The sequence below is a fragment of the Anastrepha obliqua genome, chromosome 3 (assembly GCF_027943255.1).
Source record: "Anastrepha obliqua isolate idAnaObli1 chromosome 3, idAnaObli1_1.0, whole genome shotgun sequence".
NCBI lineage: Eukaryota > Metazoa > Arthropoda > Insecta > Diptera > Tephritidae > Anastrepha > Anastrepha obliqua.
In genome coordinates, this window is record NC_072894.1 from 71,000,368 (window position 1) to 71,144,546 (window position 144,179).

At 36.8% G+C, this 144,179-nt stretch overlaps 10 protein-coding genes and 1 long non-coding RNA gene across 21 annotated transcripts in view; 4 read left to right on the plus strand and 7 right to left on the minus strand.

The window, feature by feature from the left end:
• Window positions 1-14,313: 14,313 nt before the first annotated feature.
• LOC129242778 (voltage-dependent calcium channel subunit alpha-2/delta-3) lies at window positions 14,314-70,433 on the minus strand. Of its 7 annotated transcripts, XM_054879611.1 has the most exons (24): window positions 70,056-70,433; window positions 69,901-69,982; window positions 65,767-65,871; window positions 65,391-65,658; window positions 62,829-63,220; window positions 56,641-57,090; window positions 56,417-56,557; window positions 53,962-54,045; window positions 53,651-53,707; window positions 48,465-48,545; window positions 46,421-46,495; window positions 46,242-46,349; window positions 46,099-46,170; window positions 45,835-46,037; window positions 43,231-43,373; window positions 39,961-40,014; window positions 33,798-33,891; window positions 26,953-27,000; window positions 26,676-26,786; window positions 25,811-25,929; window positions 25,585-25,724; window positions 21,585-21,809; window positions 20,648-21,133; window positions 14,314-15,543 (listed from the first exon to the last, which is right to left on the minus strand). In XM_054879611.1, the coding sequence occupies exons 1-24, from the start codon at window positions 70,160-70,162 to the stop codon at window positions 15,451-15,453; spliced, it is 3,738 nt and encodes a 1,245-aa protein (XP_054735586.1). In that variant the 5' UTR covers window positions 70,163-70,433; the 3' UTR covers window positions 14,314-15,450. The 7 variants fall into 7 exon arrangements, with proteins under 7 accessions (XP_054735586.1, XP_054735590.1, XP_054735589.1 ...); XM_054879615.1 differs by lacking the exon at window positions 53,651-53,707; XM_054879614.1 differs by lacking the exon at window positions 39,961-40,014.
• Window positions 70,434-73,832: 3,399 nt separating this feature from the next.
• On the minus strand, window positions 73,833-74,389 carry LOC129242562 (uncharacterized). Its single transcript, XM_054879270.1, has 2 exons — window positions 74,264-74,389; window positions 73,833-74,176 (listed from the first exon to the last, which is right to left on the minus strand). The coding sequence occupies exons 1-2, from the start codon at window positions 74,387-74,389 to the stop codon at window positions 74,069-74,071; spliced, it is 234 nt and encodes a 77-aa protein (XP_054735245.1). The 3' UTR covers window positions 73,833-74,068.
• A 144-nt stretch (window positions 74,390-74,533) lies between these two features.
• Window positions 74,534-75,967, minus strand: LOC129242561 (uncharacterized). Of its 4 annotated transcripts, none has more exons than XM_054879268.1 (5): window positions 75,945-75,967; window positions 75,141-75,268; window positions 74,884-75,063; window positions 74,728-74,814; window positions 74,534-74,649 (listed from the first exon to the last, which is right to left on the minus strand). In XM_054879268.1, the coding sequence occupies exons 2-5, from the start codon at window positions 75,183-75,185 to the stop codon at window positions 74,596-74,598; spliced, it is 366 nt and encodes a 121-aa protein (XP_054735243.1). In that variant the 5' UTR covers window positions 75,186-75,268; window positions 75,945-75,967; the 3' UTR covers window positions 74,534-74,595. The 4 variants fall into 4 exon arrangements, with proteins under 4 accessions (XP_054735243.1, XP_054735242.1, XP_054735241.1 ...); XM_054879267.1 differs by lacking the exon at window positions 75,945-75,967 and adding an exon at window positions 75,674-75,888; XM_054879266.1 differs by lacking the exon at window positions 75,945-75,967 and adding an exon at window positions 75,494-75,888.
• A 4,540-nt stretch (window positions 75,968-80,507) lies between these two features.
• LOC129242298 (ankyrin repeat domain-containing protein 54) lies at window positions 80,508-82,693 on the minus strand. Its single transcript, XM_054878865.1, has one exon. It carries the CDS (start codon window positions 82,398-82,400, stop codon window positions 81,429-81,431), a length of 972 nt encoding a protein of 323 aa, XP_054734840.1. The 5' UTR covers window positions 82,401-82,693; the 3' UTR covers window positions 80,508-81,428.
• Window positions 82,694-85,151: 2,458 nt separating this feature from the next.
• On the minus strand, window positions 85,152-87,923 carry LOC129240110 (protein wntless). Its single transcript, XM_054875628.1, has 3 exons — window positions 87,363-87,923; window positions 86,445-87,307; window positions 85,152-86,171 (listed from the first exon to the last, which is right to left on the minus strand). Exons 1-3 carry the CDS (start codon window positions 87,803-87,805, stop codon window positions 85,795-85,797), a joined length of 1,683 nt encoding a protein of 560 aa, XP_054731603.1. The 5' UTR covers window positions 87,806-87,923; the 3' UTR covers window positions 85,152-85,794.
• Window positions 87,924-89,316: 1,393 nt separating this feature from the next.
• On the plus strand, window positions 89,317-93,867 carry LOC129240111 (DIS3-like exonuclease 2). The gene is made up of 4 exons (XM_054875629.1): window positions 89,317-91,001; window positions 91,112-92,543; window positions 92,612-92,731; window positions 92,862-93,867. The coding sequence occupies exons 1-4, from the start codon at window positions 89,630-89,632 to the stop codon at window positions 93,523-93,525; spliced, it is 3,588 nt and encodes a 1,195-aa protein (XP_054731604.1). The 5' UTR covers window positions 89,317-89,629; the 3' UTR covers window positions 93,526-93,867.
• Window positions 93,868-102,524: 8,657 nt separating this feature from the next.
• Window positions 102,525-103,537, plus strand: LOC129241528 (uncharacterized). Its single transcript, XM_054877918.1, has 4 exons — window positions 102,525-102,728; window positions 102,791-102,874; window positions 103,085-103,264; window positions 103,349-103,537. Exons 1-4 carry the CDS (start codon window positions 102,695-102,697, stop codon window positions 103,387-103,389), a joined length of 339 nt encoding a protein of 112 aa, XP_054733893.1. The 5' UTR covers window positions 102,525-102,694; the 3' UTR covers window positions 103,390-103,537.
• A 1,767-nt stretch (window positions 103,538-105,304) lies between these two features.
• On the plus strand, window positions 105,305-109,625 carry LOC129241546 (uncharacterized). Its single transcript, XM_054877940.1, has 6 exons — window positions 105,305-105,431; window positions 105,645-105,815; window positions 105,945-106,309; window positions 106,376-106,453; window positions 106,519-106,644; window positions 109,301-109,625. The coding sequence occupies exons 2-6, from the start codon at window positions 105,653-105,655 to the stop codon at window positions 109,559-109,561; spliced, it is 993 nt and encodes a 330-aa protein (XP_054733915.1). The 5' UTR covers window positions 105,305-105,431; window positions 105,645-105,652; the 3' UTR covers window positions 109,562-109,625.
• An 18,925-nt stretch (window positions 109,626-128,550) lies between these two features.
• LOC129242429 (uncharacterized) lies at window positions 128,551-130,368 on the minus strand. Its single transcript, XR_008582182.1, has 2 exons — window positions 130,291-130,368; window positions 128,551-130,209 (listed from the first exon to the last, which is right to left on the minus strand). It is a non-coding gene; the product is annotated as an uncharacterized LOC129242429 (long non-coding RNA).
• A 7,196-nt stretch (window positions 130,369-137,564) lies between these two features.
• LOC129241679 (uncharacterized) lies at window positions 137,565-138,588 on the plus strand. Its single transcript, XM_054878141.1, has 2 exons — window positions 137,565-137,772; window positions 137,943-138,588. The coding sequence occupies exons 1-2, from the start codon at window positions 137,742-137,744 to the stop codon at window positions 138,254-138,256; spliced, it is 345 nt and encodes a 114-aa protein (XP_054734116.1). The 5' UTR covers window positions 137,565-137,741; the 3' UTR covers window positions 138,257-138,588.
• Window positions 138,373-144,179, minus strand: part of LOC129241678 (transient receptor potential channel pyrexia) — a 10,639-nt gene continuing 4,832 nt past the window's right edge. For both annotated transcript variants that reach the window (XM_054878140.1, XM_054878139.1), the window contains 5 exons: window positions 143,437-143,930; window positions 143,294-143,377; window positions 143,082-143,235; window positions 139,678-139,789; window positions 138,373-139,614 (listed from right to left, as the gene is read on the minus strand). In XM_054878140.1, coding sequence (XP_054734115.1) covers window positions 138,693-139,614; window positions 139,678-139,789; window positions 143,082-143,235; window positions 143,294-143,377; window positions 143,437-143,930 — 1,766 coding nt within the window. In that variant the 3' untranslated portion in view covers window positions 138,373-138,692. The remainder of the gene's footprint in view (window positions 139,615-139,677; window positions 139,790-143,081; window positions 143,236-143,293; window positions 143,378-143,436; window positions 143,931-144,179) is intronic.

A 144,179-nucleotide genomic window follows, 5' to 3' on the forward strand; every position in this document is an offset into this window, starting at 1 on the left:
AGAAGTTGTTTTTGGGTTTACGTCAAACGAGATAAACATTTTGTAAGAACAAAAGAAATGTTCAAACGGTTTGTTTACGAATACCGCACACCAGAGCACACCACTTTATACTTTTCCCCATGTGATGTGGCAGAAAAAATTTTTTTGTTTTTGCAGTTTCAAGTAGACCTGATAAATCTATAGGCCTTTTGTGTTGACAGTTTTCTTTGAGTATTCATATCGATAAGATTACAATAGAATACATTGTTCTCGGATTGATACGAATTGAAAAAAATAACATTACATTTTCGGAATGGCAGATTTAAATAAAGTTGTGGATTTATTTACCGAAGAGGATGAACACATGAATACACAAAATTCAGATAACTCCAACGATATGAGCGTGTTTGAAGACATGGGAATTCAGATCAATGAGGACAATGTGATTGTTGTTTCAGACGAAAATTCAACGGACAACGAGTCAAAGACGGAAATTGTTCATCACGAAACGAAAACACAATCCGAAGTTCTCAATTGAGAACTGGAGCGTGAATACCATTATGATTGTAATGAACTAAACACAACAACAGCAACATGTTTATGATACAATCATGAATAATGTTAGCCATGGAACTGGTGGATTGTTTTTCTTGGATGCTCCGGGGGGAACACGAAAGACCTTTTTGATTTCATTGATATTAGCAACAATTCGATCAAATAATAACGTTGCATTGGCACTCGCTTCTTCCGGAATTGCGGCTACATTACTGGAAGGTGGTCGCAGGCATTGATACAGAGTGTGGCTCAGCGAAAGAGCAATTTTAGCTGGGAAAAATAAGGACGTAAATGATATAAATGTAGCTATTTTGGATCAAATACCTGGTGGCATAGTTGCATATAAGTAAGTCAATGGCCACTATTTACTGATCAAGATGATGTCGTAAATTATGCAACTGAATTCTTAAACTTACTCGATTAATGTGCCACGACTTTGCAACGGTACCAGACTCGTGACTGTGAAGAAGCTAATGGGTAACGTTATCGAAGCAACAATTTTGAAAGGGAAGTACAAAGGAGAAGACGTTTTGATACCCAGAATTCCACTGATTCCAACGGATTTACCATTCGATTTCAAACGTTTGCAGTTCCCATTCGCCTTGCCTTCGCTATGACAATTAATAATTTTTTCTCATGGACAATTGTATGTAGCTTGCTCACGAGTAGGCAAACCATCGTCATTATTCATTTACGCGAAAACGTTGTCTACCAAAAAGTGTTACAACCTAAATGAAATATCTTCTTTTTTAATAGTTGAAAATGAAATGTTTTGAAAAACTATAAAATTTTTTTCTAATATATTTTTGTACACATAAAATGAATGTCGATTCGAAACTTACTATAATCTAAGAATTGGTACAATATTTTGATTTTTTCGTTTTTTTTATATGAAGAAAATATTTAAAAGAAATTTTTTTTTGCTAAAAACCTTCCCCTAGTGTAGGGACGGGCAGCAGAGTGGCACGCTCGCAGCAGAGCGTGCTAGCAAAGTGCTAGATGGGGGGGCGACAAACTTACATCAGAAGGGTAAGCAATAGGCGTGTACGTATATTAATCACTTCTGAGCAACGCATATGTGTTTGTAAAAAAGAGAGTGAAGCTTTGCCAATAGCAAAGTTACCAGATAAGGGGACTTATTCCATGTTAGGGGATTTCGAAATGTTGATCGTTCATATTAAATAATAAAATGCTTTTGGTCTTTTTTTTATTGAGAAACCCTTCTTTGAATATTAACATCATCTTTGCAAATTTCTATTTTATTTACTTTTATAATTTTTGTAATCAAGAAGCATAGGCGATTTTATAATCAAGAAGTTTGAACATTCGCATGTCAAAGTTTCATAGTTGCTAAACTATGTGGAGAAAAATTTGTACTGACAAATCGGTGTATATTTTTCTGAATGAAAAAATTGTCTTCGTTTACATATAAGTATGTATGTATATCGTATGTTTTTATGTTAGTGCATTTTTTAAAGAATGTTGGTCACAACAGGCAACAGTAATCTCAAGCAGCCATGTTTTATTTAAACAATGCATGTTATACATTTTATTTTGTTAAAAAGGACAATTTATACATGTTTCCATTAAAAAAATAGAGGATTTTTTCAAAAAACATTGAGGAAATTATCATAGCAGAATGGGTATTCTTGGTGAGTACTTAGTTGCTCTCAAATTCAAATCACACACATATGGCAATCCGCACAGTATGACAAAGTACACAAAAATGATTAGAGAAATTTGTTTGCATCCACTCATGGATTTCGCACCATCGGTGGCAACGCAAACCACTTTTCGCCATGACACACCCATGCGTTCAGTACATTCATTAACACATTGAAATAAATCTTCACTTTTAGTAGTCCCTTTCATTGGAATAATGTCCAAAAGTTCTTCACATATATGTAGGTGGGCATCAACTCCTCGGATAAAAATCGCTAATTGGGCTATGTCGGATATATCTGTACTTTTGTCAATTGCCAACGAAATCGCTGTGAATGATTTTATACGCTCTTTTAACTGCGATTCTGTAATCTCCGCCATTTCATCTACTCGTCTGCTTATAGTCCTACGAGATAAGGGGACAAAATTCCTGCTGCTTTTAATATACAAGACTTCACCAATTCGCCATCCGAAAATGCACGATTCTCACGAACAAGGTTTAACGCGATTTCATAAGTTGCACGCTTTGCATCTACAACGTAATCTTCGTTTTCCTTAGAAATTAAAAAAAAATTTTAAGAATTTGAATTTTTCCGACCTTCTGTAATTTGGCACATCGAATCGGGCTCTTCGTTGAGACTTAAGGATTTGTATATACTTTTCCTTTCTTCTCGTACATTATTCATCATATTCACTCCTGTGCAGCTCATAATGTCTCTTTATGTTAAAAACCTTACATACCACACGTTTTTCACATACAAGGCATTGTGATTCTCCGTCTACATATTTGCATAAAAAATTTCACTCCACTTCGGATTCAAATTTAACAATGTTCTTTTATTTGAGGTCATGCTGAACCAAATGTTTTATATTTAATATTTTATTTAACTTTGTTTATCTAAATTAAAAGTTAAAACAGAGTAATATATTACACATTAGAAATAAATTTATGTTTTTGTCGGCAGTTGAACACTGTGCACTTTGTTTTGACGTTCGCCGTTTCAAATTTTTAAATAGAATTTTCAGCACTTTCACTGCATCCACACCATACAAATACACTTAATATTAGTCGTTTTTTATGCGACAATAATATGTAACTTACGGTCTCAAAAAATATCGTCGAAAAATGAAGAAATCACGAAAAAACTGATTTTATTTATGAAATGTCAAAACTTATGAGTAAGAGTTGCCGCAGTTGTTAAATGTGGGAATCAATTTTGGAAATTTTTGATTTTATTATTCATGATTTATGTACATAAGTATAAACTCTTGGTTGTTTATTTTTATTTGCAGTTGTGCATATCAGAGTGTATTAGATTTAGATGGACGAAATTAGCTGTCAATCACGTCTACTTTTTATGAAAAATAAAAGAAATAATGGAATCAGCTAAAATTCTGAAACATTTGACAAACTTCGGTAGCTGAAGAGAATCTGCAGTTTTATAAAGTAATTTGCTAAAAAATTTGATTTTCTGGATTTCTTAGCTGAATTCAAAAAACATCAATTTAAAAAAATATATCCGATCTCAAAAACCATTTAAGTAATCATAAGATAAGTGTGAATAATTTACAGATTCGTCAGTATAAGCAGTGATCAATATTATTGAAGATTTAACTGTCAGTGCTTTCCAATATGTAAGATTTTAATTTAATCTCAACTTAAATATTTTCAGAGGTCTTAATCTTCTTTACATCTAGCAATTAAAAAACAGTATTACGAGAACTTTTGAAATGTTTAGTTGCTTGTTTATTGTTCTTCATTATCTTAATTCATTATTATAATAGAAAGTTTAATATGTATTAAATTTAGTTATTGAAGAAAAATCTACCAAAAAAACCTCTTTTTTTAGAAATTTGTTGATATGAAGTTAAAAGTTGGCATCCCTGGTAAGAATTCATGAATAATTGCTCTCTCATTCAGGATACAAACACAGACACAACTCGCTCAATTTTTCCGTTTCTTCCCTGTGCTTTTTTATCCCCCTTCACCTAGCACTTTTAAGCACGCAGAAGCACACGCTGCCGCACAGTGCAAATGTGCTGAGTTTGCCCATCACTACCCTAGTGGATCCCTATAATATGAAAAAAGAACGAATAAAATTGGCCTCGTATCGGCCCAAAAAAATGCGTACAAACGAACATCATTTCATTTTTATATATATAGTAGTTAATTTTTGAAAATTCAACAAAAAATGAACAAAAATCTATTTTTTTTTAGTATTTTATTGGTTTATTCGAAAGAGCCACATTAATTCATTTGGCTACCGCGACTTGAATTGCAGTAACATCCTGTTAACTCCAAGACCTCGGTAACGGAATTTTGCTCACATCTCACGAATGACTTGCTTGAGTCCCTCGTCTCGAGGGTCTAAATTGTTAATGGATTGCTCACATAACAATGGTCCTTCACAGCATTCTACAAAAAAAATTTATCCGCATCAAATTGTAGCTCCGAGATGACCTATTTACATTGCCGTGACGGCTGACTACGCGATTATCGGGCACATGTGTAGTATGGCATGCCGTCCTGCTGAAACCAAAAATCATCCATGTCTATGTTTTCAACTTCTTGCCACAAAAAATAGTTTATCATTCCTTTGTAGCTCTCTCTCTCTCACCCGCTCCAAAATCCGCACCAAGCTGTCACTCTCTGAGGATGCATTGGTTTGATTTTTTTGTACCTAATATTATCTTCAGACGGGCACCTTAATTGAGGCAATTAAGTTTTTAATTAACTTATCGAATTTGCTGTTTTCAATTAATAGCTGAAAATGTTTTGATTTTGCTTGTGAAAGTAGAAAAATGGGAGGAAATTTATCTTTAAAAAATAAAATTTAGAGAAATTATTTGCATCAACTGCGTAGATCTGCCTACTTTTCTGTTGACTACGGAGCTACACTCGCCATGGCCGCAATCAAGGAAAGTGAGACGGCGCCCATTCTACCCCAACATGTTCCGCTTTTGTTTTGAAGAAATCAACTTTTGAAACAAAATTTGCATACTCTTTTTTTTTAAGTTACTCAATATTAATTTTTTCCTCCACATGCTTTTCCTTGTTCGTTTTCACATTTCCTTTTCTCATTGAAGCCAGATCTTTACAAAGAGCAGTTGACTCAAAGAACAAAGATATAGACAAGTCGCTTTACTTGCCTTACGCGAATAGCATCATAAGAACTGAAAAAAAACAAAAATATTTTGGTAGGAAATTTTGATGCCCAACGAGTCTCATCTCGCATTTTCAGAACTACGACTTTTGCGGCAATGATGGGATGATCATTCACGATCAGAAAGTGGCTATTCATTGCTTTATTCCTCTTTAGAGCTGGCGACACTCTTTGATGAATTTTAGCACAATTTGTATTACTACAAATGCGTGAATATGGCTTTTTGCTTTGCAAGTCCACGTGACTTTTGGTTATGAAAAAACGCATTTGACTTCATTGCACTACTTTTAGTTAAGATTTTCCAAAAGTAAAATTTCTGCTTACAACCCAGCTCTTCGGAAAGGCAACACTCGAGATGAAGCGGCAGCGATCTGGCAAGTGATGCTAGTATGAACTCACTATTGCTGCAACCAATAACGGTGACCTCTTAATCGACATCGGCTTTGAAAACATGTTGAATTAAATTTTCATATGCACCACGAGTATATTCAACATTGCCAAAGTTACATACTCAATAATTGCATTAGCCAGATTTTCGAAAACCTTCGATTTTTGATTTCCGGCAATATTTTGATTCGCTTACTACTAAAAAAAAAAATTAAAGTTAATCCCTAGTGTACCCCACTTAAGGTGCAGATATATAGATACATATCATATATTAGAACCGGTCGGAGAAAAATTTCGAAAAAAATGCTACTGAATATTAATGTTCAAGGGTTCGTCGATTGCTACATTCTAAGACAAGTGCTATCATCCCCGAAATCATATCTTACTTATTAAGTTATGTAAATGGAATTCTGTTTTTCAAAAATTAAAGCTCTCTAAAATTAATCAAAGTCCTGCCCAGGGTAACTTTTTGAAACTTTTGCTTTGTGATTGACTTAATATTAGTAGAGGTTTGTCGTCTTCCGAGTCGCACATAATCTGGTCATCGATTAGCGCAGACATTTTTGACATTTCGTGGGACCTAGTGGGAATGCGTGCACTTATTCAATTGTATAGAAGATGAAAATTAGCCAGAAAACCGTTTGGAACCATATTCATAAGTTTGGTCTTAAGAAGAAGCTCGATGAAGACGTACAAAAAGGTAAGTGGAGAATAACTGGCGATGAAAAGAAAAGATCGTAGTCAATCATCCAAGCCGGTTGCTCTATACTGGATACACCGTTTTAATTAAGTTTAAATTTCTGTAAATTAAAATTCACTTCATCGAATGTTTTTATGCATTTGAATTTTTATTTTGCAATTTATTATTTAGGTATTATTATAATTCCTTTATTGTATTTCAGTTTAGTTGTAATAAAAGCTTTAGCACATTGTCAGAAGAATGTAACTATTTTATATTTAACAAAGTGCACATACTTAGTTATTTATATTTATATATTTATCTTTTATGTTTTATGTAGGTATACATGCGTATATAATCGTTCGCGCCTGGTATTGATTTATTTATGCAACATATTACTTTTATGTAAAGGAAGTTTTTGGTACTGGTATGTTATTCTCTGTGTCGCTCCGTGGAAGAGGTACTTGCGATTTGTTAATAATTTAATGTTAGTCATTTTAGTGTTTAATAATTAATATACTATAATTAGCAAACATCATAAATTATAAAAATAAATTAACACGACGGGCCTCTTATAAGTTGGCGGCTTAAGGCAGTTAGCAACGACTCATCCTTACTTTTTGCTGTACAACCTTGTGTCTTCTGTGTTATCGACAATTACACCCAAGAGATTTGATCTCCTCCTTACAGGAATAGGCTAGTGGAGAAAATGTTAATATCGCCCTCGCTAGGGAACTTGGGACCCTAAACATTTTGCATTTAGCATGTCTGCAGTATCGTAAAGATTTTCTGCCTGAAAAATACTAGCAGTATTCAGCAATTTTAAGGGGGTGGTAGGGTTTAGCGCTAAAAAAAAACACTTTTTTTTTTAATTTTTTACAGAAATATGGCTTAAGATACTTTAATAAAATCAGTTGCATGTTATTGTACATCTTTTCAATAAGTTTTTAAAAAATATTAATAATAAAATATTGACAAATAAGCCCAAGACAGAGTTTTTTTGGAGATATGTTTTTCGAGAGGTGCTCTGCGGTGCCAATCGGCATTCGTCGTAGAATCATCTGAAACCAAAAAAGTCGAATTTTTCAGTTAAAGTATGACGTAATGCTCCCCCCACATGAATAAAATTTTTTTTTTCATTTTTGTAGTTTTGATGGCAAAAAAACGTAAAACGAGCATTTTTGGCGAAAAATTTCGCCATATTTGTAAGTGAAAAACAACCTTAAAAAAAATAAAATAAAAAAAAAACAGTGTAGGGGGGAGGTATTTTTGATTTAGAAAACGTGTGCCAAATTTGAAAAGAATCGGTTGAATAGTTTCGGAGTTGTGATTGGCACCGACTTTTAAGAAGTCGTTTCGGGAAAAACGCGTTTGAAAAAATGACTCTGAGAAATTATCGATGCTCCGCATTCGAGGTAGAGTGCCTACAAAGGCTATAACTTTGAGAGTTCTGCTCCGATCCACTTAAAATTTTGACACAACATTCTTGAAATGATTTACTATAAGATGAGTGAAGAAAAAAATTTCGATTTTGAATCTTCGATTCTATATATTACCATTTACCAAGCAACAGAGAAATTATGCAAAAATGCTTCTCTGTAATGCGTAAAGAAGCGAATAATTTGAAACTCTTTTAATTTACGCTTTAGTCTATGGAACGTTATACGTAGTTCTGTTTTTGTTTATAATAAAAAAATATCCCTATCTGAGCTAGGCGGCTATAAACAAAATCGCTTTTCATCGCCAAATTGTTGCTTTCACATACAAATACTTCGCTTGGCGAGTAGCGGAATTCTCTAGTAGCGAGCAGGAAGGGCAAATCGAAAGAGGCATATACATATACATATAAGGTGGCACAAAATTAATCACCCTGTCGGAGATCGATAATTTTTGTGAATGGCGTTGCACAAGTGGAGTATTATATATAAAAGTATAAACTGGCCAGCAAAGGAGCCTGTAAAGGTCAAAGTAAAAAGGATTTCCATCGCTTAAAAATATTTTTTTTTATTTTGTAAAAAAATCAAAAACAAAATTTGGATGATTGATTTTGCAGATTCTAGGTCAAAATCCCGAAAACACATGCCCGAATGGACATTCACCCGAAACCCAATCACCCGAAAATAATTTACCCGAATAAATTTGCCCGAATACGAATACCCGAATCTTATTAATTTTCCCGAAAAATGCCCGAAAAAATAAAAATAAATTTTATATAAAAATGTTAATAAATAATTAAAATTCAAAATTTTGTAAACAAGTTTTAATTATATGGCATGGTGTGAAAGAAATTGAATTGTGTGAATTTAGGATATTTGAATGTTGTATGCTAAATTAGTTAAGTATTCCAAAATTTTGTTTTCTTCTTTATATCTTTGGTATTCTTCCGTTATTGTGCGTAATCGTTTTTGGAGTGATATCCAGGTTTGACGTGGTGTCGCTCTAACTTTGCGTCCAAGACTCAGCTCTGTGAGGCTCGTTTCAGTGTCTTGTTGTTCTTTCTGTATTTGCGTCAAAAATGCATATAAATCTGGATGGTTTTTATTCACCATCAACCGAAAGCGGTTGTGCCACCCTTCGCTTACGTTATTTGTCCGATGAAGTCCTTGGAGGGTAGCTTCATACTGATTCCACAATTCGGGAGGGTAGCGGGGTGGCACAGCACGACGTCGACCTTGACCTCTTCGTCCGCGAACGTACGTGCGGTCAAAGTAATCTAAAACCTCCAATAAATCGTCCGAAACTTCATCTGACAATTCCTCAAAAGCATCAATGACATCAGACGGAGGAACAAATGCCAGACTTAAAATCATGTGAGTTTGTTTTCGTATCGTGTCGTCGTTGGGGTCGTTGTAGTTAATTTGTAATCCTTCGTTCTGTATTTTTCTGTACATCGCCTGTCCAAGATGAAAAAAGCAACATCTTATTGTAGTCTCCGAGTACACTAAACGACAAGCATTTATAATAGGTATTTCAAAATCGGAAACAATTCTCTGGGGTCTACAACCGTGTATTCCAGTTGATAAAGCTGCAGAATCTATTGCTCTCAAAACTGCCTCATATTGTTTAGTTTCCTTCGACGATAATAGAGCAAACACAAAAGGGAAAGCAATGACGGTTGGCTCTTCTCCTTGATTGCTGGGCTTTATCACTTTGCCAATGACGGTGAATATTTGAGTAAAAATGGAAGGTGAAACTTTAAAGGTGCCATCGAGAAACCAGGAGTCACTGTTAGCAAGACGTTCCAAATTATTGCGAGTTGTAAAAGCGAATACGCGACCTTCACCAAAATTCTCATCGTCCCGAGAATCATAAAAAAGGAAGCGATCGTTTGCCAATGTTTTTTGATAACGCTGAGGTAACTCGTCTATTTCCTCCAAACTTTTTGGATTTGGGGGCAGTGCACGTCTTCTTTCTCGTCTCAAAGATTTCTTAAGATTTTCACGCTCTGGTAGTTTGGCCAAAACACCAGGTTTCAAAGTAGAGAGATTATCGCGTAAAATCTGTTGAAAATTAAACCACATGTAGCAAATATAAAGGGAGTATAAAAAACCAAAAGAGGGAAAAAATATAACAAAAATAGAAATAAACAAAACTTTGTACTTGTGCTGGAGGGCATTCCGGATGATCTTCCGCGACTCGTTTTAAATTAACCTTCACTAATTCCGCTTTCGCTGTATCCTGATTGGGCGGATGTTCATGAGGAGATTTTTTAGGGCCTTTTAAAACTATTAACTCAGAAACTGTCTGCAATGTAATTGCCCGCGCTTTGCATTCTTTTCTTCGAACCAATTGACAGTCCCAATAGAATTGATTATTTTTCGACGGTTTGGATCTGACATAAATGTATCCTCCGATTATTAATTTTTTTCCGACAAGTTGTCCCACTTCCTCAATTTCTTCCATTTTTATGAATAATTAAGAACGAATGACTGACTGATGAATTTGACACAAGAATTTTGACAACATTTGTTATGAATAAATAAAGGAATAGCACTCTTTTGTTCTTTTCTTGCATGTACTTCAAGTGTATACTAATTCTTAATTATTTTAAATTTTTTTTTCTTTTCGGGTAAAAGGATTCGGGCAAATGGGTTCGGGCGAAGACGTTCGGGCAAAAAAATTCGGGAAACTGTCAATTCGGGGAAATATACATTCGGGCGTGTGGATTCGGGCGGGTGTTTTCGGGCGTTTGGGCGTAAACAGATTTTGCATCACCTTTTATATGAACATACATATGAAGAAATACACAATACACAAGTAAAAGTAAAAGTTTCATTCCTCAAAAATATGAAAAAAGCTGTGGCTCTGAAGATTTTCCAACGATAGTGAGAAAAGAACGATTGCAGATAGAATCTCGAAGATAAAATGAACAATAGTTTCTCAAAGGCTCACGTCTATATAAAAATGTGGTTTATACATCTAATGACATATGTATCTCATCCGATGGAAACTGTGTTGAACAATAAAAATACATAAATCACAAAGATCGCTTCTCAATTAACTACCAGACTGCTGACTTATACATATATTATATTATATATGTTATATGCTGCCATACTACGTACGTACTTTTATAATATGTTCTTTTACAGTTCATAAAAATTAAATTTCCTATTGAGTGCAATTGAGTTTTCACATGAGAAACGACACAAATTGTAATTTAAATGTTAAATATATTTTCGTAATACATTTTTTGGATATTTAAGATGCTTTTTATTTACTGGCATATATGTATGTACAGACACATGTTGTATTATTTATATATGTACTATGTAATTTATTTAGTTTAATTTTCAACGTCAAATCATTGGTAGTTGAAGGTTTCTCATAGCATATAAGGTACAAATGAAAGCATTCGAAGTCGGTATTTTTGTATTTTTTGTTTTACCAGGCCGAGTCTTAAAAAGTGAAAAGATCTACATGCATACATACTCACATATGTACGAGTATGCATTTTAATAAGTATTTGACGCATACAGTACTTTTTTATTGATTACGTTATTACGTAACGTTAGCGATATATTTACTAAATTTAGCTAAAATTATTTAATATTTAATATTAACTTAATTTCACGTTACTGTCCTGCAGAGGACTAAAAACATTTTCTCACACATCGATTTTCGTCGATCGATTTCCATTAATTCTTGTAATACTTTTCCTACACTCATACACCACTATACAAAAGCTAAATTTTCTAGATAAATACAAATTTCATGAACTTCCATGTTATATACATATCGTTACCAAAGTGCGCGAAGGACCTACATATTCCAAATTTGTAATATTGTATTTTTTTAATGACGGTTTATAAAAGCTATAAAGTTTTTTTTTTGCGGAGGTATATTTATTGTAGTATAGGGAATGGTACAACAGCTGTTACAAAAGAAATGTGGTCAGAGATTTTGGTAGCGATATGTAACTACATATCTACTACACATACACATCTATCTACACATACATATACATATATATATATATTACGTTTCCATGTGGGCAAGATTATTCATACCTATTAGCCCGTTGTTGCTCGAGGTAATATGATACTTCTTTGAAATTTTTTAAGGAAGTTTATGTATATACAAAGTGGCGCAAAATTTATTTCCCTCTAGGAAGATTTATAATTATTTGCAAATGGCGTCGTACGTCAATCGTGTTTGACACTTGTGACCTAGCCAGCTGCAGTATACAAACAGATAAGCAACGGATACTCCAAAGCTCAAAATAAAGATTTCCATCATTCAATTCAATCATTTTTTTTATTTAGTAAAACAAGTTGTTCAAATGAGAATGATTAATTTTGCGCCCCCTGTTACATACTTATAGGAGATAGAAGCTAGTGCTGTATAAATTATTATTTTTGATTGTAAACATGAACTATTTTCGACTTTGGCAAGTCCTTGGACTACAGTTATGAAATATTTGTGTCCTTTTTTAGACTTAGATACATACATATATTTATCATTGCAATATATGTATGTACATATATTCAAAATCATTTATACATTTTGTTCTTTTTCTACTTATATTCGAATACATATCTGTATAATATATGTATGTGTGTGCGTATGTATGTGCATACATTCAAGTACGAGATTTTTCTTTACAAATAGGTAACTAATTTGCTTTAGTGTAATAAAATTTAGATTTGTTTATTGAATTTTCTACAACGAATTTGATTGACAGCCACATCTACCTCCAGCAGAAATGTGATAGTAGGTACATGTGTATGTACAGTATCTTACACATAAAATGGAACAACTTCGTTTGCAGGCATAAATTTCGAATGTGAAGTTAACTAAGAATGCAAATATTTTGTGAGTTCTATTTTTTATATTTACTATATTTACTTTTTTATCATTTATTTACTTTCTATTTTTACATACTTATATACATATTCTTAGGAGTAGAATAATATACAGACATGTTCTGTAAATCGTACGATTTGAAATCGGCGCGGATTGCAAAATATATTATATTTGAATATTTGTAATGAAAATAATATATTTTTTAAATGGAAACTGCTAGAAATATATCATTTAGCTTATATATAATAATTTGGTACACCATTTTTGCTTTTTTGTTAAGAAATCTCCGAAATAGGTTTTGTACATCTCACTGACTTCAAATCGTACGATTTGCAAAACATTCCTGATAGTTTTATAGAATTGTTACACAAAATATTCACTTCCTCTGTTCTATAAGAATAAAATAAAAAATAATATAGGATTCGGAAAATTAGCGAAAATTTTAATTAAGCTATTACAGAAGATATAGGCATGCGCCAAAGGCCCGCTAGCTCCAACTGTTTAACATGAAGTATTGTTTTTTGTTTTTTTGAATGCAATATTTCTCGCTTCTGTAAAGGAAATCAGTATCGTTATAGCCTTGGTTCGCGTTACAATTGTTCTATGTTTATCCGGCTAAATGTTAAGTGTAAATGGCAAATAATGTTCACGCCTAAGCAATATAAAATGCAGTACGAATCTCATCGCATCTCTCATAAGCAACCACTTATTTTGTGATATCAAGGAAATAACGTTTAGAATCATGGGCTTGGTAAAATGTACATATCATAAGTTCGTCTGCTCTGCTTATATGTAGTATGAGAGAAATACGTTACATGTATTTATATGTTAGTCTGAAGAAAAAGAAATCCATTATTGCGCAAATGCTTTATACCTATTTTAAGGTCGATCTTTAGCTCCTGGGCGTTCCTACAACTAGTAACATGCCGGCAACTTCGACTATTTGTGGGACATTTCGACATTTTTAACACCAAAAATGCCGGAATGGAATTAACAAAACCATAATCGCACGTCAGTAGCTGTTACAGTATCGTCACCATCACTTTATCAAAGAAAAACTGTAAAATGTACAGCATTTTCTCTTTGTTGACTTCCATTTTTAGCACCCTGTAACTCACAACTGAATGAAACAAACAAAAAAAAAACAGCTAAAACAAGCATAAACTTTATGTTAAATTGTTTGATCGATACTTTACGAGATATCGATCACTTCAGTCATCTATCAAGAAAATAATGGCCTGTCAAGCTCAAATGAAAAAAAGGTAACGGAACGTTGAAAACGCATTCTTTTATTCTAACATACTTCATTTTGAAACGCAGTCAAAATATTTGTAATACCAACTAGCCTATCAGTAATAAACATTTAATGCTTTGTCATCAGAACATCAAAACTTTGTGCAAACATTGCATTTGCACGTTTTAGAAGTGAGACAGTCTGTCTTGATTGAATCCTGGTTTTAGGTTCGCATCGCAATATAGATCTAGCAGTTATTTACTCCACTGTGACTATTGAAAGTGCAGGGCTGATTAAAATTAATCTTTATCCCAGTCGTATTAATTAAGATTTTCTGAAAAATAAAAAACAATGTTTTATTTTGAAAACTATCACCGTCAGTTGGCGTCTCTTTGACAGATATTAAATATGCATGAAATCTACAACTCACTAAGAATTTGATGACGCTGTGAAAATGTAAAAATTAAACCACACTCGATATTTTTGTTCGTTACAGAGTCAGGAATAAAAAGTTAATCGAAAAATTTGACTGGTCATGCTTCGCATTTGACTTAAAAACACCAGTGCCGCTTCGTGCCGGCCGTTGAATTGAAAATGGGGGCTAGTGATGTTATCGAGATTTGTTAACAACTGTGTTGTGGACCATTGCCAAAATCGCCCGTTTCAACGCCTTTTAGAATATTTTTGTGCGGTCTTCTCAAAGTTATAGTTTGTGTGAATAATTTAAAAGCGATTGAAGGAATCCTTAACTTGAATAATCTTAGTTTAATTCGTAAATAAAACATGAAATTTGATGAAGTGGGAAACCAGCTTAAAGAAGTGTCAATTATCTTCATATGGAAAAGGATCTTTGACATACAAATGTGTTTTTTTGTCTCAAAGCTCTTTGTGAGCAACTTACTAAGTTTATTCTTCCGTTAAACTTGCATCACTATTTTTTGTGTTATGCTTAGCGATAAGGAGCTATTTATTAGTATTGCTAATCTAAAATCTAAACCGTTTCTGTCAATCCTCCTTTTGATTTCTAAAATGGGCCTTTACAGCCTTCATAAGATGTTGGGGTGCGCTTCTTCTTTGTAGTGTTGGTCGTCTTGATTCCTATCTAATATTTATTCACTTCCTGACGGTTTGAAATGTCATAGATGGCCGTTAACTTGTTTAAAATTCGATGCTTCATGTATGCAGGGGGCTTCGATCCTGTGATCAACCGAATAGCAGTCACGCACCTGGCCACTGTAATATGTAAAATTCAAAAGTTATGCATACATACAAGTATGCTGTGTCACACAGTTTTTGTTCCATTTTATGTGTCCTTAACTGTAAACTTTTAAAGCACATTCTTCAAATATTTTTTTATACCTTAATACCACAAACTACTTACATATGTGTACAACATTATTATATTAGACTTAAAGCGAAAGGTAAAAACAACTTTACAAAAAATTAATTTACAAGAATGGTTTTAAAATTTAAGAGTCCAAATATTACAGATATCGGCTTAATGAAAGACCCAGCAGCAGTAGAAATATGTTGACAAAAATACTTCCGGCATTACCACACAATTCGATTGAGCTTTCCTGTTAAAGATAGTTAAATGAATTGATTATGAACTTTTCATTTCCCTAAACCATTTACGACCGTTTTCTCAATATCAAACGCTTAATACGAATATAGTCAGTGGTTGGTTAAAAAAGTGATTTCTTAATGTCTGGTTAGCGAACATCTGTCAAACGTCTAATTAATTTTATTGGAAGATGGGCTACTGATTAGCTTATAACCGAAAACGTAACAAAAAATAGTTTAATATCTCATAGTATTACACCAAGCAAGGCTAACAAGTAATATTTTACGGTATATTTCATTGATAGCATACAAGCAATTGCAATTGTACAACATAACTATAACCCGTGGGCCACTAAGTCTCGAAGCTTGGTTCTTCGTAGTCCTCTTGTGTATATGGTTTCTCTAAGTGTTGAAGCTTCCGGGTTTATGTGATCTTCTAGCCTTTTCTCATGCTTTGCAATAAAGGTAGGTATAATGTCGACAACCTTTTTCACCGACAGATCGCTGTGCAGATCCGTAGTCCTTATATACCAAGGAGCATTGACCATGCCTGTGAGCACCTTATTTTGTTACCATTGAATAATTTCGATGTTTGATGCAGCGGTACCCACAATGGAACACCGTATGTCCATACTGGCTTTAAAACTTGATTGTAAAGAACTAATTTGTTTTGTATTGACAGTTCAGAGTTTCGACCAACAACCTTTTAAGCTTTTTTGATTTAATGCCAATTTCGTTTTCTTTTATTGTATTTTGACATGTTCCTTCCATTTTAGCCTCGTGTCCAATGCCATTCCCGAGTATTTAGCAATATTACTATAGGGTACTGTAACGGATAATATTTTCACCGGAATATAAGTAATCTTCTTGCTGGTGAAGTCAACCTGTACAAATTTGCTCTCGTTTAAGGGGTTAAATACCTTGTGTTGGACTAAAAAATTGAAAATTTTTTTATGACATATTCTAAAAGTACATCATCTTAAAAATATAATATAAATTCAAAAAATGATAAAGATCGGAGCACTAGAACGAAAGTTACAAACCGTGGAAACGCGCGACCTGTATAAAAATTTTCCATAAATGAAGTGCACGCAAAACTTTAGACGTGATTATCTCGAAGTCGTGTCTTTTGAAAATTACCGTCGCGGTGACCATTATTTATCAAAAAACTATTTGACTGATTTGCATAAACTTTTATTTAATTATTCGAAATTACAACCTTGTGAATCTGAACGGTTCACCTTTTATAAATATTTGCATAGTTCGCTGGAATTAATTTTTTTTTAATTTTTCAACCCCTTAAACATCGTTTTTTTGGGGAATAGCGGTTTTCATATTGAGAAGTTTTTTTTTGGGTAAATAAACCGTTCAGATTCACTAAAAAACATTTTTCTACAATAATCATTTAATTTTTTTGATCTCAGTTGGGCTGCTCATGCGCTACCGTGATCACGGCAAGTCTCTTCTAAAAAACGTCGTTTCGGGGGAGGGGCCATATCAACAATAAATAATAACATTTTTTAAAATAAAAACACCAAAATGTATTCTCCGAGAGTTTGACGCTAACGCTTTCCTTAATATGTAATCAAAATATTTTACACATGGTATTTGGGTACTGGGATAAGCTTTCATATGCGCCTTAATTTAGCTGTAAATTTTAGGTATCGTTATCCACGCTTTGCTTTGTCTTTGATGCCAGCGAAATTTATGTCACAAAAGTTAGTATACAGCAAACGATTGTTCAGTTAGTTACTTTTACGTATTGATTAAAAAGTTAAAGCTATTAAAAGGAAATAATTAAAGTGAGTATACAAATTTAGGGCAGTACGTTTTGTATTAATTTTTGCTAAATTTTTAGTAATGGCACCAAAAGGAAAAGAGCTTTCTGATGATTTAAAAAAAACGGATTATAATACTATATATCACAAGGAATATAAATCATTGCGAGGAATCGGTCGTTTGATAGATAGGAGTTTTGCTACAGTTCAAAAGGTTGTGAATAAATATAAAAGTGCGGGAAGCACCACTAATAAAGAGCGTTGTGGGCGTCCGCCGCTCTTAAGTCCCAGAGAAAAAAGCTTAGTCGTACGGAAAATCAGGACAAACCCCAAAATAAGTGCCCCCAAATTAAAATCTGAAGTTGAAAATGAGACTGGAAAACAATTTAGCACCCAAACTATTGGCCAGGCTTTGCATAGTGCTGGTTATCATGGGCGCAATGTAGGAAAAAGCCCTTCTTGAGTAGTGTCAATCGGAGTAAACGGATTTCATTCGCAAAAGATCATGAAAAATATGACCAAACGTTTTGGAACCAAGTCATATTTTCTGATGAGTGTAAGTTCAGTATCTGTGGATCTGATGGCCGTGAAAAAGTTTGGAGAAAAGTTAACGCGGAATTGGATCCAAATAATATGACCGGCACTGTGAAGCATGGAGGGGGTTCTGTGATGGTTTGGGGATGTATGGCTGCGAACGGCGTTGGAAACTTGGTATTTATCGAAAATATTATGGATCGATATGGTTACTTAAATATTTTGAAAAATATTTTAAAAGAAACCGCTACGAAATTGGGCCTTGGAGGAACGTTTATCTTCCAGCAGGATAATGACCTCAAGCACACATCCAACATTGTACGAGAGTGGCTGTTATACAATATGCGAAAACAGCTGAAAACACAGCACCAGTCCCCGGATACCAACCTAATCCAACATTTATGGGAACATTTAAAGCGGCAAATAGGTAAACATCCGATTAGAAATAAGGAGCAACTGAAAAACGTCCTTCAAGAGGAATGGAATAAAATACCACCAGCTGTAACTGAAAACTTGGTGAACACAATGACATCACGACTTAAAGCGATTGTAAAGTCTAATGGTAATCCTATTTTGATTTTAATTTTGTTTTTGATTTCACAAGGATTTTAATCCTAATTTGATTTTAATATTGTTTTTGATTTCACAAATTAATAATATGATGAACTGTCTACTTACTTTTGAGACATGAAGTTTTATAAAGTTTAATATAAAAAGCTATAATTTTGTTCCTTTTTAAAATTCTGTGATTATTTGGATCAAATATGACTTTTGTATTTCATTCATGTAAATAAAACACAATTTTGTTATAACTTAGGTTGTTTGAAGGAATCGATTGGGGGAAAATTGAAAACGTGTCCGGTTTATACTTACTTCTGTTACTAACTGTATGCCTCATTTGAATAAAAGCTCTAAAACATATTTAAAACAATTATGACATTCGTCCATTTTTTCGGGCTCACAAGGTATATAGCCCCTTAATTTAATATTCTAGGTTTTAGTCCACATTCAAATTTCATCCACCGATTGTTGTAATTTTCTGTTTGAATCGTGCTCGTTGTCTCTAACAGCTAGTATACATGTATCCTCAGCAAACGTGGCTACTCTGCTTGTAGTAAAAACTAGTCTGCTGTATAGAGTAAATATGGTCCAAGAATGCTGCCTTGAGGTACACCCGTTTCGATTTTTTTAACTATTGAGTAAGTCTGGCATGGCTCTCACGTTAAACAAAAAGAGCATTCGCACTCTCACAGGCGCCCTCACGGGTCACTTCACCTGCAACAAACACTTACATAAATTAGGCATAACTAACACCAGCGCCTGCAGATTTTGCTGCGAAGATGAGGAGTCTATAGAACATCTCATCATCGAATGTCCGGGGTTGATGCATAGAAGGAAAAAGTTTTTAAACAAGTTCATGCTTATAGATGAAGACCTTCAATCACTCCCTCAGAAGGAGCTGGTACAATTCGTAAGCACACTTAACAGTCAATAGACAGCATAGGGTGCACAATAGATCAATATGGTCGCAGTGCTAAAGGCCCATCCCTTAACCCTTTACTACCATTAACCATTAACCAAGTCTGATTTTGTTTGGCTCTAAAAAATCTCTCAACAGCATATGATTCGAGTAACTCGGTGTATTGATATGGCAGTATCGTTTTTAGTTTGTAGATCAGGCCTTCAGGCCACACTTTATCGAATGTCTGAGCTACATCAATATTATTGAACAAACTTGGCTTTGTTCTATAGCTTCTTCAATGATGTACTCGTATACTAAGCGATGTACATACTATATTTGATCGATAGTGGAATGTTTTTTTTCGAAAACCAAATTGGTGAGAAGGTATTATTTGTTTGTATTCTATTATTTGCTTTAGGCGTTTGGAAAATAATTTTTTCAAATAGCTTTCCGATTACTGGAAGTAATGCAAGTGGGCGGTAGGATGTGACCTCATAGTAAGCTTTGCAATTATTTTAATTTCAAAAATCTTGCAGTGCATTGGTATACTATATATTTGAATTTCAAGCATGCATTAATTATTGAAGTTAGGCGGTACCTTTTTTTATGCCATATTTTACATTTGTCAAATAGACAAGTGTACAAGCGCTAAAATTATTGAAACTTATTATGGAAATGGTCGGTCTTTAAGACCAACAATATTCATGATTTTTTTGGTGGAAATAATCATTCAAATGAGTCGACAATTCAATGTTTGGTGAAAACATTTAAAGAAATTGGTACTGTCGAGCATAGAAAATCGACTGACAGACCAAAAACTGTTACGTTCTGCTGAGAATATTACTGATTTAGCGCAAAGTATTGCTGAACAACTTTGAGCATCGATATCTCGACGTTCGCAATGATAGGCAATCATGAATTAACCATTTGGTGGATTTTACTTGTGGGCGTGCTTATGGTGGACATTTTTCACATACAATTCTTGAAAGTCGTATTTTGAATAAAAATTGTGAAACCTGAAAGAATCTAAATTTGTACATATTTTATTTTAAAACAACATCTAGCCGCATTTTTTAAAGTACTCATTATTTGTGTTTTCTATCGTTTTTCTACCGAATTTGAAAATTGTTTTCTAAAATTTTCACAAAGATCGACCTAACTCGGGGTCGGCTAGCCCGATATGGGTGAACATGGAATTGTGATTTCAAGCCATCATTCGGTGACCGGATTATTCTTATTAACCAGATATTGAGAAAACGACCGTTAATGGGTATATAAAGTTACAATTCGGTTGCGCTCGAATACAAACATTTTATATTTAAGTACATGCACTCTTTTACTTACATTTATATGCTTGTTTATACAACTAACTGGACGCACCCTCGAAAATTCACGATCATTCTTATAGCAAGCAAATGTTTGATTTTTATCTAGTGGATATGTAATATCGATTGGATTAACCGTCAGTTGTATCATTGTATCCCGTGGGCATCGTTGATCGATTACCACCAGAATCAAATTGCTATTCGGCACCGGTAACACAACAAATGGCCGCTCACATGCGTGAGCTGTCATATTGTAAACCACATTGTCCTTCTCATTGTACATAAGGTATAATTCGCGTTGCATGTCGCACGTCTTGAGGCGTGTCCGATGCAGCGTCACCATACGCAACAAATCGGTATTCTTTGTACTGGCCGGATAGTCACTCATGTCTTCGTCGATGTAATGATCGCTAATTTCGGCAATGGCCATATTAGTGAATTGCACAATATACCACAGCACCGTATGGAGCAACCATTTGAATATGCGCAGCAGGTGGAAGAATGGCTGTAAAAGCAATCATAAAATTAATTAGGCTCAAAATTACAACTTGAGACGTTAGAAACAGCAATTTGCATAGGTTTTAAAATAATACTTAAAATTATATATATATACGTATATATTAAAAAATGGCGCGAATACCCTTTTTTTCGGCCGAGTTCCTACTCCTATTTGTGGCGCTTGTTCTTGATGTTGTTCCACAAATGGAGGTACCTACAGTTTCAAGCCGATTTCGAACGACAAATATTTTTTATGAGGAACTTTGTTAATGCAAAAATACACTCGGTGGTTTGCCAATTTCTGCCGTGGGGCCACCGCTATTACAAAAATGTTTTCTTCATTTTGGTGTTTCAGCGAGATTCGAACCTACGTTCTCTCTGAATTCCGAATGGTAGTCACGCATCAAGCCATTCGGCTACGGCGGCCACCTTAATACGTAATACCTAAAATTACTTACCGATAATAAGCTATTTGATGCATTCATATCACCATCGGATTCAAAGCAAACCGCTTGATAGTCGTACACAATGACACGCTTAAAGACTTTCTCTTCCACTAAACGAAACATAATGCCGCCATTGATTTCACCAAAGAACTTGCCAGTCTCTTGGCGATACGGCGAAATAATAATAAATCCATTATTATCGATAACATAACACTCACGGTCCTCAACGGCGCATCCCTACAAAAGTGGGTATTGGTTAGTAAATAATATATGGGATTGTTTTACAAATTAGGTAACAAATTTAATTAAAATTTAAGCATTTAACGTTAAACATTAAATTTACACGAGTTGAGAAGGTTCTGTTGCCAAGATCTTTGCCTAAACGATCGTATCGGCGTTTTATCAGCTATTACGCTGTGTGACAAAAAAAAAAAAAAATTAAATATACTTTTATGGAGACCTAGCACAACTTGTGGGTATAGAAAAACTAAAAAAAGTGGTATAGGACAAATTTCCAATACACCTCCAAAATCTCATTTTATGGTCATAAAACCGTTTTTCAGTAGGTTGATGTGAAGAATCACTCCTAACTTCGCCAATTTCCATCCGATTTCGAATTTGTTTTTTTAGCTCGAAAGAAAAAAAACAAACCTTTTTGACAGTTTGTTGACAATTTTTCTGAAATGACAACTGACGAGACTGTAGACGGAAGTATTTGGAATTTTTTTATTTTTTCTCTATTTTTTGAACTTCGACATAATTTTTACGATGTTATCCGATATTGAGGATTTTTTTAGTACACTACTGTTATAGTAAATTTAATTTTGCGTCGAACGAGCTATATTTGACTGTAATTGAATTAAAATTAATAGAGTTGTGTGAGTTTTAAGATTTTTTTTTTTTTTTTGCTAATTTGGTATGTAGGTATAACTTACGCTAAATGGGAATAAGGGCGCGTTTCGAAGCATGAAAATGATAACAAGTGTCAGTATAAACACATAATATTTATAGGAGTATTGTGCAGTGCAGCACTGTACGGTATGGTACGGTGCGGTACGGTGCAGTACACAACGGAACTGGTTCCAAACTTAAAAATACATTGGAAACGTCCCTTTGGAGTTTAGTATGGTACGGTACATTTGTTATTCTCTTCATCAGTTTTGAATACTTCTCTGGAAGAAATTCGATCATCATCATTCATCTGAAGTCGTCATTAACTAAATTCCATTGTTTAAATGGAGAAGCGAGCGTTTCAGATTGTCTTCCCGATGGAAGTAAATCACGAGAAAGATCCTGAAAATCTGAATTTGATACAATGTGTCGTTCTGAAGACTTAGAACCAGACGGAAAGTACTCTTTATCATCAGGTTTATTGTTATCAGTTTGATCATCATCAGCAATGAGTTGAACTTCCTTCAGTTCATGACCTGCAGTTGAGTCAATCATATCGTCCAAGACTACGGGGTTCTTAACAGTTGCAACATCAGCATACTTTATGTGCCTTCGAGTTTTATAATGATGACCGTTTACGTCCGTTTTACAAAAATAACAATCATCAGGTTTATGATAAGGCTGATGATGCCACATCATCGGAGAATATAAAGAAATTCGACTTTTCTGGCAACGTTTTGATTTATATCTCTTGAATTTCAATGAACACTCAGTACAAGCAAATGCCGGTTCATACCAGCGATCAGAAGTAGTATAGTATGTATATGTAAGCTTAAAGAAATCGTTGTAGCCATCAACCAGAGCTTTATTACTCTGTAACTTCAAACAATGCTTTTGATCCACAAAACACATATGAAACAAAACTTATTGCGATTATCGCACATTTCGCACAAATTGAAGCAAAATAATAAAACTTTGACGTTTTAATAAGGTTAAATTATAATAACAAACTTCTTTTGTTAATCAATGTACAGTGTGAACTTTGGTACACTTGGGAGCTTTTTCATAGTTCTATTGAAAAAAAAAGTGTGATAATATGTCAGATATTTTCGTAAGTTGTAACCAGTTCTGTTGTATGCAACACAGTGTACTCTTATGTATACATATATACTCGAATAAATATTATGTATCTATCGTATAATAACGCATCAAAACACGTCCTTATTCCCATTTAGCGTAAGTTATACCTACATACCAAATTAGTAGAAAAAAAAAACAAAAAAATCTTAAAACTCACACAACTCTATTAAGTTTAATTCAATTACAGTCAAATATAGCTCTATCGACGTAAAATTAAATTTATTATAACAGCAGTGTACTAAAAAAATCCTCAATATCGGATAATATCGTAAAAATTATGTCAAAGTTCAAAAAATATAGAAAAAATAAAAAAAAATTCCAATATTTCCGTCTACAGTCTCGTCAGTTGTCATTTCAGAAAAATTGTCAATAAACTGTCAAAAAGGCTTGTTTTTGTTCTTTCGAACTAAAAAAACAAATTCGAAATCGGATGGAAATTGGCGAAGTTAGGAGTGATTCTTCACATCAACCTACTGAAAAACGGTTTTATGACCATAAAATGAGATTGTGGGGGTGTATTGGAAATTTCTCCTATACAATTTTTCTTAGTGTTACGATACCTACAAGTTGTGCTAGGTCTCCATAAAAGTATAATATCACTGTCGCACTGTGTTATTCGTTTCGCATGTGGAAATTTAGTCCACTAAATATTTCACTGCAACCAGCCTTTTTCAAACGTCAGAACTACTTCTTAAATTTTTTTGAAGTGCCGATATCTATACTTGTATATCATCACCTAAAATTTAAAGGCCATAACTAACAAATACTGCAAAAATTTACTTTATTACACAAAATGTGATAGTTGCGTGGGATAATAATAATTGGCGCTACACCTTTTCGTGGGTGTTTGTCCAGCTTCTCCTCCAATTTGTGGTATGCGTCTTGATGATTTTCCATGAATAGAGGAACCCCTAGTTTTATGCGCCTCCGAACGGTAGATGTATCCACATAAACCCTCTCAGCTACGTCAACCACATTATTTGATATTTTTGGGTGGAACTTAATTCGATGAAATATTTTTAGAAAATCACCTAATCCAGAAAAATGGAACACAGTACTAAAATTACGTGTCTTGGCAATTCTATGTGTAATTTTAACCTCTATACAGTGTTATATTTATGAGGGTCGTTTGAAAAATCCATACAACGGTAGAGAGATGGCACTGCTGGCGCGCATCGAGGTTAGCTAGTAGTATCTCTTGAAAGAACACAATCAGCCAGATCGGTCTATTTTTTTTTAGCTTCGCATCCTTTTGAATCGAGGAAGTTGATTGATTTTCCTGTTCCATCACGACAACGCACCAGATCACGCCTCGGCACTTATGGTCCCAAAATGAATGGACATAGGGTTCCAACTCTATTCACATCCCCCTTTTTTCCTTATTTGGCTCTCTCGGATTCCTCGGACCACTATTTGTTCTCACGCCTCAGCGCTTGTGGTCCCAAAATGAATAGAAATAGGGTTCCAACTCTATTCACATCCCCCTTTTTTCCATACTTGGCTCTCTCGGATTCCTCGGACGACTATTTGTTCCCCAATTTGCAGAAATGTCTGGCGGCAAAAAAATTTTATTCAAACGAAGAGGCGATTGAAGAAACCAATGATTATTTTTCAGACTTGGACAGATACTATTATTCGTAAGGGATCAACAAACTAGAACGGCGTTGGAAGTGTATAAGAATAAAATGTGACTAAGACGAAAAATAAAAGAGTTGGGGTAAACAAATAAGAAGTTTTTTATTTTTGCACGGACTTTTCAAAGCTCCCTCGTATATTGGATAACCTATGAATCCCAGAAAGTTTTACGTGTAATATGTAATATAGATATATAGACTAGATACCGTTGCCCCCAAACTATTAAGTTATTAAGAAGCTTAATCGCTCTTCTAGTACTTTATGACAAATATGTACTAAAAATTGCTTGTACATATGTACCTATTACTTATAATCCATTTTTAACTTTCATGCACAAATGACTTACATTGCCAGTAATATTACGGAAAAGCTTTTCCAGCGCAGAATGATGAAACTGAAATCCTACAACGGCTGCTGCTGCGGATTTGCCACCCTCAGTGTGAAAAACAGCATTACTCGCAGTTACAGTAATTTCTTCTGCAAGATCTTGGTAAAAAACAATACGGGAGTAAAATTCAGTGCTTTGTTATAGGTATGCCGAATTTAATATATGAATAAATAATTTAAGCTACCTCCCGCATCAAATGGTACCGAATAAACAAAACTGTCTTCATGGATGAAATGCTGATCCACTGCACGTTTGTACCACATCTCTTCTATAGCACGTTTATTTTGTTCGCTGAAAACCTCGCTGCATGAAATAAAAAGAAAAATTTTCTTTAAAGAATTTTTCTCTGAGTTTTCTGTCAGTCAAAAAAAAAAAAAAACGTTATCTCTTATGATCACAAGTAATCATCATAAAATAGAAATACATACATACACTTGTGCTCACATAATTGCATTAATTCTGAATAATGGCAGTTGATGGCAGTTTTGATGTTATGCAATAAACTATATTTTTTGGTTGTGCAATAAACTATATGTACTTTGTTTTTAATTAACGAATAAAATTTAAAAAATATAAAGTGACTTAATCATGTAAGCACAAGTGTATGGGAGCTAAAGACTTGTGTGAATTTGGCGAAATTGTTTAGTGCTATCTTCGATATTATTTAGGTGAAAGACTTTGAGTTTATTGAAAGCCGATACATTTATTTTAAGAGCTTGTACGAGGTGTTTGGGTTGATAGTAAATGCTTTTTCCGGTTGGCGCTCACAACCTTTCTTGGGTGTTTGGCTGAGACCCTCCTCTTATTTGTAGTTTGCGTCTTGATGTTGTTCCGCAAATGGAGGGAACTTCACTTTAATAATATTAAATTTAAGTTTTAGTATAACTTAGATTTACGTACATTCTGAATTTAATAATTTTTTTGTTCTGCTTCTTTAGGTAGTATTTTCCTTTTTTCTGTTAATGTTAACTTAAATGTTAACTGCAACCTTTCTACGTTTTTTTATTTTTTTATATATTTATATTTACAATATAACTCAAATATTTTACCCCGTGCCAGCTTCCTCGGCCATATTCGAATGAAACTCTTGCCATCTTGTAAGGCCGCTATGTGTTGCCAGAAATGCCACAGTGATGCCAAATCGTTGTTTAAATTCGTTTCTGTGGAAATGAAAACTTTCAAATTTATTGCTGTATAAAACAGAGTAACGAGCTATATAAAAATATTCAATATTAGTCGTATTTAAAAATATTATATAAGTTAAAAAAAATCGCATATTTGCAAATGTTCATATATGTATTAAAGATTTCCTTCTCAATATGTTACCTTGGCAACAAACCCATTAGAACGGCGATTGGGCTTGAAGCACTTGTGCTGATCCAAGTAAAATTTAATAGTTTATAAAATATGTATGTTGTGAGATAAAAAAAATTATTCACCAAAAAGCAACGTAGAAAACAGAGGAAGAAATTTATTTTGTGTAGAGAAAAAGAAACGCAGCAATTTAAAGGAACGTTTTAATTATGTAGGAATGTAGGCAGCTTATCTGTTATAAGTATGGTATAATTTAGTATTTTAAAATAATTGTAATAAGTTAGAGAGTTAATGAAGTTTATTTCAGATTTCACTTCTAATACCGAATATTTCGATTTAATTACAAGTATCCGGCGGTCGCCTACCATCCAGTTCACTTTGGACATGAAACATTAAAGATTATTTCTAATAGCGGTCGCCGCTCGGCAGGTGTTTTAGAGCTCGGGCACCACCGAATGATAGTCAGACACCTATCCATTCGGTTACAGCGGCCCCGAAAAATCTTTTTCAATAAAAAAGATAATATACTAACAAATTGATAGTTGGTCTTTGAATTTCAACTTCGCGGAGATAATGACTCGGACATTTCTTTCAGGTTGGTAGTACTGGTATGATTACATTTCATCTGAGAGCCATGCTGCCCAGTTTGCTTAAAGCTATTCTCTATTTGTGCGGACGCCTCCAGTCTCACAACCACCGTATTCGGCAGTTCCTCGAAAATTGTACCTTACTCTTAAACTACTTCCGGGATATCATTTTGAGTCCATAAAAGCGATACAACTTAAATCGCTGCGTTAAATGAATACCCTTTGAGAAATAGACTGAAACAAATGTTTCGAGAATTGGTAAACTGCTTGCCATAAGTAAGTTTTTTCGGAAGAGAATTGATTTGAGGGAAAGGTAATGGATTTGTATAAAAAATGTATACTGTGTTATATACATTATAAATAAGGTTCAATTGATCGCAATAAATAATAGAGTTGTTGTCCGATTTTTTATACCGCTTCTTTTTCATACCCTCGTACACCAGGGCTCATAACAGTTGTTTTTAATGGCTTAACCGAGTTGAGACAAATGCAAATATAAAATATATTATATACTAAAATGTTCAAATTGTCGGGAGAAAGCGATTTAACAAGTGGTCACTGAATTTATTCGTCCGTGCACAACCTGGATTAACAATGATATATTTTAAATAAAAAGAAGCTTGGGTTCTTAAGAGCTTAGCCGGAATTTCGGTTAATGATATGTGCTATTCATTTGCATCGACCAAAATAGATGGTAGTTTTAATGTTTTTATTATTAATTTATAGGATAGAATAGGACGATGATAGTAAAAGTAGGAAATGAAAGGGAGTGTTTCGAGTGTAATGTGTCTTGAAAAAGTCAAATCGATGATGGTGACTCTTAGTATTGTTGACTTAATAACGTCTGATGCACAATCAAAATTGAACATATCTTTCATGATAATTTTTCACGTTTGTGTAAATGTAATTTGATCAATTCCATTGCGATTCCATTTACCTCCTTCTCTATATCCATACAAAATATCTATCAAACAAATAAAATTAAAATTTTCTTTTGAAAAATGCAACCATTCTATCAATATTTTATTATGACGTTGTCACGTTAAACTATCGTCAGTAAACCGACTTAATAGACAACCTCTTTTTTTTATAAAAAATGCGGGCTGTGTTAAGTCAAAGTTTCACGCTTTGTACCATAATATAAAAAAGGTATTTTTATTGTCGTTTTTCGGGCACCATATTAATTACCTGACCCGAAGGTCTAGTCTAGACTTCATCCCAACCGCGTGAAGAAGAGGACAAGTAGGAAAAAATAAGAAAAACAACTATTAACTGGCGAAGTCCTTCAGGCTGATTGGTCTTATTTTCTTTGTATTAAAAGCAATGGGGACGATTGTTCACAATTAAATCAGATCAAACATTTTTCGACTGTGAGAAAACATAAATTTGTGGCTTCCCCGACATCAAAGGAGCTTTCGACAATGCTACTCACTCGAGAGTACGTCGCATAGTAGAGAAGAGGAACGTGCAAAGACCTGTCTGCAATTGGATAGAAACAAGGATAACTAAAACCGCAACGTCCAACAGTATTATCCAAATTTAAACGAACAAATGGTTCTTGTAAGGGGGTAGGGTCCTATCGCCCCTCCTAAGGAGCCGTCCATGACTTATTGCACTTGGTAGCAAACAATAACATTGAGGGAAATCAATATGGGCGGAGTTTATTGACCGGTTGGTTAAGTTAAATGCCTTGGCCTTATCTTGAATGCCAAGCTTAATTGAAAAAAAAAAATAGATGAGATGGATGTATGTCATGATAATTCTACCAATGATAACATATGGACCGGCAAAAAGAGATTCAGGCAACTCTTAACCCTTCCAAAGACCAACTGAGAAGGTTCACTGGCATTCTCACAGGCCTGGCATACTGATCTACTGGCCTGATCCACTGACTCCTGTCGTTTGCAATCAATCTCCGGAAACTCCACCACACCTTCTCAAATGTGATGCTATATCGAGAAGGATTAGATATCTCAGTCAGTTGCGGTTAGAAAAAAGGCACATACGCTCAGCACAACCCAGCTCTATTTGCGAGAACTGAGTTGGTATTACATTCTGTTATGAATAGAGGACACAAAATACCATCTATACCTCATTGTCATTCATTCCTTCATTTATTGTATTATGTACAGGTATATAAATATTTATACTTAGTTTCCTTTTACTCCGGTTGGAGCGTAGGACCACTGTATTAAGTTTTGTACAAAATAAAATTATTGCAAATAAAACCATAATTTCGATATCAGTCATCATCGTCGACATCATTTGATATAACGATAGGTCCAGAAGGCGAACAGTTTCGACGGGGTGGAACTAAGAGGTAATACTGTTAGATGAACGTTCCCACGACCGGAACGACACGGATTGATATCCGGCCAAGGACTTTCACTCCAGCATCATTCCCCGTACATGTATGAGAAATGTTTATGTTGCTACAATAACAGCAAAAACTGTTAGATGAACGTTCTCACGGAAGTGCTTATGCTGCTACAACTACAACAAATGAGACGAGTTCGCAGCAGACAAAGCTTCAGATCTGTCAGAGTATTGACATCAGGATAGCAACGGGATGTCTTCTAATGTCTCCCCTGCAACATCTCCACAACGAGGCGACTATGCTCCCGGTTAAGTAGCATAGAAAGATGCTCAGCAGCAATTTATTTTGGGTTGCTACCACAAAAACCATCTTTGCAGACACTTGTTAGAAGCTAAGCCACTTTCCAGGTGACTCAGGATGCATCTCTTCGACTATAGAGACGAAATACAGGATCTAATACAACTACAACTAATTGATCAGACAGTTTAAAGAGACGCATTAAATGACATTAATCGGGACTCTCTTACCACCTTCCTAAATTCCCGACCCCCGTATGCTATCATAGGAGTCCAAAAACCATCATCCTTCGCAGAAAAGTACTTCAGCTGCCTCGTGAGACCCGCGTATTTTTGGCTTAACTACGTTCTGGATATTGTAGCAGTTTAAATCCTATGCAGATTCGACCCCGATATGCTAAATATATTCCGTCATGCACGATACTAACCACATATTCATTTGCCGTCTTAAACCCACTCATCTAACACCCCTATCCCTTTTAATCCAACCCGTATTGGATCAATCTTCAGTGAAGTAGCAGTTTAACCTATGAACACATCCAGAACGTAATTGAACCTGGCCCTCACGGTGCAGCTGAAGCTTTTAAAAAATTCTAGTCATCTTAACATTTGACGTTATTCCATAGTTAAATCAAGGCTAGCCGAGTAAGCTTCAGAACAATCTATATACGGTAAAATAAATCTTCTTAATGAAAGTACTGTGATCGTGTGCTTATCGTTAAGATTTGTTTAAGTATCAAGTGTATTTAAGTTATAAGGAGGCTACTAACTATTCTTCTAATACTATTCTTGAAATTATTAACGTTAATGTATACAGCTGGCCGCCGTAGCCGAATGGGTTGGTGCGTGACTACCATTCGGAATTCACAGAGAGAACGTAGGTTCGAATCTCGGTGAAACACCAAAATTAAGAAAAACATTTTTTCTAACAGCCTTCGCCCCTCGGCAGGCAATGGCAAAACTCCGAGTGTATTTCTGCCATGAAAAATCTCCTCATAAAAATATCTGCCTTTCGGAGTCGGCTTGTAGGTGCCTCCATGTGTGGACGAACATCAAGACGCACACCACAAATAGGAGGAGGAGCTCGGCCAAACACCCAAAAAGGGTGTACGCGCCAATTATATATATACAGGGTGAACGATATGAATTGTTACCAACTTCACACCGCTTGTATCTGTAAAACAGCTCATGACATCAACGTCAAAATTGTTCTAATGACACTATAGTTTATAAGCCATCAAAAGCATTTGCGTCTCAGTTTTGTTGATTTTTTTTTCTGTGTGGAATTCAAACGTAATAGTGTGATTTCGTTATATTTGGCTGGAAAATCACAACCAGCCATTGTTCGTGAGCTCAGTCACCTCAAAGTGAATAAAATGTATGAAAATGTACGAAATTGTATGAAAAGTTACAATGATACTGGTAGCATTGCAAAACGCTATGGAGGTGGACCAAAAAAAACCGCAACAACGCCAGAAATGGTTCGGAAAGTGAAGGCTCGACTTGAACGAAATCCACGTCGAAGTGGAAGAAAAATGGCCAAAGAACTGAAAATATCACAAGACAACATTCGACGAATATTGAAAAATAAGCTCAAGATCAAGGCTTACAAGTTCCAAAAAGCACACGATCTTTCACCCCAGCAAAAAAAAAGTTCGGTGCAAAAGAGCAAAGAAGTTGTTGGGCTTGTACGAACGTGTCGAATTTCCTAACATTGTTTTTTCTGATGAAAAAAATTTCCCAATTGAGCAGTTCATAAACACTAAAAACGATCGATTTTACTTGACCGAACGGCCACTCGAAGCAATTTCCCATCGCAAGTAATGGTTTGGGCCGCAGTGACCGCTGATGGACGCTTTCCAATCGTTTTTTTTCGAGCCTGGTGTCAAAGTGAATGCGACTTATTATCGGAAAATGTTTTAGAAGCTGATTTAGAGTCACGCAAACATATCAGTCGTAGATCATGGACGTTCCAACCGGACTCGGCACCGTCTCATTAAGCTCGTGTGAACCAAGAATTGTTAAAAAATCATGTTCCACACTTCATTTCGTCCACACAATGGCTTTCGAATTCGCCAGACGCAAATCCGATGGACTATTCCATCTGGCCCATTTTGGAGAGCAAGATGAGGACTAAAAAATATGAAAAAAGCGATTATACGAGAATGGGCCAAAATACCTCAAAATCACATTCGTGCAGCATGCAATTCATTTTTTGACCCTTTGAAGGCTATGGTCAAGGCAAAAGGAGGTCATATCGAGCTAAAGTAAATATATGTTAAAATTATAATCATTTTTGAAAAATTTTGTCTTTGAAATCAATAAAAACTAATTTCACACAAAAAAGTTACGGTTTTTAGAAATATGAAAAAAACTTTGTAACTTTCTTATCGACTCAGTTTAATATACAGTCATTCCGAACCATATTCCATAACTTAAGGCAGGTATCATACTTAAATAATAATGTGAGATAGTGAAAATATAATTTCATCGAGACATACAAAAAACTGTAGGCTTAGTCGAGTGGAAAAAACTGAATACTCAGAATTATGAATTGACCCACGAAATTTGAACTTACCCGAAAAACCATAGGTTGAAGCTGCTTGAAACACAAAGTGATAGACAAATTGTTCCCCTAATAACGGCAGGCAATGGCAAACTTCCAAGTGTATTTCTACCATGGAGAAACTTTTCATAAAAAAACCATCTCCTGTTCGGAGGAGGCATACAACTTTTAATTTTATTCGCAACAAGCCATAAACTATTAAAATCCGTTGAGGCTCGGCTAAGACCTTTTTATTTCGTCATTCTGGAATATATGGAGAAAACTGGGAATTGGTGATTTTTTTATGATGAAACTTTCTCACCGGATAAATAAATACACAGGATTTTGAGAGATGGAAATCTTTATTTTGACACAACTTGCCATACAGCGTGCTTAACAATCGATTTATTGCAATATTAAAGTCATCATTGACGTCATACTTCCAGATTTATTGGAAAAAGAAGTAAAAAATTGGATTAATCGAATGGATCATGTGACTCGGTGAACATATGCCGGATATCATATTCATAAAATAAATACGTGAAATTATTCACCACATTATAATAAAAAAAATGTATTCCAACAATATTTTTGTTTTCTATTATCGTTTTAAGTTGTCAAGCTCTATATATCGGGTGTCTACATTCTTATTTTTGATGTATGCGATCCTGAGTCACACGGTTTTTTAAGATTTGTATGCAATACCAAAAAAGTGATTTTTAAAATTAGCGTATCTTTAATTTTAAATGGTTTGCATATTTAAATGCTTGTAGTTATTTAATTTTGACTCAAATTAAAAAAAATATATCCCAATTTGAATCCCTGGACGAGTCCCGAAATCACGACATCAATATTTTCCGATAATATTGGCAGCCCTAGTAAGTATGTATATGCGTCAACCTATGAAAAATTGATTTTTCGGTCCTAAGTACGAATTTTGAGGGTCAATTCAAAATTCTGAGTATGGCGTTGTTTTTCTACTTGCTTAAGCTCATAACCGTATACTATAAATCTGGAAAAACGTATATTAAAAAAAAAAATTATCACACAATGTTATTGCAATTATTTTAATTTTTTGTTTCTTTGAGTTTAGTTGAAATAATCAATCTTACCCCTTGTCATCTTTAGAATTAAAGCTTGTGTTCTTCGAAAACCATTCGGTAACCCTTGCATCAAAGACAAGTGATTGCATTAGCTGGCGATCACCTGAAACAAATACATAACTTGTGTTCAATTTCTGATAAAATTGTTGAAGTATATTCTATTTAACAATATTTGTATTCAATATAGAAGCACTCATATTGCTGGGCGTGAGGGTTTGTTCTTATATTTTTTATTTTTATTTATCATACTATGTATACTCAATGAAATGAGTAAACGATTTTTTGTAAGGAACAAATATTTTGTTTGATGATTATACAAAAAATTGCAATGTTATTTTTTTAACTTCCAGGATAGTGAGTACTTCTTCAATGTTACAATAAATATTGTATATGTATATATGCGAGTATATTTGGGGATTGCTTTGCAAACAATAAATCGACGTTGGTGCAGGTGAAAGAAAGATGGTTTTAGGTGTGGTTACACATTATAAATAATTTAGAAATAAATGTTAGATTTATAAATATGATTTAATCAATGAATTTGCAATGTGAAACATGCACAATACGTTGGCAAGTCCTCAGCTAACAATATAATATGAGACTTTCAAAATTTATTAGTTTTTAGTGGCAAAAAATAATTGTAGAAATTAATGCGGCGTAAACTATTAAAATAAATTAGTTTAATGGAGTGGTTATAGCAAAACAAAAGTGATGTAGCACTACTTTTTTGAAATTATTATTTGTAACTTATAAGAAAAATTACTTGTAATATTTAAAAATATAACACTGTGCAAGCTCAAAATTAGGTAATTAACAGTCTGGTCTTTCTAATGGAAGCGTGTACTTAGAATTGCGTTATAAAAAATTTATTTGCTGCTAAATAGAAGTATCCTTTTCGCAATATGCGTTGTGCAATTTGTTAACTTTGTGAGAAATTTAGAAAGCGTACACTGTTTTTACAAAATGAGTTCCACGCATGTAAAACGATTTGAAGCAGTACTTCTACGTACACACCCTAAAGGTCCAAAAATGTCACGCGTATCTGTAGCAAAATATTTGAAAAAGAACAAGACGTAAATAAATAGGAGCAACGGTATACCGAAGTTAAACACGTTGACGACTGCCTCGGACGAACCAAAAAAAAATACTAAAAATTAGATGATTATTGATTTGTATGTGACAAAGCTGAACTTATCGTTGCGTCAGGCTGAAACAATTTTAAGGAAAAGTGGTGTTAACATCTACAAAGACCAATTCGAGGACTTTTACATGCAGAAGACCTCAAATTTCGGAGAACATTGAAAATACCAGTGTTCTCATTAGCACACAATGAAAAGAGTATCCATGCATGGGCCAAGAAAGATTCAGAACGGAATTGGGCAAACGTAATATTCACGGATGAATCTTCCTTTTAAACGAATAGTTGCATACATCGCTGCTGGTGTACGGCTGATAATCGACAACTTCAACGAACTGTTAAGCATGCAGTTAAGGTTCATGCTTGGCGCTGCTTCTCCGAAAAAGGATTTGGCCGTTTATTTGTGTTTATCGTCAACTTGAATGCAGCTTTGTTGCATAAAATTTACCAAAATCATTATTACCGTCAGTTGCGAAGATTTTTATAAAAACTAGCCAACCTTGGACGGCGGCCGCCGTAGCCGAATTCCATTCGGAATTCACAGAGAGAACGTCGGTTCGAATCTCGGTGAAAACACCAAAATTAAGAAAAATATTTTTCTAATAGCGGTCGCCCCTCGGCAGGCAATGACAAACCTCCGAGTGTATTTCTGCCATGAAAAAACTACTCATAAAATATCTGCCGTTCGGAGTCGGCTTGAAACTGTAGGTCCCTCCATTTGTGGAACAACATCAAGGCGCACACCACAAATACGAGGAGGAGCTCGACCAAACACCCAAAAAAGGTGTACGCGCCAATTATATATATTTATATATATATATAAATATATATATATATATATATATATATAGCCAACCTTGGACTGATTGGAATTCGGCTGATTTGTACCCAACACAGCCTCCACAACTTGCGTCGAAATTTACACAAAGTATGCCTCGAAGTGAAGCCATTTTAGCTAATGGTGAACTTGCATTTTATTGTATATTTATACGCAATATTTACGGAATTGATATTATAAGCCCACATAATGCAGTTTGTTAGAACTGAATTGGTCAAATAGTTTCCAAGTTATGGCGGTCACGCTTCTATTAGACAGACTGTAAACCTTCTAATTTTAATGGTGTCCCCATTTTTTTCTGGTTTTCGAGACAAGGGTATTTGAAAATACTCCTTGGATCTCTGAAAGCTATATTTAGATATTCTGCTAAAATGTTACTTAATACAATGATGCAAGGTTGCTTCTAATGGGCACATCAAAAACTGGAGCCAATCTAAGATTTAAATTAAGAATACTATTGAAGTCAAAAGCTCCAATTCCCAGAATAAAGGTGAAAATCCGAGCACAGTGTAATTAAGAATTTGGTTGGCCAAAACAAAACATAAACAAAAAAATTAAAAGTGTCCAACTTTCTTAAAAAAACGCTAATACTTCAATTATTTCTTCTAAATTCATAAAATTGGTGATTTCTCGATTTCCTCGAAATAGGCCGCCGAGTGATTTCTTCATATTTGGGAACATAAAATAGTCGCAGCGTTTTGGGTATACTCATGGCTACTCTCTTCTCTCGTAGATAGTGACATAACAAAATTAAAACTGTCAAATATAGGATTTTCCAAACAGAGGAATCGACCCTGGCCTGTTGGCGGAGACCTTCTCTTTCACGTGGGCCCAAAGAAAAAAGTCACAAGGTGCTAAATCGCAAGATGTCGGTGGCCAATTGTGATCACCTCTTCGAGAGATAACACGCTCCAGAAACTTTTCCCGTAAAAGGTCAATGGTTTCGTTGCTTGTGTGGCACGTAACGCCGTCTTGTTGAAAATAAACGTTGTCCAGATCAATACCCTCCCATTCCGGCCATAAAAAATTGTTAATCAGCTCTCGATAGCGCAATCCTATTCAAAATACCACCTTGGAAAACCCTTTATTTGTTTGCTTTTTTGCGCCAACTATTGACTACTTGAATTTGCTAGCATGTTTTTCATAGGGATATTTTATCCAAATACATCACGCTTTAAAGCAAGGACTTGCATCAGAAGAACTCCTGAATACGGAAATAATTTGTTAGTTTTGCTACTTAATTTATGATTTTTCAGCTCTGTGTCTGCTTACATATTTTGAGCGGCGATAAATTGTCCTGGTCCATCATTTCTACTTGAAATCGGTGTCGAATTTCTTCAACAGTTCTGCATAATATTCTAGATATTTATATGTGCAAGTGATCGATTGTTGATCATTCCAAACAACTGTCGCCACCTTGTAGGTCGACATAATCAACAGCTCGGTTTACCACAAAAAGTCAATAATCTCGACTGTAACTTGGACCGAGATGCATTATGATGAACCAGCTTTCTGACCGCGATTACGAAACGGCGCAAAAAATGTTCCGGTTTGCGATTAAACATTGCCGAATATTGCTTTAAATTTTTCAAATCATTGCACTTGCTGTCAATTAAGAGCAAACACGGCAACCATCTTGCGGATAACTTTTTCATATCCAAATATTTATATCATAATAAAAGCCCGTTTCTGTAACTATTCTCGATTGAAATAGTCTCATATGTTGTGTTTCTGTAACAAAATTAGTTCAATTTATCGATAACCACGGTAGTCAACTGACTTGTTCCATTCCATTTTAGTACGAATATTCGATTGAAATGATTTGGGTAACCAATGGAACGAGATATTGTCGATAATTATTCTGTAAATGAGAATTCCGTGTTTTAATTTTACGCCGTTCAAGTAAAACAATGGTTAGAAAAGTGTTATGAGGACTCAGCTCTCTCAGAAACAAGAATGATGGTTTGCTGACTTCAAACGTGGTCGTAGAGACACCGATGATACACAATGCAGTGGACGTCCCCACGGGGCGGTAGCACCAGAAAATATCAAAAAAATCCATAAAATCCTTTTTGAATGATCGAAGAGTGAAGTAGCGTGAGTTAGCTGACATCGTAAAGATGTCAAACGAACGATTGGCTTTATGTGGCATGAGCATTTGATTATGAGAAAGCTCTGTTCAAAGTGCCGCGTTTGCTCATCAAGACAACGCACTGTACCACAAGTCAATCAAAGCAATGGCACAACTACCATACGTGAATTGAAATTCGAATTGCTCCCACATCCACCGTATGCGCCAGATTTGGCTCCCAGCGACTACTGGTTGTTCGCAGATCTAAAAAAATGCTCGCCGGTAAGAAATTTCGCTTGAATGAAGAGGTTAACGCTGAAACTCAGGCCTATTTTGAGCAAAAGGTAAATCGTTCTACAAAAGTGGTACTGAAATGTTAGAGCTACGCTAGAATGTTTGCGTTGTTTTTGATGGAAATTACGTTGATGAAAACAGCTAAATTTGAACAAAAAAAAACATGTTTTCCTTGTTAGGCCCGGGACTTTTCAGCACATGTGTTATGTACCTTAAATTGTGGACGCATTGTAAATTTTTTCCTAAGTGTTAGATTAGTCCGATATGTATCAGATGGTGGGCACATTATAGCGTTTCTAGCAAAAAGGGTAGCAACAATTTTTTTTTCTTAAGTGAAAATACTGATAAGTAAAATTAATTGATAAGGTCAAAAAATTATCGACAGAGTCATGGAGCTGACCGTGATTCCACATCTGCAACTACCGACAACAGTATCCGATTAAATGGTAAGCTACCTGTGATGTTAAAAGGTGGGGAAAAATTGTAGGGTTCTGACCGAGCGAAAAGATGCGGAAGGCGCGAAACGATGTATTCTATGACCCAGGTCCGAGCCTAGGATACACCTTGGAGAGTACTTACTCAATTATCACACTCGGGAAAATCATAAAATATAATATTAAAATATCATATTTGTAGTATACTCGTATAAATGAAAATGAAACTTGTAAACAAATTACTTTTGTTTAAAATTCTTATATTTTGGTTAGGTTAGCCTGGTTGGTAATTCTTATATTTGATGTGTTACAATTTTTTATTAAAACTACTGTCGGATAGCTGAATACCCATACTAAAAAACTGATTTGGGCGCAAAGAGTGAAATATGAATAGAAAATATGTACAATATGTAGTTGATTACAGAAGTGGTTTTTTAACACAGCATTTCGCACGACTCTTCACTAACTGACATTCTCAACATTTCTGAATGAAGTCATTAGCGACAGCTGCATCGGATATTCAAAGACTCCAAGACTTGTGTGGTGCCATTTGCAATGTATGAGTATCCATTTAGTATATGGGACTTAAATACGGTACTTCCTCAAATACAAACGTCGTGCGTATTTCCCCCGTATTTAGCACAATACAAATCGATTTTACATTATATTACATTTTGGGAGAAGTATAAGTAGTTATTTAACAATATAAACATATCTGTACACACATTTTGGTTTTCGTGCCTACTTTTCTCAATGTTGCCATAAAGAATTGTTGGCATACCATATCTCTCAATGTCTTGCATTTTGGGGATTAATGCTTTTAGAAACACTTTTTCTCGACAAATCGAGCAATTTGGCTCGAATGGAGGTGACGGCATTATAATCGACAATCATAGTTTGTAGAATGTTATGGGAGTGATATTCACTGGCCGTGCCATTCCGCTAACGTAGAATGGACTATCGTCCAAACGTGATATGCCTGTAGTTTCACTCACCGATGCACCATCGATTTGAATGACCATTTGGTATATCAAATTCGGCTACGAAATAAATAATGGAAATTACTTGCAACCTCATTCGAAATTAAAAAAAAAAAACAAGAAATTATACATGTATATTTGGTCAGAACCAATTTTAAATATGTATTAGTAAGATGCAATCAATGTTGAACTCAAAATAAATATTTACTTAGCATAAATTAGTTACTAGCATTGTGCTTTGGTGAGAATGCTTTTCGAAGTGTAAAATTAGTAATTAATATGAATATGTGTTACAATTGTAAGTGCTTTTCAGTGAAATTTACGATAACAAAAAACGATTTATTTAATAATTTTTTACTTTATATTTTTTACGAGCAATTGCAAAAATAAACACAATCGAAACTCAATTTTACTCACAATAGTAACTTTCTTTTTCATTTATGGATGGTAAGCGCCCGGAAGATGTGTTAGCTGTGGATTTGCATTTACATTTATAAATTATGATAATTACGGTAACATTTCTATATGATAAACTTAACGTGAAAATACAAACATATGTAAGTACGATTATGTCTAAAAACCATATAATCCATTTTAGAATGAAAGTTTTGTATTTATTGTTGCCCATCTTCTCTGCACTCTCCTAGACATAAAATAAGGGTATTCTTTTATATTATATAAGGGTACGCATTTTGCAGATAGCGCACAAGTCCGCAAACATTGTAATTATATGTATAACACCGAAATAACGTTAAGTTATATCGCCGCATGCTCTTACGATCAATATTAGTATAGACAGAACATTGGTGAAACCACGTGTCTTCCACTGGAAATGCCCAAGCCTAAATGCCTCAGTCAAAAATACTCAGAAGCCGGGAATTTAGAAATCATCTTTTAGTACCATATCATACTGCACCAGTTTGACGAATAGTATGATATGAGTCGAAATGGTGGGGTAGCTTGCGCGCAAACGAAGACACCTTGTGTACTCAACTTTAGTCAGTTTATGTAACTATATAGGTATAGGTCTGGACCAATATGAAAGCTCAACTGGTAGTAGGTTTGGATACGAAGTCTGAACGGTAAGTTAATTCTGGTAACATGGAAAATAGAAGCACTTTAAGTTCGGTCCAACCTGTTTTTAGGAATGGACCTTCATTTTGTGGTGGCTGTGTTTTGGCATCCATAGACAGGTAGAGTTCAACGTTGTCTCAACTTTATGTGGAGTTGCTTTGAATGGCGTGCCGGACTCAAAGTACGGTAAATTTTAAGATAAGCTTTTGGAGCTAGCGCGTCTACAAGGTGACACAAACCATCAATTTATCGGAAGATTTACAATTTTTTTACAATAGACAAGCACTGCAGCGCGTAAAAGCCACAATAAAGATTTATTGTTTATTCACAAACAAAATTCGATGATTAATTTTGCGCCACCTTGTATTTCGTATTTTTAATTGAGAAACGCATTGATTTGAAAAGCAAGACCCATGTAAAATTCTTCGGACGCTGCGCGGGTGCTTTATCTACAACCAATATAGTATCAACTCTGTTATCGAGCTTTGAGACATATGTATTTCGGGAAATAGACCTAGGTATAGTGGGTGTCGAAAAATCACGTAAAATATTTTTTAAGGTAATAGTAGAAACCAAAGTAAGCAAAAAAGTTTTAAAAAACATGGGCAGTAGATACCGACCTTGATCTTCCGGATAAATAGCGTTAAGTGGTTAATCAGCCGTTATCACGTAATCTTTGGTGAATTCTTCCAAACATAATCTGGTAATTTGGATATGTTTCAGGAGAAAGAGCTCGCATATACAAGTAAAATAGGAGTCACAAAAGCATCAAGTAACAAAGGAGCTAAAAATAAGGAACTACTTGCGATATCTCCAAATTCGTTAGTTTGCGGAACTATGTTTTTACGACATATTTGTTCTTTGGTTCATATTATTACTTCCTTAAATAGTTTGCATACTTTTTTAACACCCTGTTTAGTCCTATTACAATCTTGAAATGCTCTTCAATGATTTTACTAGTTTTCGGAGAATCTGTTAACCGATAGGTAACTAATTTGCTATATTTTGCTCTTGCTTTAGTTTTGATTAAAATTAGACGTTTTCAGGATATTCAAATAAATAGTTTCTTTGTAAATTTAATTTATTACTATGAAAAGTCGTGATCAACAAATTTGTTACTATGAAAAAGGAGTATATCTTCTTGTATATCTATTGAAGAACTTTTCATTTATATCTTACATTTTTTGGTGAAAAAAATTTGAATTTTGAAAAACTCGCATCAGCGGCTCCAAAAATCTCCGAGTAGAGAATTTTGATGAATTTAGCTCATAGTAATTTGCATTTCCATAGTTATCGCCGTTATGCAGGCTTTTAGGCTCGAGAAAGCTTTTTAGCGCATGAAAATTCATCGGAAATCAGCCTGTGTTATTTGTAAACGATTGTTATTTTATCAGAAGCGGGTGGGTAACCCTCGAAGCTCAGCATTAGAAATGCGAAAGTTTTTTTTCAGGCACCCTCTTTTACATTAGTAAACCAGTAATAATGAATTAATGGAGAATTAATGACAAGCTATTATGGAATTAATTTTTATATTCGCATGTTTTCGATTAACTATAAACACTATCTATGAATGGTGATAATCTACATATGTACATAGATGGTTTTCGAGTCTTAAGTTAGTAAAGAGCATATGCCGTAAACTATTTATGACTAATAATTGCGCTGTATGACATTTTATATATTTTAGGAGACTTTGGGCGATTTTCGGTATGCCAAGCGTCCTGCCTTGCATTCGATTAATGATCATAAGAATGGTCTGATTGCTTTGCACAATCACATACGAAAATTAATGGAAAAGTTCTAGAATATAATTAATTTTGATTTTATGTAGCCATATGTACCTGCATCAGGGGTGTCCCTATTTGCCGCAAGAAAGTCATAATGTAAAAAAAAAAATTCAAAATTTTCAATTTACTATGAATTTCTTAGTAAAAATAAAGTCAAAGTTCAGATATACATAGATATCGCCAAGAATTTTTTAAACAGCACAAAATATAGCACCATTATTCTGCATATTTATTTAAAAAAAATCGAGTTTACAAACATATATCCGTTATATAGCGGTGAATATGTTTTCCAAGTTTGAAAGCAAGGGCTATCTTTTGGATCGAAATATCATTCTGGAATGCAAAATTAATCGAAATAAATTCAGAAGAGTCTTAGCTTCGGCACACGTTTGGACTTAAAATAAAACGTGTTTCTTAATTAACTTGAGAGTGTTGTGTTCCTGTTCCTTTTTGTCATATCATTACCTATGTACATTTTTTTGTTGGCTACATAAATACGACTACCACATTTTTATCAATTTCTTTCACCGATCAACTTGCTTTTCGAATTTTTTTTTCGGATATGCCAAAGTGCAAAATCGCCTGGTCCATTACGATCAGCTGCGACTTGAGGAGTACACAATTAAAGCTGAAATTTATGGCTTACAATTTTTTATGGCGTTTTAAATAAGGACACCCCTTATCTATACGTATGTATATGCAAATTACCACAAATAGGTATATGCATAAGGCTTTATTTTAAATACTTAAATCTGCTTAGCTATAAATCAGCTTATAATTCAGCTTGGAAGTTTTTTTTTTTATTTTTCACTGAAGTTATACTTACAAAACAGCAGCGCTGCATGTTCTGGCGGCACCGCACTCCTACTAAGTGGCCACCTCCAACCAGGTTGTGACATTTTATTCAAAAACCAGACCAATTCTTCTTCAGGTGTTGTAAATGTTTTATTGTTGTGCTTGCAATACAACCTGAATATGGATTAAAAGACGAAATAATTTTGTTTTTTAATATAAATAGCAACTGATGTATGTGTGTATGTGAGTCGCGAAATTTAGAGAATTTAGTACAGTAATAAAAGTCAGAGTAAAATTACATAAATAAGAGGCTTTAAAATGGTTTCTATTTTCCGCGTCTTACAATGGGAGTTTCGTATTTTGAAAACTACCAAAATTTAATAAAGAAATGGGAACAATTTCACACTGACAGTTCTTAAAGTGTGTATGTCATTTAATCCAAATTACAATTTTACAATCTACTCGATGACTTTAGATGTTTTTAAACTGCAAAACGTGAGAATTAAGAATACAGTATATCTGAGATGCTTGGTGCATTTTCAACTATCTGAGGGAAGTGTTCGAGCCCTTAAGCCGCCGAATCAAATTAACGTTAAGCTACAAATGTCCCGACCAGTACAGAGGTTAAAATGGTTGAAATATGGATTATAGTCTTAAGGATTTCTATATACATACGTATTGTCGACATAAAATGCAGACTACTTAAGTAAACAATTCTGGCTTAAGCTTCAGAATCGACGGAATCTGTTTTTCTCTGCCTTATAATGTAGGCGCTGATCAGCCGACCACCCTAATATGTGTAAGTTCGTCTTCTTAATTGGCACGATAACGGCTTACCCGATTTTGAGAGAATTTAACAAAACCCGACAGTTTCTATCCCCTGCTAATCGGCGCCAGTTGGACACACCAAGTGAAACCAAGTCCTTTTGCACATGATCTTTCCAACGCAGAGGTACCGCAACGAAAACTTTCAAAGCCGGAGCGTTTGTATCCATTCGGCCGACATAACCCAGCCAACGAAAACGTTGAATCCTTATTCCCTGCACTATGTTTATGTCGTCGTAAAGCTCATACAGTTCATTCTTCCATCGTCTGCGAAATCCCCTGCGCCAATGGTAAAGTGCAAGGGACCAAAAATCTTCCGCAGAATCTTTCTCTCATACACTGCAAATGACGCCTTAACGGATGTTTTCATTGTCCAAGCTTCTGCGCCATACGTTAGGACGGGCATGCTGAAGGCTTTAGTTTTGTTCGTCGAGAGAGTAGTAAACTCAATTGCTTACTTAGTCCAAAGTATCACTTGTTTGCTAGAGAGACCTTATCAAACGGCTCGGAGAGGTCCTTTCTAATTCTAACGGCGCTACTAACCAATACCCGGCATGGGCTGCTATGCCTTTGAAGCAAAGTATACGGTGGGCCATGTAAAATTTGCTTTTTAAATCGGCTACAAAAAAAAACTAATCAATATTTTTTCAAACTTTTTTTTTATTTTGAAGATCGAACATTGTCATTTATGAATAAAAATAATATCGTTCAAATGACTGCCACGACTGGCTTTACAGTAGGCCATTCGATCAACCCAATTTTTAAGCACATTTTCGATTGTTTGGGCTCAAATTTCATGTATGGCAACGTCGATTTCGTGTTTTAAAGCATCAATCATCTCTGGATGGTTCGCATAGCATTTGTCCTCAACGGCTCCCCACAAAAAATAGTCCATCGGGCTTAAATCACAGCTCCGAGGCGGCCAATTGATATCGGAATTTCGGCTGATTATTCGGTTTTCAAAAACGGTAGCCAAAAGTTGGAGTGTAACTTTGGTAGTGTGACAAGTTGCACCGTCCTGTTGAAACCAAATGTCGTCCATGTCATCCTCTTCAATTTTTGGAAACAACTCGTTGAGCATGTCACGGTAACGCTCGCCACTTACTGTAACTGCGGCCCTCGCTCATTTTCGAAAAAAAATGGCCCGATGATGCTGCCAGACCAAAAACCGCACCAAACAGAGACTCGTTGTGGATGCATTTGCTTCTCTACAGTAACGTGTGGATTTCCCCAAATCCGACAATTTTGCTTATTGACGTAGCCACCGATGTGAAAATCAGAAAAGAAGAAGAAGACTCACCACTTTGGAAATAGATTTTGAATATTTCCCAATTTTGTTCAAGCGTATAGCGTCGCATTTCGTAAATGTCAAACCTAAATTATGAACACATTGGACATGTCATTTGTGTTACCATTCTCAAAAAAATAGGTAGTTCAAAAAGCGAACGCTATATGGCCCTCCCCGTATATTCAAAAGAGTAGTGAGCAACATAATAAAAAATCACCAGTGTGAAAATTAATTTTATGATTTTTTAATAAATTTTGGCTCATAAGCACGCCTCTTTTGTAAGTTTACGCAATTTTTGTAAAGCAAAAACCTTTCAGGAAAGACTATGCATATCGGGGTGAATATTTATTAGCATACATACGTACATAATATACATATATGGAGGTTTTTATTTTTTAAGATGTAGAGATTAAGCTCACTCTAATATAATATTAGGGTACACATACATACATTAGCGTGACCGGCTTGAATACATATGTTTTCTATAATTCCTGAAATCTATGAGCAAATCAATGGACTTACCAGGTTGGATGAATCCGCCAGCGTTTACCACCAAAGTAGTTCAACAAGTTATCACCTTTAATATTCATGCGGTGTATCTCATTTTCGGCACGTATGGACAAACGATGTACACCATATTGCTCGGGATATGTGATTACCAGCGTAAATGGTGTATTCGGTATCGCTCTCCAATAATATTGCCGTTTGATGCGAGCAACACGTTTCTGAAATAAAATTTGTATTTATCATTGCACTTTTTATATTTCGGTGAAATTTTTTCTTTACCATTTCGTCGAAATGATTTTTCACTAGCATCCATTTACTACCAGTTGATTGATTTATTATTGAATCACGTATCTATAAATTATTCATAAAAAAATAGGAAACATAAGTGAAAATTCTAAAAAAATAGTAAAGGAAATTAATACCGTTAGTAGTACTGGATTGAAATCTCTCGCTGCTCGATCATCGTCCAATAATTCGACTTCTATCATATCCACGCTATTGTAAGCGGGCTTCAAGATATTGCCTTGAAACTTTAAGGAAATGAAAAAGTGTTACAATTGATTTGTTAATGTAAAATTATTGTTAATTATTCAGAACTTACTATTGGACGAAAATCTGGATGGAATAGTATGTAACCGTTATTTGTTACAATAAATGCGTACCCGTTGACGCCGAGCTGTAGTTTAAAGAATCATTAATAGTCATAGATTTTAAATATATTATGTAATAATTCATGCATATAATTGCGAGATCTGGCAAGCTTTCGGATCTTTTTGAGATTATATTTTCAATTTGACAAATGTGCTAAAGGTACAAAAGATATTACCAACAATATCTTACACATAGATAATTGAACATAGATATTAATGAGGGGAAAACGCTGCCCACTCCCAAGCTGTGAAAGTGCCGGACGGTACTACGGCTCTTATAAGAAAATAGCCTGCGCTGACGAACGGTCACCCTCTATGTACAGGGCAGCAGTGGTCTTGCTGGGAGAGGTATGGGAAGGAGTCAAGCTGAAGGTAGTGAACAAAACGGATCTACCTCTGCGTTCGCGTGCACGTGTCTGGCTCCTTTCCGAATCCTTTGCTTCGAAGGAGATGGAGGGAATCCTCCGCTACTGCAATCCTAAACTTCCTACGCACAACTGTAGGGTAGTTAAGGTGGAAAATACTGAGGGATTCTATCGGCAAGCGCAGATTCTGCTGAATGCAGAGTCTCTTGGTCCTTTTCACTGAAGGTCAAGGTAGTTCTTAAGGTCTACCAAACCGATGCCAGAGGGGATGCCCCTCCATGTCTGCAGGTGCTGGGCGAAGAAAGACGAACAGTAGAGGAAGCTCCTGTGAGCATAGTGAACTTGTTTCTGGATGGATCGATGTTGGAAGGACAGGTTGGCGGAGAAGTTTTTTGCAAGGAGCTCCCCATCACACTCAAATTCAGGTTACTGGGCCGCTGCAGTATGTTCCGGACAGAGGTAGCCGCAATCAAGGAGGCAGCTGTCAAGAAAGTAAATATTTACTCCGACAGCCAATCGGCAATTAGGGCCCTCGGGTCAGTGACGGTGTATTCGAAACTGGTCAAGGAATATATCACTTTCGACTGCGTCCAAATTCTTTGACATAATCCTTATCTGGATTCCTAGCCATAGCGACATTGCGGGAAACTGTGAAGCGGATGAGCTGGCCAGACAAGGGACATGTGAGGTTATTTCCTTGCGAAGGGAGAGAATTGGGATCCCCCTGATTACCTGCGGTCTGCTCCTAGAAAGATGGACTACGCTCCAACTTAGCGAGCGCTGAACAAGTACACGAACTTGCAAGATCGCAAAACGCCTTCTGGCCATGTGTGGATCGGGGGCGCTCGGGTGAGCTTCTGAGGTTGACAAATTCTCGGCTTTCGAACTTCGAGGGTTTTCTCATAGGACACTATGCGCGAGGAGTGCATGCTGTGAGACTTGGAATTACTTCGAGTCCTTTTTGGGCCGTATGTATGGAGGAGGAGGTGGAATCATCTTAGCACCTTCTCCTAAGCTGCCCTTCTTTGGCGGGGCTAAGATCTAGGCGTTTTGGCTCTTACTTCTTTGCTACGCCTGCTGATATAACTGGCGTTGACATTTAAATCTGATGAACTTCATCAGCATCATAGAGCGGTTGACGCAAACGCAGCAGAGTCATCGTTCATAATCAACACACTCTAAACCCATCCTCCTCACCATCCCACTACCATCTCTCCCCGCCCTCTCCTTTCATACCATCGGTTTTTTCTTTCACAATGCTATCACAAAAGACGAATCCGGTTGTCTTCCTCCAAGTGTGCCCATTCCAACCTGACCTGACCTGACCTGAGGATTGAATTCTGTAAGACATTCGAAAACACACTCCGTTATGGCGTTTTACGTTATAAAGCTGCAGTACAAACTGAGAAAAATTCAGAATAAAAGAGCTCAGAGTGTAGACCCTGCCATAATCTAGGTCGATCCTTCGTTGTTCGGTAGTTTTCGATCTTTTGCTTCCCCGAGCTGCCTAATCGAGCAAACTAATCGAAACTGCATTAGTGTGAAACTCTTATTTTAATAAAACAGTAGAAGCATTACTGCTTCACTAGTCCTGGGATTAGGTTTGCCAAATATATATAAGTATACTCACCAAAAATGGGGATAGCATTTTTTTGATATCTCTAATAGGTACATCCGTGCCCGCAACACCCAGTAGATTGGCAATTTTCGTCTAAAGACAAGTTTAACGATATTATTACAGTGAAAAAATATAATATATGCATGTTGGTCCTACTCAAACTATTCATACAGATAGCAACAGGGAAGTAAATTTTCTACTATAAATATGTATATCTGTTGTCTAACAATACGATTACAGTCACTAGATGCCACAGAAAGAAGTTTTATTCTAAATATGTAGCAACTTATTAAGCAGTACAAATACATAGTTACATATAAGGAAGTTCATTTATACGTAAATACTTTCTAATAAAAATTATGTAAAGCTACTTAATCTGCTTTTGGTTTGTTTGAAAACACAGACCGACAATATTTGATTGTGGCAGTATTTTGAAGTACCACCATTACCCTTCTAGCCGATTATCATTCCAGGAATTTTTTTTTATTAATCTATGAGATATCCTTCGGAAAACTGTAGTTCTTCGAGTTCTTTGCTAAAATGTGGGTCAGCCTGTGTAATCTTAAGCGACTCATTACTTCTAACAAACTTGTTAAATATTTCATTCTAGATACCAAAATATCTATTATACATATTGTTATAGCTAAAACACAGTATATAATGGGTTAGAGTAATGGAATGTAGGAATTTTATATTGATTTTTATTTTACTTGTAAAACGCTATCAAATTGCTTAAAACTACTATACTAATAAATACAGAACGACCAAACCGAACATCGAACGGAACTTTTGGGCAAAACATGGCCGTGACCCATGTTCGGTCGGTCTGTACTAATAACTGACATATTTTCTTTAGTGTTGTTTTTTCAGCTAACCTCTACCATAACAATTCACTTTTGATGCCAATAAACACATTTTCGTTCTCTCATAAGCTTGCCGAACTCTCGGGCCGTTATATATAATGATTAGCTAATGTGAAGTTAAATTAATAGTCCGGGAGCCAGGGGTCATTTTCACTTCATCATTTCATGCCGACTGATTTTAATACTGAAGGCAGACGCCATCCAATGGATGACGAAACCAACCGTCAGCTGGTCCAGTAGCGGTGGGTACGTGCGTGGGATGCTGCGAATCGTGTCGAAAAAAAAATTTTAACAACTCATTTAATACCGACTGAACAGGAGAACTTGTAAAAAAACAAAAAGAAAAGTAAAACTACTTTATGCCGATTGAAATTTTTTTGGATAATTTTGGACACATATGAAAATATAATAATGATGTTTAGCTGCGTTTATAGCGGTGGGAAGACCGTCAGCCGAAGCAAGAATGTATGATTGCGTTCAGCTGACGTGTTTTCCCCCTTCTACCGCGCAGCTGACTATTTTTTTATTCTACTAAATGTCAAAAATACATAAAAAAAATTTCAGCGGGTATAAAATGAGTTGGTAGAAATTTCGTTTCGTACCCTCCCACAATCACACCCATCCTCCCACAAACACAACACACAAAATTTAAGACAAATTCTTTGTTCGATATTTTTATCCATAGTGAAAATCGCAGAGCACACCTGTGGTTGATATAATTAAATGCCAAAAACAAGCTAGGTCACGCTCAAACTCTGCGACACTATAGAGGGCAGTTGTACCAACATTCCAGCAAAAAAAATTTAGAGAAATGTGTAACGCGCGCTTTTTAAATGAACAATTCCCGATATTTTTTTGACAGAATGTATATGTATAATTGGCGCGTACAGCCCTTTTGGGTGTTAGGCCTCGCTCCTCTTCCTATTTGTGACGTTCCTCTTGATGTTGATATTTTTTATAAGGAGCTATTTCATGGCAGAAATACACTCGGATGTTTGCCATTGCCTGCCAAGGGGCGACCGCTATTAGAAAAAGCTTCTTCTTCATTTTGGTCTTTCACCTACATACGTTCTCTCTGAATTCCGAAAGGCAGTCACGCATCAACCCATTCGGCTACAGCGAAATGGTTTAAATTATGCTTTATCCTTTATATATTCTCGATTTAATCTCCACCGACTATTTTTAAATAAGAAGAAATGGCTCGGCTGTTAGAAATTTCAGAGGTCATCCAAGAAACGTGGGCCTACTGTAGCTGCCTCGCAGGAATTTTAATATTTTTAGGGCATCAATAAATTGAAAAATGTTAGAAGAAGTGTATCTGGCTAAAATGAGATTATGTTGAAAAATAAATTCTTTTGCAGAAAGTGAATTCCTTAATTGAAATTTCAAGCACTATTGACTTAAGTTTTCGGTAATATTCTTGGAAAAGTACTTATTTAGAAAAAACCAAAAATATTAAGGCTTCTCAAACGAACTTAAACTTAAATTTTTCTACAGTACCATCGGTATTTATTTAGTTATGGTAGAAAATATAATCTAAATGTATTGATTACTTTGACTCTAATTTCTTACACTATTTTCTGAAATTGAAATTTTCCAAAAAAATGTACATTTGCATAAATGGAATTAAAAGTCGAAAACTGAAAACAACGCTATGTAGAAATTGAAACGGATGAAAATTTAAATTAAAAATTTGGGACGATAATTTTAAGGTCGCAAGGTGTATCGTAAGTAATTTGATATCAGGAAAAACGAAAGGAATTGCTATTGTTTTTGTAGCAGTTCACTAGGCCCTGCCAGTGCGGTGTAATCACCGATCGTCATCGTCTAACTTATCTAACGACAGGAAACGTGCTGTTTTGACAGGCTGGGCCCAGAGGGAGAGGGATGTTAGGTAAGTGAGTTTGAGAGGGTATAACATATGAAAAGGTTGTTAGTGTCGTGCGGGTGCCTTCACATGCCGGGCATATATTGAGTATGTAGAGATCGATTCTGGATATGTAGGAGTTCTTTGTTGCTACAATATCCAGACCGTAATTGAGTGCCAGGTACGCGGGCTTCACGGGACAACTGAACCTCTTCGTCTGCAATGAGTGGTGGTTGGGCTCCGATAACGAGGTCGGGAGTTTTAGAAGCTGGCGAGAGTCTCTCGATGAATGCCGTTTAATATCTACATATAAATTGTCTGATTCAGTAGTTGCAGTCATATTTGGCCCAAGATCTCGCCGGTGTAGTCCAAGAGATAACTCGCCTGGGAGATAGAGCAGATTTTAGCAAGTATCTGCAGAGGTGATTCCTGCGTTAACACCCCAGCAGCAATTTCTTGCATTAATTTTCGCTGTGCTCTTTGACCGGGAGCATGGAAGCGTCATTGTGAAGGTGTTGCAGGGGAGACATCAGAGGCATCCTGGAGTTTTGCCCACTGCAAATCACTAGTAGCAGGGGATCAGACGGGCGCAGCATAACATAGTATCAATCGGCCAATTGCTTAAAATGTCGCCAGGAACATTTCTTGGTCTTTGCCGCAAGTTCTGCCGGCTAGCGATTTATTGATCTTGTAGTGGGTTTGGACAGTAGTAGGAATTGCTGCTGTATGTACCGCGAAGGAGAGCAAATTGTCGAAGGTAACACCGAAATATTTGGGGTTGTTAACGGTGGAGCGAATATATATAATACGCCATGTCTTGGAAAAGCAAGCAGAATTGAGACACACCACAAAATAAATACGTTGTTTAATACCAGCAGCGCCGTCAGAATTGGGAAGAAGTTTTCTGAGCTGTTTGATACTAAACGAGGTTTCAGGCAGGGTGACTCTCTGTAGTGTGACTTCTTTAATCGGTCAGGCAAAATATTTTACAAGACGGTACAATTGCTGGCGTATGCAGATAATGTCAACCAGCATTGGCACCAATAACAATGTCAGCTTTGAAATCTAACAGGAATATCTCTTGGCAACAAGTGCTATTTTGGACTAAGTAGACAATGGAGTGGTAAAGTTCTGTCAATGCTCGTATCAGGCACGATCTTTCGTATGGCGCAGAAGCCTAGGCGATGACAACATCAGAGGGGCGTCCCTGATTTGGGCAATGTAATCAAATTCAAGTAGGAAGTGGGAGAAAAATGAAGGGCAAAAACTTGAACGTTTAAAAGCACTGTAAAAGAGGGAATTAGAGGTATATTCTGACTTAGGATTGCTGCTCATGTGGCTTAAAATGCCTTTTTAAGGGATTATACACGCAGTTACACGCAAATTTGAAAAAGCGTTTCAGAGTGTCTGTAAAGTGCTTTTCAAACTTTAAACGCGTTTTTCTCAAAATGGTGTTTTCAAAGTCGGTGACCAAAATTACTCGAAAACGGCTAACGCGAGCTTTTTAAATATATTTTTTAGTAATTAATCGAAGATTTTTTCTCACCGATAAATATTTTTTTATAAACTATATTATTTAAGGCCGAAATTTTGATCAAAAAACGAATTTTTTTGTTTTGAGAAACCGCCAGTTTACTATTTTGCTTATTCCTTCGATTTATTACTAGTTTTAACATTACTTTAACGAAATCGGTTTGGTTTTGTTTTTTCCAAACAAATATTTTTACTATTACTAAGTCTTAAAATACGGTTAAAAGAAAACAATGTGCATACATTTTTTAGATCAATAAATTTAAATGTTTTCTCAGAAAAAATTCTGGAAGCTTCGTTTTTTTTCGGCCTTCTAACTGTATATAACCCCTTAAGGAATTTCACCGTCTTCAGATAGGTTAATAGCAATAAAATATGAAAAAGTGTAAATCAAATGATGACGCTAACAAAAAAATTCCATGGTTATTGAATTCGATCTCGATTTTACCTTATAAAAATTGTACCATGCATTTAGTTAGTATATGTATATTTTTATCAAAATTAATACAAGAGTATACAGATTTCATATCTACTTATGTATGTATATTAAAACGTTTTGTTGGTAAATAAAAATGTATAGGGAAAACTGCAATGCTGCTAGTTTTCTTAAGAATCTATGAAGCTTACTTTGTTAATTAAATACGTAAATGTAGTCTTCCACACACATGTTATACATACATTTGTATATAAATATTTTCCAACTAACTGATTTGCTCTACTTTTATATGTATGTGTTTTCAAGTGGTTCTAGCAAGTTTTTGTTTGTTTTTAATCAAATTTCTGTACTAGCTATGTATATATATATGTATTTATGTATGCAATTTAAGTTATGTTTATTTAAACGTATGACGCAACAACAATAAATTTACGCTAAGGATCTTAGCAACGGATTTCTGACTACGCGTTTTCACTGTTTTTTTCCAAATTTCTCTAGGTACCTCACGAGTTTGTAATTCCCAAAGCGCCTCATTTATTAAAACCTCTTCGGTGATATTCTGTTTGTGTAATATTTGATTGGTTTGTTCATTAGTATATACAGCAGGTAAAATATATGTATGTACATATGATAGTTCAACGTTATATTGAAATTTATATGTATTAAATATTTAATTTTTTGATAATTTTTTTGTACTTTTGCAATAAAAAATTATGATTAATTTTTCCATATGTTTTTGGATGAGATGTAAATGTTGTTAGTGTAATAAGTTTTTCCATATATATGTATACTTATATGTATTGATTAACTTACAGCATTCATGCGCCGATCATAAACAGGCATAGAGACAGTAGTCATAAATTGATATACTTCAGATTCGAGCGGTTGATTCCAGGCCTTCGTAAATAAATATCATATAAAAAAGATTGTTATGTTAAAATCTTTGTTGTTTGCTTGTTACATATATTAAATTAAAAACAAAATATTACAGTAATTCACAATTGGTGCAAATAATCTGACATCATGGCATTTGCCAAAACAATAATTAATATGCAAGAAAAATATTGTTTTCCGTTGCCAATCTGTATCCATATTTGAAGGGTTTTTCAATAACAGGTGTTACTTTAAATAGGATTGCGCTATCGAGAGCTGATTTACAGTTTTTTATGGCCGGAATTGGATGGTATTGATCTGGACAACGTTTATTTTCAACAAGACTGCGGTAAGTGCTTCACAAGCAACGAAACCATTGATCTTTTACGGAAAAGTTTCCGGACCGAAGAGATGATCACAATTGGCCACCGAGAACTTGTGATTTAACTCCTTGTGACTTTTTTCTTTGGGGCTCTCTTTATAATGAAATAAACATAAATGAATATTAAAAAATGGCAATTTTCTTCGTATATCAAAATAACACCTCTTATTGGAAAACCCTTTACATACATACTTATACATGTATAGTAATAATATGCGAATGCTTTTTTGGGACCGTTTGTTCGATTTTGAAAAATACAAAGTCGAATTAAATGCTGGTGCTATATTAAGTTCGATGGGGTGTTAGTACAGAGATTGTAATTCCATGATATTGTTACTCAGTGGTTCAACTTAGAGATTTTAATCTTATCTTAGAGCGAGTAAGAGAGTAAATGTGCAGAAATAAGTGATATTATATATAATTTTTAAACATATAGGTATGTGTATACAAAGTTTCCAGTTCGTACCACCTTGATCAAAAAGTTCCCGAACAACCAGGTGGCGCTCTAAATCAACTGAATTGAGTTTTGTTTTTTGTTAGGATGCCACCGCTGTGATACTCTAATGCAAATTATATAATGATGCTCTAAAGAAAACAGCCATTTACGAGTCTTTAGAAAAGACCGTAAATCCATCGAAGATAGCGAACTTTTTGGCAGGCCGTCGACATCGAAACTGATGAAAACATGAATAAAGTGAAACTAAAGTTGATCAACAACCGCAAATTAACCATCAGAGAGCTAACAGAGAACTTAAACATTGCTTCTGCACAATATTTTATTGTAGGTAATGATTTGACTAAACTCTCGCATATTAGTTATCAAGCAACAGAAAAAATAAACATTAGAAATAAGAGGGGAAAAATAGAAATATGTCACTGTTTTACTCTATGAAAGAGAAGAATTGATCATTTTAAGTAGACAATTATTTAATGAGCTAGAAGATGTCAGCACTGCGCAACTCAGTGATCTTCTAAAGTTTGTGAAAAATTCACATTGGTTTTGGGTGTTTCCAATAGCAGGCAACCGCTGAAACCTAACCTGACCTAACCTTACATTTAAGATTCTGTAAGTGGGAGATCATGGGGCGAATTACATATATAAAACTCTTATACGAATTGTGTACAAAGATTTCAGATGATCTTTTTACAAAGTGTTGCTGACAAACAACCATTAATCATTATAATTATGGATTCCCAGTTAGAGCCTCGAATTGGACCGAAAGATCATATTTTAAAAGAAATGCGTTTTCGTCACGACAGTCTAATATAGAAGATTCGGACTTGAACCTTTGAGCTTTACGACGACATACAAGTATGTAGATATAATGCAGCGAATAAAGATCCAGCGGTTAAGTTGCTTAGGTCATGTCGTCAGATGGATGCAAATGCTCCAGCTCTGGATGCGATACCTACTTTTAATAACAGAGGAAGAACGAGTTCTCGTTTACGTATGAAAGATCAGGTGGAGAAGGACTTGACTTTGCTTGGTGTGTCTAATTGGAACTCGCCCAAAATTGCTTAAGTGGTTATCACCTCAAATCTATCGACAGATTGATTAGTTGCCTTGATGGGCTATAAACAGGCCTGCCTCTGAGCTTCGTTTTGGCACGTTAGACTTTTTTGTAGGGTAGGCTGTAAGATCGAAACTGCGAGGTAGAGCTAGAAGCTGTCAACAAGGCTTAAAACTTTGTATTAATTTACGTAACTGCGAAGCCAGCGGAGGCAGTATAAGAAATATAGATATTATGGAAATATCGAATCACTCATGTAAAGGGGTCAATTTCTCACTAAAAGATGTTTTAAGCGGTTGAAAGGATTGGCCCTGGCAATTCCTCGCTCGTCTAATTTTCCTCGTTTATCCTAGTCCGACTTTTTTATGCACATTTGAATTCACTTTAGTGTAAGGAGTCTGTCGATATATTTAAAAATTTTGTATAAACAAATAATTACGTGTTTGTTTTTTTTTTTGTTCTATATACTTAAATCAATTTTGTCTGGTATTTAAACTCATACCGCTTTATTGCGTTGATAGATGCGTTTGTGCACTTGGCTGGGTTCCAGCATGCGGCTACCTTCTCGGCGAAATTCCAAAACATCCTCGCGCTGATCATCACACTGCTTCATTTCCCATAGCCAATCGGAGAGTTTTGGGTCCTTAAAATACAAAATTAATATTAGTCTACAATTCATACTATGTTAATTAATTTATTTTTCCTATAATTTTAGTTCGCACTTACAATAACATCAGCATACACCTGCGTCCACACAACAGGATGATCATGTTTACCTAGAACAAGGGGTCTCGCCATTACTGGTATATAATTGAGCACCATCTCACGGACCTCGGCCATATCACTCAAGTGTACATAGTAACCTTGATTAGCGCATGCCATCCACTTGATATCCTTAACATCGGCTACTTCCTTACCAATGAGATATGTGAAAACGCGCACAGGTTTGAATGGCAAATCGCGCCAATTGTATTGTTCAAATACATCCTCATAGGTAAAAGGCGCACCATCGCTAACGATCATGATGGCTTGATTGCATTGTGCACCACGAAGTTCCGTACGAAATTGTTCCAAAACTTCAAAAGCTTTCGTCAATGCAGCTGTGAAATTGGCAATGTTGGCAATTTTTATAGAGTCAACACCTTCCATGAGCTCCCGAATATTGCCAAGATTCGCCTGATGAATGGTGAACGGAAGGATATGTGAGTGTGTGTTTGGGATTATGAGTATGGAGATGCGTGACAAGTGATTTTGAAAAGTATTTGTAATAATAATATATAAAAAAGGCAAATAGGATAACCCAGATTATAACCAAGTATATATTCAAGTGAATACAAATACATAAATATATTATAAAAATTTATTAAAAAAATATTAGAAAACAAAGGTAAGTAAATGTAACTAAAAAAGCCAAACAAACTAAAAATTGAAATAGAGTATTTAATTATATTAGGTATCGAAAAACTTGTCGTGAGAGGCTTTGCCGGCTCTTTTGTATTATTGTCTGATTTTTCTTATTTTCGCGAGTATATGTTCTGCATAATATTTTGTGCTAACGGTACTACTACGGTACGGTACTTTTAGAATTAAAATAATCGCGCGAACTGGGGCGGCCCAGTGTAACATTAAACGAAATATGAGCTGGTCTTCATTCCAAGATTGGCTATCGAAAGGCTGCAAGTAAAAGTTCAAGGGCTTATTCTATTAATAACGGATCATTATCGAGTTTGTTCACTAGATTTTACGTTTTCAGACTTCAGATTTTGGTTAACCAATACTTTCTGCGAATTCGCCGAAATACGTGAGGGCGAGGAGCTTGAGATGCTGGTCAATAGGAACAACGCCCGAAAATTCTACCAGAAAGTTCGGCGGCTTACAGACTGGTGACTGACATCCAGAGCATTCTTAAATTATGCACTTCTCGAACCTATTAAATAGGGACAGCTGCGCATGTCAAAGAGAATGTGAAGATCCCGATACCCTAATCGTTGACGACGGAATTGTCGTTCCGTTACCCGACCATGACGAGGTGAGAATAGCGATAACGCGTCAAAAGAACAACAAAGCCGCGAGCGCCGACTGACTGCCGGCTGAGCTATTCAAACATGGCGGCGAGGAGCTGGTAATTGGAATTGGAATTTAAGTGTGCCCTGCCCAATTCATAAGATGGGCGATCCTGCAATCTGTGCCAATTACCGCGGGATTAGTCTTCTAAATATCGCCTATGAGGTTCTAGCGAGCGTGTTGTATGAAAGGTTGAAGGTGGGCAACCAACTTATTGGACCTTATCAGTGTGGCTTTAGACCTGGAAAGCCTACCATCGACCAAATATTCACAATACGCCAAATATTGGCGACCCATGAAAGGGGAATCGACACACACCATCTTTTTGTCGACTTTAAAGCTGCATTTGACAGTACGAAGAGGAGTTTCCTGTATGCCGCGATGTCTGAATTTGGTATCTCCGCAAAACTAATACGGCTATGCAAGGTGCCGTTGCTCAACACCAGCAGCGCCGTCAGAATTGAAAAGGACCTCTCCGAGCCTTTTGCGACCAAACGAGGTTTCAGACGGGGTGACTCGCTGTCGTGTGACTTCTCTACCCTGAAGTTGGAGAGCATCGTACGAGTTGCAGAACTTAATAGCTCAGGCACAATATTTTATAAGAGCGTACAATTGTTGGCGTATGCCGATGATATCGACATCGGCGGTTGTTACCGCGTTGTTAGTTCTGCCTTCTCCAAACGGGATAAAGAGGCAAAGCGAATGGGTCTGGTGGTGAACGAGGACAAAACGAAGTACCTCCTGTCTTCAAACAAACAATCGGCGCATTCGCGTAATGGCACCCACGTCGCTGTTGACAGTTATAATTTCAAGGTTGTAAAAGACTTCGTTTATTTAGGAACCAGCATTAACACCGATAACAATGTCAGCCTTGAAATCCAACGTAGAATCTCTCTTGCAAACAAGTGATAATTTGGACTAAGTAAGCAATTGAGCAGTAAAGTCCTCTCTCGACGAACAAAACTAACACTCTACAAGACTCTCATCATGCCCGTCCTAACGTATGGCGCAGAAGCGTGGACGATGACAACATCCGATGAAGCAACGCTTGGAGTGTTTGAGAGAAAGATTCTACGTAAGATAGATTTTTGGACCTTTGCACGTTGGAAACGGCGAATATCGCAGGCGATGGAACGATGAGCTGTATGAGCTTTACGACGACATAGACATAGAGCAGCGAATAAAGATCCAGCGGCTACGTTGGCTGGGTCATGTCGTCCGAATGGGTACAAACGCTCCAGCTCTGAAAGTATTCAATGCGGTACCAGTTCTTGGTAGTAGAGGAAGAGGAAGGCCTCCTCTGCATTGGAAAGATCAGGTGGAGAAGGACTTGGCTTCACTTGATGTGTCCAATTGGCGCCGGTTAGCACGAGAAAGAAACAACTGGCGCGCTTTGTTGAACTCGGCTAAAATCGCGTAAGCGGTTATCGCGTCAATTAAGAAGAAGAAGAATACTTTCTGGAAATAGTCCACTTTCTTCATCGGAGAACATAACAGTGTCCCAATCAGTTTCCAATTGCACGTGCTTTTGAGCGAAGTCTAAACGCATTTGTCTGTGATGCGTTCTCAATACAAACTTGCACACCGATTTTTTTCCAGTTTACGTAATCTGTGTTGCGATGTGCCTGGTTGCCACTGGAAGACCCAGCTTCTTTTTTATTTGAGTCGAGTATTATTTATTTGAGTTTAAAAAACTTTTCGTGGTTTTTAATTTGGTTTATTTAGCTGTTTGTCAGTTTTTTATTGCCTTCGGTAGGCTTCCTCAAGCCTTAATTTTTTCCTTTAAAAAAAAAAGAGCGCACAACCAAAAATAAGTACACCGCTTTTTTTTAATACGTTTGAATTAAACGAAAAATTTTGCATTACAAGGAGCTCGGATCTCACACGGTTGAAGTTTTTCAAAACTACAAATTTTCTACAAATAACACCGTAAGGCAAAACCAAAAATTTAAAAACACACGAAGAAATCAATATACGATAACTTGCAAAACCAAGAGCGAAATGTAGAAAAACTGTGATTGTAGGTTTTCTCTCTGACCTCAGGTTTTTCTAAAAGGGCTTTGAAAATTAAAGGATATGACTAATAAAAATTATTAAAATAATTCAGTGAAATGTAGAATAATAATATTGGTATCAAATTAAAAAACACAAGCACCAATAGGTATTAAAAACGTCCTTTTAAACATTATGCTTGAATACCCTCGAAAAATTTCCAATACTCATGTTTGAAAACAATATTGGTATACTACCACACACTTGAATTTCGTCTTTCTTACTTTATTGCAATGTAACCTCTTCTAACGGACACCTCGCTTGAACGGACATTTTTTTCTATATCTAATCCTATGTATTGGAAGAAGTTACCCCCCTTCGAGTGGATATCTCTATTGGACGAACAAAAGCTGGCTGACGATGAGTGACCGCCCACGAGAGGTTTCGCTGCAATTTGGGATTACAAATTGTAATATTTCTCTGTACAACAAACATATAAGATAAAGGGTTTTCCAATAACACGTGTTATCTATCGCTATCGAGAGATGATTAACGATTTTTTATGGCCGGAATTGGATTTTATTGATCTGGACAACGTTTATTTTCAACAAGACGGCGTTACGTGCCACACAAGCCACGAAAACATTGATCTTTTAGGGGAAAAGTTTCCGGACCGTGTTATCTCTCGAAGAGGTGATCACAATTGGCCACCGAGATATTGTGATTTAACACCTTGTGACTTTGAATATCAAAATAACAAATTTACTATAAGAGTATTTGAAGGGTATAAGGATGCCATTTAAAATGCATTTTATTAGTTGTTAATTTTATAGCAGATTTTTTACGAAAAATGTATGCGTTCGCGGCACAGCGACCAGCAATATTCGGAAATTATGTGTCCCAGAAAGCTGGTTTTCATCACCGCGTTGACATGGCGGAAATGTATCATATTGTATTTTAAGGGGTATATTCTCTTTTCGTAATAGGCGTCAATCATCTTGCGGGCAAGTGCCTTGTAATTTTCAGCAAACTCCTTATGCTCTAATAATATAGCATCTAATAATTGTGGTCCCCTGAAAAATACATGAAAATTAATAAAAACCTAAGTTTCACTATCGCACCACCTCGCGGCGGTGATTTTAGCGCCGTTTAGTTTTAGAAAAATTATTTTTAAAATAGTTATTTTAATTATAATTAGTGGCTTCAACATCATGACGCGCCAATAGCGCGAATAAAGTTTCGTATTAGTTCTAAGCGAAAGTATTAGTTTCGTGGAAGGAACTGTGATCGGTGCCACTGCTGCTAAGTGCATAAATTACCCGAGCCTACCATTTGTGGTTGGTGTAGTGTGATTCACTGGCGTCGAAGTCCTTTTTAAGCCGTTAGTATTTAGTATAATTTAAATCGCAGTACACTGTCTAACAATGAGTAGATATCGTATTTTATTATTTATATAACTTTCTTCTTATTGTAATTTTCGGTTGAAACCGTACTATAAAGAATGGGATCTCATTGAAATCCTTTCCCATTATTTAAAAGCACTCGTTTGAGACTAATAACCGATGAATTCCCATTGAACGGGAATACATTTGTGGTCTACGATGGCAAACGTTTTCTCCTATTAGCCGCTTATATTATGGCAGTTTCGTTATCGACGGCAAAAAATTCATAGAGCGCGTACGCATACTTATGTCTCCAGGTACTGAAGATCTGGTGACACTAGTCGCCACAATTGAGATTTCAGCATTTCTTTGGGACATATGATATGGATATCGCGCGTTAAGTCATTTGAATCTGATTGTATTATAAAATTAGGCTCTGCACAGTCTACGCCCTTTGTGTTGGTTGATATTCCGAAGAGTTATCAACATGTCTCTCGTTGCACAACGAAGCGGTTTCGCGAGTATCTAATGATTGCTGGGCTTAATTCACAACGTATCATTCGTATAATTGATTATGTTTTTTATTGCGCGCACTACTATGTCGCGTCGAAAAAATAGCACCACTATACGTAGTGCTCAGTGCGACGCATCCAAATCACTGGGTGTAGGGTATAGGTTTCGGGTTGTGATTTTCGATTTGAGTAAACCGCTGTAGTAGCAGACACAAACAGCTTCGAGCACGCTCCATAGCTTAGGCGGAAAGTTGATTACAAAATATTTCTCGTAACACTACTTACAAATAAGCCACAAACTACCCAAAACTTATTTCGATTTGGGCACTGCATTTTTGGTTTTTTCCCGTTGATACGATTCAGACAACGAAATACTTGACGGTAGTGCCAGTGGGATCGGTACTTTGACCGTAAAAGATTTATTTTGGGTTCAAGAAGTCCCCCATGGGGTTAGTCTTCCTTCTCATAAAAAAATAACCAATGACATAAGGGCCATACCTATATGGCATCGTATGGTCAATTTGTTCTTTTAGAGCGTAAACATGATTCCATAACAACTATTTCAGTATCGGCCATATTGCTTTTATCCTTATTTAATAAAGTTAGTATTGCGAAATTTGAGGATGTGGTAGTGTACATATTAGTTCTTTACATGCATGTTTTTCAAATATCCAAGGATAACGTTTTATCAGAACGTTTTAAATAAATATTCGTCCTCGAACACCAAAAACTTTATTAGTTTGCATTAATCACATCCTTGAAACTTCAAAGGCTCTTTTCAAAAAAATGCTAAAGCCAGAGAAAAAACTATGAACGCAGATTTAGTACATTTGGCCCTTAGTTTTGTGACTATATTGATTTCTTATGTATAAAATTCACTGTTGCACGGTGTAATAAATTATAGGAAAGAAAACAATTGGGGAAAAAGTATATTACTTAAGTTAAATTGTTATAAAAACTATACTTGAACTAGCGTGTCCTCAAAACATTTGACGGCCGGCTCTACTGTTTTGCCAAAGGTGAAGATGTTCACAAAGTCATTGGTACCCAATGTATCGAGTATTGTATTTACAACCTTCTTTGCGATATCTAGCCTCTGTCCCTTCATAGAGCCAGAACTGTCCAATAGTATGATGATGTCCTTGGGACTTGTCGCTGCCTCCATATACCATGAACGCAGTCGGCAATCATACAAATCGACTGGTTTAGCTTTCCACTTGGCTGCCGGAAATTGGCGCATGAAACCGGTCGAGCTGCCATAAAATTGCCATGACAATGTTGGATCGTTTTTGTAATTATCACGAAATATTTGATCTAAATTCTCCGACCACTGAATGCCTTTGATGACATCCTTGGCTGTTGCAGCCAAATTGAATGAGTGTGTTTTTGTTTATTTTTTGTAAATTTATAAATTTTCCATATTCATTTGGTGATGTAGTATTGTTGAATTTTTGTTGTCGATGAAAATTATATCGATTTGTGTGTTGTTATTTGGTGTTTTTGGAAGAAAAATGTAGGTTCACATTAGATTTGATTTTCCACTTTAAAGTAGTTACTTATACAAAAATTAAAAATATCACTTAAATGAGTAGATGAAGTAGATGTTATGTGATAAACTCGTCTGTGAATCATTCAGCGGTTTCTATTTAAAGTAAAGAGCTTATCGTTTGCTCGTCTTCTTATTGAGCCTCTTTTTTTATGTGACTATAACTAGAAATATCTCATAAAGCTTATGCTTTATTAATCTAGCTTTTCCAACACGGAGTGGCTTATCTCTTTTCTCTAACAGACATGACTTCGTAGGGCTTTTTGGGCGCCAATCGTGGACGTTATCGCAATATCATCCCAAATGTCGCCTCATCAGATAGTGCCATCATTTAAGCGTATGAGCCTCGCTACATACATATAGAACGGACTATAATTAGAGACCGGGAGATTTAACAGCGTAATTGTTTACACAGTCTAACTGATAAAAGTGATCCTCCATTGAATATTAATATTCACTTTTGATATTGGTATTATTGCCAGTTGGTAAACCGGGCAGGATCTTAAAGTAGTGTGGTCCTGTGGTAAAATTGATGGACCTATATCCGAAAGTAACTCGTATGTTTTATGTTCCACGTAGCAACGGGATTGGCCAAAAATATCAAAAGAGCTAAATTGTGGCTCGAAAATGCTGAAATGTTTTATCGAAATGAATTTTGACTTTACTCGATCGTTTATTAAAAGTTTTGTTTCAAGTTTGCTACTCTCACAATCTATTTGAGCTCCTTATATCTATAACATATAATTGGCGCTTACACCCTTTATTGGGTTTTGGCCGAGCTCCCACTCATATTTGTGTATGTACTGTTTTCCCACAAATGGTAGGTCCCTCCAGTTATGAGGAGTCTCTTCATGGCATGAATGCATTCGGAGGTTTGCCATTGCCTGTTGAGGGGCGACCGCTATTAGAAACACACTTTTGGGCGCCTGGGCACTTCCGAAAGGTAGTCACGCACCAACCCATTCCACTACGACCGCCGCCATTTGAGCTCCTTTGTCAAGCAAAATTAATGAAATAAGAGTGCCTTAGGAGCAACCAGCTATTTGAACAATCAAGTTCGTGGTTTGCACGATCGTAGAGAGGCCAATGTCCTCCGTAAACATCAGTTTAGTAGACTTGTGAAGTGATTCAAAGTGTCATTCGAATACAAGGATGGAAACAGCATTGTAGTCAACAAATAGCTAATAGAGCTATGGAGCAATAAAATAACTGAGTTTTCAGCTAAAAGTTGTGACTTTCGGCCTAATACTATGAAATGGTACCCGCCACCATCCAGAATGTTCTAGCAAATTAGATTCACATGGGCATGGGAATTTATTCCATCGATAATTGGAACTTTTATGCTTGGCAAAAAAGCAAACAAATGTTAATTTTATTTTCAAATGTTTACAAAGCAACCACTAAATGATTCACTACAACGTGAAGCAAAGTTAAAGAATTAATGCAGTGAGGAAATATGTTTTCAATTCTCACAAGTTTATGAATATTTCAAGCGATTGGTTTTTTACTCGCATTACAACAATTTGCTTTTTATAAATCAACTATTCGTATTCCAAGTAGTAGCGCATTACTCAATCAAAATAGTAATTCAATAACAACGTTCGTACGAGCAGGCTTGGACTTGACTCAACTTTGGCCAGAATCATTTACGCAGTCACTTTAGTGCATATAAAAGCATTTCAAGCATACATGTAAATATTAGTATAACAGGCGTTAAGGTACTGCGTGGGCACGAAATGTGTCTGCGCAAGATTTCCTGACGAAATTCTTTGCATTTCCAAGTGTGCTTTCCCAAATACACCACGTACATTAGAGCAAGCGTTGTATTTCAAAAAGCTTCAATGGTGCGATGGGTGAATGAGAATACTTCTTATGCTTATTATGTTTTTGTATATGTAATGTGTGTGCTCAAATAATAAAAAATGAATGAAGATACAACTCTTAAACTCAAACTCAAAATATTGCTAGAGAAAACCAAACCTCGATCGAAAACATTTAGGGGCACATGCACTGAACTGACGCTCAGATTGACTGGCGTATTGAAAAATTCAGCTTTCGGTGTTAGAACAATCTCTTTGGGCGGTACAAAAATGTGTGGTTCGCCCATATCGTCCAGCTCGCGCGGTGCGGGTGTTGGTATAGGATCGTCGGGTTCTCTCATATCTTTGGCGTTATAATAGGAGAAAAACTGATCTTCCTTCTCGTTCTGATGCGACAGTGCAGTATTTTCTGCCGTATCCATTATGCGCTTAAAATATTAACAATATTATGTTAACGTTGTTTCAAAATATACTCACATATGTGTACATGCATATACAAATATTTTTTTTAATTAATTGACTATTTTATTTCTTACTCGAACTGCGCTTATTTTCAAATCCATCATCATTTTTACATCGTGCGCCATGTTTTCAACAATTTTGGCCCCAGCTCGCGAAACCACTTGTGCTTCTTTGAAACTCTTTTCGTAAATTTGAACAATAAATATTAAAAGAAAATTTTATTATAAATATTAAAAATAGTGTCGAAAAGTAATATTAATATTCATATTTTTGCGAATAATTTTAACAATATACTTAACCTTTTGTCTACAAAATATTTTATATTCAATATTTCTTTTCTGTGTTAGAAAATTGAAAAACCCCATCAAAGCTCAGTTCTTCCCCACTTGGCTGCATATGTAGCTTCCGACCACCCACTAAGAGAGTATCTAATATTTATACATAGAAAATATTAGGCAAACTAAAACGTCCTGACCATTTTTCGACAAATGTTTAAATTGAGGCATATCTCACGATGTAAACATTGCAACAGGCCAAACTATAGGGCTGTTCAAAGGGGACAAAAAGTTACTTGAAAACGTGCTGTTTATGGACCCAATTAGGTATCAAAAGCAACAGTAAAGAGGTGGCCCCAATGATTTCTTTCTGATAATATGGAGCAGGGAGTTGAGCGATTAGCCCGGTGTGAATGAAGCGTAACACAGTACCTGTGCACACCAGGTACCTTGCATCTCTCACTTCAAGACCGCAGTGTGTGATAAGGAATGGCTTCCTACAAAAGGTGACCCTGTTTTTATATATACCTACGTTGATTAGGCTTACAGCCGCTAGGCTAGCTTCTAGTATCGGAACCCGAGGAGACAGACTTTGACACTCTCGTCGTGACTACAACTGAGCGCCAAATCCTAAGGCAATGAGGATTGACCTCCCGGTCCATGAGCAGATTTCCCACATCACTTAAACACAACATCTGCTGGTCTTCTTCTTTTATAAACCCTCCTCTGCGGTTTTCCTCTCGATTTTCTCCAAGAATGCTAAGTCGTATGAAGCAGAATTTGTTGATTAAAGTCTTGCGATCGGCGCTGACTAGAACTCTCATTATAGGGCTCTAACAACACTAACACTCGAGGTGAGTAACTTCTTGACTTTATATTAACCTAGCTAATGTAACTATAAGCAACCGTGACAAAGCGTCTAATTTTGTCACATCCAGCACAAAGGAAGCGCTGAATATCATTCTGGTGTCGAGTACCTCCTGGCATGTTTCTCTATTTTCATTTCAACTCTCTTTGAAAATTTCCTATCACCTATGAAAATCCTCCGTCAACACAATTTTCCTGGATAATTTTTTGATGACCAATTTGCCTTGGTTAATTATAAACTTATGTATGGTACACTAGTAACGCCCGTGGTCGAAATAATAATAACAATAACAATTCTTACACCCTTTACTGAGTGTTTGGCCGAGCTCCTTCTCCGATTTGGAATGTGCGTCTTGATGTTTTTCTACAAATGGAGGGACCTACAGTTTTAAGGCGACTCCGAATGGCAAATTGCTTTGTAAGAGGAGCTTTTTCATGGCAGAAATAGTCTCGGAGGTTCGCCATTGGCTGTCGAAGGGCGACCGCTATTACAAAAAAAGTTTGATGTTTCATGCCCGGACCGCCATAGTGATACAAATTTAGAGTTATTTTATTTTTGAATTTTTTTTACGAAATACGACCCTTGCACCATAGGTCGTTAGCCTGTTTTATAATTAACGATTCCGAATCATAATCGGACAAAAAATGACTAGTGAGTAAGCTTATTTTGACGTTATATTCTATTTCTATATATACTACTGTGGGCAAAAAGTAAGGTGAATTTATTTGTCAAACTTCGCGGGCCAACTTTCATGTGAATGTCATTATCAGTTACGAGTATATATTTAAGCTTGTGTTTACCAAACGACCAAGAGTGCATTTTTCGATTTTTACAATGTCTGATTTGATTGAGCAGAGAAGTGCCATCAAATTTTGTTTGCGGAATGAAATTTCGGCTGAGGAAACGTTTCGCATGTTGCAGAAGGCATTTGGTTATTCGACCATATCGCAGAAAAATGTTTATAAGTGGTACAAAGACTTCAAAGAGGGTCGAGAACGTGTTGATGACTTGGAGCGCTCCGGACGACCATCGACATCAACAGATGACCAACACTTCAATAAAGTGAAGGAGTTAGTGCTCAAAAATCGTCGGTTGACTGTTAAAGACCTTACTGATATGATCGGAACATCAGAAGGATCTGTGAAAACCATTTTGAAAGACCATTTGGGCCTACGAAAAGTCAAATCGCGTTTGGTACCGAAAACTGTTGATGTGTGTGAAACAATGCTTTCAGACTATCACTACAAGCTCAAATGCATCATTACGGGAGATGAGACTTGGATTTATGCTTACGACCCTGAAACAACCGACCAATCAAGCGAATATCGTACTAAAGGCGAGGCCAGACCGAAAAGAGCACGTCAAAGTCGTTCAAAAATAAAGGTCATGATGACAGTTTTTTTCGATTTTCGTGGTGTCGTGCACTATGAATTCCTTCCACCTGGCCAAACTGTTAATAGGGAATATTATTTGAGCGTTATGCGTCGTTTACGTGAAGCAATTCGTCTAAAAAGACCAGAATTATGGGCCAACAACTCTTGGTTTTTGCAACACGATAATGCACCGTCTCCCACTGCACTCGTTCTTCGTGACCATTTCGCCAAAAATTCCACGCATATCGTTCCGCAACCACCGTATTCGCCACATTTGGCTCCTTGTGACTTTTGGCTATTCCCAAAACTCAAGAGACACTCCGGGGAACGCGTTTCGAGTCGATTGAGGAGATAAAAGCTGAATCGAAGAAGGTGCTGATGGTTATACCGGAAATGGACTATTTGGCATGTTTCGGGGATTGGAAAAATCGTTGGCATAAGTGTATTTCATCGAGAGGGGATTATTTTGAAGGGGATGGAATTGATTTACAATAATAAATAAAGATTTTTCATTTTACAACCAAATTCACCTTACTTTTTGCCCACAGTAGTATAGTTATATATTCCACTTTTAATTTACTTACACTTGAACATTTTTTTGTTTTTGTATCTGTCTTTTAAATAATGTAACACCTACTGTCGAAAAGACGAGATAGTTGATATTATTAACTTAGTTGGTGAGAAAAGATGGAGCTCCATTTCTTCATGTGCTGTTTCGAAAAACCTGTGACCCCAGTACAATAGACGCAGGATTCAGAAACTCCTGGGGACTACATGCCATTCAATTTCCAAACTCGTAGCAGCTGTATTTACCTGTACCACTTAACCCCCCTTGCAGAAGCTGTGGGGAGATTGTACGTCCGGGCTTGGCAGAATATTACGGACACTTGGTGCTCCTAAATCCCATCAATATTCTCTGGCTACCTGAAGATATCTGCCTGTTGTAGGTCTCAAAACGGCGCCTTATTTTTACTTGGCAAGTGCCAGAGTGGTACTTCAACCAATTCACCTACCTACCTACCTGGTGATGTATGGAAAACAATAATTTGCGTGAATATAACTGCAAAAACACTCCTAGTCCCCATAAGTTTTGTTATGCTTGTAGAAAATATAATTTTGCACGGCCATGCAATTTTGTAAAAATCTTAATCTTGCAAAATGTTTTTCGTTTATATTTTTTTAAATATTCCGCAAAACTTTCCACGAGCCATGGAGACCGAGTGTCCTGTGCAGGATTTCATTTGAAAGCAAATGCCCAAGAATATATTGATTGATAAATTGATTCAGCGGAAAATTTTAATTAAATATTGTAATTTTACATTTTTGAAACTTTGTTGTTTTGTGTTATTAGCACTTTTAAAAATAGCAGTAAAAGTTTTATTTTTTTGGTTCTTCTGAATAATTTCGGTTTTGCAAATAGATGTTATTGAATATAAGCCCTCGATATGTGTTTTGTATTATTGAAAGAAATATCTTAAACCCCTCAAAAGCTCAAGAAACATGTTTGCTTTTGCTCAGGGCAAGCCATCATAAACGACTTAGCATTAAAGGCCAATTACGTCAGATGGCCCTCGTAATGCTAATGGCTCGTAAATTCCTAATGGCTTTAGCAAAATGTAATTAACCCATATTCCTCATAGAAATTTTTTAGGAAAAATCAATATTTTTTCATGCCTTTACGATTATGCTCACCTCTTGAACTTCCTTTCTTCTGGTAATGAAGTCACCCAAATGGAAGAGTTCCATGCCCAATTTATCGGCCCAAGAATGTGCACTGAATGCGGGTAGATTAAATATTTTTATTATGACATTGCGAGCTTCTCAAGTATTCAAAGAAATAAACTCACAGATTGTAATTGATTTTTTCGCCTGGGACGAAATTGGCACCGTTTGGATATAGTAGAAAGAAACATATTAGCAAATAATACGTCCGCGATATCAAACAGTTCGCCATCTTTTGATTAACTTTTAACAAATATATTTACTTTTTTATATATAGCAATTTAGACTATTTATATTTATGCAATAAAAAACACTTTATTCTGACATTCCTTCACTCATTTTTCCACATATGTACGATATGTACATATTACTCGCCCAATTACAATTGAAATATTTCTATGTGGTAACTTTTTCCTTTTTAACACAAAATAAATTTACTATTTAGCAATTAAATATTTAACTTTCTGATAAAATTTCTGTTGAAAAACTTCATGTGTCTACACCGTTTTTCACAAAGTTCGCTTATAACGTCAACACCGATGAGTCCATCACTTAAAAGCTGTGTGTTACAAAAGGAAAAATAGCAGTTACGGCAATTCATCGAGGGTAACTCTTCTAACGCAGTTCAGCGCACGCTCGAACTACAAAGCAGCGTTTGCGCTAAGCGATTGTTTATGTTTTTCTGTCACGTGGCCGGCATAGTGGGAGGCGTAACAAGTGTTTGTTTACTAGATGTGATAATGTTGATGTCTGGTCGGCGTTTTATCATGCCTTTCATTGAACTCAACTACTAAATGGCAGTTATAAACATAAACAATAACGTGGGCATGCGTATGAAGTATATTTTGAGCACACGCTTACGCACATACAATATGTGCATACATGTATGCATATAAGCAAAAGGTGGTCCATATAGTGGTTTCTTTTTAAAAATTAAAAAAATAACAAAAATCAACTTTTTTCGTAATATTATTAGTCTATTCGAAAGAGTGAAAATTTTCATTATTTATTGGGTAGGATTTCATTCATGTGGCTACCTTCGCAGTAGCTCATCTTGTTAACTCAGTGTTCCAAGACCTTGCTGACGGTTTCTGGTTCTATCGCACGAATGGCTTGCTTGCTATTCGCCTTACGGGCCTGAGTCGTTAATGGATTGTTCGTAAAGTATCGGCCCTCCACAGCACCTCACTAAAAAAACCTAACAGCCCGAGACGCGCAAAAGATTTATTGTGCCAGGGGCGGTGTGACACGACGTGACGCCATCCTGCTGAAACCAAAGATCGACCAAGTCCATATTCTCAATAATTTTACTTTTGAGTTAAGTTACGGTTTTCTTCATTACCAACATTCGCGCAAAATTGTAAATTAATGTTAAAATGTAAACTGTAATGTATGTAAAAATATTAAGAACCACGTCTATGATCCATATAACAGTATTTTTCAAATTTTAAAAACATTTAATATATCAAAAAATGGTACATAGAGTGATACCAAGGAATCATTATAGGAATCGTGAACATGTTGTATTTATTGCTCATACTATACTATACACCAAAACTCTCGATTTTGGTCGCACATTTCCAAACAGCTCCGACGCATGAGCAACGAGTACCCGAACAGCTGTTCGATGCCAATTACCCAAGAATTCCAAGCGTCTACTCGAGTACATCAAGTTTTTTCGAATAATTTGAGCGATGTTTGTTTTGATTATTTTTACTTTTTTGTTAGTACTTTTTTTAAGTTTTTCAAATTATTCATGCACAGGCTAACATTGGTGGAAATCTAAAGAAATTCGGACAAATAAAATTGACAATTTTTTTTCAACTGCAATTTAGAAGTTGGGCAGTAGTGCAGAGATTTAAAGGGGATATTAAGCTTCCAAAAGGCTTATTTGACAGTTTTTTGTGTGATGAAACAAGTTGTGTGTCACAGCGTTCCAAAATAAAGGTAAAAAAAGAGAAAATTCGACACATTATTCAGTACGACTGATGAAATTCAGTACCAAGATGAAATTCATTCTATTTATGGACTCCACAGTACAAAATGCAACAGCAAAACTGTAATTCCACCGATTCTGATCTGGTGATATGAATGTTAATGAGTCACGCTTTTGTGGACTTATTGATTGCCAATCACTTAGTCACTCGCTCAGGAACTGAAGATTAGTCCGAAAACTAGTTGGAATCATTTTCATAAGGCTAGTCTCAAGACGAAGCTCAATGCAGGGGTGTCACACAAATCCATGGGAAATAATCTTCTGGGCGATTTTTTCTGAAGCTTTAAAAACCACGCAATACACTATGAGTAGTTTCCATTGATTCAAAATACAATTCAGACCTCTATTGTCAACAATTGGTCCGTTGAGGCAGGCGATCGACGAGAAAGAGCCAGAACTGAAGAATAAATATATATGAAGAGATGGCCTACAAATGAAAAAATTTACAAAGTGCAGTATTTTGGTTGTTTAATTTTTAATTTTGGCGGTTTTCAAAGCCGCTATAAAAATAGTTAATTTTTTTTTAAACATCATAGGGTATTATTTTTTGGACCTTTATGAAAGAAAATTAAAAGGGGAAATGAAGTCATATCGATCTGTGAAAATTTCGTACTAAATTTACGAAAAGGTGTATGGGAATTCAAAGACAATTTTCAAAGTATTGGCAGCATGAGTAAATATGAAATTATATCTAATTTTTTTTACCATAAAACATATTTAAGGGGTAGTATCCTTTTTTTGTGGGCCATCCTAATACCATATATCGTGCAGCAGCTCATTTTCGGGTATATAAATAAATGTAATTCATTGACTACTGCCCCAGATTTTATAAGCTTTATTACGCTTAGATTTATATATCGCTGTTGTTGTTGTAGCAGTAGTTTATCTAACGGTAGGCCCAGGACATTTGCTGTTTCAACAGGTTGGGTCCAGAGGGAAAGGGGTATTGGATGAGTGGATGATGAGTGTCGTGTGGGATGCCCTCACATGTTGGATCGTTTTATTCGGTTAACGGATTCTCCAGATATTAGACATTTTTGTGATATAGCTCTTTTGCTTTAATCGAAAACTGTTATTTGGCAAATTTCGAAAACAGAAAAAAGTATGTGGATTTTCAGAGTGAGCAGCCGATTTTACTTAGAAAAAAATCATTAAACCTATGTTATTTGTTGATTTAAGGTTTGCATCTATTTTTTATGACTTTAATCCAATGTGCTCTAAACCACTGCTTTGCTGTTGTTGTAATATTCTTACCATGCTCTGCCAAGAGGTCATCTATCAATAAACTCAGGTAATGTGCTTATTACAATACCCAAATCGTAATTATTGTTCTCAAACTAAAAAGCAATCTGGATCTCCGTACGCAGATAATAGAGCGCAGTGTCCGTAGGCGTTCCATCCCTGTATGCATGTTTGTTTATGTTGATTTTGATGGAGACGTGATGTTCGCAGATTGATGTCATTGTCTTTTGCGATGCTCTCAATGCAAAGGAGGTAAGACTAAGCGTTCCCCCGACAGTCAATTCTACGTTATCGGAACGACCCGGATTTATTTTCGGCCGTACATCTATGGGGAATGTTTATACTGCTACAACAACAACAACATACTAATCGGTCTGAAAGACTTTGTGAGTAGCCATTTTTTTCCTAATTTTGGTATGAAAACCATCTTTTCCACTCTGTTAAGATATAAGTTAGTGAGAGATTATCCCGCATTACTACCATGCTGTAGCTCCACCGAAGCAACTCTTTCCAGTAATAGGGATTATTTCAAGGAGACGTCATGGCTCAATACCTTTCCACTCAGAAGATCAGGCAACACTCATGCTACCCTTGGTCCGCGGCCAAGTCCCGCTCTTTCAGCGTTATTTATGATATTCCGTTATTTCAAAATACATATAGTAAATTAAAAACTGCTTTCAAAATATAATATATATTTAAGTTTCACTGTGTATTTAAAAACTATAAAATTTTGTATACAATTAAGAATATGCAAAAAAGAGATATCCAAAATAATAGTTACCTACGATACTACATAAATTTTACAACTTTTTTAGTTTTAATGAATATTTACAATATATTTTAGTAATTAACAATAGTTGTCCCTCTTGAGCAACTAAGAATTTTAAACGTCTTATATTTTTATGTGGAACTACCAAGTGCACTAGTTAAATTCAATATACTCATCAAAGCTCCGACAAGTATTTTTTCCGAAGCATATAGTATGCCGCCTACTGTTGCTGTTATTGGCTGAAAATGCAAAAGTGAATTATCGACCATTTTTTACTGGTATTTGCAATGAATAGGCACTAAGTTCGAAATTGCACAAATACATACACCGAGCAGATATAATGTAACTAAGATTACGCGCTGCAGAATCACGATCACAATGGACAATCCCGTTAACATTCCCAGCAATGTTATTAAGGTCAACACCTCAACTAAGCGCACAGCAACCGACATTTTAACCTTTTTGAAACCTAAAATTTATGCGCGTTTGCTATTTTTAACTTTTTCCGTTAATTTTACAATTTTTAAGCGTCTTTGTTTGTAGATTTTTTGAATTTTCCTTTCATTATTTTTAATATATTTCCCTCACAGCAACTTTGATCTTGCTAAACTTTGAGATTTCCGCTTCATTCTTTGTCGAAAAGCTTTTGAGTGGAATTTCATTTATCGAAAATGTTAAATGCAAATTCAAGAAGTTTGGCCAATATCATTACCTAGAATATAAAATAACGAAAACATTGGTACATACATATATGTATATATGCACGAAATTATAAAGCTAAAATACTTACCAATGTGTCTGCAATGATACTAAATGATTTCATCATAATGGTTGTTATTTCTTCGGGATCATAAAATTGGAGTATTCGGAATACAACCTTCAAGAGCAGAATGAAATATTACATTTAGCTTTCATTTCCAAATACAGGCATGTGTGTATTACTTACAATAGCAGAAGCTATAATAAATAATGGCCAAATAACAGCCATTACTAAGCGTACTGCCCATATTATTGTATACCACGTAATGAGAAATAATCCTATGTAGGCAATGAGGGTACCGTAATCGTTAGGCAAATTCATGTTCTTCGTAAACCATTCATAGAGTACACAATGCAGCGGTAAGTCCTGTAATTAATTTAATTAATAGAATATTTACTCATTGTTCAAGAAATATGGTAGTGATTTGAATTTAATTTACTCACCGTCCAATTGCCTGCTTCAGTTGCTTGGAAAGGGGAATATGGCATTTTTTAAGAATTTTGAAGAATTAAAATTTTAAATGAAAGCTGTCATTCAATATTTCTGGGCTAAACTGTTTCCTGTAGATTTTCTGAAAGAAATCAAATAAAAGTTTTACATAAGCATTCACAATACGCCTTGTTATCAATATTGTTGGTTGAATTAATTTTGTAGTTCGAGCCTTAAATAAGATGTAACTTTATACACATGAGCTCTGAATATTGTTTATACAATTGTATTTAAGACGATTTTGTAAACTTTAACCGCAAAACTTTTTTGTACTATCAGAAATAGGATATTATGAATTAGCTTGTACCTTAAGCTATTCATGTTGTGGTCATATCTTTATCGATAAATATGATCGCAAAACAATGCAATACGTGTCCGAAGTCAATTGGGCGATTGCTTAGTTAATAGAAAACACATTTCAGCAATCTATATATTGTCTTTCATCGATGCAATTGTATACTCGCATGAACTTCATGTACATATATACTTATGTATTTTGATGCCGGTAGTTATTGTTGTATTCGTGGTTTTAGTATGTTTTGCTTCATGTATGTACGTTTGAAGCTTCCCTATTTTTATTTCTAAAAATATTTTTGAAGACTGAGGCAGAATCAAAAAATTATGTTTATTTGGCAAGTCTGGGTACATAATCATTGTACAGATCCAATTGTACAATTTACGTGATTCAATTATTATTAATAAATTATTTATTATTCATAAATCACGTCTTGCGTACGGAAAACGAATGCCATTGCTACCTGGCGAACTTTGTATTATAACATTATGATAAATATTGCTTATTGGCATTATTTATTTATTTTATGATGTCAAAGAATGTCAGAGAGAACTATAAACAAACTATGGGGAACATTCTGTTTTTTTGGTGTTTGTTTTGACATTCCTATTTTGACAGCTGTCAAAATAAGTGATAAGAAGCTGCCCAACTGTTAAAATTTGCAAGCAATTTAAATAAACGGTTTTGAATAAAACAAATGAAGCATTTTTGGATTTTTTAGTTTGTATGAAAATACTGCGGCCGCCGTAGCCGAATAAGTTGGTGCGTAACTGCCATTCGGAGTTTGGAGTACGTAGGCTTGAATCTCCGTGAAACTCCAAAATAAAGAAAAAGTTTTTTCTAATATCCGTCGCCCTTCAACGGGCGAGGGCAAACCACTGACTGTATTTATGCCATGAAAAAGCTCCTCATAAAAAATATCTGCCGCTTGCGGTCACCTTAAAAATTTAATTGCCTCCATTTGTGGAACATTATCAAGACGTACCCCACAAACAGGTGGAGCTCTGCCAAACATCCAAAAAGGGTGTAAGCGCCAATTATCTATAAATATATATAAACATGTTTCATATAAATATATATATATATGAAAATTCTAAATTATTAATATATAAAATTAAAATTAAAATAAATCTAAAATGTTTCTTACAATTATTTTATAGCATGAATGTACATATTCATTACTTTTACTCATTTTTCTTAACACATATGTATAGACAACAAGGCAAAAGCATAATGCACAAATTCTTATCTGTGTGTACTCGTTTAAAATTTGTTAAAAATGAGGTTTTAGATCGATATTAGTGTGTTGACTTTATGCGACGCTGTAAAAATAGCTAACAGGCATGATGTACAGCAGCTGCATTTGGAGGTATTTTTATAATTCGTACAAACAAGTAATTTCTCTTCCTCTTCTTTGTTTTGTTTATTTGTCTTATTTTACTTCAACTGCTGACGTCAACGGTTGTTAAAATTGCGAAAAATACATTACCAGTTTTCGGAAGGTATTATTCCTCAGTATTCTATACACCGTGGAGCTCACCTTATGTGAATTCACCTTGGCGGTTTAGACAAGTTTAGAAAAAAAAGTACGGGACGTCTCTTTTTATGTACATTTCTTTGTTTACATGGTTGTTAACAAATATAGAACGTTCCCATGACAGTCAGTTCTACGCAACCGGAATGACCCGGATTTTTATCCCGCCAAGGACTGTCACTTCAGCAGCATTCCTCGTATATGCATGGGGATTGTTTATGCTAACACAACAACAACAACAACTAAAGATAGAAAACAAGATGGTGTCTTCCGAATTCACTGCTTAAGAATATACAAAAAAAGAAAGTATTTTTCGAAGAACCAAGGATGATAGAATACAAGGTTCCGTCTTCCGAATTCGTGTGTCGGCAGGGGGATGAATAAAGGGGAATTACATGTTTGCGAAGACGAAGAGTACGCGAAAATAATAGAAACTACCAAACAAAAAGCCTTTCTTTTGCAGCAGGTTCTACGTTACCGGAATGACTCGGGCTTTCTCCGACCAAGTGGTGGCACCCCAGTAAACTAGCCCTGTCTAGCGAAACGTACCTTACCCTTCGTCTTTCGTCACTGGAGCAGATCTAAGTATGTAGCAAGACTGCTCCAAATACTTATTTTCAGGACTGGCACTGAAGCCACTGAGCCCCGGGACACGAAGTATACTTCTTCTGCGTATGCCATAAACGACTCCACTCTAACGCAAAATCGGTTAGATACAATCCGTTCGACTGGTGGTTCATTCCCATGATAGTCGGTTCTATGTTACCGGAATTACTCGGGTTTTCCTCGACCAAGGGCCGCCGCTCCAGTAACTAGCACTGTCTAGTGAACCGTATATCATCCCCCCTCTATCGTCTCAGGAGCAATTATAGGCAGCAATCTTGCTCCAAATACTTTTCCTCAGGGCTGGTATTGAATCCAACCCTGGGCCAGAGGGAGAGCACCCGTGAGTGGACAACGGACTACGTTCCCGCCTGCTGCTGAGCTCTGCACCCACAACCCCGCCTGTGGCGCGGCCGCTAATCTCTATCAGGCCGCAACAACAACAGCGGAATGTACAGCAGGCCAAACGTAGATAACCACACGCGTCCCTCACACCTCGAGTTACAACAGTCCCACCGAGAAGCTTCAAGATTCTGCAAATCAGCTGTAACGCACTAACGAGCAAAATAAATGAGATCGTCGACTTTATAAGCCGACACGGAATCCCAATAGCTGCGGTCCATGAAACCAAGCTGAACGCTAGCTATTCCCTGATAACCAGGAACGGCTATAACGTGCACAGGCAAGATCGCGAGAGAGACAGCGGTGGTGACCTAGTGCTTATAGTCTATTATACAGTGCGTATCGTCTTATTGATGAAGGCATCGACCGCAGGTGCTCTTTACAACGTCAAGGAATAGCTGTCCGGCCAAGTGATGCCGAGCTGAAAATATTCTACATATATGCCCGGCAGGATATCACCCTGTCAAAATACTGCTATCAAGGCAGACACGTAAACCCCCAGTCTCCCTGATCTCATACGCCGACGACTGCACCTGGACAAAGGAGGTCAAGCTACAACTCAAGGTAAAAGTCGATGACGCACAAATTCCGACGGTTAACAACCCCAAAATACTGGGAGTTACCTTTGACAGCTTGCTCTCCTTCTCAGCGCATCCAACCGCTATGCGGCGGCACTTGGGGCAAAGACAAGGAAATGTTGCTGTCGAATTTCAAGGCAATAGACCGACCGGTTCTAAACTATGCTGCGCCTGTCTGGTCGTCTGGAACCAGTGATTCGCAGTGGACGAAGCTTCAGACCTGCCAAAACCCTGCAATAAGAACCGCGACAGGATGTCTCTTGATGTCCCCGATACAACACCTACACGTCGAGGCCCACATGTTGCCTGTGAAGGAGCATAACAAACTGCTCAGCAAGCAGTTTCTGCTGGGGTGTTACCGCAGGCCTCACCTATGCAGACACCTGCTTGAGCCTGAGCCACTTCCCAGGCACGTCAGGAGGCATTTCCTCAACTACGCGGACGAGATCCAACACAAAACAGACAGGCCATAAACGACATTCATCGGGAGACCCTGACCATCTTCTTAAGCTCCCCACCCCCGAATGCCGTTATCGGAGCCCAACCACCACCTATCGCAGACGGAGAGCTCCAACTTATCCAGAATCGACCCCAACATACTAAACATATGTCCGGCATGTGAAGGCACCCCGCACGACACTAACCACCTTTTCACATGCCCCATCAAACCCACTCATCTAACACTCTGGACCCAACCCGTCGAAACAGCTACTTTCCTGGGCCTACCGTTAGATGAGCTAGACGAAGACGACCGGTGATTACACTACACTGACAGGGCAAAGTTACTGCTACAACAACAACAACGAAGAGCTTCAGCTGTCTTGTGTGACCCGTGCAACTTTGGCTCGATTAGGATCTGGATACTGTAGTAGGTTAAACTTATCCAAAACCGACCCCGACATATTTAATATATGTCCCGCATGATACTAACCACCTATTCATATGCCTTTCAACCTAACATCCCTCTCCCTTTTGACCCAACCTGTCGAAAAAGCACGTTTCTCGTGCCTACCGTTAGATGAGCGATCGGTAACTACACCGCATTGGCAGGCCCATCTGCACGGACACAACAACACTAACAAGGATACTTTTTTTCATAAACACAAAAAGGGTAGATAAACCGTAACCAATAACGAATAGTGATGTCTGAACGCTACTTACATAGTGTATATTGATCCAACTCCCTATTATTTATGAATGTTGCTTATTAACACGTTCCCTGTCCCAATACAAAAATGCAAAATTGACCGACAAGTCCAATATTTCACAACGTAAACATATAATCGGTTCTCGCCAATATTACGTTGCTGGCACTTTGTTGATAATGAAGCTCCAAGGGATCAAAACGAACGTCTATACAAAATAAAACCACTTTTGGACCTTGTTATCAATAACTGGAAGAGCTTACTAACACCTGGTGAATGTATCGTCATTGACGAGTCGATGATGCCGTTGAGAGGCAGGATATCATTCCGTCGATACAACCCATCAAAAGTTCATAAATACGGCTTGAAAATCTATAAACTGTGCACAGAAGAGGGTTTTGTCTGGAATTATGATATTTACATACGGGCGTGACCCCGAGATTGCTGATTTGGATAAGCCTGGGAGTGGCGTAATAAGAAATAATTAAAAATAATTTGTGATTTCTGCGTAAAATAAAAATATTTTTTCGTATGTCCCGGCGTTTTTCTTTACTTTATTATCGTACCATCGCGTCCAGTGCAGAAACTGTACAGTTCCGTTACGTCCAGTCGAATAATTTGCTTTAGAAGTTTCATATACCCCCTGACGCATATATGGCTCAGAAACGTATCAGTGCTTATCAGGCCATATATGCGTCAGGGGCTATGGAGATCATTACTAAGCTCTTTTTAAGGAATGACAGCATTAAATTTGTTTTTTTTTTTTTCTTTTAACGGCAAATGCCTTTATTTTCACACTCATTAAATTGAAATTACATACAGTTTAGTTATTTTATCAATAAAATTATTTATCATTTCGGTGTGGTAGTTTCTCTACTACATGTAGGTATACAGTTTACATTTTACATACATATTTGTATGTATATACTGAATGCATCTTATATATTTCGTGAATTCCGTTCTTACGATGCCTCTCCGATTGATCTTTTTATAACTTTTACTTTGAATTTGTTTTGTTTCCTATATTTTTCTTTTATATTTCTGTTTTACTTTTATATATACTTTGTAAATTTAGCTTAATTTTAAACTTAAAATTTTCAAATACCATTGTAACGTGTTTTGCTTTATTTGTATAAGTTTGTTGTTATGTTCATATTGCGTATCCTTTCGTATCTCTTTTCTGTAACGTTTGCCATTTTAACAAACGTTTGAAACTTAAGCAACTAATTCAAAGTGAAAAAATTTGTATTTAACCGAAACATCTTTAAAAATTCGAAATATTTTTTAAAGCAAAAATTTAAATATACAGCCAAAAGAAGCATTTAAAAGGCTTCGCAAATAAACGTAGAGATTATTAGAACCCCGGACACAACATTTTATACTCTGACCTCAGCTGCGTCGAAGTATTCTATACCTAGCATGATGCAATACTATTAGTGCATAATTGTAAATTCAGTGAAAAACTAAAATCATTTGAAATTAACAATTACAGAGTGTTTTCAAATCGATTCGCTTAGTCAACTTGGTAAATAATATATTGTACTCGTTTGTTTACTGCATTTTCTGAATTATAAATGCATTACAAACTTAGACAATGGGATTTTACCTTGCCACTTTAAGCGAGGATATAAAAAGGAAAACTGATTTTTTGTTATATCGAGCCATCATCACTTGTTGAACCGTATTTACTTATTGATGGACAAGCGTTCGACACTGGCAAGCAATTCATCCGCTGTCTGAGAAACGACTTGGTCTTGATCGTCGCTGGTACTCAAATTCTGCAGACGTTGCTCCAGCGCAGACAAATCCTCAAGTTCACGTTGCTGTTTTACCATGTAGCGCAAAATGAGCGTTGTGAGCATACACATATCTTCTAAAATTTTGGCGCACTCGGGAGTGGGACGGTCATAGCGTGTGCGTAATAGCCGTAGTTTTGCCTCGGCCAATTCCAGAGGAGTTTTACCACTGCGATCAAACATGTGCACACTTGCACCGCCCTGCAGAAGTACACGTACAACTACGTTAAAATTATTAGAGCTGGCCGAAATAACAGCAAGATGCAGTGGTGTATTGCCCAGAGAGTCCACAACATTTGGATTAGCGCCGAACTTCAGCAGCTGTTGGACGATTTGTATGTAGCCACGGCATGAGGCCAAATGTAGTGGGCTACGTTTGTACTCATCAGCCGCATTCGGATCCGCACCTGACTCTAATATGCGCGTTAATAACTCAATGTTGCAGGTGGCAGCAGCGGTGCGCAGCTTGCGACCATTTGACTCGGCTAAAATATTGTTATAGTTCGAACGTAAACGCTGCTTGCTACGCGTACGAAGACGCATTTTAAATTGGGAAAGATGGCTTCCTGACGGCAGGTTGCTCGGATGAAGTAAGTAATCCGAATTGAGGGGCAGTGGCGGCAAGTGTGGTAGCGCAAAATGTTCCCCACGATTCAGTTGGAATGCATTCGGACTGAAATTGGGCCACTCATGTGTGTTAGGCGAGGACGTTGGGGTAGGCGGCATTATGGCCGGTGGAGGTGTAATATCAATGATTTTACTTATGCCAGTTCCAATTCCCACTGATAATCCAATACCGAGACCGCTGACTCCATCATTGCTATCATTACTTGTCTCTACGCCGGAATCATTCGCGGCCATTGCGTTTGTGTGTACCTTGCGCCGTGCGCCTTATGATATAAATAATGCTTTTTACGCTTTTGACTGTATGTTGTATTATGCTTATATATTAATTTTTTAAATATGTCGATACTTTCGTAAATTCTCAGAGTATTTATCACGTTTTCTTAAATAAACAATATTTTTTCACACATCGGAAAATTTTTGTTTTGTGTATTTTGTGTTTTTTTCCTCTTCTTCGCCTATTTTCAATAACATCAGACTAATCCTGTCACATTTCATAGCTGCCAGCCTGTTAGGTTTGTTATGCTTTTAAAATTTACGGAGCATTCTGCGATTTTATGGCCAGTTAGTTCGTTAAAATTTTTTTTTTTTTTGCCTTCTTAAAACTACTTTAAAACAACAACAAAATTTGTTCAGATTACATTTAATGTTTAAAAAAAAAAAAATAAATAAATTTTCATATCAGAAACATGTTGAACAATTTCTGTATATTTCTCGCATGTCTTATGTATACATACATCCATACACAATTTTTAAATACATATGTTGTATAATACCGATTGGCATAAATTTGGTAAATATATGGTATATACGAATATATGAGTTGGGAAAAAGAAATGTCGTATTTTGTCAATTGAGCGCGACATTTAAACATATCTTGCGTTGTACTTATTGCATCTGGTCACACTAAACGGCGATTTGAAGACGACTATCTGTACACTGAGACACTTGTACTCTTTGACAGTATTGTGATCGTACGTTTAGGTCTTAAGTTATAGCGCGTCAAAGATGGGGTCCACCAAACAAGAAATTCGTCATATTTTACGTTTTTACTACCTTAGAGGTAAAAATGCATCGAAGTCGGCGGCAAAAATTTGTGAAGTTTATGGGCCTGATACTGTAACGATTCGCACAGCACAGGGTTGGTTCGATCGATTTCGTTCTGGTGTAGTAGATGTCGAAGATGCACCCCGTACTGGTAGGCCAATCGTCGTAGAGACTAATAAAATCGTTGAAATTATCCAAAGAGACCGGCATGTGAGCATTCGCTTAATTCGATTAATCAGGAACTAGGTGTAGACCACAAACCCGTTTGGAACCCTTTGCAGAAGATTGAATTCCAAAAAAAAAGCTGGATGTTTGGGTGCCACACGTGTTGACGCAAAAAAATCTCTGCTAAACAGAACGAACTTGACCCATTTTTGACGCGGATGGCGACTGGCGATGAAGAGTGGATCACGTACGACAACGCCAAGCGAAAAAGATCGTGGTCGAGAAGCGGCGAGCCGGCCCAAACCATCGCCAAGCCCGGATTGACCGCCAGCAAGGTTTTGCTATGTGTTTGGTGCGATTGGAAGGGAATTATCCACTATGAGCTGCTCAACTATGGCCAGACTCGGTCCTCTACTGTGAGCAACTTGACCGTTTGAAGCAAGCGATTGACCAGAAGCGACCAGAATTGGTCAATAGGAAAGGTGTTGTGTTTCACCAGAACAACGCTGGTCCTCCAACATCTTTGATGACCCGTCAGAAGCTACGGGAGCTCGGATGGGATGTCTTATCGCACCCACCATATAGTCCGGACCTGGCTCCAAGTGACCATCATCTCTTCCGGTCCATGCAAAACGCCCTTGGTGATACCAAGTTGGCCTCAAAAGAGGCTTGCGAAAACTCGTTGTCTGAGTTTTTTGCAAATAAGGAGGGGGGTTTTATAAAGGGAGGATAATGAAGTTGCCTTCTAAATGGCAACAAGTTTGCGAACAAAACGGGGCATATTTGACTTGAATCGGATAATTCTAAGAACGTTAAATAAAACGTCAAATTTCGATCACAAATACGACATTTCTTTTTCTCCAACCAATATTTCTGTGGCCGAAAGCTATAACCGCTTCGGTAAAAAATCCAAAATGAGATTCAATAGAATTTTTTATGTGAATTACAACGGTACTAAAAGCCGCATACGCTGATTAAAAATAAAATGGATAAATCGAATGTCAAAGAAAATAATGTCGAATTTGAAATCAATTAATATCTCATGAACTACTTGACCGTTTACAAAACCACGGATCATTGGAAAGGCATTTAAAATATTATGTGAGTTTTTAGAAACACGAAACGAAACAATTTCCTTTAGAAAGTTTAATGTACATATCATATAATATAATTTCGTTAAAACCCACGTTCCACACATGCCACATTACTACTTTTGCATTTTCTTTCGACAGCAAAATGGTGCGTTTTTTTTCAATTGCTGCGTCGAGTAGTGTACTACGGTTGTACTCCTTAGTCGCATTCGGATCCGCACCTGTCTCTAATATGCGCGTAAATAACTCAATGTTGCAGGTGACAGGCGCGGTACGCAGCTTCCGACCATTTGACTCGACTAAAATATTGTTTTGGTTCGAATGTGAAAGTCGGTTTTACTTGATCGAGAGGACCAAGATTTGCATCCGGCCAAGGATAGTCACAGTGACATTTTTTGCACTAGCTTCACAAAGTAAAAAGCTTTCAATGGAACCGATTAGATACGTTCCAAATTAAACAGGAACATTCATTGACACACACTGCTGACCGATTTCTTACCATATGTCATTTTTACTATCAGTCACTTTCTGAATGCATCTTGTTCGGCACTTTTCGATAAAAAAAATGGGTTTGTGAATGAAAGAAAACGTTTCTTGTCATCTAAAATACCGTCTGACACGCCTAAATTAAATCGATTTCGTCATTCATTTTATAATTATTATTCTTAAAAAGTCCTCGCACTTTGGTACTTGTGTAACATAAAGTATGGGATATTTATAGTAAAATTACCAATAATTCTTTACATTGAATTCAAAATTCAAAGTTGGCGATTTTCTATAATGCTAGAATTTATTTTAATTTAAAATATGTGTACGTACATTTTATAAAAGTTGAAATTACATGTATACACTACACTAATAATAAAACCACTAATTATTAAGTTAAGTGAAGGGGCAAATAATGTTCCTTTTTACCTAATAAATATGTATATTCAAAGATCTTCAAACATAATACTGTTAATATTTAGTTCTTATTATAATGAACATTTGTGCGTCTAATACTAACATTAAGAACGGAGTAAAAATTATGTAAAATAATATCGACGCTTGCTTTGAGATTATAATTTCTGTACGGCAAGATAAATACATGTATAAAATAATTTAAGACATTAAATTGTCAATGCATCTTTAAGTTGTGGCTTATTTTATATAAAATGGAGCTTGATGGGTAAATATATTATTAATATTCGCTTTATGTTCACAATATTTAAGTACATATGTTTTGTATATACAAAGATATACCAATTTGAATTCCCATTTCTTAGCCAGGTTTCAGTCTATTTTAAACGCTGCTAATAACAGCTTTTGATTAAAATATATGCTTCCTTTTAATCGAATGCTACCTTCCTAGTGAACGAAGTAAGCGATGAAATTTCACTAGGATTTGAATCAGAGGGTAAATGGCTAAATTCAATTTCTTCACTCGCGGCCGCAGCAACAATGTTTTCATTCGACTGTGTAGTTTCATCAGAGTTATTTGATGGCCATTGCTTGTGGCTTGGAGCATAGAGGATAAGTAGTGCAAAAATGTAAATATTCCACATTCCATAAACACCGGTCAGGAAAGCCGATGTTAATTGTATTTCCATATCCTCGTCCCATTTCCATTGGCCTTCTGCTACTTGCCCCATAATGAAGCCAGCCACTGTCAAACCGGCACAAAGTAGGGTTGCTAGCATCAGAAATTTGAATCGATATATAAGACCTAAAGATGTAACGATACAATTAGAAGGTTTTTTCTATCATAACATAAAAACAAATTAAAATGGATATAATAATGGTTGTTATATCTAATAATTATACGTTTAATCAACTGCCCTTGAATAGATTTTTAAGATATGACCATAAATTATTTAATAGGAACCGCTAAGTCGATTTAAATATAATATTTGCCAATAGTCTGCTGGTATATTCTAATATAATATCTCAATTCCGAATTGGCGTCAAATATTGAATATGTATTTAAAAAAAAACTTACCCTCATAATGTAATCGACGCGCATTAGACATAGATGGTAGTGAAGTACGTTTTGCGCCAATATTCCTGAAAACTTTCCAAACCATGTAGCACAGAAAAAGGAAATAAATAGCTGCAGAAATTGCAGCCAAAATTATGAAACTCATTGCCACTCTAGCGCCCAATGGAGTGGTCCAAATGGAAAAGAAGGGATTTCGCATCTGTACACCACGCTCACAGATATCAAAAATAAAAAGTGACAAACAGCCAACTACTACCGCGGACAAATGCTTCCAGTAGCGCGAACGTATTGTTGATTTATATGGTGATTCCTGAATTAACATATGTTCCCCAGCAAACACCAGCCAGAATGAGAGCAACATTGCGTAAAAAACTCCTTGGCGGATGTCACTCAATAGTAACATATATGGCATTTCTATGTATAAAGAAAGATACTCCAGAGGGAAATTTAAAAATGTTAATGCGCCTCCAAGATAGATAAGCATATATTCTAGTAGAGCCGGCGAACGTTGGAGGATGTGCACGCGACGCCAAAACCAAATCATTATAGCGACCACAAAGGGGAAAAGTACAGTTTTGAGTGAAAGCCACACTTTTGTGAAGCCACCATTCTGATGTATGACCGTTAGCGTTAAGTCGTGCATATGGCCCAAATTGATATTCATTTTCATATCAGTATCAATTGGAAAACGTAAATTAAGCAAATAGAAATCATGATGCAAATCACCCAATTCAAATAGTGGCACCATGTCACAAGAAAACAGCGATTCCTCCTGACTCGCTGTCTTCAGGCTGCAATCAAGATAACGTTTCTCTAAGGAATGTGCGTAAAGTTTCCAATCATTTTTCTTGTCACCTTTATTTCTGGAAAAAAATACACATATTTTAAAAATGCTCATATTTATATTTTCCTACTGACCTGTAAGCTAAACGAGCATCAACAATTAATTGTAGATCTTTTGGCGGTTCAACCAGTGACACATCCGAGTCATACGCAATATCCACTTGCAGCACGCCAATTAAATTTTGCTGCCACCGCGAATAATCTAATTCTTCTCCACGCGGCAAAGGCATTTGAAATATATACACTATCTCATTGGCCATTTTGGTGACGTGCCGCTCGATATCTTCCTGTGAGACCGCTGCACATTTTCCTTCCCCACGTAAGTGCAGCCAGAAGGTTGTGTCATTTTGACGTCTTGGTGTGTCCTTACATACCATACCTAATATTACCTGGTGCCCGGCTGGTAGCGGCGCCATAAAACCACCCAAAAGGAAGCATACTACTTGACTTAATAGTAAGAGAGTAACTAATATAGACAATTTCCGTCCACTAAGATTCTCGAGTATCGTACCCGACATATTTCGTGAATGTTAACACTAGATCTTTTTACGAAATGCAATTAATTAAATTAATTGGAATAAGAACACGAAAATTGTTACACTGTAATGGAAAAAGTAAGCATTGCCACCATTGCTGCCATCAATAACGACTGCGCAAGAAGAAGCAAGTTAGGTAGTGTTGCCAGAATTTTTCAGCACATCATATCCATATTGAGTTGTATTTATTTCCCCGTTGATAAGAAATATTAAAAACAAAATGTTTTCAATTGTGTTACGCGGCGTTTATGTGGGGATTCTGCTGTTTCCGTGGCGCCGCAATCTGACGACGGATTCTTATAGAACTCAACAAAAGAAAACGAAATGAAGAAGTAAAATTTTTTGATATTTCTCTTAGTTTTCGAGATATTGAATAAAAAAGGTCTCAAAATGCCCTTTGGAACTTCACTATAATTTGCCTATTACACTATATATTTTTTAACACTACACTAAAATTCACGCCCACGCGAAAAGGAATTCTACGCAAAAATACTGTGTTAATTAATTTAATTTTAATTACTTTATTATTTTTTGAGATACGCTTAATATCATTGTTTTTAAGTTTGAATGAGTTGTATGTTTTTATTTTCAAAATTATTTCTCAACTTAAAATTAGAGCAAAAATACTGCAGTTTTACAATGAACCTTCTACTGAACATCTCTGCATACGAACTTCGTTTTTATTTCAGGTGTATGGCAGCACCAACTTTGCGCTAAATTAGAGAACTTTAACACTAAATTACTTGAAAACTAACTTGTATAAAATACTGTAATACATGCTTGTAGGCGAGAAAACTTGTTGGTAGCGCTGAAAAAGAGCTGCCAAAAATGACATTTGTTTGGAAGCACTTAATGAGTATTAGAAAGACCGCGTTCATACCGGGAAACATGTGTTGCTTCAACTTGTTACATGCGATGCTCGTGCTTTGACAACACCCTTAGGTTCTCGTTCTTCTTAATGTTGTTGTTTCTATAGACTAAAAACCAAGGCGAATTGAGTATCTAAGGTAGCGCCATTAAAAAAAATTTATTTATTTTTCGCGGCTTTGACAAGTCTGATGTCAGGTCCATTACCAATACAAGACAAACACACAAAAGGGGGAGAAATTACATGTTAGTGAAAATTCGGTGTGAAAATGATTGCGCCTTTTGAATTCCCGTGTCGTAAAAGTTGATCTATAAACAAACAAACGGAAGGGAAATAACTTGTTTGTGAAGAAGAAAGGTAGGTGAAAGCAATGGAAACAACCGAACACAACAAATTATACGTACACACACACTTACTTTCTAGCCAACACGTCTTCCGCATAAAAATGCAAACAAACTGCATTGGAGGCTTTATATTAATTTGCACGTTCACAATTTAACACACGGCACTTCGTTTTTGTTTAGTTTGATTAGTTTAAATCTCACAAATCACAATATTACCAAGCCATTCAGTGAATTTTCACAAACAATAATATCTAGCCTTTTGTTTGTTTTGTATTGTGAAGGAAGCTGACATCAGACTTGTTAAAACCGCTAAAAATAAAGTAACTGTTGTTGAATGGCGCCACTTAAGATATGCAATTCGCCTTGGGTATTTGGTTTTACGACGGCGTTACTTTTTAATAGTTAGTTGTTTTCTTCTCATTTCACCATTTTCTGTAAAACGTCAAAAAGCAAAAAGAGACCCGTCCATTTGGCAAGAGCATAAAAGACATTTATTAAATGCTTTTAAGCCTATACATTTCTTTTAGTAGTTTGAAAACATAAATAATCTGTAAATTTTAACGAAAAATTGCAAGTACACCTAAGCGTAGTGAAATGGAACAGGATTGTGGCGAAGATATGGGAAACCAAGACGAACAAATAAAAAATGTTGCTGAAAAAGGGAAAGTAAAGCATCAAGGTGACGATAACGTTAGCATAGAGAACAATGGAAATGAAAACCAAGCCGTATCTGATTTGCCTCGTACGCAGATCGACTCTGCGAGTTCAACCATAGAAATACCAGAATGCATTAATGAAGGTTCGCCGACGGTGCCGCAAGTAGAAACAAATAACATCAGCATCGATTCAGAAAAACAGAGCGCTGCGAGTTTAGGTAAAAAAAATGATGAACAAGAAAGTTTCACTCAAGAAATTGTCACGCTTCAAGAAAAAACAAAAAAATTGCTCTTCAAATTAGGGTTACATCGACATGAACTGCAGCGGCAGATTACTGCTGTTTCTCAGTCGCCCCAAACTTGCCATGCCAATGATAGGTTGGCAGCGAAAGCAATGACTACTCTGCGTGTCAACACTTCTTGTAATGTTGATCACTCGGAAAGTACAAATACAGCGACACACTCCGCTACTGATATTAATCTAAAACCGGGAAATTCAACAGTTGAATCTCGGCGCACCACACGGCGAGAGCTTCAGGAACAATTGGAGGGCTTACAAGAATTGCTTCATCAATTAACTCTAAAGAACCCGCAGCTAAAGGACCGAGTGCAAGAATTAGCGCAAAGTAATCCCAAGCTACGGCAACTTGATATTTTTACAACAGGACTAAAAAAAGATTGTACAACAGTTGGTGCTAGTATTCAAACACCTCACACTTCAAAACAAAGGCGAGAATCAGAGGTTTCTAGTTCTAGCACAACAACATCGCAAAAAGACACAAAGGATAGCGCCAATAGCGTTCAAGGAGCCTATCGAAAGCGCAGCCAACGGAAGCGCAAAAATAAGGCAATCAAACCAGCTAAAAGCCAGGCGAGTGAAATGGAATCGTTGAGTAAATACATAAATAACATTGTGAGCGACTACTTGGGTGTAGATCAGAAAGAAAAAGCCAATGAATTAGAATTCAAAGGTACATTCGAGGATTTGGAGGCCCATGCACAGAAATTAGTGCAAGCTGGAATAGGGCGCATTGTTGAAGAAGAAATAAGAATTAACCGCAAGAACAACCGTCAGTCATTCATTACTATGTGTGGAGATCGGGAAGGCACTGAACGTGATGGCATTATCTTATTGCCTGTAGCACGCCGGTATGCCTTCGATGGTGATACAGTGCGAGCTTTTGTTATGAATATAGGAACTGCCTCACCACCTACTAACGTAAAAAATGGAACTGCCCTCAAGGCTGAAAAAAATAGAGAAGCTGTAGAATCTGCAATTAAGGGAGGAAAGGAAAATTCTTTTTGTCTGGGTAATAAATTAGAATTCCACATATTTCGATGTGTTATTATCTCTATGACACACTGAATAATTTCCTACTCTTTTTCCGTTATCATTCTAATTTTGGTTTTTATTTTTCAGCTGACGATGAAGATCCATTTGATGATACTGAATCACCCGATTCTGATGTCGATGTTGACCCTAATGAATTAGACGCCTCCGCTGTTATAGTGCCAGATAATTGCCCAAAATCCTTCGTCATCTCTATCGTTAAACAGACGCAGTTGCATGAAGTGGTGGGCACTATTTCCTTCAAAAATTCTATGAAGCTAAATGACGAAACTAAATATTACAAATTAAAACCGTACGACATGCGCGTACCAATGGTATACATTCCAGTAGAGGCATGTGCTTCACATTTAACATCCGACAATAAGGCTGATATTTGCGGGTTACTATATTTAGTGCGAATTACTGGAACTGATATTAATGGCCATTGCATTGGCGAATTAATACATCCAGTAGGAAAAGTTGGAAATATGGAGGCGGAAATGAAGGCAATACTTCTTCATAATGGATTAAAGAATATAAAACCTTTTGAGCAACGCTTCAATGATGTATATGCACAACCCGATCCAGCCATAAGCGCAACGGATTTGCACGGGAGGGAGGATTTACGTGGAAAATGTGTTTTCACTATTGATCCACTGACTGCGCGCGATCTTGACGATGCCGTCTCAATGGAGCGTTTGGGCGACGATTTATACGAAGTCGGTGTTCATATATCCGATGTAACTCGGTACTTGCACGAGGATAGTGAGCTAGATAATATTGTTAAAGAACGGGCTACCTCTATATATTTGGTGAATGAAGTTATTCACATGCTGCCTCAAAAATTATGTTTTAAGTGCTCTTTACTGCCGGGCGAGGATAAATTCGCATTCTCAGTTTTTTGGCACATGAATATTGGAGGCGAAATCCTGGGTCAACCGCGTTTTACACGTACAGTTATTAATTCATGCGTTCAGCTTGCTTATGAACACGCACAAAAAGTAATTGACAATCCGGATGAAGACTTCGAGGCCGACGATTTCCCAACGATTTGCAATGGCTTTAGTGTGCCCGACATCTGCTGGCGCATTAAAATTTTAAATACAATAGCCAAACAATTACGTCAGAAGCGTTTCGATGGTGGCGCGTTATCCATTAACAATCCAAAGCTACGTTTTAATTTAGATCCAAAAACTGGAGAGCCGTTGAGCTATGAAATAGACGTTCGTCAAGATGCTAATTTGTTGATTGAAGAATTTATGTTACTGGCAAATCAATCAGTTGCACGTTTCATATACGATCGATTTCCAAATATAGCTATCCTCCGCAACCATGCGGCACCGCTTTCGAAATCGATGAAAAATTTACGCGAAAAATTGGCCGGCTTGGGTATGGAGTTGGATTGTTCTAATTCGAAAACGGTTTATTCCAGCATGCAAAAAATTTGTCGAGAGGCAAAAGATCCCCAGGCAATGGATGCTTGTTTGAGCGTCTTGCTCACAAAGCCAATGGCACGCGCTAAGTATGTTGCATGTGTGCTCGAATATTTAACCACACATTAATAAACATCCTATTTTACTATTTTTTTAGGTATTTCTGTAGTGAAGGCAAATCAGAGGGAGCTGACTTGTGGCACTACGCTCTTTCAATACCCATATATACGCACTTTACTAGTCCAATTCGTCGCTACCCGGATATTCTTGTTCATAGGTATAGTATATGAGAGTAGAACAGATTTGCATACTCATTCAATTCCATATACAAATTCATACATACGCCGCATACCATATACACATAGTTAAAATGCGATTAAATAAATTTTTAATTTCTTATCGTTTAGAGTGCTTGCTGGTGCTTTAAATTACTGCCCGCCTCCCAAGCGTACCCCTGATGAACTGCACATGCTTGCCAAAATTTGTAATGACCAAAAATATAATGCTAAAAATGCTGGAGATGAATCCATTAATCTCTTCTTTAAACGTTACATCAAAGAAAAACAATCAATTGTGTTGCGAGCTGCGGTTACGGAGGTCTTTCAGCATCTTTTAAATGTGATCACTATTGAAACTGGACACTCAATCAGTATTAATTATAAAATGCAAAAGGTGTTAGTTGATACATCAAATGCCCCCGCATATGTACTAATTTCTGAGCGGAATTCAAAGAATCCACCCGTAAAATTGCAATTATTCTCCACCCTGGAAATAAAACTAGTTATCTGGGATGAGAAAGTTTGTGGCTTCTTCGTTTCTCCGGATCTTAAGCAACGTCAATTTAACAGTATTGAATTGTCGAAGAAAAAACAACAAACTAGTAGCGCTAATAATTCTATAAGTGAGTGTAGTGGCACACGGAAACAGCGTCGCACGTCGCAACGTTCAGCGCAAGAGTTGAATAATATACAATCGGAACAACATGCAGCGACAGCAAACGCGAAATCGAAATCAAAACATAATAATGAGAAGCGTATCTACGCCGTACAACCCGATAACGAAAGTAATTAAAATTGGACTGAACTTATTCAAGTTCCTTTTTACAAACCCTGACATAAACTAAAACGCATACATTACAATACACAATTTGATACTAAACCATCTATTAATTTCAAAATAAAAATTTTTTGGACTCTGGCTGTCATGCCTTACTTAAACCCATGACACAATATACAAACACACAAATGCTTACGAACACACACGGATTTATGGTGAATTTGGTCAAATTCTGGTGCTACGCCCTCGCATGTAATGTGTATTAATTTTTTAGCCTTTGTAACATATATACATAATTGAACGTACACAAATTTTTAATTGTTACCAACGGTTTCCCTGTGGGAACAGTTTTAAAGGCATACATTGTTGTTTTTACCATAAGCTACTGATACCGACCAAAATTTGTATATTGGAAAAGTGAAAACAAATAATTGATATGTGATCTTGATCATAATAAAAAAACAACGCAATTATTGTATGTATTCATATTTTAAGCTATTTTATATAGTTTAGCGATTTTTTACAAACAAATCGAATTTGAGAACCAAATATAAGTAATCTGATAAAAATAATTTTTTCGTTTTTTTTTTTAGCTTTGCCGTGTTTATTGCAATTTAGTTTTCTGATAAATGTGTAAATAAAATAATTGGGGTATTCACAAGAGTGTTATTGTTTTTGCAGCGGTTTACCAATTATGTGGAAATATTATATACTTTTATATAAATACTTGTTCTCTCCGCTCGGAAGCATAGGGCCTCGATTTTTCCATAGTACACGGTTCCGGGCCGTTGTTTTTGCGCCGTTCCATGTGACGTCGGCATCTGCGAGTACCTGTCCAGTGCCATTCTCGTATATACATACACAGTTTGTTTTTTAGTGTATTAATTAACTGAACCTTGCTTGCAAGTGTACAGTGGCACCATTTTGATTAATATGTACTGGGTGGGCCATATAGCGTTTGCTTTTTGAACCACCTATTTTTTTGAGAATGGTAACACAAATGACATGTCAAATGTGTTCATAATTTACTTAAAGGTTTGACATTTACGAAATGGGACGCTATACGCCTGAACAAAATTGGGAAATATTGAAAACCTATTTCCAAAGTGGTGAGTATTCTTCTTCTTTCCTGATTTTCACATCGGTGGCTACGTCAATAAGCAAAATTGTCGGATTTGGGGCTCAGAAAATCCACACGTTACTGTAGAGAAGCAAATGCATCCACAACGAGTCACTGTTTGGTGCAGTTTTTGGTCTGGCGGCATCATCGGGCCATTTTTTTTCGAAAATGAGCGAGGAGCCGCGGTTACAGTAAATTTCGAGCGTTACCGTGACATGCTCAACGAGTTGTTTCCAAAAATTGAAGAGGATGACATGGACGACATTTGGTTTCAACAGGACGGTGCAACTTGTCACACTGCCAAAGTTACACTCGAACTTTTGGCTACCGTTTTTGAAAACCGAATAATCAGCCGAAATTCCGATATCAATTGGCCGCCTCGGAGCTGTGATTTAAGCCCGATGGACTATTTTTTGTGGGGAGCCGTTGAGGACAAATGCTATGCGAACCATCCAGAGATGATTGATGCTTTAAAACACGAAATCGACGTTGCCATACATGAAATTTGAGCCCAAACAATCGAAAATGTGCTTAAAAATTGGGTTGATCGAATAGCCTACTGTAAAGCCAGTCGTGGTAGTCATTTGAACGATATTATTTTTTATTCATAAATGAAAATGTTCGATCTTCAAAATAAAAAAAAAGTTTGAAAAAATATTGATTAGTTTTTTTTTTTATAGCCGATTCAAAAAGCAAATTTTACATGGCCCACCCTATATTTGGGAGTTTATTAATTAAGTGGAAATATAATTTTGGCGTCCGCCGTGGTCGCGTGGCCGAATTGGTTGGTGCGTGATTACCATTCGGAATTCAGAGAGAGAACGTCGGTTCGAATCTCGGTGTAAGATCAAAAATTAAGAAAAAGTTTTTTCTAATAGCGGTCGCCCCTCGGCAGGCAATGGCAAAACCTCCGAGTGTATTTCTGCCATGAAAAAGCTCCTCATAAAAAAATATCTGCCGTTCGGAGTCGGCTTGAAACTGTAGGTCCCTCCATTTGTGAAACAACATCAAGACGCATACCACAAATAGGAGGAGGAGCTCGACCAAACACCCAAAAAGGGTGTACGCGCCAATTATATATACATATATATACAATTTTGTTCATTTAGTTCAATTACGGGGAATGCTGCTGGAGTGACTATCCTTGACCGAATATAAATCCGGGTCGTTCCGGTAAAGTAGAACCGACTACCATAGGAACGACTGTTGCTTGGTATTCGCAGATGAATGGAAATATAAATAAAATAAAGACGTAAAATATTATTTTATAACTTAACATTTACAAAAAATACGCAACGCAGTTGAATTATAATGAAAAAAAGTGGTGGCAATGCTGTTAAGTTTTGATTAAAGAATATTTAAATATATTTAATTTGATGCGCTTTCTGTACTGCTTCAATAAACTTTTCAATAATTAAAATGTTTAATTAAATTAAATTTTATTCACCTTGTCTGGGATTAGAGTGGCGTTCACAGTACAAGCAGCGCGACATATAAAGTTTTGAAAATTTATTTATAGTTAATAATTTTTTTTTTTATTTATACTACAACAAAAGTTATGTAACTCAAAGTTTTAAATTTTGTACAAAATTTCAAAAAATTTAACTAATTTTCATGAACATATAAACATTTTTATGTATTCTGGGTGTGTCTGCGTTCGAAGCCTCGTGCATGAAACTCGAAATGATAGAAAAAGTTTTGTTTTCAATTGCGATCGCCCTCGGCAGGCAATGACAAACCTCCGAGTGTATCTCTGCCTTTTAAGAGATCTTCATAAACAAAAGGAAAAAGCGGCGGCATACAATTATAAGTTCCTCCATTTGTGCAAAAGTATCAAGGCGCGCACCACAAATTAAATATGCATATATATATTTATATATTGTATATTGTGCAAGTTTATGGTGGCTAAAAATTCAAGTTTATTTTCAATAGAATATTTTTCGCTCATGGTGATTTTCTGCTATTAAAATAAATCGAGCAATCGTTAAATTGAATGGATTTCAGAACAGCAAACTCAGAATTTTTCCGATAAAGTTCAGAGTTTTGTTAATTTTTTTTTTTTTTAATTTTTTCCCACGTTGAAAACTTTGAGTTAGATGGTTGCGGCCAACACACCGTCGGATATAATTATAAAACTCGTATATGCAACTTGTTATTGGTTCTATTAGTCCATTTGATGTTAGTCCATTAAGTGCGATGAAGTCATCGGTCGTTATCGTTATCTCATTTAACGGTAGGCCCAGAACACATCCAGTTTTGACGCGGGCCTCACGAGGTAATTGAATCTCTTTGTGTGCAATTAGTGGTGGTTCGATTCTGTTATATACTGGGAAGTCCAGTGATTGTCAAGTATAGTCCTCGATTTCGTCAGTCAAGTTATGTAAATGCCTACTAATGGGCCTAGGGGTGGATCCAATGGTAGAACCCGAGCAGGAACTGCTTGCTGAGTATAATATTAAAAGCTCATTAAGAAAGATGATATTTGCTAAAACATCTAAAATTTTTCCAACTAACTATGACATTTTCGATCTAAAGCTCGCCTTTGTAAAGAACTTTATTCATCTTGGTGTCGATTTTAAAGGGTTTATAAGGTCAAAAAAATCAATTTTTTTTTTCGTTTTAAGCGATTCCTAATATATTTCAGAATATTCGCACAAAGTTACAGAGCCTATGTAATTCTCTATATTTCCGTAGATACAAAGCCAAAGGTAGGCGAGCGTTAGGTAGTTACGCTGTGACCGGAAAGCTATAGTACAAACTTTATCTTCTTTTCTCGACTTTTCATTTTTGTGATTTCTTTGAATTGGCGTACATGAATGAAAAAAAAAAAAAATACCAGTCTAACGGTTAGACGCGATAGAAGTGAAACCTTCCGTAAAACAAACTGAGAGAGAATAAGACGAAAGCAGCATTAGGAGCGGGATAATTATAGGTTCATTATATATTAATATTGCTATAAAGTTCATATTTTATTTTCTTCATTTTATTATTATTCATCCTCAATGTTTTCAATTTCAACAAATGATACGAGTGGCTTATGATAGCTAAAATATGATACAAATGCTTTGGTTTCGATGTTGTCAACATATCTTTGAAATACCGCGTCAATTGTTGTTTTTGATCGTGTTGTCGATTCAGTGCGATTGTTACACATTTTTAAATTGAATGTTGTATTGAGAACGTCAATTAAAGGAACCGCTGTGTCCAATGCAAAATTTACGTTAAAATCGCCACTTAAAATCATTGGAACTTTATTGTAATCTTTTCTAAGTATCCGCGATACTTCTGGTGTATACTTTATTAAATTTTCGTGAATGAATTCCGTGATGCTATTTATTGATCTGTCGATATTCACGACACTTTTCTGCATTATTTTTCGGCATAATTGCGGTAAATATTTAAAAATGAAAATATTTACGAATATAAAAATACACACGCGGTTGCTATTATGAGCGTCCCCAGCAAAACCTGCGTGACCGAAACTCTAACACAATTACATTTTTTTGAATATTACAAACACATATGCACGCAGGTTTTGCAGGGGCGTGACCGAAACTCTAACACAATTACACATATGCACTCGTATTTGTTTGAAAATCGACTTTTTTTTTTGGTTCTCCGTCACCTTTGGAAAATGTGTAAACAGTAAGTAAACTTTATTCATATATTTTTCCTCATTTTTGCATCAGTAAAATTAAACAAACGCCGTAGCCGAATGGGTTGGTGCGTGACTACTATTCAGAATTCACAGAGAGAACGTCAGTTCGAATCTCGGTGAAAACACCAAAATTAAGGAAAACTATTTTTCTAATAGCGCTCACCCCTCAGCAGGCAATGGCAAAACACCGAGTGTATTTCTGCCATGAAAAAAAGCTCCTCATAAACATATCATAAAATAAAATAAAATAACTGTATAAAAAAATTTTTTTTCTTGTGATTCGAACCAAGAATTTTGGATCGGAAGCTCACATTGCTAGCCGCTCGGCTATCGCGCCATGCTGTCGGCGCTGGCCTAAAAGTAATTTAGTTCGTCGCTACGTTTATATGTAATATTCGTAGCCAAGAGTGTCGCTTTTTTCGTTTCACTTTTTCTCAAATCACTCCCAACGATTCTAAAGAAGTTTTCACTTCAAAAAAACTAATAAACCTTTTGAAATGAATCATAGCTTGTTCCCTTCAGTATTAAATTCTCTTCTATTTGAACTAACAAAAAAGATAAAACAAAATTTTTCGAGATTTTTATATCAAGTTGAAGTGAATTTTTTTTTTATAGAAAGGCATTTTTTTCTTTAAAACCTCCAAAAAGTTGAAATTTTGGAATTTCTCTCGGTTTTCTTAGTTCATCTAGAATAAAAAATCATGATAATTAGAAATCCATTTGAATTTTTTGCTTTAGATAATAATTACGAGCTGTATCTTGTACGCCAGTTGGAAACTCCAGCGTTGCAGCGCTCTACTAATTTCTATGTTAAACATTTTTTTCAACTTATTTTAACCAGTACAAAAATTTTTTATACTTTTTAAATGTTCATTAAAAGATAGAAAAAACTTTGCAGTGCTAAATTAATTTTTTCCTTAAAAAAAAAATCGCAGAGAGATGCAATTTTTAGAACTCATAAACCAGGCTCCCCCCTTAACTAAAACTTTACCTATGTGAATCACATAAGCTACATTCTTCGAATGCATATAGAAACGTACTCTTTCTGCGAGCATAGGCGAAGGACTAGGACAAGAATGCCTATACGAATGCAGAAGATATATACATACATTCCCTCATGTTTGCAAATCATTAATTGCCCGGAATTACTTGAGCATATCGGCTTCAATGTCCCTAAAGGATGTTGCACTAATTTCCACCCATGAACAATACTTATATATTACTTCGGCTAAAGCTAATTATTGTGGTCAAGCATCGATACGGAAGGCTCTTACTGAATTTTATAAAGCCTCAAAAATCTCTACCAATAGGCAGTCATTTGGACGTTTAATTGAATTTGTGTATTCGTAGTGTAGTTTTTCTCTTTTTTCCCTGTTAACTTTATTGTAAATACTTAATTGAATTTAATCATTAAGTATCTCCGCAAATTTTTGTAATCGGATCTATAAGGCTGCAAGATCATATACTGAATCAAATTAAATTTAAAATGTCAAGCAATGATTCTTTGCTTCTTATTGCTGTTTTGGATCTTAATGGTAATCGTGGCTGTATTCGCCTTCGTCCTGTTTGTGAATAGGGTCGTTGTGGATTTAGTGAGGGAATGCTGGAGATTCCTTGCAGGGTAGAAGTGAGAAAAATTCGAGACAGAGAAAGACCTTTGAATACAAATCATCGCTGTCATTACCGGACGCCATTGTCGAGCAATGGACAGAGTATGAGGTCCAGGGAACTCGCTCTGGTGGTTAAGGAAGGGTTGAAATATAAAAGCTGAGAAGCAAGGGAGATAGGACACCACTCTGCGTCTTCTTAATTTATCCTCCTCTGTTTAGCGATTTGACCTCGAAGAGAGTAGATTGTTCGTTGTCAACTAGTAGCGCAGCATGTCTGACTGTGTCGAAAGACTTAGACAAATACAACGCTATTAGAACTGTTCTGCTGCAGGGATGGTTTTGTTTGAGTCAGCGGTTTATGTGGTGATCTGTGTACTTTACAGAAACCGCGTTGATGTATCATATCACACGGGTCAGTTGTTGCGTAAAGATCGGGAGTAGAAGGCCTTTAAGTGTTTACACTACTGGGGAAAGGAGAGAAATCGGATGTTATGGCTTTCTTTGGTTGATGGGTTTTCCAGGTTATAAGAGGACATAGATAATTGAACACCTTAATTAAATATGTTCCTTTCATTGAGTTTTTTTATACGTCAACATGATCAATCCATCGGGTCCCATGGCTTTGGATGCCGTTGCCTTCCTGATGGCCGCTTGAATTTCATCCCTGGTAAAAGCAAGCGGTACACTGCTGCTTGGCATATTGTGTAACCTTCTGGTTGCCGTAAGGACTGCCATATTTTAGGATTTCACGAAACACACTCACCGCATGTTTCTCTGCCATCGTCGGGTTGGACAGGGAGGGACCTTACGGTCGACTAGAGCTTACTCACAATAGAGGTGAAGTAACGGGTATGCAAGTCCTCCATCTATTTAATGCGTTTATGTAGATTTACCAGTTACCAGATTTCCGAATAGAGATCTCATAAACTAGGATCTTGAGATCGGCCAGGTGTAGGTGGTCACACTCGTTTGCTGTGAAATTTGGATGAATGACCTTAAGAATTTCAACAGAAATGAAGCAGGCGTAGCAGCAGCGAAAATGAAATTAACAAATTTTGTTTAGTATCAGGGGAGCTAATACCCATATTAGTTGCCTGCGATCAATCTTTTACTCACAAAACTTCTCAATAGACATATCAGCTGTTCAGTAATCCGCGTAACAATCATCTGCCACACTACAATTTCAAACAGATTAAGGTAAGATTATAATAATAAGAATGAGATTCATACCGAGCACGTCAAGCGTAGTAATAAGTCCGCGTTTCACGTGAAATGGCTGTCAAAATCCATACAAGTTTAATTGCCGTGAAATATGTGTGAAATTTCGAAAGTAGTATTCAGTTCGTGCCGTGATAAAACCGTGCAAAATGTACATACATGCCATTTAAAATTGAGCGAAAGCTGAAAGTTTGTATGCGAGTGAAGTCCCTTAGTTCGAATACTACGAAAATATGTCATTTTTAAGCGAAACGTCTTCTCAAAGAATGTAAGTAATCTTCTTTATATTTTTTTGTGTCAAAATTTTGTGTATTAATTTGTTTGAAAACACTTTTCTCCCAAAAATTTGTTGATTGCTCCTGGGGTGAGGCTCATAAATTTGTCGTTTCTTCCAATTTGACAGTTAAAGTTGCTAGCAACACTTCACGGCTGGGAAGTTAGTGCTAGCCTTAGTAACTTGCTATAAATTGGTCTTTGTTTCTTATGAAATGTATTATAACATGAATGCTTATTGAAGCGAAAGAATGTTTTAATAGAATTTATGGTAGTCTTAAACACGACTGGTTTGGTGGGTGCGACCATTACGTCGAGATCGGGGCGCACATCCATTTTTTAGGACATCTTGGTTAATTCTAGTCTTTTCTATACTCTTTCAAGCTTTTTAAGCTTTCATTGAAAATATAAGGTTGCATTTTAATTGACTCAATTAATTTTAATTCCATTTATTTTCTCCGCCAAGGCATACGACACATATGTGGCGCCTTCGACTCAAATACACATAATTTATTTTGCTGTCAGTCAAATTCGGTGCCGCAACGGATCCAGTATGACGAGTCTATTAGGCTATGTGAACGTGTTCCTAAAAATGTATGTATTCATAGTCAGCTGTTGAAGCCGACGCCAATGCAAAGTTGTATGTAGACAGGCCTTTATGCAGCTTCCGAACGGCAGATTGTTGGTATTAAATGTTTTTCCTGCCTGCAGAGGACTAATCGCTTTTAGAAAAAACTTTTATTATTATTATTATTTATTAAACAAAGTATAAAATTCAACGCTTAAAGTCTATAATAGAGTACAAGCAGCTAGGCCATTGACTCTCCAATTTAATGTTAAGTATGAGAATACATATGAAATACGTGAACTATAATAAAAAAAGCTAATAATCATTAGATGTTTTATATTTACAGTGCGCATCGACTCGGGGACCAATCGAATGGTTATCACGCACTTACACACGGCTACGGCGGTCACTTGCCTTAGCTGACCTTATACAATATAAGAGAATTCCCCCAGCATCCAATTGAGAAAACAGGGCTTTCTTTGCGTAGCAGAGCAGAGCTGAGAGCATCACTGCGCAAGTGTATGTTGAGATGGATATGTATGTATGAACATAAAGTTTTTATGAGTTGGCGATCGATTGGCTCCAGCATGGGTCTTCCCATTCATGGTTGTATAAAACCGATGGGGGAAATTTGCTTTGTGTTAAGTTGATTGCAGAAGTTGGTCGGGGAATAACGTGGCGTGGCTCAAACAAATATTTAATTGCAGATTAATATACAAAATTAAAAAGTGATAAACATGAATTCAAAATTAGTTCTACTGTGTACTTTCGGTAGGTGAAATTATTATTTTGTTAATTTTAAAAAAGTTATCAAGTTTTTTCTTTCATATCAGCTTATTTATGCACAATTGTGAATGCACGCCCACAGCAGTGGCAGGGTCCGACTTTTTCAAACCCATTTTTTCCGAATTTTCCTGGTAAGTCTATTAATGCATATATGAGTATTAATGTACCAGTGCTTACTATATACTCGCATACTATATGTATTTATCTATGCAAGTATCATATGTTTGAATATGTACATACATATGTAGTCTTGCATTTCCATGGTGCATTTGTGGATATGTATATATGCACATGTCTGCTTTTAATACTCAAGTAAATGTTGTTTGAATTCCTTGGTAAAGATACCTCTTCTACCACCACAACCGCACCACCTGCCTCTTCGACCACGGTCCCTTCACCAAGGTACTTAGCTTGTTTGCGCGCCTGTCCTTCCACCATGGAATACAATCCAGTTTGTGGCAGCGACAGCCAGAATTATCACAATCAAGCTCGTCTGGATTGTGCGGCACGATGCGGCCAAGGTTAGTATGGAATGTTTCTAAAAAAAAATTAACTTGAAAATTTGTACACAAAATAAATTTTTTTTTCTTTTTATTTCCTTTCAGATGTTGTTTTTGTACGGATAGGCACATGTAACGCTTTGTAAAGCCATAGTTTTTAATATGAAATCGAATTTTTTTTAATTTTGTAACTAATAAGTAAAACAAAATATTAATTCATTGACTGAAACACTCCATTTATGTATTTGGGGTTTCGCTACCGTTAAGTTGTGTCTTCCAATTAAATAAAAACAATTTTTTTTCGATTTACATTTTTTTTCAATATAATTCTAATTAAATACTCGTATGCATGCTTGTACTTCAAAAAGTGTGTTATCCGGGGTTATCAAATGTTACGTGAAAGCTGTTTTCTTGCTTTCCGTAAATCAAACGCCATTGAACTTTCAAAGAGCGTCGAATCATTCAATTAATCTGTACAATTGAATACACGTATGCATGTGTATGTGTGTAAGTATATGTGCGTCAATAAATTGCCTGTTGATTAACACTTAAATCACTGCCCATTATATCCGTTAGGTTCACTCTAAGATCGGCGATTTTCTTGTTTGAAAATGAAAAATAAATACATATAGGAAATTTAAAATTCATCTATTTATTAACCTTATAACTAATATAAATAAATGTAGCTTTTAATATAAGTTTAATAATTTCTCAGGGCATTATATCTTTGAAAGTAAGTTCTTTATGAAAAGGTACAGCATAAAAGTTGCAAATATGCCTTGTGTGGGTTGCACAGACTCGACATGCCCGTATTGGAAATTTTATTCACATAAGTTAGGTTTTTTCTTGACATTATTCAAGAGAATCTAATTTTCTTTAAACTGAAAATATTAAGAGAATACCAACCAAACGGCGTCATCTATGCAAACGGCTTCAACAGCTCAAGACATAGATAACATAGATCATAGATAACTAGATGTGAAACTTATTCATTTTGAGAGAGAGCGCGCCCATGAGGACGTTTCAAAACTTGGCAGCACTCACACATTATGGGATTTTGAACAGCTGATAGGCGAAATGGCTGGCTGCCAGAAGAAATGCGCCAAAAATAACTGACGAAAACAGTTCCTTTTTGCTTAATGGAGAAATGGCGCGTTGAAATGTTTATAATTATTTGTCTTAAAATTAATTAAATTGAAATGTAATAATTTGAATTTAAGTGAGTTTGTAGAATCCAAAGCTCGTTATATCCTTTTCGACTTCTACTTTTAATTAGTCTTGTGTACATAATGTAATTTTATTGAAAACTGTGTGTTGGTTTATGTAAATTTGTATATACGTAAATATTCTATGGTTGAAAAGCGTACAAAAATTAAAGGTAATCTGCTTTAACTTATTCTGTTCGTTGTTTGAGAATTTTTTTTGTTACCCAATTTCTGTGTTACATTAAAAAATCGGAATAAGTCATGTTTTTAATTATAACTTATGTTTTTCGCGTTCATTACTTTATTATTATTAAATTACTTTTGTATTTCAGTTTCAAATAATTTCATTTACATAAAAATTTTTAAATTTTTTGCTTATTTATGTAGATATTTCATACGGATTGTGCTTATTTTTAGTATATGTAGGTGTTTTCGAGTGATATAAGGCTATTGGGCAACCGCACACTAAATACTAACCTCAATGGTGGTGTGGAAACTAAAAATTCCAGAACTTTGGTTCAAAAATATACAATTCATGTTTCTACCGGTGTGGCAATATTGGAAAATGTTATAAAAAATGCACATTTTTCAGCGCTTTCACGAGAAAAAGAGTTTCACATCTAGTCATCTCTGTTATTATCTATGGGTCATCTATGTTATCTATGCTACATAGATAACCTATGCTATGATCTATGGTAAGAAAGCTGAAAAATGCTTGCAAAAGCTATATTTTAGCAAAGAACGCACAAGTTGACTTAGTATAAGAAAAGAAACAAAACTGAACTTATCTGGTTGCAAAAAGGCAAAGTGATTAATAATTATTGCATACGTAAATAGAATTTGGAATAACAAAAGCGAAGGAGTTGTTGGTACACAACGATGGTTATCTTGATTTCCATTTAAAGAAACACATTGCTTGCTTTTTGTCATTCATTTGTTCATTTACCTACTCGCCCAACCAAAAGGTATTTACTTGGAAGCTGGTAAGTACGTGCCCATTGTTGAAGGTAAAATTTTCTTTATTTTATGCAACCGTAAAAAGTATTTTTATTTTGTCTTTGTTTACACCAAATAGCAAAAAGTAATATGCAATATTTTCTTTCTCATTTTCATTGGCGTATGCTACAACGCTCTGCTTACGCTTGCCGGCCATTGTTTCTATATTTTCCGTTTCATTCTCGCCACAAATTACTAAGCCATTTTAATGATGCCACCGACCCAACGGATTTTGGTGAAAAGCGGTGGTTTTTCAACGCAACTAGCACGTCATGTACAGGAGAAAATCGATGGAGATCCTTTGTGGGGTTCACGTTTTGATCAGAAGAATCCCACGGCTGTTTTGCAAACACATTTGGATTTTCTTCAGAGTAAGTAGATGTAAGGAGTTGGTTAATTCGAATATCGCAGTGTGACAGGACTTAGTAAATATTTTTGTTAAATAACAAGGAAACACATTTTTTAACCAGTTTAATATATTTATCTGTAATCCTAAATAGATGGCGCTCAAATCATAGTTTCCAATACCTATCAATCCAGCATTGAGGGTTTCATGAAACAGTTGCTACTGAGCCGTGAGGAAAGCATACAGTTGATGCGTAAAAGTGTGCAGCTTGCCAAGGAGGCTAAATCTAAATATATCGAAATGGTGGAGAAAACGAATGGCACGCAGGAGTCTGGTCTGCCACTTGTAATGGCATCGATCGGCCCCTATGGTGCACACTTACATGATGGTTCCGAATATAAAGGCAGTTATTCGGAACGTGTCTCAAGCGCAGATTTACAAAATTGGCATCGGCCGAGAATTGATGCTTGTCTAGCGGAGGGTGTTGACGGCTTGGCTGTGGAAACAATACCATGTCAGGTGTATGCGCAAGTTTGATTTGTTGGCAAGTGCATGGTTATAATATTTTGGAATTTGTCTTTGTAGATGGAAGCTGAATCTGTTGTTGATATGTTGCTAAACGATTATCCTGATGTAAAATTCTGGGTTTCATTTCAGTGTAAGGTGAGTCATGAAGAATTTGAAAAGTTTTTAGAGAATTCATATTTGTTTTTTTGTCTTATTCATAGGATAATGAAGCATTGGCGCACGGCGAACTATTTTCAAATGCAGCCTATTCAATATGGAATAAAGTAAAGAAGGCAAACGCTGTTGAACGTTTAATTGCCATTGGTGTAAACTGTGTCAATCCAAAGGTAATGAATAAATTTGTAATAATTTGAGAGCAAAATTTATGTATATGTAATATTTAAGTTAGTTTTTGTTGTTGTTGCTCTAGTAGTAATTTTGCCCTACCAGTGTAGTGTAATCACCGGCTATCTTCGTTTCGACAGGTTGGGTCCAGAGGGAGAGGGGTGCTAGATGAGTGGGTTTGATGGGGTGTGGTGAAAATAGGTGGTTAGTGTCGTGCGGTGTGTCTTCACATGCTGGACATATGTTTAGTATGTCGGGGTCGATTCTGGATAGGTAGGAGTTTAACCTACTACAGTATCCAGAACGTAATTGTGCCAATGTAACGCGGGACTCTCGGGTTAGTTGGAGCTCTTCCTCTGTGGTTGGAGTCCGATGACGGCATTCGGGGGTCGGAAGCTTAAGAGGGCGGTAAAATGATACTCCTTAATTGTCTGTCTGTACAAAGTCTGATCCAGTAATTGTCGGTCTGTTTTGTTCTGGATTTCGTCCGCGTAGTTAGTTTTTGTAGCAGGATTTACTTATAAGATTTTTTAATGAACTCCGACTGTTTTCCTGCCTTGAAAAAGCTCCTCATAAAAAACTAGCTGCCGCTCGGAATCGGCTTAAAACTGTAGGCCCTGCCTTTTTGTAGAGCAACATTAAGACGCGCACCACAAATAGAAGGAGGAGCTCGACTAAACACCCAAAAGGATTGTGTTTGGTTGAGTCAATTTCGATAGCAACTTTTCAAAATCGAATGCAAATAGTAAGTCGAGGGCTGCGGGAAAGTTATCAAAGATTTTTTTTTTACTTAAAGTTATCAAAGTTTTTTACCTATAGTCTGAGGTTAAGCACGACCACTTAAAATTTGAGGTTAAGTTCAACCGCCAGATGCGTTTTTGGGATAACCTCTTTGCGAGTTTAGAAGTGACCAGTATTACGATAATGTTTATTTCCTTTATATATTGTACATATTTTTTAACTCACAAGTGCTCGAGATTGAATTTCAATGGAATTTCGGAAATATTGGCGGTTGAATTAGTTTTAAAGGTGACACACAGATGGCGCTATTTATCACTTTATCGCGTTGGCAATACTGAATATATATTCATGACAAAGCCTCATCCCTAGGCTTTGTTTATCAGTATCTGTCATTTCGCTGAAGTATAAACAACGCAGTGTTTTCGTGCTCCGAGTATGTCAACTTTCGTGCCGTCGGAACGCAATTTGCGGGAAGCTTTGCTTTTCTGCTTCAATTTGAAAAAAAATACAGCCCAAGCCCGTGAATTGCTGCAGGAGGCCTACCCAGACCATACTCCATCGATTTCAACATGTGAGTACTGGTTTCGACGATTCAAAAGTGGTGATTTTCACACCGAAGACAAGGAGCGTCTTGGCCAGCCCAAAAAGTTCGAGGACGCGGAATTGGGGGAATTGGTAAACGAAGACTCGTGCCAAACCCAAGAAGAGCTTGCTGAATCATTGAGCGTTGATAAATCAACCGTTTGCAAGCGTCTAAAAGCGATGGGAATGATCCAAAAGCATGATCCACGAGTTGAAGCTGCGCGACGTCGAACGGCGATTCTTACGTGCGAATTGCTGATCGAGCGACAAAATCGGAAGGGTTTTTTGCATCGGGTGGTGACTGGCGACGAAAAATGGATCCACTACGATAACCCAAAACGCAAAAAATCATGGGGTTTGCCCGGCCACGCATCAACGTCGACGGCCAAGCAGAATATTCACGGCAAGAAAATCATGCTCTGCATTTGGTGGGATCAGGTCGGCGTCGTATATTTTGAGCTGCTCCAACCGGGCGAAACAATCACGGGGGATCGTTACCGACTGCAATTGATGCGTTTAAGCCGGGCATTGAAAGAAAAACGGCCGGAAACGGTAAAAAGGCACGACAAGGTTATTTTGCAACATGACAACGCTCGGCCGCATGTTGCTCAACCTGTCAAAAAATACCTTGGAACGCTTGGCTGGGAAGTGTTACCCCACCCGCCGTATAGTCCAGACATAGCTCCCTCCGATTATCATTTGTTCCGGCATATGAGTCTCGATTTGGCGGACCAGCGGTTCTCCTCGTACGAGGCTACCAAAATATGGGTTGAGTCATGGATAGCCAAGCAGCGGCCAGAATTTTGGAGAAACGGCATCCGGAAATTGCCCGAAAGATGGGCGAAAGTTGTAGCTAGCGATGGCCAATACTTCGAATAAAATATTTTGTACCGTTTTTTCACAATAAAGCCCCAAATCTTCGAAAAAAACCTTTAAAACTAATTCAACCTCCACTAACTTCTTTTGCAATAGTGCGTTTATATTTTTTGGTTTAAAAAATATGTTTGATGTTTCATGTGCCAGGTATTCAACCCAGTGGCACGGTAACTCTCTTGTCTATAGCGGATTTATGCTTAATGATATTTTCCTTTTCTAAATCAAAATATGTATATTGTTATGTTTGAAAGCTTCACTTGTGTATCACCCAGTCGCTAACATAGAATTTTTAAATGCCACTTTGGACTTTAACTTGCGTTGGAATGCTTTTTTTGGTTCCAATCATCCACATTCGTATTTGCAAAAAGTAATGTCGTAATTTGTAAAGCAAATTGAGTTACAAAGAACTATTTGCTATTCGATTAGATAAATCTAAACTCACTTACTTTTTTCTTTCAGTTCGTTAAACCGCTCTTTAAATCGCTGCACGTACTGGCCAATGCCGAATCCATACCTCTCATTGTGTACAGCAATCGTGGCGAATTTTACGATGAAAAACAAGGGGAATGGACAGGTCACGATGATTGCATACCGCTGGAGTCTTATGTACCTGAATGGATTGAGCTTGGCGCATGCATAATTGGAGGTTGTTGTCGTGTTTATCCTGAGGATATTCTACGGATCAGGAAATGTATTGATAATATGGGAAATGATAACTAAACATTAATGTACATATGTATATAATTTTATTAATTTTTAAGCTTGATGCTTATATGAAAAAGAAATAAAAGAAGGTATGTTTGACATGCAAAAATGTGAGGTTTAAATTAACTTATTTATAAGTGTAAAAGTATAAGTCGTTGCAATGCTTTTGTAAGAGCGTTGATCTTCTTATAAAGCATGCATCTAATCGCCAGTGAATTAACCCATGCAGTCGAGTATTTAATTCGATCTGTTAGCAAAATGTTCAGATGTTCTAATGCCGAAAAACATGTGCAAGGTCGATCTCTGGAACCACCACCAAGGCATCATCAAAGGTTATCGCTCTGGCAGTTTGTATTGCGATAACAGTGCGGTATTGAAATATGTTTCTAGGTATTTCATATTTCTTTGACATTCATTTATTTATGTTTTCTTTTGTTTTTGTGATGCTATTAATTATCACCAACGATGTCTATAAACTATACTTGTGTATACATCACTTTTGCTATGAAAATATTGCATCAGACTCAGAGTTGTTTATAAAACAAGAATTAAATAATAATAATTATACAGACCTGCGCCAAGAGGTATTCAATTATGAACTTTTGAGATTAGTTTCATCATCAAATACAACTCAGCCACGTCTGCTACTTGGGACTGCGCCATTTTTGTATTTCTAACAACATAAAATGTTCTCCATACATTTTAGGGAAATGTCGCTTAACGACAGTGTTGACTTTGTTTGTCATGGGAAGTTGTTGTTGTTGTTTTAACATGTCATGGGAAGTCTGGGGGATCCCCTATACGAGATTCAGCGTTTTTTGTAGCAAGCGGCTCATTGCATAAAGAAAACAATAGAAACAAATTTCAATGGTTGTTGTTGTAGCACATTACTAAACCCTACCAGTGCGTTATGGTCACCGGTCGTTCTCGTCTCACTCAGCTAACGTTAGACCCAGAAAACGTGCTGTTTCGACAGGTTGGGTTCAAAGGGAGGTGGGTAGGTTTGATGGGGTATGGGAAAAATAGGCTAATGTCGGGCGGCTTACTTTCACATGCTTGCCATATATTTTGCGGTCGTTTCAGTGTAAGTAGGAGTTGACTCTACTATTATACAATATCCAGAACGTAATTGGGTCTCGCGGGGCAGCTGAAGCTCTTCATCTACAATAGGTCGTGGGTGGACTCCGAGAACGACATTCGCGGATCGCGAGTTTAGGAAGGTAGTCAGAGTCTCCCGATGAATTTCGTTTAATGTCCATCTATATACTGCCCGATCCAGTAGTTGCCGTCAACTTTGATCTTGGATCTCGTCGGTGTAGTCGAAGAGATGCCGCACAACATGCCGCGGGACATACCCTATTATCAGAAAGCTGGGAATGTTTAAATAAAACAAAACAGAGTTAAATTTCAGGCAAATTTATTTTATTTCCTTCAAAGTATGACCCTCTGAAGCAACACACATGTGCCAACGTTTAACCCAGTCCCCCATGCATCCCTGGCAGGCCGACGAAGGGATGGTTTGATCTCCTCTATCGACCGAAATCTCCTTCCTTCAATTTGGGAAACAAAAAGAAGTCGCACAGAGCCATATCAGGTGGCCGTTTGCGACGTACAACATCTCTCAAACGCTTCGAAATGGATAAATAATATTCTTTATTAACTGTCTGGCCTGATGGAAGGTACTCATGGTGCACAACGCCTTGGCAATCGAAGAAAACAGTCAACATCACTTTCCCCATGCTTTTTGAGCATAGGGTATATGCATTGGCAATGCGACTTTAGTAACAGTGCTATATATATAAATCCAGGACGTTCCGACTGTCATGGGAACGATCTGTCTATTAATAAACTCCTTTGTCTAATAAGTCACAAAATTCAATATCAATAACTCTCACAATTAATAATGTAAATTATTATATTTTATAAATTTAGTTTCCCAACATATATGTATATACATACATGCATACACTTGCCAGAAAAAGTATCCGTACACAAAGAAATGAAAGCAATATATTAAGAAATTCATTGTAAAAAGAACTAAAACATTTAACACTTTTATGAGAAACGTTTAGTAAGTAATTTTTCTATAATTTTTAAAAGATTTTTCCTAAGTACATCTTTAAAAATTAAATTTTACAAAGCAAAAACAAAAAAACTTCATTTAAACGAAGTGTCCGTACACATGAAAACAGGGATTCCCCCCAGTATGCAGTGGCATATTCATACCCAATAACGGTTTTATTTTAGTGTGTAATTGATTTTGCTGTGAGTAAATTGCTTTGGAGTTATTTTAAAGTTTTGGTGTACAAGAAATAGCGATGGCCCTCAAAACCAAGGAAATTAGTGCTGGCGAGAGAAAAATTATCCTGAAACTAAGGAATGAAGGTAAAGCTTTCCGCGAAATTGGGCAAATCATAGAAAAAAGCCAGTCTTCTGTGCAGTATGTCGTGCAAACATACAATACAACTGGTTCAATTGTGTCAAAGCCACATTGCAATCAGTGAAAAATAATACTCGAATAACGGCTCCTCAAATATGTAAAAACATTTCAAATTCCTTTGACAAGCATGTGAACGACGATACTGTACGTAAAATACTTAAAAAAGATGGGTATCGCGGACGTTAAGCACGTAGAAAACCGTACATATCCGAAATCAACAGAAAAAAACGCATAGATTTTGCAAACGAATATATTATTGTAACAAGGCTCCAGAATTTTGGAATCGTGTTCTATTTTCGGATGAAAGCAAACACACGCAACTCTGTTTTGACACGGTAGATACGTTCCTTAGAAATGCGTGCAAAAAGATACATGCGACATATGGTAAATTTGGCGATATGTTCCACAACTTAAAAAAACGTGTAAGATGACAAAACTTTAAATATTTTTCCAAAAAAATTAACAAAAGAAATAGTAAAGAAATCTATATTAAATATATAAGAATTTATAAAATAAAACCTATTAATTTTTATTACAAAAAAAAAAAAATAAATTAAAGTTAATGTACGGTTAAAATTCAATCCAGAAGTACAAATCATATAAAATTTCAGAACAAAAATCATTTTTGCAACTATTCAACTTTACAACGTGCAGGCAAATTTATTATCGACTGGACCAAAAATGCTATCATCAGTAGATATGACAAACGCTATGTATGTGTATATGTCGTGTAAAAAATACCGTGTAAAAAGAGAGTTGGGTATGGCGTAAGAGCGGTACTGCGCTCGTAAAAGAAAATCTTGTACCAACTGTGAAGCATGGCGGGGGAGGTGTGATGGTCCGGCGGTGTATGGTGGGGCAAGGAATGGGCAAACTTGTTTTTATAGAGTCAACAATGGATCAATTTTTTTATATAAAAACTTTTAATGCTAGCGTTTAACAGTTGGAGCTTGGTGATGATTTCCAGTTTCAGCATGATAATGATCCCAAGCATTCGGCATATAATGTTAAGCTCTGGTTGCTGCATAACACAAATGACCAATTGCGCACGCTGTCCCAATCCCCAGACCTCAATTCCATTGAGCATTTGTGGAATTTACTGGAGCGCAGAATCCGTCAGCACAGCACAACCCCAAGGTAATGCTTAAAAACGTAATATATAATTAATGAGTGGAGCAAAATTATCAAAGATGTACTTCTATGTATATTGGTCCATTCCATGCCACATCAACTTGCGGAGGTCCTCAAACGGAAAAGTTATCCCATAAGTTACTAACACCTAAACACATAATTTTTTATTGTTAAATATGAATACTCTAACCGTATATTGCAATGTACGAATACTTTTTCTACTTCGTTGAAGTGAAGTTTTTTGTTTTGTGAAATTTAATTTTTAATGATGTACTTAGGAAAAAATTTATAGAAATTGTAGAAAAATTACTAACTAAACCTTTCTCATAAAAGTTTAAAATGTTTTAGTTTTTTTACAATGAATTTCTTAATATGTGTTTTTCATTTCTTTGTGTACGGATAATTTTTCTGACAAGTGTATGTTCCTAGATGTTCGAAATCAAAACTGATTGGTCCTGATGTACTGATACCTTTATAAATAATATTCTTTAAACTGGCTCAGTCATTGGCTTTTCTAGGAGAGAACTTTTTGGGTAAATACATTATTTTTATTTTTCTCAAAACATTATTTTTAGACTGTAATCCGCAAGTTCAGTGACCCGATTACAAAATTTATATATTGTACATATGCATGTATGTATAACACCAAAGAAAAATTCTGCTTCGATTAGACTTTTGACAAAGTCAAGTGAATGGTGCAGGAAAACCATCATTTAAGCTTAGCTCGTGACCTTAGCGTGTCTCACGAATCAATTCGCAACATTTTACACCATCAATTAGGCACGCGACGCGTGGCTGCTCGACTCATTCCAAGAGAGTTGAATTGCTTTCAAAAAATTAATCGACACCCAAAAAAAAAAGCCAAAGTCGGTCAAAAGTGAAAGTCATGCTACTCGTTTTCGTTCCAAATGGCACTCGGAATTCGTTCCAAATGGCTCTAGGGTAAATAGAAAATTTGCGCAGGAAACGGCCCAACTTGGGGAAAGAAAACTCATGAATCTTGCACCATGATAACGCACTGTCTCACAAGGCTTATATTGTGAACACTTGTTTGACCAAAAACTCAACAAATATCATCGAACAACCACCGTGTTCACCGGATTTAGCCCCCTGTGACTTTTCCTTTTCCCAAAACTTAGGCCATTAAGGAGAATTCGCTGAAGGAGCTGGAGATCTCTTCAAACGCGTTTAAAACGTACTTTGATGACTTGGCTAAACATTGGCATACATGTGTATTGCTTCGAATGGAGCCTATTTTCAAGGCGACAAAATAAAACTTGATGATTAAACAATTATTTTGCGTTTTTTTTAACAATTCCCGGTACTTTTTTGACAGAATGTAAGTGTTTCTGCTGAGCCACGTCTCTATCGGCGCCTCGACAAAATGTCCAGCACAGCTGTCTGCCCGGCGAAATCTTCGTCAGTGGAGGATCGGGAGCTGGACCTTCGCCCAAGCACATCCAAGGGTGCGGCCAAGCCATCCTATAGCGAGAAGGCTGCTGGCCCACGACCTGTGGCTGTGATTGGAAAACTGGGGCCTGACCATCAGCTGACGGATGCAGAAATCAAATACTGCAAAAGCCAGCTGATGCGTCGGGTTATTGCCTCCGGTGCGGAAGCCAACGCGAAGGGCTATGAGACAAAGGACGGCACCATAAAGGTGACGTGCGCGTCTCTGGCCAACTTCGAGTGGATCAGGACCGTGGTCAATAACGTGCCCCCCATGGGGACCACTCGCTTCGCAGTCTACAGCGAGGAGAGTGTACCCCTCAGGAAGGCCATCTGCTGGATTCCGGATCCAGACCTGTCTACGGCGGATGTCCTATCCTGTCTACGTGCCCAGAATCCGGGCATCAACACGAGGCTTTGGCGAGTCGTCTCGTACACCAAGAGTAAAAACCGGGACGGGAAGGAAGGGGCTACTCTTGTGGTGCGAGTGGACGAGGCCAGTGTTGATGTCATGGGCTCACGGTACGGGAACCGTCTGAGTCTCTTCTTTGGGACGGCCAGCTTCCATGTCTTTCCCAAATGATTGACTCGGACGATTCCTGTAGCTATCGTCCCTTGACGGTGACGCAAATTAACTTGCAGCATTCCAAAGCCGCTACTGCACTACTAAGTAGAAGGCTTTCCCAGCTGCACACATTACCCCACATAACAGCAGTGCAAGAGCCCTGGGTCTTTAGGGGCCGTCTCTGTGGCTTAAGTGCGCTGAAAGGGGCCACGTTACTATATGACAGGAGTTCTAGCAGACCTAGGCCCTGTCTTATAGTATCATCCCATCTCACTGTGACGGGTCTTGAGCAATTCTGTTGCCAAGACCTGGTAGCGGCTGAGGTGTGTTATAGAGGTAGACGCGGATGGTCGAAGTTTGTGATTGCATCTGCTTACTTTCCTTACGATGCTCTGGAAGGGCCACCACCCGGGAAGGCCACTAGTCTCGTGAGGTTCTGTGAGCGGCGCAGTCTGGGCCTCATCCTATGTTGCGATGCTAATGCCCAGCATACAATCTGGGGCAGCAGCAAGTGCAATGGACGGGGCTCTCGACTATTCGAATTTATCGCGTCCTCCTGCCTAGACATACAAAACAAGGGCTCACAGCCAACGTTTGTAACGTCTAGAAGACAGGAGGTGATTGATCTAACCCTATCAAACTCAAAACTTGGGTGGTCAATCAAGAACTGGAGAGTCCTTGCCGAAGATTCGTGCTCGGACCACAGGTACATTGAGTTTCAGTGTGGCGAGGAGGCACAAATGCCATTGCCCTCTAGAAACCCAAGAAAAACAGACTGGCAGAAGTTTAGGGAGGCGTTGCGGGACCTTGACGTTGCGCCACCAAGACTTCGAAAAGAACAGTCCATTGAGGCGGCTGTTGAGAAACTCAACGCTGCCCTAACCGACTGTTTTGAGTCAGCCTGTCCAACTCGACCTCTCCCGAGCCGGACTCCCGTTCCGTGGTGGAACCAAGAGCTCCAGATGTTGAGGTGTGAGTCGAGAAAACTTCTAAGCCGGGCCCTCAAGACTAACCTTGCAGAGGACTGGGAGCGATACCGTGATGTTCAGAAGAACTACAAGAGGTTTATTCGGGAATCGAAAAAAGCCTCATATAGGGAATTCTGCAGCGGTATTGAATCTCTGAGTGACACGGCGAAGTTGGTTAGGATCCAGAAAAGGGACCCAACGGCAAAGCTGGGGTCACTTAGGAAATCTGATGGCTCCTTCACGGAGCGGAAAAGTGAGACACTCAGCTTGCTGATGGAGTCTCACTTTCCTGGTAATCAGATAAGCATCAGCCGGCAACAGCCCTTATTGATAGAGGCAGTTGCTGCTACACCTTCTCGGTATGACTGGTTCGTTGCCAGATCTGTGGTGAATGAGGCCGCCATTCGATTTGCCATCAAATCTTTTGGCGACTACAAGTCGCCCGGACCAGATGGCATATTTCCTGCCATGCTGAAGGAGGGTGCAGAGTTCGTGACAGCAGCCCTGAAGAAAATCTTCTCGGCATGCCTGGCACTGGCTTACATACCACGCTCTTGGAGGATGGTGAGGGTCGCTTTCATCCCAAAGGTTGGAAAAGACGACTACACCAGCCCCAAAAGCTTTAGACCAATCAGCATGACCTCTTTCATGCTGAAAAGTCTCGAACGACTGGTGGAACTGCGCATACGTCAGAAGTCGCTGAAGGCTCACCCTCTGTCTCTATTTCAGCATGCCTATCAGAGTGGAAAATCCTGCGAGTCGGCACTGCAAAACCTTGTTGCTAGGATAGAGCTGGCCATCGACAGGAGGGACTACGCTATGGGCATCTTTTTAGACATAGAGGGGGCGTTTGATAATGCCACTTTTGATAGTATGTGTAACTCTGCTAGTAGGCACGGCGTAGACCGGGTGCTAGTAAATTGGATTCGTTCGATGCTGGCCCAAATAATCGTTTCGGTGCGAGCAGAGGAAGATCTGCTGGTGTCATCTGGGGTTAACAGAGGCTGCCCCCAAGGCGGTGTGCTGTCTCCGTTACTCTGGTGCATGGTAATCGATCCTCTACTCACCACCTTAAACGATTCGGGAGTCTACGCACAAGCATATGCGGACGACGTTGCTTGTTTGGTAACAGGCTCCTCGCTTATGAACATCTGCAGGAAAGTGCAGAAAACTCTGGATCGGATTGACACTTGGTGCTGTGCGAACGGGCTGTCGGCAAATCCCGCCAAGACTGGTATTGTCCTTTTTACCAGAAGGAGGAAGCTTGACGGAATCGTTCTGCCAAAGCTAAAAGGAGTCACAATCCAGCTATCCAAGGAAATTAAATATCTAGGAGTAATCCTCGATAGTAAGCTCCTATGGAAATCACACGTTGAGACAAAGGCATCCAAAGCGCTGACAGCTTTCTGGCAGTGCAAAGGTGTCTTTGGGAAAACGTGGGGTCTCTCTCCTAGCAAGGTCCTATGGATCTACACAGCTATGATAAGACCCATTATCACCTATGCATCAGTGGTCTGGATGAGTAGACTATCCCTAGTGGGAGTCAGGAGGACCTTATCGAGACTACAACGCACTGTGGCCATCTGTTGCACCGGAGCTTTTCCGACTACTTCAGGCCCGGCACTAGATGCTCTGATTGGTTTACCACCACTTGATGCTTTCATCCGAGGAGAGGCCCTGAAGGCCATCTGCAGACTGAAACACAGTGGGAACTGGTACGGCCCTTGTCCGGCATTGGAACACAGAGAAGGCATGGACATCGATCCAACGATTCTCTCCATGCCCCTTGACTCAATGCCATCAAGAGTCGTACTTGAAAAGAGATACAGTGTAGTGCTACCAGAGGCTCAGTTGTGGGGAGACTCAGAAAATGAGCCCGGCAAACACTGTTTTCGCATTTTTACGGATGGCTCCAGGACCGAGCATAGCTCCGGCTCTGGGGTCTACGTGGAATCCAGCGGGACAAAACTGCACTTTGCTCTTGGAATGCATGCATCTGTGTTTCAAGCGGAGGTGTATGCAGTTCAAGAAGCGATGAACTTTGTTGTGGAAAAACGATGGAGAGGCAGATCTATATGTGTCTGCAGCGACAGCCAAGCAGCGCTTATGGCCTTAGACAGCCCTCAAACCACATCAGGGGTAGTGAAGTCCTGTAAATCCAGGCTGAACTATGTCGGCAGACATAACAGCCTGATGCTAACATGGGTCCCGGGACACGTGGGTATCGCGGGTAACGAGACCTCTGACTCCTTAGCTAAGATGGGCTCTGAAGCCAACTTCTTTGGCCCAGAGCCCGCTTTGCCACTCCCCTCTGCGGCCATCACGGCCACGGTTAGCAAATGGGTAACTACTACCCACAAGCGAGCTTGGCAGGCTGAGAGAGGCTGCAGATGGACAAAACTGATGCTACCTGCCATGTCCGATCGACTGTCGCAAACCCTTCTGTCATTAAGCAGAGGGGAGTGCAGACGGCTGGTTGGACTGATGACGGGCCACTTTCTGTGGGCAAAGCACATGGAAAGGTTGGGCATCTCAGACAGTGTACTCTGCCCAGCTTGTGAAGAGGAGGATGAGACGGCGGACCACTTCCTGTGTGTCTGCCCCGCCTTCGCCCGAATCAGGTTTGAGGTCTTTGGCACTGATGTGTTAAGAAGCGACCATCTTGGCTCCTTGGCACCACAAGATCTACTCAGATTTCTTCGGAGATCGGGTAGATTTAAAGAAAATTAAAAGGGAATCCAAGTGTAGTACAATGGACTCAATTAATGTCTGAGTGCTGCACTTGCTAGTAAAAAAAAAAAAAAAGTGTTTATGTGGACGGCCGACGTAGCCGAATAGGTATGTGACTATCATTTGGTAGGGCCAGGGTTTGAAAGACCCGAGCATGAAATAGCAAAGAAAAAGTCTTTTTTAATACCAGTCGCCTCTCAACAATGGCAAACCTCTGACTGTATTTTTGATCCGTCTGACGCTCTGAGGCGACATAACTAGCACAAAGTGTACGAAGATTCCTTTATTTTTTAAATAAATGTCAAGATGCGCCCCATAAAAAGGAGGAGGAGCTGGGCCAAGTACCCAAGAAAGGGTGTAAACACCAATTATATGCATATATAATGTATGTATATATGTGTGTTTGTATAATAATTACCCTTGAAAAAGATTTTCAATCTATGGAAAAATGCACAGTGCAGCAAAACAATTATCGCCACTTTAATAGTTTAATATTGGTTTTATACTTGGCAAATTCACAAAATCACCATTGATTTCTCACTATGGGAAATCCTGGAAAAGATCCTAGAAAAAATCGACTCACTACTCGTTCATCGACTTTAGAGCCGCCTTAAATAACACGAAGTGAAGCTACCTACAAGTCGCCATGTTCTCACCTCTACCAGCCTTTCGAACCCAGTCAAGGCTCTAGCCAAGGTGGCACAATTTAATGCGAAATGTTTAATTTGACATTTCTTATTTGTAGAATCACAGCGTACGAAAACAATATTGATGCAGTTGGTCGAATCACGTAAGTAAAGTCAGCCTGGTTTACTCCGGCTCAAAAAGGGAAACAAAAACAGCAGGGCATATATTTTTTTTCTTCTTCATTCCTCTCGGGAGCATAGGGCATCGACAAGACTCTTCCATCGTACACGGTTCTGTGCTGTTGTTTTTGCACCGTCCCATGAGATGTCGGCATCTGCTAGTTCGCGCAACATCGATCTCCTCCAATTGTTTTTTGGTCGACTGCGACCTCTGCTCCTTTGCAGGTTCCAGTCCAGTTCCATTCTCGTGATGCTATCCGGTGGCTTTCTCAATGTGTGACCTATCCATCGCCACTTTCTGCGTTTGATATACCTAAGGATGGGTTCCTCGCTCGTTAATCTCCACAGTGCGTCGTTACTGACGGTTTTTGGCCAGAATATTCTGCAGATGATGTGGAGGCGTTTGTTGATGAAGGATTGTAGCCTCTGTGTGATGGTGTTAGAGACCATTAATGTTTCGGGCATATATTGCAAAATATAAAGAACCAAATACAATTCGTTCAGGTATTTTGAAGAACTTTTTCTACTAAAGAATAAACATTTTTAAATACTACCAACAACGTCAGTGAATGGAAATGAAATTGCCAATGAATTGGCCAACTGCGTATCAGTTACGCCACAGAGGCCCGCGCCTATAATCGAAATCAGTTCTACAGGAATTTACATAAAGAGCGATGATCCAGTCTAGAATACTGCAGTGCTGCAAAGTCTTTTGTGACAAATTCGAACAGAAAATTGTCGAACTTTCTTCTAAAACTAGGAAGAAAACACGTTCGGTTGATAGTCGGTATTACAGCATATGACCACCATTGGAATCATTGAAACGTGGAAAGTCAATCAAAGTTGAGAGCGTGGGGAGTAACTGAGATAACTGTTCTATGCAAACTACACCGTCCAGTTCGCGTAGGAAAGCGATTGAACTGGCTATGTCATAGCAGAAATATGAGAAAAATGGGTGCACTTGCTCGTATAGGTGTTGGAACCCTGCACTTATTCGGGCAGATGTCAAAAACCGGTAAGCCAAAAATCTTAAAAATTGTTAACTCACATATCTATATATATAAAAATGAAATGATGTTCGTTCGTCCGCATTTTTTTGGGCCGATACGAGGCCAATTTTATTCGTTCTTTTTTCATATTATAGGGATCCACTAGGGGAAGGTTTTTAGCAAAAAAAAATTTCTTTTAAATATTTTCTTCATATAAAAAAAAGAAAAAATCAAAATATTGTCCAAAACAAAACTTGCTCGATTGTTAGATTAAAGTAAGTTTCGAATCGACATTCATTTTATGTGTACAACTTTTTTTGAATTTTTTGTATTTGTATTGTGATACAGAAATGTATTGTATACAGAAATTTCAAATGATTCGAATGAAAATTTTTTTTTTTTTTTTATTTCTTCCATAAAATATTACACCTGTCGTTAGACAATAAGTAATTTGATTTACAAAAAGATGGAATGAGAGTGATATTGAAGGGCCAATGCCCCCAAGCTCATTTAGAAGAAATATATACATATTATTTAAAAACAAGTGGTTAACAAACAATGATATATACGATTAGTTGACAATTGATTACAAGGATTTTGCAAGATCTGTTGGTGTTTGACGGTTAAGCCGACTTTGGGTAGATTTTTCTTTATTTGGTAGTCTTCTCATCATAGGATTTGTATGCCTTAATAGTCTATTTATGTGTCTTCTGCTAGCGCTTTGTATTGTTTCATCAATAGTATCGATGTCAAGGTCGCGATGAATATCTGCGTTAGGTATGTACCAAGGTGCATTAGTTAAGGTCCTAAGTATTTATGAAAATAATGTTTCAATTCAATTGAGCAATGCTTTCTTTGACCAATTCTATATGGAAATGAATGCGTTTGCAAACGATGTTTTCGGCTATGAACAAATGTTGGAATCGAATGAAAAAGGAAAGAAACACGAAATGATAAAAAAAATTCTTGGAAAATTTAAAATGAATGGTGCTTCATTGGAAAAATTCAAAGGTAATAAGAACATACACAAGATAAAGTTAGAATTCGAATTTTTAGATTTATTTTGTTTATTTCTCATTTTTTTCAGAAGTACACCACACAACAACTCATTCCAACTCTGATTTTGAAATCCTGTTGGAATTGGTGATCGATAATTTTGTCACTATAATGGTCAATGGAAATTTGCGTGTATCAGACCCTGCATATTATTTACCATATCAACTTTTTATGGAACATATGGACCAAATGAACACAAAAAAATAATTTAGTTTTGTTTTGATTTTTTGCAACATTTTGGTTTTCAGTTAATACAATAAAAACAATACTGTTTTTTCGTGAACACAAAATTCTAAATTTATTACGTTGTTTGTTTAGAATTTTTTTAGAAAAAAAGTAAATTTTTTGGTTTTGAGGAAATTTGTTTATTGTTGCTATTTGTGAAAGCGTAGATATTTGTAAGTATTTGACTATAATCCTAAAAGTTAATGGAATACCACTATGACACATAGAAAACATTTTTTCAAAGGGGTGTTTTTCGAAAATTATAAAAAAAATTGTTTTCAAAAATTTGGAAGAAATAAAGTAAAATAAAAAAATTTCGAAATCATGAAATTTTTTCAAAACCAAATTTTCCTCAAAAAGATAAAAGAAATTTCTTCGAAGAGGTGTTTTTCTAAAATTACAAAAAAAAAAATTTTAAACAAATAAAATAAAATAAAACTTTTTCAAGGGTATGAAATTTTTTCAAAACAAAATTTTCTGAAAACCAAACAAAATTAAAAAAAAAATGGTGTTTTCAAAGCATTTCATATTCCACTATTAATAGAGAATACATTTTTTCGAGGGGGTGTTTTTCAAAGCGGAAAAAATTTTTTTTAACAAATCAATTTAAACTTTTACAAAAGTATGAAAATTTTTCAAGAACAAAATTTTCTCAAAAACGTTAAATTAAAAAAAATAGTTTTTTCAAAATATTTAATTTTCAGCAATTAACTGAGAAGAAATTTGTTAGAGCGAAGTGTTTTTCAAAACTTCAAAAAACACTTTTTAACCTAAAAAAATAAACCTTTTTTCAAAAACAACAGGAATGATAACATTGCCTAACAATTTCTGCACTTTTGCACAGTCTAAAGAGGCATTGATACAGAGTGTATTTCCAAACATAGTTCAACATTACAAAAACCATGATTGACTCAGCGAAACAGCAATTTTAGCTGGGAAAAATAAGGACGTCAATGATATAAATTCAGCTATTTTAGATCAAATACCTATTGACATAGTTGCGTATAAGTCAATAGACACTATTACTGATCAAGATGAGGTCGTAAATTATCCAACTGAATTCTTAAACTCACTCGATTTGCCAGGCTTACCACCTCATAATTTACGATTAAAAATTGGAGCACCGATTATTATGCTGCGCAATAGTAATGTGCCCCGACTTTGCAACGGTACCAGACTCGCTGTGAAGAAGCTAATGGGTAACGTTATCGAAGCAACAATTTTGAAAGGGAAGTACAAAGGAGAAGACATTTTGATACCCTGAATTCCACTGATTCCGGCGGATTTACCATTCGATTTCAAACGTTTGCAGTTCCCTATTCGCCTTGCCTTCGCTATGAGAATTAATAAGGCGCAAGGACAGTATCTACAAATGTGCGGTATTAATTTAGAATACCCAATTTTTTCTCATGGACAATTGTATGTAGCTTGCTCACGAGTTGGCAAACCATCGTCATTATTCACGCGAAAGATGAAAAAACCAAAAACGTTGTCTACCAAAAAGTGTTACAATAAAGTTCGAATGAAATTGTATCAAAGAATTTGCTTTGTTTCGTATTAATTTTATTCTCTTTCAGCAAATCATTGAATTTATCGTCTAGCGAAGCGGGCGAGGGTACGCTAGTATAATATATTACTACAACTTACGTGTAATTGTAGACGTAAAGCGCGAGGACTTGCTCGCGTAGGTGTTGCGCATGCATCTACGTACAGCATATTATTCTAGATCGGGTAAGGTATCGGCGTGCACAGCCAGTTCGGAAGCCAAATTGATTTCAGTGGTAGCAGTACTAGGCACATAATGACCGTCACATGTCAAACACTTAACTAGGTATTTGCACCATCATACACAGCACGCTCAATGTGATGGTGATATGGTGATCACTATTATATTTGCAAAAACGCTGTTCTAAAAACCTATGAATGAAAAAGTTTAAGAAGAATTTTTGCAAATGTCTCATCTGGACTTACGTATATTAAAATTCATAAACCGGTGGTTTTCTACAGCAGAAAGCCGACTCCAAATAATAGACTACCACCATATACTTTCATGTATTGTATAATGTATGACTCTCGTACACATACATGAGTACTTACGTATGTTCGCCAATTTAAGAAAACACTTGTAAAGCTTTGCGTATTACGTTAAACCACAAGTTATTGTTTTAGACGTTTAGCTTTTAAACTATATAGCCGATCCGCACAGTTCAAGAATAAAGCAGTAATTGATTTATGCTTAGTTGGTAATTAGTGTAAGAGTTGAAATTATAGATTCAAAATGGGAAGATAATATAGAGAACTAAGTTGAAAAGGAGTTTATAGAAAGAGTACGAAGAGCGGATAACGGTTATATTAGAAGAAATAAATGAGCAATATTTATATTGAGAAATTAATGATTTTAACCGTGATAAATACAAATTAGGTAAATAAGTAAATAGGGTGTTACTAACATAAATATATACGGGGTTGTCGGTGTGGGTACATTTATGTAACTATATGGAAGACATAATCGACCTAAATAGTGAAAAACGACATTAATTTACAAAATAATTAGCTTTTATTATTATACTTACTTGAACGTTTACAAACAGATAAATGGTTTTCAACGAATAATAACAAGGCAAAGTGTCAAAGTGGAAACGGTGTTGCCGACCATATAATTTGCACCAAAAGTTTAATTTTTACTACAATTTAAAAGTTTTTTCATAAAACATGTACGCATATTTGTAAAGAAGCAACATGTTTTCAAATAAGGGAGCCGATATGTCAAGAGGGAGCGAGAAAGCTGCTTCTTACCTAGCCTTCTATTATATGATTAAATCATGTCTACGTGCACAGTATATTCTGCAATGAAAAACATTAAATATCGTGGTGATATTGAATTCTAATTTTCGGAACCTTTAAAGGTAAAACAAATTTATGATTGCTGAAAATTTATAAGGGCATTTCGCCATCAATTAGTTCAATAGAAATGTGGGTTGCTGAATTTAAACGTGCAAGCCTTGAAGACGTTCCACGTAAAGAACGTCCGAAAACAGCAACAATGCCAGAAATCGTAAACAAAATGCAGAATATCGTATTGGAAAATCGTCGAGTGACTGAAAAAGATTTAGCAGAAGCCCTAGGCGTCTTATTGGGCAGGATAAGCAATATTTTGACTGAAGTATACGGTTTCAGAAAGCAGAGTGTGCATAATAGGTGCCGCGTTCGCTAATAATGAAACAAACACACATTCGAATGCGACTTTCGACTTTCTCAGCAACATTTAGAGCGTTTTCGAAAAGACGAAGTGGATTTGTGAGTTGATTCATAACTATGAATGAGACTTGGATCTATCACCATGATTCTAAATCAAAACAAGCGGCTGTGAAAGAGTGGTGTGAACCTGGTTCATCGTGTCCAGAAATCGGCCAATAAATAAAATATTAAAACCCTTTTTTTGCGTATAGCTCACACGATTTCATTGAAACATAAATTCGTTTAGTGCAGAAATTATAACCCCGATATATAGGGAGGGTGAAGTCTGACATATACCAAAATGTGAAAACGAATATATCTTTCAAACCAATTAAGCTGGGAAACTGAAACTTGGCACGCATACATAAAATGTACACAGTGTTCTTAGGATGAAAAGTGGTAGGCATTGGAAAAGCGGTCGTGGCACCTCCCATATAAACTGAAATTTCCAAAATGTTTTTCTTCGGGGGCCGAAAAGCCTAAATAATATTTTTTTCATAACATAAAAGTTGGGGTCCCGAAATGATAAAAAAAATATAGTTTCAAGTTGTATTCAACCATACCTATAACCTACAGTACATAATTTGTCGGTTATATTTTCAATATAGCTCCGCAAAAACGCATAAAAATGCATCTCACACAATATAAATGAACGGTGTCCAAGTAACAGCTATTGGAGCAATAGCAGGTCAACAAAAGCAAGAGCAGTAGCAGTAGCGGTAGTGCACGACAGATGGTGGAGCAGATGAAATTTTCAACTGCAGGCTAAACAAAGCAAGGGCGGCATTCGGGCGAATGCATACAATATGGGGAGTTCGCAAATCTCCAGGCGCGCTAAACTACGAATATTTGGCTCATGTAAAGGCAGTATTGTTGTACGGAAGCGAAACATGGCTGGTCTCTAACACCATCACACAGAGACTACAATCCTTCATCAACAAGTGCCTCCGCATCATCTGCCGAATATTCTGGCCAAATACCATCAGTAACGACGCACTATGGTGATTAACGAACGAGGAACCCATACTTAGGCAAATCAAACGCAGAAAGTGGCGATGGATAGGTCACACATTAAGAAAACCACTGGATAGCATCACGAAAATAGCACTGGGCTGGAACCCGCAAGGGAGCAGAGGTCGCGGTCGACCAAAAAACCGTTGGAGAAGGTAGATGTTCCGTGAATTAGTAGATGCCGACATCTCATGGGACGGTGCAAAAACAACAGCACAGAATCGTGTACGATGGAAGAGTCTTATCGAGGCCTTAAGCTCCCGAGAGGAGTGAATAAGGAAAAAAATCCGGCCGACTACTTTGCTAATATACTACTCCGACTACAAATGGCACTTAATTTTTTTTTATTTGTGCTTTTAACAACAAGAGTATTGAAACGTAGCTAGGAGCGGAGCAAAACAGATGCTACTGTGTTTTGCGCTACCTGCTCTACTACTTATCTGTTCAAGTTGAGAGTAGTAGCGAGAGCAAAATTGAAAACTGAGATATAGCGTAGCAATTTCAATTACTGAATTAAACAATTAAAGAAAAAACAGGTAAGTAACCAGGTAAGTGCGCAAAATTATAGAATTATACAGAATAAATAAATGACCATTATGAAAACAAATCTCAGCTGATATGAATATTTCTTGTATTCCCAAATGTTCTTTGTAAATTCTCTCGGAGATAGCCAGAGTTAAGGCTTTTTATGTAGCTCCTTTTCACAAGGTTTCGTTTTTGAAGACCGAACGTCATAGGTATACCCGAGAATACAATTGTTTCCATATTAGTATAATTACTCTAGACGTAAACTTACCAGAAGCTTTTAAATAAGCATACGAATACAGCTTCATGCTAAATAAAAATGACCGTGCAATTTTTTCATATGTTTTTCTCTTCAGTTTCACATCAAGTAAATTAATGTCACATAAAAAATTTTCGAAGACTTATTGAATTAATAAGAAATCAATCATATGCCATATGTGAATGGGTAGATTATTTTTTGTGGATTTATTACTAATCACTGCATATGTGAACATACTCTTACTACGTAAAAAAATTTCAAACTCCTTAGCCCAAAATTCATACATAAAAAAAATAAAAATTAAAAAAATAGGTTGCGCTGCAAATATATATATTTTGACACAAAAATCAAATTTAAAGAAAAAACGTGACAGGAACAGCGTGCGCAATATGTAAAACCGCAATTTATTTAACAATTTTATTGTTATTTAAGCTTTAAAGAAAAGCAATAAAAAGATCTTAGATTAAGCGAATATACTGATAAACTATTATTAAAATTAATTAAATTTGAAAATACAAGCAAATTTCAGAATCCAAAAGGAAGATGTGAAGATAATCCTTATTATTAAAAGGTTTTTAAATATTTGGATTAGGATATTAAATTATTGTCTTATTTAATATTTCATTCTGTATCTGGCTAAGACATTGCAGTCGCACAAATAGCCCGGGAGCCAGGATTGAAATTTGTTTACATAATTTTGGACACATATGAAAATATAATACTGATGGTCAGCTGTGTTTATAGCGGTGGGAAGACCGTCAGCCGAAGCAAAAATGAATCATTGCGTTCAGTTGACGTGTTGTCCCCCTCTACCGCGCAGCTGGAAATTTTTTTTTTCTACTAAATGTCAACCATACATGAAAAAATGTCAGCCGGTATAAAATGAGTTGGCAGAAACTTTTTTCGACACGTTTCGTACTCTCCCACAATCACACACCCGGTGTGGTGCGCCAGCTGACGTTCACTTTCCCTATTCATGAAAGCTAAATCACAAGTATAGTCAAAAATTTAACGATATAAAAACGCAGTCCAAAATCGACCCCTGGCTCCCGGACTAAAAGAGTGCTTCAACGTCTCTTCGCTCTCAAAACAAAGTCGATAAGCTTTCTCTCTTAAGCAAGGCTAAACTTAGTAAGCTTGGCAGTTTTATGCCCCTTCTATTTAAGACGTATCGAAAAGGCTTGCCCACGGATGGCTGAGTATTATCAACTCAGTGATTAATCTTTTGGATGATGGCCAGCGAAAGCCGCACAAAAAATCTGGAGCACATGTTAAGCCTAAGCCCAGATGGTACAAAATAATTTTAAGTGACAGTGTGTCAGTATTTTATAAATGCTTCAGTATGGATGAAATGAGAATCAACGGGGAAGCTTTGAAGGCACACAAACTTACATCAAATACTTATTCCACTTTGTTTAATATAGTACACTTTGATTAAATCAGAATCATGTTTTATTTTAAGTATATTAATATACAGAAAATAGCGGGAAAGAAGAACAGCACTAGCTCAAGGCCATCAGCTGGTTTTACAATAAACTAGGATTAATTACAATATTTGCTAATCTTATCTATATTTAAAATAAGGAATATATGTGTAATAAAAGTATATAAAATATGTCTAAGTGTAGGTATGTATACTAAATTAAATGAGCTATGTTACACAGTACAAGAAAGTTAGATATAGTATTTACATTTGATAATGTTGTATTTACTAGAAGTTGTGATGGGAGAGCTGTGCCAAAAATCCTTCGCCTGGTATTGGTAAACTGGGTGCATTCATCTAGGATATGCTTTACTGATGTTCTAGATGACCTACAAAAACAGCAGGATGCATCTCCAGAGTTTAACAAATAACTGTGAGTGATCTGCGCGTAACCTAAACGAAGTCGTGAGAACAACAAAATGTCTGCAAGTTTAGATTCCGTTGGATAGATAGGCTTTACTCTGAGGGGATTAATTGTCGCATAATGATGAGAGTACTCATTCCATTTCAATAGAGCCTTGTTATGTAGGTACTGCTTTATTAGACGTTTTAAGTCAGTTTTTTCCAGAACATCAAAATACAGAACCGGTTCCTTATGCACACTTTTCGCGACACAATCAGCGAACTCATTGCCTTTAATTCCGCAGTGACCTGGTATCCACATCAATTTAATTTTGTTTGTTTGCGTGACAAGTAAATCTCGAACATGAGTTACCACAACACTGTTATTGTTGAAATTTCTTACGGCATCGATGGCAGATTGACTGTCGGTACAAATGCAAAATTTATCTTTCGTTTTGGAGGCTATTAGAGCGTCTTGGTATATAGCAAAGATTTCACTAGTTAGTGTTGAGCAGTGATTGTGCAGCAAACCTTTTTTTTAGAACTAGTAGATCCTCAGATGTAACCGCGAAAGAGGTTGAGATGTTAGTTTTGGAGCCATCGGTAAATATGAATTTGAAAGATTCTTGATTTAACTCTCGTTTGTGCTGAAGGAAAATCTGTTGGCAGATAAGACCACAAGACTTTTCCTTTCGATAATCCTGAAAGCAATTAACAAATGACGAGTTCGAAAGAAGCCAAGGTGGACACTTACTGTGGGTTTGAAGAGTAGGTTTAAAATGGATATTCATTTTTCTGGCCAAGTCAACCACATGATATAACGCCGACAGCCTCTTTGGAAAACATTTTCTATTTGCTGCATTAATTGTGATTTTATAAAGGTGATCATTACTGCAGGATAACACTTTGTATATAAGGCCAGCAGTCATATATTCCACCCGCTCACTTAAACTAGGAAGTCCGGATTCAGCCCAGATGTTACAAATAGGAGTAGTGGGGAAGGCACGTAGGCTTCTAAGCAGAGCAGCATGATATGGAGCACACAGAAGGTTTAAGTTGCTTTTGGCACAGCTTCCATAAATTGGTAAAGCATAGTCAATTACAGATAAAAGTAGCGATTTAACAATGTAACAAAGTGTAGAAGTATGTACAAAGGACTTTTTTGATGAAAAGTATTTTACAATGCTAAGACGATTAATTAATTTATTTCTAATGTAATTGCAATGAAATTTAAAAGTGTATTTACAATCAAAGAAAATTCCAAATATTTTTAATTGGCTCACGTTACTTATAGGTATATTATGGTGAGTCAGTTTTACACCCGAACAGCACTTCCTCCGACAAATATGAAGGATATTTGATTTTTCGCATGATATAATCGCTCCAGATTCGAGCGACCATACAGCAATGTCCTCAATGATTTTTTTAAAGATGGTTCTAACTGTAACTAAATTATCGAGTTTAGTAAATATCAAAACATCATCCGCGTAAATACAATGCTTAATATTGTGCTTATCTATGATTTTACCTATTTCGTCAAACGCGATAACAAATAAAACCACCGAAAGAGGCGAACCCTGAGGAATCCCGTTTTCTAAGTTGTATCTGTCGGAAAAAGAGCTCTTCGGTTTGTTAGGAAGCTTCTTATAAAGTTGTATGTTTTAGGACCAACCGCCCATTTCCTTAGTTGCCTTAGAATAATGTGTATCCCGATGCGATCGAAGGCTTTTTCGAAGTCAAGGGAAAGTGCTGTAATATGTTTCTTATTAGACAGGGCACATGAAGAGAAATGGTCGAAAGATAAAAGTGCATCGACAGTGCTATGTCCTTTTCTAAAGGCAACCTGACTGGAGTTTAAAAATTTATGTTTGGACGCAAACCACATTAGTCGGTTAGCAACTATTTTCTCTAAAATCTTGCTGGTGCATGGCAATAAGGAAATCGGGCGAAAGTTGGACGGCTTATCTGCTGATTTGGCATGCTTAGGAATAGGTAATATACAAGCGAATTTCCAATTTTGTGGTATGATACCAGAAGTGAAAATGGAGTTGTATAGTTTTAATAACCTAGTTTTAATAGAATCAGGTAGATTTTTAACCATGGAGTAACTAATGCGGTCATAACCAGGAGCGGAGCCTCTGGCCTGGTTAACAAAATGATCAAACTCTTGGATGGTGATGGGATTGTCAATCTCTCTTGCAGGGGGAGTGAGATTTTGTGGTGCAAAATATATTTCATTTAAAATTCTGGATTTTTGTGCAACAAAGTCATGAGAAAAATTAATGTTATCTGAGTACTCAGACCAATGTTTAGCGAAAGAATTTCCAATTTCTTTGGGGCAAGAAATGAGCTTGTCATTTACGATAAGTTGTGGGACAGTAAAATTGCTATAGGAGCCCGACAGCTTTTTGATACTTTTCCATATTTGTTTTGGAGAGGATGACGGATTGATGTTGCTAGAGATGCTAATAAAGCAGTCTTGTTTTGCCCTTTTTGCGAAATGTTTAAACTTTGCATTTGCTGCCTTATATAACATCAGGTTTTGGTTGGAGCGCATGCGTTTAAAATTATACCATGCATTTTGCTTTATTGCACGTAACTCGGCAAGATCCTTGCTCCACCAGGGGACACATTTTTTATGAAAGTAGGGACGGGATTGAGGAATGGATAACGTAGCTGCGCTGAGGACAATCTTTTTAATAGAACTAGCTTCCTTATTGATATTATTACTAAGAGGGTGGATTTGACTTTGTTCGTCGCACTGAAACCTGTATTTTGACCAATCTGCTTTATCGGTTTTAAATCGGGGTATGTGACCGGTCTTACTTCTCCTTTCACAATTTAAGTGGAAAACAATTGGATAGTGGTCACTACCACAAAGATTATCTAGAATTCTCCAAGAAAGGAGTGGGTAAATGCTGGTGGAGGATATCGTAACATCAACATGCGTGAATGAATTATGTGTGGAAAAGTGTGTCGGAGATTTATCGTTTAAGACAATTAAATCTTGGGTCACAATTAGATCTTCAATTGCTTTACCCCTCTTGTTTTGTGTGGAAGAGCCCCAAAGTGGACTCCAGGCATTGACATCTCCACAAAGAATAAGTGGATGAGGTAGTGAAATCATAATTGATTTAAACTCGTCCATATCGAAATCTTTACCAGGTGGAAAATAAACTGATATCACCGTTAAGGTTATATTGGTTTTAATTTCGAAAGCAATAATGTTTAAATTTGTTTGAATGTCGATTCTTTTATGCCAAATACCTTTTTTAATAAGGATACCAGTCCCGTGTTTATTCGTGATACTTGAGTTATGGAAATAGGCAGTGTAAGGCGAAGGAGGACAAGGATTAATGGAAAATGCAAGGTGGGTTTCTTGTAAAGCTACAAGATCGGGTTTAAGATCTGAAAGAAGTAGGAGAAGCTCATCGTAATTGTTAAAAAAGCCGTTTATATTCCATTGCAAGAAAGTTAACATTGTGATTGGTAAAAAAGGAAATTATTGAGAAAATTATTTGTAACTGGAAATTTACTATTTTGAGCATCATTTATCAGAAGAATTTGACGTAGTAGATGACTGAGTAAGAGAAAGAACTCTATCTATAGATGGAAGTGGTGAGAATGTACAATTAATGAAGCTGTTGTCCGTTATAGCTTTGGTATTATTAAGAGAATAACTAGAAATACAATGATCTATGTCCGACTGGGCGCTGTCATTACTGCTTTCTGAATTTGCAAGAGAAGCATTATCTTCTTTATGTTGTTGATTAGCTAAGTTGTTGCTTGTATAGAGAGATGTTTGATCGTTGGAGGCTTCTGGATTTGGAGAGGCATTTAATTTAGTATTCTCTGATTTAATGTAGTTGTTATCTTGGTTTTCTATTGTTTTAGAAGTAGAGGTACTTTGTGCAAGATGAGCACGCGAGGTTTCTGCTGATGAAAATGCAGTACTTTGAGAGTTCTTTTGTTTGTTATTCGATGATTGTAAGTGGTTGATTTCTTTATTTAATGTTGTTTTTGAAGTAGAGGTATTTTGGGTAGAGTGGCATTTGGAGTTTCTGCTAATGAAAGAACAGCAGCATAGGATGTTGAAGAATTAAGTGGGGGTAAAGTAATTTGTGTACGATAGATATTTCTAGCCTCCATCATGGAGCATTTTTGTTTTGTTTTTATAGCTAAGATTTCTTTAGCTTGTTTAAATTTTTTGCATTCATTGGAGGATGAAGGATGTTGTTCTGAACAGTTTGCACACATAATACGAGTGCAATCGTCTGGTTGATGTGGAGGTAGGGCACACCCAACCCATATTGGTTGATTCTTGCACCATTTTGTGGTGTGACCAAGTAGTTGACACAGTTTGCACCGCATGGGATTAGGAATGTACTCCCTAACTTTTACGGAATGCCATGACACATCAATTTTGTTAGGTAATTTGTAAGAATCAAAAGATAGTAGGATAACACCACTGGGAGTTAGTTTTCCATTGAACATTTTATTGAATTTATAAATAGAAGTAACACCTTGGCTGCTGAGTTCATTCACAATTTCTTCATCAGACACTTTATTAAGATAAGGGGCATAGATTGTCCCCTTGGTGATGTTGAGTGAAGAATGAAATGAAAATGTGACACGACACAGTCCTTGTAATTGCGTGGTAGACAAAAATTTTTGTGCTGTTTTCTTGTCCTTTACCAGTAGCAGAAGGTTACCATCCCTGAGTTCGGAGATCGATATTACCTCTTTACTGATAAGCTGAATTGCCTTATGGACGGCAAAACATGAATAGTCTGAAATTTTTTTATTTTCATCACTGCAGGATAAGACCAGAAACTTAGGATCTGCCACAGTAACACTCGGTAATTCAGGGAAAAGGTTAACTGATGAACCATTACTTAATTTTTTTTTCTTGCGTGGGGTATCGCTTGCGAGTAAAGCAAAGCGATTCTCCCGGTTATCAGTTGCCCCGGGGGGCATTATTGCAATTAGGAAAACTCACCAAATCGGAACAAAACTAAGATTTATATTTCAATAGAAATAAATAATGCAATGCTTTTAGCTAATCAAAGAAGAGAAAAATATAACCGAACAACCCGCACTGAATAACACAACGATAGCGGACCTAAGACCAAACACCTTGAATGCTAGACGCTGACTCACACTTTGATTAAAATGACAAACTGAAAGGCACTGAAGTACTCAAACTGTAAGTCTTGCCCATATGAGTCATATTTTATAATTATTCAGTAGTCATTTATTATTTCTACTGCTTTCGATAGAAAATAAGAAAATCTATTCGAAGCTCATCTTAATGAGCGTAACTCAAAAATTATTTTGAATAAGAAATCAAGAAAACAAGCTTGCTGAGTACACAAACATACATGCGACAACAACAACCTATGAATGCCAATATTAGCGATAGTTGCTGATTCCGGGATTTCATGGTAATCTTACTATAATTTCTTATTCAATAAACCTTTTGCTTGTTTCTTAATAAATAATAACAAATACTAAGAACGACTAAATTCTGGTCATGTTCGACCACAAAATTTTGTATTGGTCTCTGCTTGGCTTCGGCCAAAAAAGAACATAACTTAGGGCGACGTTTTCTGTAAATTTTTGTTTAGAAATGTATACTATATACTCTTAGTTTTGGTAACATTTTAGCATATACCTACATATCTTATGATCAGAAAGTACCGGGAAGGTGATGTTGACTGTTTGCTTCGATCGTCAGGGCGTAGTGCTCCTACCTTCCATCGGGCCAGATAGTCAATAAAGAATATTATTTATCCGTTTTGAAGCGTTTGAGAGATGCTGTACGTCGCAAACGGCCGGAAATGTGGGCAAACAATTCTTGGATTTTGCATGATGATAATGCGTCATCGCACCGAGCCCAAATTAAGCTGGATTATTTGACCAAACACCAAGTAAATACCATCGTGAAAGCACCGTATTCACCTGATATGACCCCGTGTGACTTTTTTCGTTTCCCAAGTTGAAGTTACCACTTCGTGAAAGGAGATTTCAGTCGATAGAGGAGCTCAAAAAGAATGCAACGAAGGAGCTGAAGGCCATCCCTTCGACGGCCTACCAGGGGCGCATGGAGGACTGGGTTAAACGTTGGCACATGTGTGTTGATTCAGAGGGTCATATTTTAAAGGAGATAAAATAAATTTCCCTGAAAGTTAACTCTATTTTGTTTTATTTAAACATTCCCGATACCTTCTGATCATAGGTAAACAATCCTTAAAAAAGCTGACAAAAGAAAGTGTAAAAACTACCGCGGAATATCGCTTCTCAATAAAACATACAATTACTAGCAAAAATAGTCAACAAAGTCATTAGCTATGCCGAAAAAGTTTTACCAGAACTCCAATTTGGTTTCAGACCCGGAAGAGCGACGACTATGGAAAAATGCTATGAGCGCAACATCAACCTACGCATGCTGTTTATTGATTTTAAGCCTGCATTTGACAGCATGAACAGTAATATTTGAGCAATGTGGAATCTCCAAAAAATTGGCACACATGGTAATGATGACTCTGCGCAATACCGAATCGAGAGTTTGGGTACAAGACAGATTATATGAGGTCTTTAAAATACAGACTGGAGTTAGGCAAGGCGGCACTCTTTCCTCAACCGTTTTTAATGTTTTATTGTGCTGCGCAATAGACGAACTTACTGATGCAAAAAGAACTGGGCATATACTTAACAGTACTACGCAAATATACGTGTATGCAGATGTTATTGCGATAACCATCAAAAACCTGAATGCATTAGCAAATACTTTCTGTGTCATAGAAAACGCAACCGGTATAATTGGATTGAGAATTAACGAGGAGAAAACAAAATACATGTTGATGTCCAAAAAAAACAAAACGATCTGGTATCTAGCACAATCCAAATCGGGGCATATGAGTTTGAAGCGGTGAAAACGTTCACGTATCTGGTGTTTAAACCACGACAACGCAATGAGCATTACAATCGACAAGAGAATACAAGCAGCAAATAGAGCTTTCTACTCACTTATTGAACTCTTTAAATCGAAGCTGCTGAACAAAACTAGCAAAATTTCGCTGTTCTTTGCTACGGATCGGAGTCTTGGACAATGAGTGGAAAAGACAAAACAAAGCTCCAAGTATTCGAGAGAAAAATTTTGAGGCAAATCTTCGGTGCAGTCAAAGACAACGGCGAGTGGCGAATAAGAGGGGAAAATGTTGTGCGGTTCATCAAAGCTCAAAGACTAAGATGGCTAGGCCATACCATGAGAATGGACCCCACGAGAGCTCAACGAAAATTAGAATAATTTAAAGCTATGTACATACACTTGTAAACTCACACAAAAACTTAACCAAAATGGAATACTGGTAATGATTAAAGTTAGAGAAAGAATTACTTAGTGTCATACGTCAGGTGTAATTAATAAAGGAGGCGGCCGCCGGAGCCGAATGGGTTGGTGCGTGACTACCATTCGCAATTCACAGAGAGAACGTCGGTTCGAATCTCGGAGAAACACTAAATTAAGAAAAACATTTTTCTAATAGTGGTCGCCTCTCGGCAGGCAATGGCAAAGCTCCGAGTGTATTTCTGCCATGAAAAAGCTCCTCATAAAAATATCTGCCGTTCGGAGTCGGCTTAAAACTGTAGGTCCCTCCATTTGAAAACTCAACGTGCGTATAAAAAATTAAATAATGTGAAAAGTGCGCCTTCTAAGAACACCATTAAACGTTTGTACGAAAGGTTTTCGACTGGTGATGCTCTTTCTAATCCAAAGAGGCCAAATCACCAATCAAGGACATCCTAAAATCGCCGTTCTCAGCAGTTGGGCATTGCTCGGATCACTTTACAACGAATTATCCGCATTGATTTGCATATATTCCCTTATAAGATTCAACCTGCGGACAAGCCTCGTCGATGGGAATGGGCCCAAAGAGTCATCGAAATCCATCGGGCCCGTCGAATATGGGCAACCCGTATATATAATTATTAAAAAAGCAAAAAAAAAAGAAAGAAAAATTAATTAATGCTAAAAAATTTGCAACGAAAGCAAGAGACAGACCAAGATCAAGATGGGTTGACGAACTAGAAGACGACATGAGAAGATCGGGCCAAGAGACATTTGGTGCAGCAGGCCAAAGCTCACACAGAGCTGTAGCGCCAAATGATGATTGGCTGTTACACCCTTTTTGGGTGCTTCGCCAAGCTCCTCCTCTATTTGTGAACCAACTCATTCGGCTACGGCAAGAGATTAGAGAGATTATCTATGAGAGATTAGTACATTTTTTAGATCGTACATTATTAAGTTTAGTTTATTTCTTCTCGAATTGGTTGTATTGTAAAATTTCTCAGAAATATCAAAGTTTGTATGAATATCTCGGTTTTTTTGTTTGGAAATTACCAAAATCTTTATAATATATTAGAAGTATAATATTTGTGGGCTAAAAAGTTTCCGAAAGCTTTAAAAGTTCTGGATAACGCAGGCCACTAAATTTTCAGATATGGATTTCTTTAAATACAATGTTTCCGTAACATTTGAATGAGTTTACTTCAGATTTTTAACCTTTAGAAAGAAATGAAAGAGAAAATTTTATAATTTCGATTAATGTCCCACCATTTAACTAGCCTAAGTTAATGAATTACCTCGGGACTAGTAGATTAGATACGCATGGAATCACCGAGTGCAGGTAGCCCGGGATTGGCATCTCCAATTTACTTATGTTTATGTATGCAGGGCTGTACGTAGACGTAAGAGTATTTGTGTAAGAAGAAATCAAGTAAAGAATTATATCTTTATGCCACAGTATTCATATGAAAGATCAGTAGAGAGTCGACTTTTGAAGAGAAAAGGCGCTATTCAACAGACTACAACAATAGTAATACATATAAACAAATAAATAACGTCAACAATTGGATAAAAAGCGTGTCAACTAAGATTTTGGACTAGGAAAGAAAGCAAAGTCGGTGTAAAAACCAAAAATGAAATCGTTTAAATTTATATTTGCGCTTGGTAAGCTTATACTCGTATGAAAATAATAAATTTTGCAAACACAAAAAATTTTGATAATTAGCCAGCTATCTATAATATATTATGTTTTACAATTTTTAATTGGAAATGTATAAAATATAATATATAAAATGTACATCACTATATAATATGATTTTTTTATCTGTTTACAGGCATCTTTATTGTTTACTGCTCACATTTTAATGCCGCCTTTCCACAGCCCGCAAACAATCCTAATGCCGAATATGAACTTATAAATGGTGGGCCGCAGGTTGGACCCAAGCCGAGCTTTGTACCGGCTACACGGAAACCGTTGATAATAAATACACCACCACCGACTCCCGCAAATTCCAAGAATTTTGCTTTTGATCCACTAACCAAAACATGGACACAAGTCAAAAAAGATGATCCCATACCATCAGAGGGTACCCTCTTATGGAACCAAAGCAATGACAAATGGCTGACCGAAACGGCTAGGCGCATATAATGCTCTGATCAGCATCAATGAACTTCTCAACTGGTCTGTTAATTCTCAACTGTGTTAATTAGAAAAAAAGGCAAAAAATATTCAGAAGGCCATATGAATTTTTTTATTAGTGACAATATGAGTTAATATTTTAATTGATCACTACACATGCACGAATAAAAAGGCTTGTTAAAATACATATGTATGTATGTGCATATATATTTTCATGCACGTGTGTGAGTAGTCTTATTAATGATGTACACAATTCAATGCGAAAATAATAAACAAACATTGCACATTACATCTGTGTATGTAGGTGTGTGTATATATATGTACCTACCATATGCATTTAACTGTTTGTTTTTTATAACCTATTTCATTAAATTTTATACGTATTCTTATTAAAAACTTAAAGCTTTTTTATTATGCAGCTTTTGAAAAGTAACTCATCCGCTGGTCAATACTGAAAGGATGCTTTTTGCTCAAGATGAATTTTTATCCGACACATTTCCTCAGCTGTAAAGGTTAGCTTCTTGCTGGCGCTTTCCGCAAAACTGTCCAATTTGTGGCTGATCTCACGTAGTTGCTCGCGCAGAGACAAAACTTCGGCGCGCACGTCTGAAATGCCATTGACCTGGCTTTTCAACTTTACAGCCACCTCACTTTCGGCCATCAACTGATCGTGTACATTCGTAGCCGAACGTGGACGTAGGAGACAGTCATTTTCACGGGAGGTCATTGCAATATTCGGTTCTTTAAGGTCATTACACAATTTTTTATTATTCACATTACTGTTCTTTGGCGTTGAAATGGCCGCCGTTTTATCAGCCGACAACCCCACTGGTATGGCAGTGCAGCGTTTCTTTTCCTCATATTGCCGCTGTAAGCTCTGATTGAACATATTGTAATTGCTTTCGAGCTTGCGACGTCGTAAACTCATATTTCGATCGCGCCTTTCCGCTACCAGTTTGTAAATATTTAACTTGATATCCTCGGGCAACTGGTTGTCACGCGGATCATTTGGTCGTGTCATGAACTGTAATTTGTTGCGTGAAGTGCGCAGCAGTGCACTTCGCTTGCAAAGTTGCATTAGCTTGACTGGCGCACGCCGAAGTAAGCGAGAAAAGAATAAGCTTTCTAGTCGTGAAATTAGTTCCGCCTGACGTACGAGCCGATCTAATGTAGCAGATACTTGCAGCCCCTGAATATCACTAACAGCTAAGCCTACCATTAGATTGGTAAGTATGACTGTGACGAGTAGAACAAAACAGAGAAACAAAATGTGTGAGGTGACAGGAAACTTCACTGGTATATCGCCGTAAAATATATCCTCAAACTCCAATTCACCGGACATCATTGTAATGGCTTTGAGTAGTGACCTAGTGGAGTAAAAGTTGATGATTAATGATGAAACACTTGAAAAACAGTACAAGTTCTTTTACCAAGTTATGTTTTCAAACGGTGGATAATCATTGAAGAGTACAGAGAAGCTGAGACAAAAAGCGATTAGCAAACAGATGTAGGCCAGCAAGAATTTGCAGAAGTTACCGGCAACTATAAAAGAGTATAAAAAGAGCAAGGAAATGTTTCATTGGATTAAAATTGCTTCGCTACTTCCTAGTTTTCATTTTTACTCTTGCTAATGCTCTGACCTTAAACAGATGAGTGGTGGAGCAGGTAGCGCAAAACGCGCGATGAACTGTTTAATCCGCTCCAAGCTACGTCTCGTTACTGCTAGCAGCTCGGGGTACTAGTCAAAAAAAAGTTCAGTACTCTCTGTAGTATCATATTTACTTATGATATATGATTTGCCATAGAATGTGATATAGTATTATATTCCAAATAATAATAATAAGTCGTGAAGTAGCAACTATGCGAGTAGTAGTAGCGCAACAAAAGTGAGAGTAGTAGCGATAGCTGGAGTACACATACAATAAATAATCACGCAAGTAGCGCTCTGGCCGATTCTAAGTTTTCTGTTACTACTCCAACCACAGAGAGTACTGAACATTTTTTTAACTAGTACTCTGAGTTGCTAGCAGTAATGGAACGTAGCTTGGAGCATAGTAAAACAGTTGATCGCATTTTGCGCTACCTGCTACACTCCTCATCTGTTCAAGTTCAGAGTAGTAGCATGAGCAGAGCAATGTTTTCCGTAATATTACTGCTACGAAGTAACACATCGGTCAATAAGTCCCCGGTCTGACATATAGAGGGCGCCACTAACATAAAATTAGCTTTATGGTTCGAAAGAACATACCCTTTTAGGTATACTGTCAAATTTGTATGTCATTCGGATCATTATTGTGTGAGTTATTGAAGCTTTAGTGACGCTACTTTTGTTATTTTCAGAACAATGGAAAAAAAAGAATTTCGTGTGCTCATTAAACACTGCTTTTTGATGGGAAAAAATACCGTCGAAGCAAAACAATGGTTGGACGATCATTATGGCACCTCTGCACCAGGCAAATCAACAGTGATCGACTGGTATGCTGATTTTAAACGCGGTCGTACGGACACCAACGATGCACACCGCTCTGGTCGCCCAAATGAGGCAGTTGTTTCCAAAAAAATCAAGCAGGTCCATAAATTGGTTTTGGCCGACCGTAAATTGAAGCTGGATAATATTGCTGACATCGTAAAGATATCAAAGGGAAGTGTTTTCACCATTTTACACGACCATTTGTCGATGCGGAAGCTATGTTCGAAGTGGGTGCCGCGTTTGCTGACTGTGGACCAAAAACAGCAACGTCTCGATGATTCCGAGAGTTCTACAAAACTGGCATCGAACGTTTGGAAAGGTGTTGGACTGACTGTATAGCCTTAGAAGGAAACTATATTGATGAATAAACTCGAATTTTGATGTAACTCTTGTGTTTTCTTTGTTAGACCGGGGACTTATTGACCGATGTGTTAGTTAATGCAAACCCTGTTGTCGTACATATTTCACATTCCATTTTAACACTAAGACTTTGAACCGCTCAATTAGAAAATCTCATTTCAAGGAATGCTGTTGCTACAAGGAATTAGCTACGACACGCAACATGCGAATGAACCAAATGAACTTTGGAAATTTCAAATATATTCGTATGTATGTAAGTACGAGATGTAACCATTAAATTAAGAGATTGATATTGAAAAACATTTTATTTTGACCTCGTACTTACCTATTATTGAATTTTTAAGGCTTCTTATTCTGTATGGGAATTAGAATTTTGTATTTATTGACTAAATAAACAAAGAAAATACTCTCTGCCTTATCGTTATACAGCTCCATACGAATCTTCCATTGTTCGAGGCCCTGCTGGCAGACTTCTTCTGGCAGCTCCTTCTTCGCATGTAACAGTTACAGACAACCGATCTTCTAATTTTGTATCTAAACCTAAACTCAGTAAAGTCACAGAACAATGTAAACCACATTTCCAAGTCTAAATACAAGAATATATAGTATATCAGCTCCTAATCTTACCCAGTGAAATCTGGGCGATTGCTATCGGTAGATCTATGCGCTTAAATAAACCATTTGTCTGAGCCGAATTAAGCCCATGATTTTGTATTAAATTAATTTCAGTACTGATTCATTTGGCAAACTCGAAGTCTTGAACGATGTTTTATCTCATGTCAAGGTTGCTGATAATGCTTGTTTTTACTAGGCAAATCCTTAGCTCAATCAGCGCAGGCTAGGTTAACCTGGACGGTGGTCCTTAGTGTAAACACTTCTACGCAATGCTAGCCGACGGAGTCCAAAATGCCGTTTTTTTTATATTTCTTTAGGTTAGGGAGAGTGGGGGAATCGAGGATAATGGGAGTGATACCTGAGCTTCTGCGTGAGGTCCTTTCCGCGCACATCAGTGAGGTACGATTAAACTTCTTTGGATACCATATATTTGTTGAACCTTGTGCTCGATGATTTTTGGAAAGAGGAGGAGCTTCTTAACGCGACACCTTGATACGGAATGTATTTTTTGAGCTTCGAGATGAACTCTAGACTTGGGCTTGTTATCTCGTGAGTTTTGTTAGCGCCCACCTATCTACCACCTGGAACGCGTCCGATGGGAGATCAGGCAACTCCTCACGGGGTGTACGAGAGTACTATTGGGATGAAGAGGTAGAGCGTGATGCGATGAGGTGAGACCTGTGCAGGTCTGTAATAGGCACGCAGGATATACTTTAAGTTTACCATTTCAGAAGTCCTTTGAGAGATGCAGATTTGTCTCCTCGACAAATAAAATGATAAACAAAAGTAACTTGCTGCATACTTATAGCCGTAAATGCATTTAAGCGGAAGTCGCTTAAAAAATAATCTTTTATTTTTTTCCAATACATCCAGAAATTAAACAAATAAATTCAATTTTATAATATATTCATCGTCGTCCTTTTTAAACTCTTTTTTGGCACGTTTTGTTGCCACAGATGCTGTAAAATTTCCCTTCAGCAGATTCGTAATATATTTTGATCTGAGACCCTTACGTGTCTAGCTAGCACTTGAGGTCTTTGTCTGGCTAATGCTGGGCAATGATAGAGAAGGTATTGCATAGCAACACTCTGCCCAAAATGGCAGTGAGAGTGACTAAAGATTTTGTGGTTTGAACACTAATATAGAATGCACAGGAGATCATACAAAGTATTAAGTAATTTAGCATAACTCATGGAGCATCAATTTTTTTTATTTTTTACTGCTATTTTATGCTCCAAACAATTTATAGCAAATATTTTAAAACTGCGAAGATAAATCTAGATATACGAGCATGAACAAAAATGTATTTGTTAGACTTAATTTTACTGATTCTTTCTCTCTTAGTTGTGACCATCCCTAGCTTTTTGTCAGATTGTTTGCTAGCCTTACCTTTTGTAAACATTTGCACATACACGCCGAATATGGGAAAACGTCCCACCAACATCATTAACTCCAGCCAAACCAATAACACCACAATAGCTGCCACATGATGCTGCCACGTTGGCACTGCCAACAAGTTGCTCGGCACCAAAATCTCAGGTGTCTAAGAAGGGAAAGAAAAGTTATGCAGCATTTAAAATGGAGCAGCTCTATTGACCCACCACACATAACAAAACACCGAACACAATAGCCCATTGCAACCAATTTTCCCAATATTTCGCATAACCTTGTAAGCCGTGCGCCATCTGTAATTATTCGATACATACGAGTATAATACATAAACTTTACATTATTCTAAGCTTACCTGAAAACATTCTTTCCCCATCAATATTAAATTCAGTATGATAACGAAATAGCCCACTGTGCTTATATATCCCGGCGCTTCGCATTTCGGATTCTTATCACAATTGCGTGCATATACCCCCACAATGTACATTGTAAATAGGATCACATAAATTGCATGATATAAAAGGCTCATCAGAAAGAATTTTCGTATACGTCGCCATTTTAGAAAGAGAAAAGTTTCGCATAGAGGATGCATCAATAAACGTTTCTGGCCTACTTCGATCAGCGACAATAGTAATTCAGTCTCTCCGCGTTCCAAAGATGTTGGCGGCACCAATAGACGAAAGTCCAATTTAATCTCACAATCAACGTCACCGATTTCATGATCGTTCACCTTAATAGAACTATCCATTTTGGCCGTAAGTTTCGGTATAATTTCTGGAGTACGCCGCACAATGAAAGACAAGGCCGATACATTACCCATGGTACGTGCTGTTATATCAGCGCCGTGCTCTATAAATAGGAAAAATTACTAAATTATAATAATCACAAACTTCTTCACTTTTTGTTAAAAGTATTTGAAAATGTTATATCGGAAAGAGGTACACCATCAAAAAAGTATATCTAGTATTGAAAATACCACATTGATCAACAATTTCCCGGATATATCTCAAAAGTGATATGAACGCCTTCAAAGACTCCCCATCAACTGCAACGCACTTATGCCAGCGTCTCGTTCAACTCTTGAAACATTTTTGCAAC

Coding starts and splice junctions, on each gene's coding strand:
- LOC129242298 (XM_054878865.1), bottom strand. CDS start 82,400: ATGGCCGCGAATGATTCCGGCGTAGAGACAAGTAATGATAGCAATGAT.
- LOC129242778 (XM_054879611.1), bottom strand. CDS start 70,162: ATGGCGAACTGTTTGATATCGCGGACGTATTATTTGCTAATATGTTTC. Junction 65,872..69,900: donor GAAGAAAGGAAGTTCAAGAG/GTGAGCATAATC, acceptor ATTTACGAAAAG/AGTTTCAAAGAAGCACAAGT. Junction 33,892..39,960: donor TGAAAAAGAAAGTTACTATT/GTGAGTAAAATT, acceptor TATTTGTTTCAG/GTGATCGCCAGCTAATGCAA.
- LOC129242562 (XM_054879270.1), bottom strand. CDS start 74,389: ATGTCGGTTGCTGTGCGCTTAGTTGAGGTGTTGACCTTAATAACATTG. Junction 74,177..74,263: donor TTACATTATATCTGCTCGGT/GTATGTATTTGT, acceptor TTGCATTTTCAG/CCAATAACAGCAACAGTAGG.
- LOC129241528 (XM_054877918.1), top strand. CDS start 102,695: ATGAATTCAAAATTAGTTCTACTGTGTACTTTCG. Junction 102,875..103,084: donor ATTTTTTCCGAATTTTCCTG/GTAAGTCTATTA, acceptor TCCTTGGTAAAG/ATACCTCTTCTACCACCACA. Junction 103,265..103,348: donor TGCGGCACGATGCGGCCAAG/GTTAGTATGGAA, acceptor ATTTCCTTTCAG/ATGTTGTTTTTGTACGGATA.
- LOC129242561 (XM_054879268.1), bottom strand. CDS start 75,185: ATGCCATATTCCCCTTTCCAAGCAACTGAAGCAGGCAATTGGACG. Junction 75,064..75,140: donor CTGAAGCAGGCAATTGGACG/GTGAGTAAATTA, acceptor AATTAATTACAG/GACTTACCGCTGCATTGTGT. Junction 74,815..74,883: donor TTATTATAGCTTCTGCTATT/GTAAGTAATACA, acceptor CTGCTCTTGAAG/GTTGTATTCCGAATACTCCA.
- LOC129240111 (XM_054875629.1), top strand. CDS start 89,630: ATGGAACAGGATTGTGGCGAAGATATGGGAAACCAAGACGAACAAATA. Junction 91,002..91,111: donor GGAAAATTCTTTTTGTCTGG/GTAATAAATTAG, acceptor TTTATTTTTCAG/CTGACGATGAAGATCCATTT. Junction 92,544..92,611: donor AAGCCAATGGCACGCGCTAA/GTATGTTGCATG, acceptor CTATTTTTTTAG/GTATTTCTGTAGTGAAGGCA.
- LOC129241679 (XM_054878141.1), top strand. CDS start 137,742: ATGAAATCGTTTAAATTTATATTTGCGCTTG. Junction 137,773..137,942: donor TAAATTTATATTTGCGCTTG/GTAAGCTTATAC, acceptor ATCTGTTTACAG/GCATCTTTATTGTTTACTGC.
- LOC129241546 (XM_054877940.1), top strand. CDS start 105,653: ATGATGCCACCGACCCAACGGATTTTGGTGAAAAGCGGTGGTTTTTCA. Junction 106,310..106,375: donor TGGAAACAATACCATGTCAG/GTGTATGCGCAA, acceptor TTGTCTTTGTAG/ATGGAAGCTGAATCTGTTGT. Junction 106,645..109,300: donor TAAACTGTGTCAATCCAAAG/GTAATGAATAAA, acceptor TTTTTCTTTCAG/TTCGTTAAACCGCTCTTTAA.
- LOC129240110 (XM_054875628.1), bottom strand. CDS start 87,805: ATGTCGGGTACGATACTCGAGAATCTTAGTGGACGGAAATTGTCTATA. Junction 87,308..87,362: donor GATGCTCGTTTAGCTTACAG/GTCAGTAGGAAA, acceptor ATTTTTTTCCAG/AAATAAAGGTGACAAGAAAA. Junction 86,172..86,444: donor GCGTCGATTACATTATGAGG/GTAAGTTTTTTT, acceptor TTACATCTTTAG/GTCTTATATATCGATTCAAA.